This window comes from Haliotis cracherodii, unplaced genomic scaffold (genome assembly GCF_022045235.1).
Source record: "Haliotis cracherodii isolate W230 unplaced genomic scaffold, xgHalCrac1.p SCAF_3, whole genome shotgun sequence".
NCBI lineage: Eukaryota > Metazoa > Mollusca > Gastropoda > Lepetellida > Haliotidae > Haliotis > Haliotis cracherodii.
Window position 1 is genome coordinate 55180952 of NW_027266286.1, and position 121896 is coordinate 55302847.

A 121896-nucleotide genomic window follows, 5' to 3' on the forward strand; every position below is an offset into this window, starting at 1 on the left:
TCATTAAACGGAAGTGAATATTTAGGGTAGCTAGAGGCAGAGAAGTAGTTGTACTGCATTTGATAGAATGAGGGATCAGGATGAAAGTACATCGATTTTGGTGGGGTTAGCTGTCACCTGATTTGGTGAATTCCAAATGGTTCATGAGACATGTTACTCGTGGGAAGTTCAGGAAAAAGTGGGTCTAGGGATGCTTCGGAATTTGCATATGATACAAACACCGTTCCAATTACTTATTGTGTCTCACGTTTTTCATATTTCATATAAGTTGTATAGTTAAAACACGACCAAATCGTGAAAAATGAGTATTCTTTATGTTACCAATATAGATATTATTAACTATTACAGGCGACATCCATTGCATGTATGCTGTCTAATTACTAATCTTTGATACATAAATTAACCGTCGCAACCTGATCATGTTTTTTGTTGAAAACCAAGGTTGCCCCCGCACATAATATACGTACGTGAAGCTCATATGGAAGGCATCGCTCATGTCTTGAACGCCCAGTACACTTTCTTTAGCTGACACATATTATGATTCATATTACCAGTACTTTGTCTACAGCCTCACTGCACAAGGCAGAGTGCACGGGTGGCAAAGTATTCTAAGGCGCAGCAATTATCTGTGCAGAGTTAAGTCCCTTGGGCCCGCACGGCTTATATCCCAATCCCGGTTCACCAAACCGGTAAACGTTTGAGACCTTAATCACCAGGCCCTTTCCTCTCACATTAAGCTGACACGCCGTGGTATAACTGGAATATTGTTAAAAGCAGCGATAAATCAAACTCACTCACTCAGTATGACAGGGTAATCAAAATGCATAGAGATCCTATGGCTTGCCATACATTGTAGAGTGAGTGAGTGAGTGAGTGAGTGAGTGAGTTGGATTTAACGGGGCTGAATATGGGAGGAAAGTCTGAAATGATGCAGGTATCAAACGCTTACAACTTCGGTGAAACCCACGAGCACGGGTATGGTGCTGACAAACCTAGAAACATAATCGGGGCGAACCCCGAATCATAGGTTTCTGGCCTGCCCAAGGGACGCAACTCTGCACAGCGAATCGCGGCGCCTAAGACGACTGGGCCACCCGTGCCCCCACACTGTAAAGTGGTAAAAAGACTTAGGGATGGCCCAAATGACGAATCGACATGATATATTCCATCATTCTCTTTCTGACATATGCTGGTTAAATTAAAAGTGATACATTTTATCAGTTAATGTATCACATTTTTAACTGTGCCACCCAAATGGAAGAAACGGTTGACCACCAAACACGATACGCCTTGTGGAAGGGTGAGTGAGTGGCCATGATAAAAATAACCATGATAAAAATAACTAGTCCATGTAGTACATTGTTTGAGTAGTTCATTGCAAGTGTATTTGGTCTGTTGAGGCCTTTGTAAAGTAGTCACATCCAGTTGAACATGATAGGGGTCCAAATGGACACAGAAATGGAATAGAACGAGTAGCGAGCAGTCATCACTGCCACGGAGCTGTGCTCCAATGATGAAGAGTGTCATTAAACAAGAATAAAGTAATAATGAAAAGGTGGTAATACGTTCACAGGTTTATTTATAACAACTAATTGTACTAATAGATGACAATAAGGGGTCAAATAAACCCAATCTGCGCTGACAAGAATAACTGATTAATTACATCGGAGCAAATACACAAGCGGCTTATATTAGCTAAGCAAATGCATCACAGTAATAAAATGAAAGTAGCTAAAACAACACTTTGACAAGATACAGACAAGATGCATCGGCTGCGGCCACACAGACACACACTCACCCAGCAGGCCAACAAACACATAAACATAGAAACGGCTAAAATCCAAACACGAAAATTTGCTACACCTGCATCTAAACCACTCCTCCCTACACCACACCCAAACACCATCCCACAAACAAACACCACACCCATAACCGACAGCTCTGTCTGGGACCCCTACCGAGAAACCGCACCCACCTCACACACACAAGCAGCCACTCAACCAGCCACGAACCCTCCCAAAACATCAACCCCCGCATGCAAAACAAACCTCAAAATGACCACCACAACACGACCCTCATCCAAGCACCCTACAGCCCATATGGCAACAACACTCTCCCACAAGCAAGCACAACAACAAAACACAAACACTAAGAAAACATCAGCTACACCCATCCCGCCAACACCTTCTCAACCCTCCACATCACATGCGTCCCCCATGGAAACTCAACCAGCTAAACCTAATCCAACCCATGACGAAGATTTCTCCACTACTGAGGAAACAATAGACACTACTCCAACTAAAACAAACCAAACTTCCCAACCAGCCAACACCCCAAACCTAAATAACCTCACCTTACTCCTAGCATATATGCATAGTCAAAACTCACCAAAAGCTAGTATGGAATCCTTCCACAAAGTAGCTTTCAATCTAAAATTAACCGATCTTCCCTTCTTCCTCTTTAACCTCCATCTAAATGAACTCACCGAATAAAATAAAAACTAAAAACTAAATCACCAATCACCCGAAACCAATAATGGAAGGACTAAATATTTTTCAGTGGAACGCCAACGGACTCACCTCCCACGGCCATGAACTAAAAACTAAATTTAAACTAAATAAAGGCCCTCACATTGCTTGTATACAGGAAACCAAATTCTCAAAAAAATCGAAATTCACACTACCTAACTACAACTCAGTTAGAACTGACAGAGCTAAACCGAAAACAAGAAGAGCCGCAGGAGGACTAATCATATTTATCAGGGAAGATATAAATTACGAAGAAATAAAAATAGACACGCCAAACCTAGAAGCCAACGGCATTAAAATCACATTAAATAACCGAAACATAAACATCATAAATATTTACCACTGGGCGGAACAAAAAGTCCAACCTGAGGATCTAAACAAACTACTCAAAATAAGCGATAAATCTACTATATTCCTAGGAGACTTTAACGCTCACCATCCTACATGGAGCATAAACGATAAAATAGATAATCATGGCAAATTAATCTCCGAATGGATAGAAACAAACGACCTAGTACTCCTTAATAGCAACCAACCCACGAGGTACGATAAGATAAACCAAAAAATGTCGGCTATCGACCTAACCATATGCACCGCAGATCTAGCCCAAAGCACTCAATGGGAAGTGCACGACGTCCCGCTAGGTAGCGACCACTTCCCCATAAACATAACCATAGGAAATACAAACGTACCAATCCAAACAGAAAACCAAGAACCAAAATTTCATTACAATAAAGCTAACTGGGACCAATTCCAAGATATCTGCAACGAAGCTAACTTAAACGAAATAGAAAATAAGGATCCAGAAACCTATTGTAAAAACCTAACAGACTATATAATAAACGCAGCCAAAACCTCCATCCCCTTCAAAACATCTAAGACAGGCAAACCGACGGTACCATGGTGGAATGAGGAAATAGAAGACTAGACGAAAACGTAAATCAGCCTTCAATAAAGCAAAACGCGACTACAAATATTTAAACATAGCCCACGAACTAAACCACCAGGTTCAAAAACTAGTCCAAATAGCCAAAAGTAGAGACTGGAAAAAATTCTGCGAAGGTATAAATAACCGTACAGATGCCAGAACGGTCTGGCGCAAAATCCACGCCATTAGAGGCTTAAAACGACATAAAAAAAACCCTAAGATTAACAACTCAACCAACCCCGCCCAAAAAGCAAATAATCTCGCCAACCACTTTTCGGCCGTTAGCAGTAACAGCAACTTCAGCCAAAAATTCCAAGATAAACTTAAAACAGAAAACAAACCCACAAAAGAACCAAACAATAACAATCTAGAAATAAATCAACCCTACACAATGGAGGAGCTCCTCTACGTAATCCAAAACAGGAAAAAGGGCACAGCCCCAGGATTAGACCTAACCTCATACCAAATAATTAAAAAACTCCCCCTAAAACTACTCCAGGCACTACTCAAACTATACAATCTCATCTACCTAAACGGACAGGTTCCTACTCCCTGGAAACAGGCCCTAGTCATACCAATCCCTAAACCTAATAAACCAGCTAATCAAGCTAACTCATATAGGCCAATATCCCTAACTTCAAACTTATGTAAAGTAATGGAATCAAATGGCTAAAAATAGATTACAACATTACTTAACCCAAAATAACATCATAAACCCAGATCAAAGCGGCTTCACTCCTGGCCGCTCAACCCTAGATAACCTCGCCCGACTAGAACAAGATATTAAGACAGGACAACTAAATAAACAATATACCACAGGCATCTTCTTAGACTTCTCTAAAGCTTTCGACATGGTATGGCACGATGGGCTAATACAAAAACTTTAAAAAATAGGACTCAAAGGTCAGATAATAAACTACATCCAGGACTTCTTAAACAATCGTAAAATAACCGTGGGTATAGACCAAACTCTATCGGACCAATGTCCCCTAGAAAATGGCACTCCACAGGGCAGTATCCTCAGCCCCACCCTCTTCAATATAATGATAAACGATCTATTCGAGGGTCTATCCCCTAAAGTAAACACATCAAAATTCGCGGATGATGGAGCCATCTGGATCCGCACTAAAAGCATGAAAATGGCCAAAAATATACTCCAAAAATCTCTTAATAAAATACAACAATGGGCTGACAAATGGGGCTTCTCCCTTAACTCAGAAAAAACAACAGGAATAGTATTCAAACATAAAAACATGAAACCCGCCTCCCCAATCCTCCAGCTAAACAATCAAACAATCAAATTTCAAAAACAAACCAAATTCTTAGGACTTATTTTCGATGAACATCTCACCTGGGATGCTCACATCCAAAACCTAACAACTAAATGCAGTAAAGACCTAAACACCCTAAGATGCCTAACTGGCTCTAACTGGGGAGCCTCCAAAGATACTCTCCTCTCTCTCTACATATCCCTAATTAGATCAAAACTAGACTACGGCTGCGCCATATACAACACCCTAAACAACTCTCTATCTAAAAAACTTGACTCAATACAATATCAGGCCCTCAAACTCATTACACGCACCCAACATGGCACCTCCTACACTTCACTTCAGGCCTTAACAGGAGAAATGCCACTAAGTCTACGCAGGGAACAGCTAAGCTTAAATTTCTGGGCCGCGTCCCAATCAAACCCTCTCATCCAAAACTTAATAAACCAAAATATCAGCCCTAAAAACCAAGCTCTAGCTCGTAAACACCCTTTACTTACCCCAATATCCCAAAGAATAACAAACTACCTAAATGAACACCAAATTAAAAATCTTAAACAAAACTGCAAACAATAAAATATCTTCACCCCTAAACTTAAAATACCCAAAATAGACACAACACTAGCTAGCCAAATAAATAAACAAACCGACCCAAACATAGCTAAAACTACCACACTAGCATACATACACAAAAATTGGCCAAATTGGTGTCACATTTACACGGACGGATCCTCAGATCCGACCTCCAAACACACGGGTTTCGGAGTCCATACCACACAACCAACTAAAACCACACAATCCTTCCGACTCCCAAATAACCAATCAATATTCACGGCAGAACTAATGGGCATGGCCTCAGCCCTCCACAATCAAGAATCCAAAAACCACCAAAAAATCCTAATACTTACTGACTCCCTAAGTGGACTACAAGCCCTCCAAAACAAAAATACCAAAAACCGACCTAAATTAATAAATCAAATACTTAAAAGCTCCAACGACCTAACAAAAGCAGGCAAACAAATAACCTTCTTGTGGATACCCGCCCACGTAGGAATATACGGTAATGAAAACGCCGATAAAGCAGCTAAACTATCCCTCAAAATCCCAGAAATAAGCTTAAACTTACCCATCTCAAAATCAGAAATTAAAAGTGTAAACAAACAAAAAATCACAAAAATGGCATAACCTATATCTAAACTCAAATAGCCAAATCAAAAGAGTGCTCAGCAAACCACTAACCAAACCAAAAATTCTCCATCCATCAAAAAAAATCGACAGAGTAATCACTAAACTCCAAACAGGACACACCAACCTAAATAACCACCTAAAAATTTAAAAAAAACACACTACAGGTAACTGCCCACACTGCAAACCTAACACATCGAACCGCATTACAAACCACCGCATTACAAACCACCCTCAATCTAAACAAGGCTCTCACTCTAGAAGCAATACTAAACCCACAAAATAAACTAGAAAACTTCAAGGCCTTAGGCGTATTCTTAATAAAAACGGAACTAATAAAACGCATCTAAAACCATAATAACCAACCAAATCAAAATCACATAAACAAACAATCATCCACCATACCCAGCTCCCTTAGTTCTCCTCCCCAACCCCATCGGCATATAGTCCAAATCTCAAAATTCCCAAATTCTATATAAGCAACCCCTAAAGCCCCCTCTTGGGTTGCACAGACCACCCTCGCCCCTTTCGGAAACACATTAAATGGCCTGGCCGGGCCCGTGTGCGAAATACGCATCAGTCGGAAAGCGCACGTTAAATCTCCAAAGTAAGTAAGTAAGTAAGTAAGTAAGTAAGTAAGTAAGTAAGTAAGTAAGTAAGTAAGTAAGTAAGCTGCGGCGGTTAACACCACAGATAATTAAATCATCACTCGTATGGGTGAATAACTTCGGCTGGGTTAAATAACGTGAAATAAACACAGGGGACCAGTCCCTAACTTATGACACTTGGACTATAAAATAGACGCGCATGTCTGAATATCAAACTAGTCTCATCGATTAAAGATTCAGTCACTTTTACTGAGCAAGGAAATACTAAAATTACCAAAACGCTAGACTATCACAGGAAGGTTGGTTATCCATGGATTACTGGATAAACTAAGTATTGGAAACCCTGTTTACTAAGTAGCTAGAAATACAACCAGAGTAACTCAGTCATAGATGAAACGTGTCCCGTAATCACTTACTAACCAATCATGAATTTCGAAGAGATCACCCAGTAACAAGACAATTGTAAACGATCTGACGCCGCCTGGGGGGCAAGACACTAGGTTGAGAAAAAGTAGATATATACAGCGCGAGGACCTCAGAGAGGTCTGCCGGGGAATAGGATAGTCTGGGGCGGTTAGCCCAAGTGTGCTTCTAAACATAGGGAAAACACGGATAGCAAACTAACTACGAAATCCATAATGAAGATATAAGTATCAAAATAACATGCTGAACATAAGCTATTCAACGGTATCACTAACGATTTACAACAAGCTATGTACAATTATTGAGAAGGCAAAAATGATCCTAAATACATGAGAAATATCAACCCCATTATTTTACATAAAATGACGACACAAGAATAAAATAACCACTTTTTACCTTGTAAATGACATCAATAATGAAGATGTAAGTATCAAAATAAAGCACTGAACATGTGTGCAAGTCTCTGAGCTCCTGGCGCATGAGTGGAAGTCCCAGAACGATGTCTGAATAGTCATTCCCAGGAACTACTTTCTGTCAAACAGACTTTGGAGAATTTCCGTTCCAGGTGCAATTTCCCTTTCCCAACAGCCAACCCCTTTATTTTACATGAAATGACCATACAATAATAACATAGTGATTCTTAACTTGTAAATGACACCATAACATTATGTAAAAAGGTCATTCCAACAGGTCAAATATACCACAACTGTACAAAACTCCTTCTCATAACTCGACCCGTGAAGATTCCAGGGTAGTATAGGTCTTCATAAAACCCATGCTTGCCGTAAAAGGCAGCTATGCTTGTCGTACGAGGCGACGGGATCGGGTGGTCAGGCTCGCTTACTTGGTTGATGCATGTCTTCGATCCCAATTGCGTGGATCGATGCTCATGATAACATTCACTGGAATGTCTGGTCCAGACTCGATTATATACTGACCGCCGTCATATAGCTGGATTATTGCTGAGTGCAGCATTAAACAACAAACAAACAAATCTTATTATAACTGACACCCACATATTTCCAGTAAAACGTCATGAGCAAATTTTATCTCATCATTCTACATCGTGCACCTCATTGATAGCATAAAAAACAACGAGTACTAATAAAAAGTGCATTCGTTTCAAAAGACAAAAATGTATTATTGTTTGACAGAGGATAACATGATGTTAAAGAACAATAAACACGTAAAGCATTCCAAACTTCTCTGACTCAAAACAACAGGACACTCCTTCAAACATAATGGAGTTTCGTGCGTGGCAAGACATTGCAATGCATTGTTTGATAGGCATTACTTAGAAGTTGGCGGGTGACAAAGTAGACAGAATTTATCGATAACACTTTTTTAATTACTGTAAAGGCGACGTTTCGGTATAGACCCTTATACCGTTGTCAAGCGTGAGTGAGTATGGTTTTACGTCGCTTTTAGCAATATTACAGCAAGCAAGATTGAATGAACATGGTACAGAATAATATACAGTAGGTGGAGGATTAACAGTAACACCTATTGCATACAAGAGGGATTAACATAAGTAGGTTAAGTAATGACAACAGAAGGGTACTACTGTAACAACATGATGGACACAGAACACATGATGAGGAAGCCAATAAGACAGGAAGCCAATTATACAGGATAAGTATACATAGACGGAGTGGTTATTGCTTAATGAGTTTATAGTAGGCGTATGGGATGAAATAGCCACGATCCCTGTTGATTGATTGACAACATCTTAACAAACACCACCCCCGAGTACAGTTCACCAGCAAAATAGAAAAGAACAGTCAACTACCCTTCTCAGATGTCCTTGTCTCCAGAACCCCAACTAACAGAATCCCAACCAGTGTATTAAAGAAGGTGTGATCCATGAAATGTGGCTACTTTGTCAAGACATTAAATGACATGTCAAAAACACTATAATATACTGACTACTGGTTTACACACTGTATAATAACTTTCGGATCTCTGACAAGGTGAAGTTCAGCAATTATTAGGCTGATCATTCATCAGACAAAATGGCTTATTTCAGTGACGTGCATGCTGACCCTCCTTCTTTTATTTTTCATCTGAAGGGGCAATAGGGTAATACATACAAAGAATAGTTAGAACTCAAAATTATAGATAAGATAGTTCTGGCCAATGAAGTGATATATTACCACGACCTTGCCTAAGTTTATAACCTAAATAATTCATTCTCTCAGGAGAGATTTTCCATAGAGCTTCGTGTCTTTCTTTTAACAAAATGGGACGCAATAAAGGGAGAACAACGATGACCAATATATGTTTGTAAAGTATTGTGTTTCAGTTTTGACCATTATTTCTACAGCACAATGTATGATAAGGCATGTTTTGGACCACGGTTGTGCATAAGTTAAGAAAACATCATCTTTCAGCCACGGACATGGATAGGAATATGGTGAAAGAAATTGATTTGAATTTCTTCTTACATTTAGATCTGGTTCGACATTGTGATGTCAGTGGAAATTTTTGGTAGATTGCACAAGAGAAGTCTATATTAACATGTAAAACTTTAAAACAAAACGACAAATTATTGTAATCATTTTCAAAAGATGCTTTTTTACTCATTTTGATTCTATAAAGACTTTTGTAAATCTTTTCCTAAACGTGTTTCGGTATATTTTCATAAACAGTGAGAGAAGTGTAATATCAACGATTATCATGGATGAACTATGCCTATATCAATAACAATTTACTTGCTTTTTAGTTAGGAACCTGTCTGAGTTTGAGTTACACAGTTACCATTATAAGCATCACAAATCACTACTTACATTTCATCACACATGTACACTATGTATAGGTCTTTTATTCGTACATTCTGCCAAAATGTACACTCAAAAGTGTTATTTTGAAAACATGACTTCTGTCACTGTGACAGTTCACTGTCATCTTCATATTCCAACAAATCATCATCATCAAAGAAGACAACCGTCCACAATTAAGTGTCTGTACTCATGTCAGAAAAACTTCGGATAAGTTCAATCAGTTCATGATCACTGGCACCAAGTTCATCAACATTGAAAAACCTCACGAGTTTCTCTGCAACAACCTGATGACCTCTATCTTTAGCCGCGTGTAAGCATGTATCTCCATAGTCATCCTTGCACAGGACATCAGCGCCACATGACAGCAAATGATCAACAATGTTTGCGTACCCATGGTAACTGGCTCTTATTAATGGGGTCGCATTTCCCAGTCCACGCTTATTAATGTTAGTGCGTTTATCACCTCTACTAGTCGTTAGAAATTTCACAATGTCGAACCAACCTTTGTTGCAGGCCACAAATAAACAGCCACTGCCAAGATTGATATCTGCTCCCTTTTTCACTAGTTGCTCTACAATACCAATGTGACCTTGATCACAAGCAATCATGGTTGGAGTCCAGCCGTCTTTTGTGAGAGGATCGATATTGTGATCAAATTCAAGACAAAGTTGAACCAGATGCAAATCACCAGATTTTGCTGCAAAGTGCAGACATGTTGTTTTTTTATCGTCCACCATCTGCATGTCGGCATCATTTTGCATCAAGAATGTTACCATATCAATATGGCCATTCTGAAAAGCATACATTAAGGGAGTTCTTGATGCTGAATTAACACAGTTGACAATGATTCCTGATTGTAGAAGCCACTCAGCGGTTGGAACGTGCCCTTTCATTGCTGCAAAGTGTAGACAAGAAAAGATATTTTTATCGACGATATCTAAAACAGCATGTCTACGTTTTAGTTCCTTTGCTGTTTCCAACTTCCCATGCCTACAGGCATACATTAATGGCGTTCTTATGTACCTACCACCAACATCTTCAATGTTCATTCCATGATCAAGAAGTATCTTTACAATATTGGTTTCTCCCTTCATACATGCAAGATGTAGACAGCTGTCTATGTTTGTAACAGAGCCAGAATCAACTGAGGTCGGTGCTCCATTCTCGAGGAGCAACTTCAAAATATCTTCATGTCCATTGTACGAAGCGTATATCAAAGGTGTTCTTCCATATTCACCACCTTGGTTCAAATCCATAGATTGTCTGAGCAGCAATTTAGCAACGTCAAGGCATCCTCCTCTGCACGTGAGATGAAGACAGTTGTCACTCTCTTTATCTAATAGTTCTGGATCTGCTCCCCTGTCAAGTAGCATCTGGGCCAACTCAGCTAGTCCCCGATAGCAAGCATGCATGAGAGCTGTCATACCATTCCCCCCACGAACATCAATCGCTGTGCCTACAGGGTCAAGCAGTATACGCACACATTCTGTGAACCCATTGGCAGCAGCCACGTGGATTAACATATCTCTGTTGTCACCATATTCTCGAGGGCAGTCTTTGTCTGTGGGCACTGCAGGAGAGGCAATACTTTTTGCTGTAGAAAGAGATTGAAGATACGGTCTGGTTTTATCTTTGGTATGCAGGATATCCCCGACAGTTGTAGTGGCTATTTTATCAAACCAAGAGGCAGATTGACCAACGAGTTCTTTTAAGTAGCTCAAGTGCCCATGCATGCAGCACCCAAGATAGCATTCAAGGATGTCTGATTCACATAGCTGCATTCGTGGAATGTATTTGCAAAATGCACCTGTGTCCAAGTATGATGACCAGAATAAGAATCCTCGATCCTTGTCACGTTGAAACAAAATATTATCTGCTGGAAAGCAGGAGAAGAGTTTGTCAACCAGGTTCTCAAAGGTAAAACATTGATGTGATAATGAGAGGGACAAATTACCATTATTAATTTCTCTTCCAAGTCGACGCACAAGATTCTCCTTTAAATCATCTTCAATATTAATAAAGAACGTAATTATATGACCATCTTTTGAGATTCCTGTATTCTTGGTTTCTGAAATCCAAATTCTGTCAACTATGAACTTTAGACTGCAGTTCTCTAAGGCGACAACAGGGTTTAATTCAATCACAATGCATGCCACAACATCGTGAATAGCTGGGTGACTAAATTTTGCGCAACTGTTGTTTAATAGCACAATCAGTGTATCTTTTTCGTTTCTTGCACATTTCCTGATTTCAGCAGGATTGTTAGTGTCAGGCTTGATTTCCCCCATCTGTGATATCTTTTTATCCAGTCCGGAATCCTTTCTCCGTTGAGGATCTAAGAGATCATTTAAGTGTAGACCACCTTCACTGAGAATCATAAGCAGGAGAACTGCAGCCCTGTACCTTTCTTCAGGGTAAAAAAAGATACCAGCTACTACATCATGTAAGTAGATCCACGGTTTCTTAAAGAAATCCAAGGCATTGTTTTTTAAAGAAGGATCCTTCACAAACAGTTTGCATATGTAAGGAAATCCCAGGGTCGTGTACTCCAATCTTGCAACTGCTTTTATTTCATCACGCGTTAGATCAAATTGCGATTCTTCCAAATGTTTTTTTAAAATCTGTTCTTTTTCAGTATCATCAAGAGGAGTAGATATTGTCAGATTTATGACAGGTGACAGCAATGAATTTTGGTATTTAATTACCATTTGAGAGACACTATTCCAGACGTTTGTCCGACTGGTCATAATGACCTTCAAAGGCATCACGTCCTTTTCCATTTCCAAAAGTTGGAAAAGCTTTTCTAAATGTTCAAACATAGCGTCACAACTCTTCACAACATCGGCTGATGATGCAAAATTACCAAACACATTATCACAAACCAGTAATGTTTGAGTGGGTGTGTTGTACTTAAAGTTCTCCAATTTATCTACACAAATCACGCGGTGTCCCTCTGCTCTGTATTTTCCTGAGATGTAACGGGCCATTGTTGTTTTTCCTGATCCAGGCGAACCACAAATAAATACATGGTCCTTTGTTTGCAGGGCATTCCAGACTTCATGATAAGCCCCAGTTTCTATAAATATCATCTTTGCGTATTGCTCCTCAATTCCATCTGTGATTTAACAGAATGTATGTATTATTAATAAATTTCAAAAGCCAGTAGCAAAGGTGTTTCTACAATTGTATTGAATAACCATTTTTATTAGTGAGTGAGTCAGGTTTTACGCCGCTTTTAGCAATATTCCAGCAATATCATGGCGGGGGACACCACAAATGGACTTCACACATCGTACCCATTTCGGGAATCGAATCGGGGAGCGAACGCTGTAACCACTAGGCTACCGGACCGCCCCTACCATTTTTATTACCTTCGAGGGCAAACATTTTGGGGTTCATAAAAATCATAGGTGCTCTAGCGTCGCATCACGTCAGCAGACAACGCTGTACTGTTTTCATCATCCGGGCGGCATTGTTGTCATCATTCGAATATTATTATGACGTCAGATCGGAATGACGTTACTTTAGAAACGGCGTCATTGCTGAGGATTGTTGACGTCATTCCACAAATTGTGGTTTCGCTGCTGTTGCGACTTGCTGTTCTTGTAGGTACACACTACAATTCGTCTCTGTATCTAGACATCTTCTTCGGTAATAAATAGAACATTATATTCGTCTTCAGGTCATACTGTGTTTACGACACTCGTGCCTGAATTCCAGTATTGCTCTCGCTCAGGACCGTAATTTAGACACTAAACATAGTATGAAATGAACACTCATATAATATCCTCTATATATATGTTTATAAATATATACCAGCTGACAAACATTCCTGTGTATCACTGACAATCATGGGTTATATTAAATATACGCAAACAAAGGACGATCTTTCTACTGATCAATATATTGATGTCCATGAGGGTATATATATATACTGAGCCGCATAAGAAACGTCACCATTGATAGATATATGAGAAACCTTTTTTGTCCAAACACTGTAAACATACTCTGAGACATATTAAAAAGATCAAACTGATCAACAAGGTTTAAATTAAAGTGTCAAATGTTCTTAAAGTGAAACACAACACTAGACTCTGAGAAAATGGCATCACAATCAGTATCTTGTGTGTCCGCCATGTCATTGATGATTGCCGTGCAACGTTGATACATGGAATGGATGAGGCGGTTGATGAAGGACCATGGGCACTTGAGCCCACACCCTGAGGAACGCCTGAAGCAATTTAGCTGCAGTTGTCGGCCTTGGTGGGACGTCATTCAGCCGTCTCTGAATCTCGTCCCACAGGTGCTCAATGGGATTAAAATGAGGACTGGGCGCGGGCCACTGCATGGTTCTGATGCCATTCTACTGGAAGAAGTCTTGTTGTTCTCGCACTGTGGGCACGGGCGTTATCATGCTGAAACTCGTGGTTGCGGCAACGTGCCAAATGAGGTGTTGCGTATGGTCTCAAGACTTGATCAATGTACCGAGCTGCTGTAACACCATTGCCTCTCCTTGGACCGATGTTCTGGAAGACCACAGGGCCGAGCCTCTGTGCAAGATCAATTCCACCCCACACCATGATGCTCGGACGACCCCGTGAGTCTCTCTCAACAACACAAGCATCCGAATATCGTTCACCACGGCGTCGCCAGACTCTCTGCCATCTGCTGTTGAGATACAGTGACGGCTCTCGTCGGAGAAGACGATTCTTCTCCACTGCTGGTTGCGCCAATGGTGGTGCTGTGTTGCCCACTGAAGACGGTCCAGGTGATGACGTGGTGTCAGAATGGGTCCTCGGTGTGGCCTATGACAGTGGAGGGGTCTGCTCGTCAATTGTCGAAGCACAGTGTCCGCACTAATGTGTCGCTGGTGTGTCCCCATGGTCTGTCGAGCAGTTTCCACAGCAGTAACAAAGCAATCTTGAAGATGTTGTCGCACAATCTGACGATCTTGACGTCGGGTGGTGACCCTTGGTCTTCCACAACGTGGTCGGTCATCTATAGTGTTGGTGGTCTGGAACCGTTGCTGGAACCTGTTTATGGTCTTTACATGGACTTGAAATGCATTGGCTACTTGCCGGGCGGTTTGTCCAGCTTGCAATCGCCCAAGGGCTTGGTGTCGCTGATTTCTTGTCAATCTTGGCATGTGGTAGCAATTCAATAACGAATGAATGTTATCCGATCTGGGTGGATTTTTATAGGGCAAGAAATGGGGGAATTTGCACGGAACTCACATGCATCGGGTTACCATGGCCGTTGCCGTGATGCGTTTGGGCGATCGGTTTTATTCTCATCTGCTTTGTTTTTTATCATCAAATTTCCGGACGAGGTAATGTTAAATTTTAGAAACTTGGACAAAAATAACCCAGATATTTAAATGACAACTATTCATGCAATGTTATTTGGGGTGGCGTTTCTTTTGCGGTTCAATATATACTTACATACTAATTTTATATATCCACACACATCCATTTTACATCATATACACATATATTACATTATACATATCCACACACACCAAATAATTCACACGAAAGTAAAATAACATTTGTCAATAATTAATAAATTACGTATGTGCCTACATATTCATCAATTTTCGATGCATCGTTTCTTATTAGTATTATTTTCGTTTTCCAAATTATGAAACACTGAATTTAACGATAATATTCCCCAATTCATGGTTTTGGCCCTTTGGGAATTGGACTCAAACTTGGCACTTGTACAAAACCTTCATTCCCAATTCATAAGCAAATCACTATACATTTTTGGTAGAGAGTACAACTGACCAGAGAAAATCATCTCACCCTGAAGGCTGCTTGAAGTCGAATCTTCTGAAACGAGTCATAAAAATGTTGACAGTAATGATAGCATATGAAAATTTTCGAAGATAACACTTTAAAGACTTGCACCAGGGAGATGACTGAAGGATAAATATACAGGCATTGGCACTATTTCAATCAACAAGACATGATAAATAATAGAATGATGAATTAATGCTTTATACTAACGTCATTGAATGATAGATAGCTTCGCGAGGGAGTGAGTGCGGTAGTTGGGTTAAGTGCCGCTTTGAACAGTATTCCAGTACTATCCCGGGTGGCCACTTGAATGTGGGAGAAGTTTCATACTATTTTATTCATCAGATGCATTGGCATCATTGGATGCTTGTCAAACTCTGTGATGTACACAGAGACATTGATATGTACACGTAACACTCTCAGCCTCAATACAGATCTAGAGACACCCCGTTGATCAGGAAGGAAATGTTTCCACTGAAGTAGTCAGGATTTTCAAATTTCTGCACGAAGGCAAGATACCAAAGAGTAACAAATGGGTTTCATTGTACAGTGTTCGTATTTGACAGTTTAAAAAACTTACAACAACTATGCATAAATCTTATTCACATCTCCTCATCAGCTGATGGGTTAATAATTCCATTGTTTGTTTCGACAACAGCTGAGTTTTCAGTGTGACCATTTGGTGTAACTGTACAAAAAGTTATTACAGTATACAAAGATATCCTGATCGCAATTCATTGATTATTCTAATGAAGTTGACAAAGGATTTACTCTTTTTCGCAATGGTGGGTAAAAGCTTTTGGTTGAAAACGAGTTATGTATGTACTGTGAACTTTCATAACATTTGAAACAAAATGTTTTGTAAAAACTAAATATTTTTTTACATTTGTATACTTATCCTGCATTACTCCTTAATGCATTTACTGCTTACCTTACGACATCAAAAAGACAGCGTTCCGCGAGGGTCTTGGATGAAGAAAGTTGTTTCACATTCCACTCCCTGGCTTTTATAAGGTCCATCGCCGCTGTCATGTGACCTTGATGACAAGTCACCTTCCTCACATCACTGCCTGTCGATCGAGCTTAAAAAACATACTTTTGAGGTTTCTGAAGCCTAAGTGGGGAGGCAAGTCTGCGGCCGGTGGGTCCTTAAACGTAGTAATGCAGGATAAGTATGGTGGGATGGTGAAGGAACGATCGGATTGACCTGGTAATTGATATTTTGCTATAAAATCCCAGGTCAACTCGAGATGTACCGCTCCGTGCGTCCCATGCTCAAAACGCACCCGGATGACGTCGATTGCATGTAGCGACCTCACCGTTGCCGCCGTGGCTTATGCCATGAGAAAAAATGTTGTCTTGGTGAGGTCATAAAATGAAGATGCATTGAAGGGGGTCCTCACAAACCTCGAAGTACCACGTTCAATTCCCAAGCAGGGGGGCGGAACTTGGCCTTCTGATCCTCAAGCCTAAATGAGCGTAGCAGGGCCTGTAGTTCTGGTACCTTGGTCATTCTTGCTATTTTCTGGAACGGCCAACACTGAGTTAAGTGCAACCAAATCCGTAGTAATGGTGCTACCTTTTAAGAGTTTCTTGGTATGCAAATGTAGGAGGTATTCGGTTAGGAATTGTGGTGACGCAGTCATGGGATCTTGTGGTAGAGGGACGATGAGCTAAAACTATAGCTTAAGCTGCCCGTGCCGAATAACCCTCCGCACTTAACGCCTTTTTAAGACGAACCAAGAGTGCAGACGAAACCTGTTTGGCATTGGGTGAGGCAATTTGCTGTGAGTAGGTTGGACAACTGTTGGAGGGGTAGTGGATCGTCGAACGTGGCTCGACGAACTACCCTCTCGCCGGCCACCAGGGCACAATCCCTTGTCTCCTTGATCTTTTGTATCACCTTGGGAACTAGAACAGATGGTGGAAAGGCGTACGCCTTTTGCCCTTCCCAAGGGATGCTGAATGTATCCACTGCCCAAGCCTGCGGATCCGATAAGGGGGAGGGGGGAGACATACGTCATAAGTTGGTGGTTTTGGCACGTAGCAAACAGGTCGATGGCATGGTTGCCTGAACTTCTCAAGCAATAACTGAAATGCTTCTGTGTGAACAAGTGCAGGTGACAAGAGGCATAAACTCTTTAGCCATCTGTACCTTGGTACTGATAGGAGATCCTGGTCTGTCTGGAATAGGCCTCCTATGAACTGGAGCTGATAACAAGGAGTTAACTCCGACTTCGCATCGTTGATTATCTATCCCAGTTGATATAGTAGCCTTCTGTTAAATTCCCGATGGCGTACTAACGTCGGTATGTGTTGATGACACAGGAGACAGTCGTCTATATAGACTCGAACTAAATGTGAGCTTGGAGAAGTCCTGGTCCAATGATCTAATCATGGCTGTCAACATCGGATCCACCGGAATCGATGTAGGATGTGACCATATGGTGTCCCTTTTATCCACCCCATTACCAGGGGAGGGTGCCCCTGACACGAGACGGTCTGCTACCCAATCGGGTTCTTGCGCTAAGCGAGATGCATATTCCATTCCACAGAGGAATCGCCATACCCGCTATTTGATAAATCAGACGAGTCAGACGCACTCGCCTGGACGGTGATCGGCTTTTGCTCCGGCGCATAGCGCCTCCTCTATCAGAAGGCTTTGATGATCCGCTTGGTGATAAGGAGTCATGCGCCGATTTCCATGTACCCCTGGCGTACTAGCGCTGCCCAGCGATGTATTCGCTGTACTTAGAACGCACATTAGGCGTTTGGTATACGTTAGGCGCCAGTGTAGGCGCTTGCACTTGTGCCATAGTTGTACATAGGCGTTGGCGTAGGCGTAGGCGTAGGCGTAGGCGAAGGATACAGGTGTGCCATAGACTGCTGCCACATAGACTGCATAAAGTTTTGCATCCAATTCGTGTTCTGGAACAGTGGTGACCCCTGAGCGTACATCTGCTGCGATGGATAAGTCGTTGGAAGCTGATCATGCGTCGCCTACGTAACAGGTTACACATAAGCCCTGGGGCAGTTGTAATAGTAGAGGCACTTGGGTGGTAGGTCGGCGGTGCGCTCGGCGCAGGCCTTTGAGACGCAATGATCATCGTGATGACTGGATCATGGCTTGCGTCTGCGCTACCCCATCAAGGCGTCTTGAAACACTCGCGCCGGCGTCGCAGGGATCATAGTACAGGGTGTCCCAGGAACTTAGGAGCAGGTACGATACTCACAATAGCCTCCGAGACTATTGATATCGCCGGCGGATGAACGATGGAAGCCAAATTACCAATCGAAGATAACAGCTGGGTAGTAATGACAGAAAAATGTCCGTCGCTAACCTCAAGCGATTGTGACATCTTCCTCCCCACTTGACGGGACTGCTGCAAAATACGTTTGTGAATGACCTGTCTATAATTTGCCAAACTCGCTGGAGAAAGAGGTGCACAAATATTACATTTAAAGTTTGGAGAGCAAATCTGCGTGCATGCCAAACAACGTGGATGAGGATCCTTGGAATATTTTTTCCACGTCAATTAGTTCAAAGCGCAAGTATGAGTTACGCAAAATAGAGAATTGTTGATGAGATTGAATTGGAAGATTGCCATAGAATTAAACAATATTCTATCGGAAGATATTCTTACGTGTTGAAAGTGTATACAAATATTGATACACGCAAACTGTATGTAACACCAAAGCTACTAGTATTTACAAACATATGAATATGTTATACATACCTAGCTGAGAATTGTAAACAATCTGACTACCCTTGCAGGCAAACAATTGTAACACAAATCAAAATGGCGGGATACAACGAGCACCTGGCGGGGAAAAATACAAAGTATACAACGCCTACATAACCCACATAAAACTACACACTAGCGAAAGTAATATGAAGAGAATACATCTCCTATCGCAAATAAAATTGAGAATTATATCCGAGGCTGAAAGTCTAAAATTATACAATTTGTAGAGCTCCGCTGAGACATGTCCTTGCTGGAGCGCGACAGGCAGTGATCAGAGGAAGGTGACTTGTCATCAAGGTCACATGACAGCGGCGATGGTCCGTATTACAGAAAGGGAGTGGAATGTGAAACAACTTTCTCCATCCAAGACCGTCTTTTTGTTGTCGAAAGGTAGGCAGTGAATGCATTAAGGTGAGTGAGCCAGTGAGTATGGTTTTACGCCGCTTTTAGAAATAGTCCAGCAATATCACGGCGGGGGACACCAGAAATGGACTTCACACATTGTACCCATGTCGGGAATCGAACCCGGGTCTTCAGCGTGACGAGCGAACGCTTTAACCACTAGGCTACCCGACCGCCCCGAATGCATTAAAGGGGAAGTGTACACGCAAAAATCACTTTCTTTCTTTCTTTCTTTTTCTAAACAAAACGCAATTTTAGAATTAATTAGTATCTGTGTTTGAAAATATACACTCATTTTTTTCACAGTGAAAGTAGGAAGCTCACAATAGTGTGAAAATGATATGCCGTTATGAGGCCTTCGTTTTTCGAGCTAAACAGGCCTGAGTTATCCCCCTTAGATTATGACGTAATTGGTGCCAATTCAACTGGGTCCCTGTCTATTCTCAACGCAAATGATATCAAGTTCCAGTTTGCGGTAAAACAACATGGCCTACGACACACTCCGGCGCAGTGGTGACTCAGCATAACACTATGCTGGCTGGCATCTGAGACGCTAGAATCACACACCTGGACCTACACGACGTGAAGCGGCTCTAACAAAGCATGATGACGTCATAATGTTTATCAATTGGCACCAACGACGTCATATTGCAAGGGGCATAAGCCATGGTGTTTTTGTTGTGGAAATAGAACACTTGGTAAATGTGAAAAATATAAATCGTTTTAATGCGAAAAATTTGTTAATTAATTGTGATATGTTTATATTTTTGTCTATGACACTTCTAGGTTAACACTTTTAATGTGGAAAAAGTACAAGAAAATTAGGTTCATTTCCGTGTGAACTTGCCCTTTAAGGAGTTATGCAGGATAAGTAAAAAATATTCCAATAAGGTTTATTGGAAGATTCAACTTATGGAATCCATGTACATATGTAGTGTGTTACAAAAAAGGAACTGTTTTGTTTCCCCAAAAAGACATTTGAAAGGATTTCTCATTTCTTCGTTTGGTCATTACTGTCAAAGTTGCAAAGGTATAGAAAAATGAAGATGCAATGAGGTCAGGTTACTCAAAATAAATCATTCTTTCTCAATTCAGACTGGTACTAGCAAGATTTCGTAGCAGTTCATGCCATCTAAGGTTGAGACTGGTTGTTATTAGTTATTACAACATACATAGAGAATAAAGGTGGTGTATACATGTATGCAAAAATAATTATGAAGAAGATTAATATTATATTATATTAGTATCTGAAAAATATAATTTTCTTCATAAGAATTTGTTAATATTCTCCTATCAACATCAAATGTAAAAAGCCATCAAACACTCTGCCATGTTTGTCTACTATGCAAACCATTTGAGAGACTCGTGTTAGTTTCAGGTTTAATGATACACTACCTAGTGTACATGGTTTATCTTGGAAACCACAATATATCAATGTTTCAAACATATGATAATGAACCACCACTGTGAATATGGGCCGATGGCCTACATTCTTCTTGACTAAAGACTTACAGACATGTGCTAAACGGACTTACCGCCAGATTGTACAACAGACCCATAGTTTATGCCTATGGAAACGTTCTGGTACACATTACTGTGAGATGCACCAGTGACTGTGATAGATGTTGGGACTGTAAATAAAATCCACAAAATACGTTTCATAATTATTAAGTAAAATCCTTGATTGAATAATATATCGTAACAGTAACAGTGTAACCACTAAGGTACTATTGATTACAATAGCAAACTTCAACCTACCAATATGATCAAGATGTATATGGCCACGTGTAGCACATGTACAAACCGTGTATAAAACATAAAGGTTTAATTCCTTGAATAATACGTATGACTTAAGTAAATTCCCACTACATCGTTGATATATCTTATGTCATTTTTGTTGATAAATTACTAGCAGCAAATGTGGAGATGCAGGGTCAAGGTACTTCCACTTCTAACATGCTTACCTTCAGATGCAGCCAACTGTCTCGACGAATCTCGTCCTGTAGCATCTGTTGGAATGCTGTCCTCACTTTCCCCATGTGCCGTACTCGTACCTCCAGCAGATTGCAGTGTACCGTCTGGCGCATCCATTCTGAGGCCATACTATCCCTCTCCTACAATGAATACATTTCATGATTAGGGACCCAACAAATGATATTATGAGGATTTAATCTGTTCCCGAAAAAGGTAGAAAACACAATTTGACATTCTGGATGTTCTTAAACATCATGTGGTTTTGTGTACCCAAAATGGTTTAGACCGTCCTTTCAGAGAAAGCAAAATACAAATGTATATCTTGAAACGCTGATTGAAAACAAGATTCTTTCTAATTAAAACAATAATTTGTTTACATTACTTTATGCTATTGTAACAGCAACGACAATGTTTACAAATATTTTTAAAAAAACAGGTTCGTTAAGAAAAACGAACTACCTTAAGGCTAAATGCCTAGTCACCCCACACAATTACTGGGATGAATCATGGACATTGTTTAATGGTAAATACAGGCAGGCATCTGCAGTCCCCGTACATTAAATATTTTTGGGTTGTTATATACTTCAAACGAAGAAGACACTCCTATCAACTTTGAAATATTATTCAAGTAAACATTTCAATCGCAATCAAAGCTCAGTGTTAATGGTTACTTAGAAAGTTAGTTCCAGACCACTTTCATTGCAAGCTCATTGCATGATCATTATGTTCAACGTTCAGAGCAACCGAAACAAAGAATTTACATTTTTTGTTTAATACATGAACGTAATGAACATTAAACGTGATAATAAGAAACAAATGTATTTTCAAATCAAGAATTATTCTGTTTTGTTTCCATTATCAAAACAGGTAGGGTAGCCTAGAGATTGAAGTGTTCGCACGTCACGCTGAAGGTCCGGGTGTGAGGCCCTTTCGTGGTGCCATACCCACCCTATCCTGGTTGTAGCTTCAACCCGTATGTTTATTTTTGTAACAACAACCTCAAGCAAAATTCAGTCCATTCCGCCTAGCAACCAACAATATATTGAAAGTAGGAAAAGCCTTTCATTTTTCAAAAGGAGAGCAACAATTGACTTTATGAATAGCGATTTCGAAAACACGATACTATTCATGCGCAATATCTCGCAGCATTGTATTAACAACATTCAAAGCGACAATGGATGTGGCTACTGGGTTTCAGTTAGTTAATATTTTGTCATATTCGTAAATATTACTCAAACAAGTCTACATTACGTTAGACAATACACAAAGACCCGTATGTATATCAACAACACATACCTGACATGGCGTCATACTCCATTATATATAAGAATAGAACAGACAGCCCTTCTGTAGTTACCTCCCTTTGACACCTGAGTTTTGCTTGTAATAATATATGTACACGTTCTTATGTAACAACCGAGAATGTACATTTACACTAACAGACATATTAAAATGTTGTTAAACCCGAAACGGTCTAAGACTTAAATCTAAAGTTTCCATTAGCTGTGAAAATATGAAAAGTGTTATTCAGGTTGTCTTCATGTGACTGCCATTTGTTCTTTCCGTCAATAGCGAAAACGATTGACGTGTTGCTCGTATTAAACCGTCGGTCACAGTGACCTGTGAATAACTGTTGCGTGCTATTGGATGTCAGCATATATAAAGTCCATACCAGTTGATACCAGATAATCTCCGCCACATACACTGTGATACAGGTCACCGAGAAGAGCATTTAATACATTGTATTGTAACATATGTTATACACAGTGTCATTGCTAGATGAAATATAGGGCAACCAGTGTCATTGGTAGATGAAATATAGGGCAACCAGTGTCATTGGGAAATGAAAGATAGGGCAGCCAATGTTATTGGGAGATGAAATATAGGGCAACCAGTGTCATTGGGAGATGAAAGATAGGGCAACCAGTGTCATTGGGAGATGAAATATAGGGGAACCAGCGTAAATGGGAGATGAACGATAGGGCAACCAGTGTCATTGGGAGATGAAATATAGGGCAACCAGTGTCATTGGGAGATGAAATATAGGGGAACCAGTGTCATTGGGAGATGAAAGATAGGGCAACCAGTGTCATTTGGGAGATGAAATATAGGGCAACCAGTGTCATTGGGAGATGAAATATGGGGCAACATAAGACAAATGAATATTCATTTCCTACGTTTGTCTGAATAATATATATAGCGCTATATAAATTTGTATTCGCTTAAGTCCTAAGCGGTGTAAAACACAACTCACTCAGTCACAAATAGATACTTTGGTAACTCGATTATTGAAATGTCAGACTTCATCAAATCATCATGTAAGTGTTGTAAGTGTTGTGGCCAGTGGAATTGAGCATTCCAACCAGCATGGACTACCTGCCAATACAGTTTCCTGTCAGGGTTGGCAGGGGAAGTATTTAATCTACTTTATTATTCCTCGTTCATTCAACAACGGACAAGTACATAGTATTACGAATGTATAAATTTTTACTACGATTCCAACTATACCACAGGCTGTGTTCATAAATCACTATCAAATAGTGATGATACCAGGTGTTTGCGAAAAGGTTAACGTATCATGACCCAACAGTGCCATCCGTCACAAATACATGCAAAGGCAAGTCAACTGATCACCTAAATAAACACGGAAATATGGGTACAAATCATGACATTTCAGCGGACATGTTAATTTTTGTTTTGCCGACTGTTATGTAAAAAACACATTATACGAAACAAGTGGCACAGGTAATTGATTCAAACTGCAGCCGAGAGACGACACTAGGTGGAAGTTTGTCACGTAAGCTTGAAGGGAAGTCTTGGTAGGGTTTTACCTCCTGATTGAGCGCGCGCGCACACACACACAAACACACTAGCACGCGCGCGCGGGTAGCCTAGTGGTTGAAAGCGTTCGCTCGACACGCTGAAGACCCGGGTTCGATTCTCGACATGGGTACAATGTGTGAAGCCCATTTCTGGTGTCCCCCGCTGTGATATTGCTAAAAGCGGCGTAAGATCATACTCACTCACCCATTCACTCACTCAGTCACTTGTCTCTAAAATGGAGCCTAAAATGTTCCTAAAAGTCTCTAAAGCTATATGTTCGAGCTGACTGAGTTATTAAAAGACACGAAATTCATACCGGCAATTGTCCACTATGGATATTAGAGTTAGAATTGGTCCCCAGCTCCCATCTGCTTGTCGAGAGAGATGACTAAATTATATTATATCGCTACGTCAGGCTATCATGACTTTGGTTAGGTGTCATCGTACGCCGACAATGTGGGATGTTGCTCTTGCTTCAGCCTCTGATTTGCCTTGTTCAGATTCAAATAAGGCAGTAAAAGATGTATCAGTGGCTTATATCCATGTGCCACCCGGAATCTACACACAATATTAATGTGGGTTATGTTTTAAAAATGGAAGAAAATGGCATAATTTAACTTTATTTTAAATTCAGACACGCGTTACCTCTCTACATCTGTAATCCAACAACGATTAACGTGTTTACCTACACATGCAACATTTTCACTCCACTATGCTGGAGACAAACCCTACTGTTCAGCCCCCATTTCCCACTCTTTACACAGAGAAAAAGGGAGAGAGAGCAGGGACTCACTCACACACACACACACACACACACACACACACACACACACACACACACACCTGTTGGCAGTTGCTGAATTCAATGTGGAGTAAACAAGTAAATAACTAATTTTAAGTATGAATAGCGGGAGATAAACATTGTTATTTCCTTATGAACCATGAAGACATCGACTATGTTAACTGGGTATCTGCAGTCAGAATATTCTTATTTTCCCATGGTTTTGACTTTGTTTGGATTCGCCAAGAAGCACCCCTTCCGATCAATGTACACAAGACTTAAATTTATTCGTGTATAATACGCACTCGTGTGTTATATGCACCCTTAATTATGGGCAATTAAATTCTGGAAAAATATATCTGTCGTATATAAACATTTCAGGCTGTCATTAAAACCACGAAACTAACGATCTTTCCACTCTGTTTTTTTTTTACCAAAAAAATATTCTAAGAAGAGCCCCCTATTTCTAATTTTCAGAGCGCCAAGGGCGCATTTTATGTAGAATACAGTAATTGTTAATGTCAGCATTTAAGCAGTGTTTGTCAGATATCTTCACCCAGAAATGGCATTCAATCAATCTTTATTTCAAATACTGAAAAGGCCATAGGCCTAAAGTACATATATACATACAGTAGCAATGGGTGCAATAGGAATTACACATATCGTAACAAAATATCACATCTATAATGTAGAGGATCTGATGTTCATTGCATGATATAAATACATTGGAAGATATTTTGTGACTGTTTCATTTTGGGATGACATGAGGATATAAAATTTGTCTATTCTAGGATTCAGATAAAAATATTTATGTATGTATTCTTTTCTGATATTTGCATACAATGGACAGACTAGCAAAAAATGGTATTCATCTTCTATCTCTTGGCAAGTACAATATTTACACAATCTGTTTTCCCTTGGTATTGCTAAATGTCTACCTTTTTCTATTAGAAGGTCATGAGAACTACATCTGAAACGGGATAGTGCTGTTCGGAATTTCTTAACATTTATATCCAAAAGATATTTTTCGGTCAGAATGAATGATTTAAAACAGGTGTAATGCTTTAACTTATTATGTAAGTTTAGTGAAGAGTACCACTTTTGAAAATACATATCTTTTAGCCTTTGTCTTAAATTATATATGAAACGATCTGGTACTGTTACATGTTGCTCTCTCCAAATGTACTCATACCCGCAAGATTGGAGTATCTTTTCGACACCCGAGGCCCAGTTATTTTTACCTCTGCTATCGTAAAGAATCATCATGTTATAGCATTTCTTTGGGAATCTGGTATTTGGCATTTAAAGCAATTTTATCCAATATTTTATTACTTTTATGTAACTGAATATATGAATTGGGTATCTCCCACATTCCCCGTAAACTGTAGCATTTGGAATGTTGGAATTTACTCCTAAAAATCTTTTATACGCAAATAGATGTACCTTCTCTATTGTATCATAGTTCTCTAGGCCCCAGACTTCAGCACCATAGAGTAAAATAGGACTGATCTTAGTGTCGAAAATCTTAGAGAATGTTTCAAAGCTAATATTTCCAAGGGGTTTTAGGTTTTGTAAAATGCCAATTAAAATCTTTTTGGCTTGTAGTGCGGCTTTGTTGCAATGCAGTGACCAAGTAAGTCGATTTGTAAAATGTACCCCCAAATATTTGTAACTTCTTACAACCTCGAGTTTTTCACCTTTATATAGCCATTTTTCTCGTTTTGATAATTTCCCTCCATTTTTGAAAACTACGACCTTTGTCTTATCGATATTGACCTTCAATTTCCATTTGTTACAATAATACTCAAGTTCATTTATTAACTTTTGAAGTCCAGGTACTGTGCTCGAGAACATAACTATATCATCATCAAAAAGGATGTTTATGTTGCTACATCTTATTGCACATGTTCCCAAGTATTATAAAACACTTGTTTCTCCTTCCTAATCTAACGTTATAACATTTCAGGTCCTTACCATCATCTAATGCACAAGAGATGATACCAGGACACATTTTATTCGGTTTTATGGTGTATGCAGTCTTAAAATTAATTTTATTAGTCTTTAAATCTTATGTCTAGTGCATATTTTCACAAAAAGGGCCGTCAGCTGACATAGGGAATGTAACATCCAGTTGACGACTGTATACGACATGCGTTAGTCTGTTAACGAACTTTTTGCAATTAATATTTTGAATAAGCCGTTAATACGCCACATTACAATAAATATGAATATGAATGCTGCGTTTTCTGAATCAACATACAAAAGGAACATATGTGAGTATTGAAATAGTGTTTTTCTACATTTCTTACAAATTCAAAACACGTTTGACTAAAGATCATAGCTTATGACACCATATAAACATGCCAAGACTTCAACACACGTTATCTGTTGTTGGAATAAACAGCTTAAGTTACAATTTATTCAGCAACATAGCTGCAAAACATACACTACAATGAGATCAAACAAGGTATACAAGCTTAGATTAAGCTCGAGAATGGGGAAGTCAAAAGCATTTACTCACTTATTTTGGAATTATAAATATTGTAATACTAATAACGGGAAGTGGAATGGCATGTAGTAAATACATCGTACTAATAGTGACACAATTAGATGCCAACAACTACGCCCCGTCTACGCAACCTGCCAGTATCTAGATCTGTAATTATTTGGAATAATCCTTTCCCGCGTTTCTTTCAATTAAAAAGGACTAATTTCATACGAAGGGGTCTGTGATCTAAAAACACAATTGGTATGTTTACGTAGACACCAACACGTGGTGTGGTCTGGTCTGGTCAGTAACTGACAACCTGCTGATGACAAATGCAATACACCGGGTCAGTAAACTGACCACTACAATGATCGAAGGATGTGTGACGTCCATTCATCTAACAGTTGAAACATTTGTACATCAACGCATTCGTTTTCTCTTTGTTGAAGTTGACGGCTGACAAGGTAGACACAATTTTATGGGTAACGTCTACCTTGTCATTCGTTTTCTACCAAGGATTTACGATTGGGAGGCCTCTAAACGTGTAAGTTATTTTCCTTTACAAAAGAATAGGATTTCAATCAAAAGGTTACAGTTAAAATGACATATACAACGTTTAAATCTATAAGGTTATGGTGAATTTTGGCTAAGGCGAAACAACCACTACTTTGAGAGTGAGCGTATGCGAAAAAGTGCTTCACTTTGTATACATGTTAATACATTTGATACATCTGTTGATTTTGACGGCCTGTGCCAAGTCGGACCCAACACAAGCAAAACACTTCTGATAGAGACTATGTTGAGAATGAAGAGGGAAAAGGGCTTCACTTTGAGTATCTTGTCTTCTTTATATACCGCGATCTGAGGCACTATAAAGTGGTATTTAGGTAGATATAATGCTAATCTATTGACGTGAATCCATTTCATGTTACATATGTGAGGTTTAAGTTGATTTTGACAGTCGGGGCCAAGTCGGAGCGAACACCTGTGTGACTGTTGAGAGTATAGGGAGAAGAGGTCTACTTTAACCAACGTGTCTGCTTTAAATACGATGAACAGTGACGTTATAAAGTGGTATTTACCCAGCTTACAATCTTACGTTGTGACAACGTTGTGTTTACGTTGTGGAAACGTTGCGGATGTTACGTCCATATAAGGTTATTCTGTGGACTCCCATTTATGTTGTCACAACGTCATGGCCTAACGTTGTGTTACGTCATATTCACGTCGTCACAACGTTGTGATGACGTTGTATTTTACGTTGTGGGAACGTTGTGATAACGTCGTGTTTACGTTGTGGTAACGTTGCGGATGTTACGTCCATATAACGTTATTCTGTGGACTCCCATTTATGTTGTCACAACGTCATGGTCTAACGTTGTGTTACGTCATATTCACGTCGTCACAACGTTGTGATGACGTTGTATTTTAAGTTGTGGGAACGTTGTATTTTTATGTTGAGGGAACGTTGTATTTGACGTTGTGTTTATGTTGTATTTTACGTTGTGGCAATGTTATAATAATGCGTCCCTACAACGTTATTCTGTGTACTAGCATGGACGTTGTCACAACGACGTGAAATAACTTTGTGTTACAAGGATGAAATACGGTTGTGACCATTCCACACTAAAATGTTGTAAAAACAACCCCAACATTTGTTCCGGAAATGTTTTAGAATATGCTTTAGTCACGTAAATGTGTATGATTCGAGATACCTTTTACCAATATTTTAAAACCAGGGCGTCGAATAGCCCGGTTAACAGTGAGTTAGATCGTGTTTTGCTAACAATGTTCAAAATGTAAAAACACCACTGAGCTGTTAACTAGATACATGATTTGACTATAACAAAGTCAGACACCATTACCCTTTAGGCTTGTACTGAAAGAAACAAAAAAAAAAGAATGGCAGACATTGTTAGGGGTTGACCATGTGATATTTTCTGGGGAGGGTTTGGTCCTGGAATATTATCAAAAAAATATATTGTCACCGAAAGTTCTTGACAAAAATATTTACGGTTCAGACCGGTGAAAGAAATGCCTGCCACAAAAAAATTACATAGATCTAGATGCAAGGTGCTTATCTTCAGGCTCAGAGAGTTAAAGAAAATCATATATCTGCTTTTGTAGCTGTGACTGAAAACATATGTAATCTCCATAGAAAAGTTCCAGGTCCCCACCTCCTTGAATATTAAATGGTCGGTCTCTAATCAAGTCCATATAGTATACTTCAACTTTCAGTCATGCGAAGTCACCATTCAACAAAGAACTCCAAGACACATTTGCGTTGACAATTTATTATTTTTAGATTATAGAAAATGTATACACTTTTCGAAATTATTGAATGCCAGAATCTTCTTTCTTTGGTGTTCACTTCCACTTCCCTGAAATACAAACAGCTTAAAAATCTCGAGCAGGTATATGAAAGATTTCATATGACGAGAAACATTCATTTGGAGATAAGGTTTTATCAATATTCCAACTATAATGTATAATTCAAGTGACTGATGGAAACAAATTTTAACATTCATTCAGAGACATCAAGAATCAGGTTGAATACAAAACGTGGTACGAGCATAGATTTATATAAATAGATCTACATTCTTAGCATTCATTTCAAGCAAACAAAACCCCACCAATTAACATGGATATAGACAATGGAATGTAACCGTAAACAATTATACTTACGTTAACATAATAATTTACAGCCCAGGGTTTATTTGGTGTGTTCCTCAATGATTCAACATTCTTGATTTTATCTCCTGGAATGGTCGTGTAACATTTTTCCCCTTGCTGCAACGAAAACATATTAAAAAAGTCAAAACTAAAACTATATTCAATAAGCATACATTTAGATCTGTAGTCTAAACAAAAAGATTACATACATTGTATAATTGCCTAAAATTTAGGAAAACTGTAAATCTAAAGTCTTCATGTATAAGGTCCGACCGGAAATAAACTCAGGCTATAGATATAAGTAACAAAATTATGAGTACCATCATAAAAAAACACCTAATGTAATTTGATTTTACATATACACCGGTCTGACAAACCAGTGATTGTTATAGTGAGCCACGTCTCACAACCTCTGTCAGAGTACAATGACACACAATCATGTTAGTACAAACATGGTTTGTTGGGGACCTTTTCTAAACCGGAATCCAAACGGGAACAGATATATTTGACAGGCATTGTAGCTAATTACGACCCACATCTTCATCGCAGCGCTGTTTATATAGATCTAGCTACAGTACGATTTCGTAGCTAGCACTGGAACTTACTCGTTCAGTTTTCGATCACCATTTTATTCTCTCTCATTGTCAAAACGTTTCAGAGAACCAAGTATCATATACTTACTACGTTTATTAACATAATACAGTTCAATATCGTTAAATATAATTCTGTAGTATGGTAGCCTACCTGGCAACATACGGAGATCGAAAACCGAACGAATATGGTTGCTATCAATTCCATTGTATTTTTCATTGGTGCACATTGACTAGATCTACACCTATCTCACCTTAATAATCAACAAACGATGACCAAATCACTGACAATGTATGGTGATATTTAACTTTTGATTATCGACTAGCTTATCATCACCAGCGAGAACAATACCGCAAACACCCCGTTATAGCGCGCGACGAGACTCGTTTTACTTTTGCTCGTTTTCATTAGAAGGGAGTCGGACATAGATCTAGTTATCGGAAAATGATGAATTGATTCCTTTTTTTTGGAAATATTAAAAATACACATGATAAGCGCCTTGCTCAAATAAACTTTATAGACAGCACCAACAACCATATGATCTACATTTAGGCTACTTCAGTCAGTGCTAATTGGGCCTTTTTGGAACAACAAGTATGTTTCTGTCTCTTCCCGAAAATACAATTTTTCATAACATCATTGAGCCCTTTAGACTAGGGCTATAACTAGCAGCCTACAGAGAGTCGATCTGAAAATACTTCCATTGTTTTGATTCCCTCTCTTCACTGTATAAGAGAAATCTACTCAACCTTTCCCATGGCCTGAATGAGCCACATTGTTTTACAAAAATCAAAGTCAGAATATTAGTACATGTGAACTTTCAGATTTCAGAAATAACACGGAAGAAATGGCGATAACTGTCAGTGGTCAGTAGGCGATGCATACGTTAGGCCTATTAAGGCCTATAGACCTTATACGCTTACGAACGAAACCCGAACATAATATGACGACCACAAAACGCCGCCAGACTGAATTCTGGTGAAACATATTCCTACTGCTTGCCCTTGGTAATTACCCTTGGTATCCATAAAATAATAATATGGTAAAAAGTCATGGGCTTCCTTCACCTCTATATACATCACGTTCTGTGTATCAAATATTACTACCAACACTGACGCTCAGCTCAGTGAAAGTGACCGGCAAACTGCATTCTAAACCCCGCCACCTCTGAATAATACGATACATAATATCATTTGACTATCTGCATGTACAGAAACATATCAACAAGCGGAGACTGCTTTTGAAAAAATAACTTACCTTATCCGAATTCACAGATCATCTGTTCAGTTCCCGTTGCTGCACAATCACTTGGTTGTAATATATCCAGAGTGAGTTTGAACTAAGATGGCTGGTGACAACAAATCTTCCGCGACAATGTGACGTCATTTTGACGTCACTTCACGAGGCAACAGGCTAAACTTTTCAGCAGTCGCTCTCACGCCGCAAAAAATGCGCGCCAATGTGTTTTTAACTGTAATTTTGCTTTAGACAACATGTAGTAGACAGATAACTTCGTTCATAGATATATATGTTTAAAAAAAATAAAACTACGAGATGGTAGATCTACAAGTGGTTTCCTAAACATCAATTACAAAAAGTGTTGCAATGTCCAAAGCATAACGTCATCACAACGTTAATTTGCAACGTTGTTGTTACGTTACGTAATACTAACGTTGTAATAGAGATACGCAATTACGTTCTGGAAATTTTAGTATTAAGAGATGAAAATTCAAATGCCGAATATACAGAAAGGTAATGCATTACTGCCTTGGTATTCTGACAAATTCATGTTGATTTTGATAAAGCAGTTCTATTCCTTTATGACTATCAAGAAGCAAACTTTATAACGTTTCACCGACGTTTCAGAAACGTAGTTACAAAACTTTGTGCGATGTCCGATGCACAACGTTTTCACAACGTGAATGTGCAACGTTGTTATAACGCTGTGAAATAACGTTGCACGTTGACGTTATAATAACGTTGTGACAACGTTATTTCACGACGTTACCAATCCACAACCTTTCCACAACGTTGTGACAACGTCGTGTGTTAGCTGGGTACTTAGATATAGTACTATCCTATAAATATAAACGCTATGCCGACAGATGGAAATTCGTATCACGATAGCTAGAAGTATTTGATACGTGTCAAATCTTATTTCGTTTAACGATTGCTCTTTTACATGTTACCTAGATCAGCGACGGTAACACATAGCTCCACCGTCCGTTTAAAGTGATTTACTCCGAATTACTTAATTATACTGAACGTTTTGGATTGGTGATTGTTCAGTAGTGTCATGTGTGTATGTTGCATCAATAATATGTAGGTATGATCGCCTATAATGAAGTAATCAGCCAATATCACTAGCCCGTCTTGGCCCGGCCCGGCCCGACTTTTAGGCAATACCAATATTTACCCTCATCATGACGTGTCAATGTGATCAATACGTGTTTCTATTCGTGCCTTAAAGCTCATGGCATTATGTTTCCTCATGGACGCATATTAAAGAGAGTTTCATTCTTCCGTAAATATACCTGACACAGTGAGCAATAGTGTGGGGAATACGTTGTTGTATCTACCCAATTATGCATCGGTGAAGTAGTCGTTTGGATTTAATTCTCTCAATAGAGTTTTATACAGGGGTAAAGAAATAGACAATTGCATCGAAGATAATTGATCATAGCGACCTTTGCTATGCACAGATGTATTGATAGCATTTCTCCATTACACGATCTCTGTGTCGTGGTGGCTTTGTAACAAAAAACGACAAAACCCTTCCCATCAGCATAAGAAGTCCAGTGTACGGCTGCGACTAGATAACAAGGATGTGTCTATGAATCACACATGTTGTGATGGTTACTGGCTTACATGGGGAGACTTTATTGACATGTTGACAAGTTTGTGAACTTAACATACAACTGACAGTATGTATAGTGATAACAGTGTGTGTGTGTGTGCGTGCGTGTGTGTGTGTGTAACTAATAGTAGTAGCAATTGTAGAGTGTTAGTGTTAGTAGTAGCAGCAGCAGTAGTAGTAGCAGTAGCAGTAGCTGTAGCTGTAGCAGTAAAGTGGTAGTAGCAGTAGTTGTAGAACTAATAGTAGTAGCAATAGTAGAGCGGTAGTTTTAGTAGTAGTAGTAGTAGTAGTAGTAGTAGTAGTAGTAGTAGTAGTAGTAGTAGCAGCAGCAGCATAATATTGTAGTGTTTATATGTGAAAACTAACAGTAGTAAACGTTTCCTCGTGAAAGTTTCACTTCTCGGGAAGATATACATACCACTTGAATCTAAAATCGTTTGTGTAAGGAGTAGCTACTCTAGTTTGTAGTTGTAACTTCCATACGTGTGTATTTCAAAACGGCCCCCGACCCTGAGCTGTGTGTGTATTAATGATATTTTTTTTCTACTCATGAGCCATTTGTGAAATAAACATTTACAGTTTCTCACCCACTCCGTCCTTGACTCCAGCGTTGTCTGAAGGTCACTGCGTCAAAGTAACTCAGAGCCTCTGTACGTAATTTGAAAGAGTTTGCACTGACTATTTCAGAGGCGAAGATATCATAAAGACATCCAAACGCACTGGTGGTTGTGTTCGCCGGGATGTTAGGGCTACGTGTGTAAGAATGTATGTGTTTACTTGAAGCGGCTTTATATTTAGCCATGTGCATGTAGTAGAGAGCACGTCATATGACAGGACAAATAATGTCGCATATTGTGTGTATTTAGACAAATGTATAGAAAGTATAGAATATAGTGCTTGCGTCATACTGATTGCATTACAACACTAGCTGACTATATTCTCGAGCGACAATATCACTATGTATGATCAAGTTTTTACAGTCGGTAGGTCAGCAGATAAACATACCCTGTTTTCAGTGTAGAGCTATGCTACTAGCGGATTGGACAGCGCTAAGTTGAGAATTGCTCCTGGCGTGATGTTCACATTTACATTCTGGGTACAACAGTCCGTAGTCACTTCACACTTACGTCATTGGTGCACGGAAATAGAACCTGAGACATTAAATTCCTATCACCGAGTTGTCAATGGCACAGCCAAGTGTTGTCTGTGGTTGCCCGGATGTTTGGGCTACGAGTGTAGGAATGTATGCGTTAACTTGACGCGGCTTTATATTCAGTCACGTGCCTGCAGTAGAGAGCGTGTGAGCAGCTGTGTGAACAAAACGTGCACCTGACAGCATGTCAAATGTCAGAACAAGCATCGATACACCTTTAGTCTCATATATATATTTAGACGTACATATAGAAAGTATGTAAGATCGGCAGAGGGCTATACAAAATTCAACCCAATGTCCAACAAAAGCCAAACTCATACTCAAATGAAAGGAAAATTGAAATTGCTGTCTCACGCCTGAGACTCGGTCACAAAAAGCACTTTGACAAGGTTTGTTCATCTTGCAATCAGGCTGAAACCATTGACCACCTGTTACTAGAATGTCAAGACCATGCCCTAGCCTGGGCTAGGTTAAAACAAGAATTGCAGTTAGATCCGCTATCTGTCATAGATCTCCTAAAGCTAAGAGATACAACAGCGAAGGCCAAACTAACTCTATTACTGAGAGATGGACAGCTACTCGAACGTATATAAACAGAGCAGCCAAGGATAAAAATGAAATCATATCAATACAAAAACAGAAATTATGTGAATACCAAACTCGCAATAGATATGTGTACCCTACTCACACTCAGGAGTCCCAAGAAGGGACAGGTCAGCCGAAATTGCTTAGGCAGAAGGCGACCTCTTAAACACTTAATGCAACAACAACAACAACAACAACAACAACAACAACAACACCAGAAAGTATAACATAGTGCTTTCGTCATACTGAAGGGAGTGGCCACACAATGTTACAGTGTGTGTATTGTATGTCTATGTGTCCACACAACACAAATTACTCGATCGGACGCTTTAACCACTGGGCTCCCCTGCAAACTTTCCAGTTACATCACGGTGTGCCAGCCTAATGGGTGAGGAAAGTCTGACATGTCTATTAGTCTATAAGTGTAAATGAGGGAAGAGCGATTTTGACAGTCAGGGACAGGTGGGACCGAACACAAGCCAAACACTTCTGATAGAGACTATGTTGAGAATGAAGAGGGAAAAGGGCTTCACTTTGAGCACCGTGTATGCTTTAAATACCGCGATCTGAGACACTTTAAAGTGGTATATAGGAAGATCGATACTAGTCTATAGATGTTATCATTTTGAGAATGTAGAGGAAAAACGGCCGACGTTACTTGGCCCAACATTTAGGGAATCTCCTCTTATAAATAAATAATTGATAGATTCAAACCCTGAACCATATAACGATTGATTTAAGTTCAAAGCATCTAAATTCAAATTCGACATGGCAACCCTATTTCCTTAAACTGCGTATGGTGACATGAAAATGTGAATCAAAGTAGACGACACTTCTGTAGGTCAGTGTCCGCCACTTAGCATCGTCAGCGGGGACAATAACATCAACTTCTGGCCATTGCAGGTTAATGTAGTAATGTAAGGGTTTTGGCTATAACTAGGGTTATAAGCCAGCCAGAGAGATCAATTGGCAGAGATCACTTGCCAGAGAGATGGCAACATCCGTTTGAACACTTTGAGAGCGATATACATATGTACGAGATAGCGATATTCGGATAGACGAGATAGCCAAAGCAGTGAAAAGCATGAAAAATAACTAAAGTCCAGGTATTGATGCACAACTTTTGACTCCGTATCTAAAGAATCTAAAGTCCTGTACAAATATGCCTTCGAGCCTAATGTGATTACATAAAAATGTACATAAACAAACCATACCACTTCGTGTGTAATCCAAAATGGTCCTCTGTCTCCATTCCTTTGAAATGAACGTGGTTGCAGACAAGGCGATGTTCTTTTGCCATATTTTTTAGATGCTCAAGTGCTTGAATTCAAGGTTAGGAGTGAGTATGGTTTTACGCCGCTTTTAGCAATATTCAAGCAATATCACGGCGGGGGACAACAGAAATGGGCTCTACACATTGTACCCATGTGGGATATCGAACTCGGGTCTTCGGCGTGACGAGCGAAGGCTTTAACCACTAGGCTACCCCACCGCCCCTCAAGATTAGGAAAAATAATAACACTACTGGGATTACTTTACATTATATAGAAACCAAACGTGGACAGTATGCTGACAGCACAGAGCACAGACAGCATGTATGCCTCTATGGATGTGTTAAATACACTCTTTAGAATGTCACTTTTGAAGATGAATCTAGATAAAACCAAAGCTATATAGATCGGTTCCAAGGCATAACCTAAAAGTAAACTTTGTGAAGACTGGCGTTCTTTAAGACTGGGATGCTAAAGAATCTGAAGTACCAGGGATAAAGTTTTATCCATACCTAAAGGATTTGAGAATAAATAACACTAGAAAAGGACATGAAAGTATTAATAGAATACTATCTTGATGGGGAAAGAGGCATTTAACAACTATAAGAAAAAATACAGATATGAAAACACTGGCTTTGTTTGCTCTTGTTCACAAACCAACTTTTCTTCATAACACCCCGAATGTCTTTATTCCAAAACTAAACAGAATAGTTTGACAAAATTGATAATATTAAGAGAACTAACAAAGAAGGTATACAGGAGGACTTCGAATGATGTTCAGATTTTTGTAAACTCTTTAAAACTGTCAAATCTAAGACGATATGTACTAAAACCTCAATAGAATCATCCTTTATACATAGACAAGACATGTTGGTAGACTTAGGGCTAATACGGAGACAGCTTATGAAATGGATAACTTCTACTTGAAACACTTCATTGTCATGGGGAACAGTTTTTTGAGAGAAAAAAACAGGAATCATGAGACAAACTCTGACAATATTGATGATAGCTTATCCAAATCCAAGTGGCTAACTCACCATTTAAAGCACTCAACATTTACCATTAGAAACTGATTTTGACACTTTCGATTAATCTCTGTGGACCATTATTTCTGTCAATCTTATTTATTCTTCTTATCATACAGTTGTGATTTACTTGATTTCATTCATAGAACTGGCGATGCGTCGTTTGCAGAGCGCGGAGCGCCTACGGGCTGTTGGCATACGGGAAACTGGCAGTGCATTGGCCAATACGTTCAATGGTCGACAGTCTGAAATTAGCAGACTATGGAACGTGCTGACGATCGACCTCTTTCAGGTCAATGACAAGAGTACAGGAACGATTTATCCGAAACCAGGCTCTTCGAAATCGAGCTCAAATGGCGAATCAAATTGCCACAAACATCAAGCTATACGACGATTACAAATTTTGAAATGTATGTCCTGAATATGGGGATGTTCTCTTAATAAAAAAATATCAGCCTTTGAATATTGACATATATTCTTTGAATATTTGGATGCCGCAAACATCAGGCTATACGACTTACGGGTAACACGATTAAATTTTTTGAAGCGTATTGTTCTGTTAATCAACACATATCGCGATGTGAATATTCAGTGAGTGAGTGAATTCCAGTTATATCACGGCGTGTCAGCTTAATGTGGGAGGAAAGCCCGAAGTGATGCAGGTCTCAGACGTTTACCACTTCGGTGAAACCCACGAGCACGGGTATGGTGCTGTCAAACCTAGAAACATAATCGGGGCGAGCCGGGATTCGAACCAAAAATCATAGGTTTCTGGCGTCCTCAAAGGACGCAACTCTGCACAGCTGATTGCGGCGCCTTAAACGGCTGAGCAACCCATGCCCCCTGTGAATATTGACATGTATGTTTGGAATAGTTGGATGCTTTATTACCTCACGATATTTTCTGCTGTTACTCAACAAATATCACCCTGTGAATATTGACCGGAATGTGTTGAATATCTTGACTCCCTGTTTATCAACAAATATCACCCTTTGAATATTGACCGGAATGTGTTGAATATCTGGACCCTCTGTTTATCAACAAATATCACCCTGTGAATATTGACCGGGATGTGTTGAATATCTGGACTCTCTGTTTATCAACAAATATCACCCTGTGAATATTGACCGGAATGTGTTACATATCTGGACTCTCTGTTTATCAACAAATATCACCCTGTGAATATTGACCGGAGAAGGTTGAATATCTGGACTCTCTGTTTATCCACAAATATCACCCTGTGAATATTGACGTCTTGGTCGTGGTTTTACTTCCGCGCGCGCGCGCGCACACACACATACACACACACACACACACACACACACACACACACACACACACACACACACACACACACACACACACACACACACACATCCTGCTTACTCACATTATATCATGTATATATACTGCAGCACTGTAGGCCTGGCCCTGAAATAAATAAACTTCTGTTATTATGTTATTATGTAAATAACTAATGATTAAAAAATATAGGTGAAATATAACATATAGTTATTTTCAGTGGCATTTTAAGTTGATTTAAATAATGCTACAAAAAGAAACTGACAGGTAAATAATATAGACAAGTCTTTTTTCACATTGGCAAACTAAACAAATCTCCTTTCTTCTTTGAGTACTTGCTATTATCATACTAATTTTTTCATGAAAAGATAACATCAACAACGTTACAAAGACAAAATAATGTAACAACATATTGCACACTGATTCATAATCATCTCCTTGTTTCAAAATATCGAGCGTCACACTAAGGCGGAGGTGGAGCAATGTCATGTAGTTTTGAATCCGAAGCTTAAATAGGATACCCCCTCCTCTCCACCTCTCCCGCATGCAATCCACATGATAATCAATTCGCATTTCACTAACCTTCTGGTCGTTATTACTAATATACTTTAGAATTAGAATTTACTGGACATTAACGTTTCAGTGCCTTTCAATAAGTATATTATAAATTGTTGCAAAGTGTGGTTCTGTTGTATGATGTATATTTGAAATATTAGTGCAATAGTAATATTCTTTCAGTTAGGTCTTGAACATTCGCGATCTTGAACATATACGATATATATATATATATATATATATATATATATATATATGCGCTTGATAATCGAGGATATTAGAAATTTGGAGCGAGCGAGTTAAATTTAACGTCAAATAGGAAATATTTTAGCAATTTCGTGATGGAAATTTGAAATAAACATGTTAAGATGCCATTGTTCCAATTAGCAGCAGTTAAGATAAAATAATTCGATTCATTGTCCCAAAGCCATACAGAACACACATGTGGCGGTGAGCATAATCAGTTAACATTTTGCCATGTCACTGATTGGTTACTAAGGTGTTATAAACTCCAAAGTTCCTTTATGGAATATCATTCATTACTTTCACGTGATGTAGTCTACCACGTGTTCATCTAGATTATCTATTTGTTACAAAAACCTGTATAAAAGTGACTTGAACGGTAGTTACCCTTTCGATATTCTAGTCAACAAAATATCTATTTGTAGTGAGTGACTAAAACAACGCTTAGGTCTCATACGGTAACGACTGTGATGAAAACCATCGCGCACTGTATGGTATGTTTCTGACAATTCTGTTATCATTAAAATATACATATTTTCTGGGATTCAACCCACGACATTTGAACAACTTCCATAGGAACATGTTGTTAACCCACATTTATCTATAGAAGGGTGACATATTTATTTCGTTTGTTTTTTGTTATCATATCTTTCATCTCGAATCACACTGGAGTACATATTACAAAGTATTAAATACTCCCCTCAATAACTTGTATATGGTGATCGTCTGACAATATACATGAATAACTCACATGTCACTGTGACCAAAGTTTAAAACGAACAATACCCCGGCCTAGTTAGCTATCGACAAGCTACATTTAAACCGTCCGCATTGAGTGACAACCTTCAGTTTGTTTGAGCTGTTTGGCTTATTGACAACCTGAATAACACATTTCATAATTTTCATAGCTAATGGAAACGTATTTTCGAACTTCACAATGTATCACGATAACAGTTTGTAACTGTACATGTAAATTGTCGACTGTTATATAGTTGTATGTATGTCTCATCTGTATATAATGGTGTGTATGTATATTTCTACAAGCTAAATTCAGGTAGCAAAGGGCGGTAACTATCGAAGGGTTGACCACTTTTCCTCTAAGATGGCTGCGATATATATATCGTTGAACTAGGCTCACACTGTTGTGCAAGTAGGTAAGCATTGTTATATGTTATCTGTATATTGTATAAAGTAAGGAAGACTGTGTGTGGTAATATTTTAGATATGACCAGAGACCAACTAACTGAAACCCAGCTATGGAACCGATCAAACAATTGCTGTATGCTTGTACATGTTTACAACTATGTCGCCTTGCATGTATTACGACACATTTCAGCGACAGTGACGGTCCTTGGATTGTGTGGTAGTAATGGTGTCTGGGTAGAAGTTGCAATTGATTACATGTTTTAACAAATACAACATTAAATCATGTGGTCTCTGACTAAACATTTATGTGGCAATAGTCAACTCATATAAATAAATAGGTAAACAAGAATAACTTCACCAACTGCATATTTAACCATGAAGTGGGCATGGCATAATTATTTCATTAAGTATTAGGTTTATGGAAATACAAACGCAAAAACTATTGCTTGGTATCCCGCGATATATAGTTGGGGATATCTTTCTCTTCAAACACAACAATCGATTCGTCACGTAACAAATGCAGCTACATAATGACAATCGGACGGATGTGTCCAAAAGGAATCTTGGAATCGTCTTGGAACATGCTTTGCTGCCGTCCGAGGGTCAAGTCCCGACTAACACCAAGCATTCTTCTTTTGACCCTAAAGTGAGTTACTGTGATACCGCCACGTATCATATTACGTTTCTAGTGCATTACACCGCAAAAGTTTGTTACCGTGTTTTGCAGAAGATTTGCGAATAACTCGCGGATTTTTGCCAAAACTATTTTATTCTTTTATGGCGCACATTGGGAGTTTTATCGGACTAAAGTGCTGTCGGAAATGCTTTTTGCCTGTTAAAAAGGGATATAATTTTTCACAGACTGAGCACTTTTCAGGGGAAAATATTCCATCCTGTCTATGAGGTCATATTATCTCCGAACCATTCATAACTATCACAGTCAGGGCGTCCAGATAATTTACCTTGGTGAATCATTCCACTAACTACATGTGGCTATTGGCAGATGGACTAAAAGCACCCATGGTACCATCAGGTAAAGGTAATCGTGTCATTGTTTTGCACGCTGCAACCCATGATATGGGGCTTATTGATGGATGTTTTCGAGGCGAAAAAGAAAACTAGGGATTTTCATAAGGAAATTATAGGAGGTGATGTGTTCATAGACTGGTTGTCATGGATAACGCCAGTTAATATAACGTCCGGGAATCAGATACTGTCGCCCAAACGATGAGTAGTCTGAAGGCGACCATACAGGAATATATGACATTGGTCGACTTCAGGCCATATGAAACGAAAGTTCAACTCATGGAGAAAATTCGGCTGAATAAGAAACCAGTAAAGTACAAGACATATGTGCTGGTGGCACAACACGGTTACGTTGTCTTACGTACGGCAGTCAGACATGGTGAGCTCAACCCTGTTATGCCGATCTTGGCTAAGTGTAACGGGTCGTGGCAAGACATAACACAACATTCAAAAGTTCAGATTTATATACTTCATCAGCAGAGAAAAAAGCTACCTCAAGATATCATCTGTAGAACAACAAATACTTCTGGATTCCAAAACCGCAACCTTCCAATACTCATCCCGTTTCATAGCCCTTAACTAGTCCATCATGTTTCCAAGCAAATATAATGCAGTACATATCCTAAATTGCTACCTCATCAACGCATGTCAATCAAGTACAATAACAGCAATATTTTGAGACCACCCCCAACTCGGTGACATTTGCACTTGGGAGAATGCACGGAACTGTGTGAGGTCATCACCTCGGGACAGGTGTTAGCTATAGGCAATTACCTCAGGTTATAGGCCATTTCATACATGCATGGCAATGCACAAATATTTTCTAAGTTTATCATCATTTTACTTGTAAAAGTATTTTTAAGGGTAATCACAGTGTGAGTTAGGACAGACTAGATTAGGGCAGTTCGCGTTATTTTGATATTTGCTCTTTTTATAGTCCTAAGACTTGTATTTATTAAATGAAGCCAGAAAAGCAGTTTTCTAGCATTTCCGACAGTACTTTAGGTAGCTATTCGCGTTTTCCCGTGTTTAGAAACACACGTTTGTTGTATTCACCAGTGGTCCAGCAGAGGATGGCCTCTCTGACGTCCGCGTGCGCTATATATAGACTTTCTAGATCTCGTATCTTCACCCTCCAGGCTTCGTTAAATCGTTCACGATTGTCTTGCTACTGGAGTGGTCACGTTCGAAACTCAGGTTTCCTCAGTAAGTGGATTCAGGGCTTTGTCGACTTAGATTCCGATTTGATTCTGTACTGAACTAAACATAGTTACTAGGGTTTGTAATACTGAGTTTTGCTAGTAATCTGTGGATAACCAACTTTCTCGTGATTTCTACACTCTTAATAACTAGTGTTTCTAATACTCAGTTTTAATAGCAATACGTGGATAACCAACCTTCCCGTGTTTGACAAGGCGCTTCGTGACTAGTGTTTCAAATACCCTGTTTTTCTAGTAATCCGTGGATAACCAACCTTCCAGTAATGAACTATCTATTTTGGAACTTTAGTATTTCCTGGTTTCGTCAAAGTGACAGGAAATTTAGTCGATTCAGACTTGTTCATTTTCAGACGTAATCGTATATTTTGTAGTCAAAGTGACTCATCTGGGGGCTAAGCTCCCGGTGTTTATTTCCCCTTTGTTTTTGAGCTGAGGTCATTCACTCATTAGAGTGTGGAGTTAACTGACTCAGGTGTTAACTGGTCGCAGTCGACGTGTTGTTTTAGCTACCATCCTCTATATAGCTGTAACACAGTTGTTTGGCTAAACTTGATTGATAATCAAGGACATTGGAAATTTGGAGCGAGTTGAAATTTAACGTCATATCGGTAATATTTCAACCATATCGTGATTGAAGTTTGGAATAGATATGTTAAGATGACATTTTTCCAATTACCAGCAGTTACAATAAATCGATTCATTGTCCCGAAGACATAAAGCGAGTTGCTGTTATTTCATAAAATTACTAGGGGGCATGGGTTGCACAGTCGTCTAAGGCGCCGCGATTCGCTATGCAGAGTTGCGTCCCCGGTGATCGTCTGACAATATGCATGAATAACTCACATGTCACTGTGACCAAAGTTTAAAACGATCAACACCCCGGCCTATTTAGCTATCGACAAGCTACATTTAAACAGTCCGCATCGAGTGACAACCTTCAGTTTGAGCTGTTTGGCTTATTGACAACCTGAATAACACATTTCATAATTTTCATAGCTAATGGAAACGTATTTTCGAACTTCACAATGTATCATGATAACAGTTTGTAACTGTACATGTAAATTGTCGACTGTTATATAATTGTATGTATGTCTCATCTGTATATAATGGTGTGTATGTATATTTCTAGTTTTTCTACAGGCTAAATTCAGGTAGCAAAGGGCGGTAACTATCGAAGGGTTGACCACTTTTCCTCTAAGATGGCTGCGATATATATATCGTTGAACTAGGCTCACACTGTTGTGTAAGTAGGTAAGTGTTTTTATCTGTATATTGTCTAAAGTAAGGAAGACTGTGTGTGGTAATATTTTAAATATGACCAGAGACCAACTAACTGAAACCCAGCTATGGAACCGATCAAACGGTTGCTGTATGCTTGTACATGTTTACGCCTCATTGGCTTGCTATTTACTAGTGTTGTGTCTATTTTGGGTATTTTAAGTTTAGGGGTGAAGATATTTGATTGTTTGCAGTTTTGTTTAAGATTTTTAATTTGGTGTTCATTTAGGTAGTTTGTTATTCTTTGGGATATTGGGGTAAGTAAGGGGTGTTTACGAGCTAGAGCTAGGATTTTGGGGCTCTTGTTTTGGTTTATTAAGTTTTGGATGAGAGGGTTTGATTGGGACGCGGCCCAGAAATTTAAGCTTAGCTGTTCCCTGCGTAGACTTAGTGGCATTTCTCCTGTTAAGGCCTGAAGTGAAGTGTAGGAGGTGCCATGTTGGGTGCGTGTAATTAGTTTGAGAGCCTGATATTGTATTGAGTCAAGTTTTTTAGATAGAGAGTTGTTTAGGGTGTTGTATATGGCGCAGCCGTAGTCTAGTTTTGATCTAATTAGTGATATGTAGAGAGAGAGGAGGGTATCTTTGGAGGCTCCCCAGTTAGAGCCAGTTAGGCATCTTAGGGTGTTTAGGTCTTTACTGCATTTAGTTGTTAGGTTTTGGATGTGAGCATCCCAGGTGAGATGTTCATCGAAAATAAGTCCTAAGAATTTGGTTTGTTTTTGGAATTTGATTGTTTGGTTGTTTAGCTGGAGGATTGGGGAGGCAGGTTTCATGTTTTTATGTTTGAATACTATTCCTGAAGTGTTGTTTTTTCTGAGTTAAGGGAGAAGCCCCATTTGTCAGCCCATTGTTGTATTTTATTAAGAGATTTTTGGAGTAAATTTTGGGCCATTTTAATGCTTTTAGTGCGGATCCAGAGGGCTCCATCATCCGCGAATTTTGATGTGTTTACTTTAGGGGATAGGCCCTCGAATAGATCGTTTATCATTATGTTGAAGAGGGTGGGGCTGAGGATACTGCCCTGGGGAGTGCCATTTTCTAGGGGACATTGGTCCGATAGTGTTTGGTCTATACCCACGGTTATTTTACGATTGTTTAGGAAGTCCTGGATGTAGTTTATTATCTGACCTTTGAGTCCTATTTTTTGAAGTTTTTGTATTAGCCCATCGTGCCATACCATGTCGAAAGCTTTAGAGAAGTCTAAGAAGATGCCTGTGGTATATTGTTTATTTAGTTGTCCTGTCTTAATATCTTGCTCTAGTCGGGCGAGGTTATCTAGGGTTGAGCGGCCAGGAGTGAAACCGCTTTGATCTGGGTTTATGATGTTTTTTGGGGTTAGGTAATGTTGTAATCTATTTTAAGCCATTGATTCCATTACTTTACATAAGTTTGAAGTTGCATTTACTCACTTATTTTGGAATTATAAATATTGTAATACTAATAACGGGAAGTGGAATAGCATGTAGTAAATACATCGTACTAATAGTGACACAATTAGATGCCAACAACTACACCCCGTCTACGCAACCTGCCAGTATCTGTAATTATTTGGAATAATCCTTTCCCGCGTTTCTTTCAATTAAAAAGGACTAATTTCATACGAAGGGGTCTGTGATCTAAAAACTCAATAGGTATGTTTACGTAGACACAAACACGTAGTGTGGTCTGGTCTGGTCAGTAACATGAATTTTGGCAAAGGCGAAACAACCACTACTTTGAGAGTGAGCGTATGCGAAAAAGTGCTTCACTTTGTATAAATGTTAATACATTTGATACATCTGTTGACTTTGACGGCCTGTGCCAAGTCGGACCCAACACAAGCAAAACACTTCTGATAGAGACTATGTTGAGAATGTAGAGGGAAAAGGGCTTCACTTTGAGCACCTTGTCTTCTTTATATACCTCGATCTGAGACACTATAAAGTGGTATTTAGGTAGATATAATGCTAATCTATTGACGTGAATCCATTTCATGTTACATATATGAGGTTTAAGTTGATTTTGACAGCCCGGGCCAAGTCGGAGCGAACACCTGTGTGACTGTTGAGAGTATAGGGAGAAAAGGTCTACTTAAACCAACGTGTCTGCTTTAAATACGATGAACAGTGACGTTATAAAGTGGTATTTACTCAGATATAGTACTATATCCTATAAATATAAACGCTAAGCCGACAGATGGAAATTCGTATCACGATAGCTAGAAGTATTTGATACGTGTCAAATCTTATTTCGTTTAACGATTGCTCTTTTACATGTTACCTAGATCGGCGACGGTAACACATAGCTCCACTTTCTAGTTTTAAAGTGACTTACTCCGAATTACTTAATTATACTGAACGTTTTGGATTGGTGATTGTTCAGTAGTGTCATGTGTGTATGTTGCATCAATAATATGTAGGTATGATCGCCGATAATGAAGTAATTAGCCAATATCACTTTGGCCCGTCTTTTGCCTACATTTACCCTCATCATGACGTGTCAATGTGATCAATACATGTTTCTTTTCGTACCTTAAAGCTCATGGCACTATGTTTCCTCATGGACGCATATTAAAGAGAGTTTCACTCTTCCGTAAATATACCAGACACAGTGAGCAATAGTGTGGGGAATACGTTGTTGTATCTACCCAATTATGCATCGGTGAAGTAGTCGTTTGGATTTAATTCTCTCAATAGAGTTTTATATAGGGGTAATGAAATAGACAATTGCATCGAAGATAATTGATCATAGCGACCTTTGCTATGCACAGATGTATTGATAGCATTTCTCCATTACACGATCTCTGTGTCGTGGTGGCTTACTTATGTCTTTGTAACAAAAAACGACAAAACCCTTCCCATCAGCATAAGAAGTCCAGTGTACGGCTGCGACTAGATAACAAGCATGTGTTTATGAATCACACATGATGGTTACTGGCTTACATGGGGAGACTTTATTGACATGTTGACAAGTTTGTGAATTTAACATACAACTGACAGTATGTATAGTGATAACAGTGTGTGTGTGTGTGTGTGTGTGTGTGTGTGTGTGTGTGTGTGTGTGTGTGTGTGTGTGTGCGCGTGCGTGCGTGTGTGTGTGTGTGTGTGTGTGTGAGAGAGAGAGAGAGAGAGAGAGAGAGAGAGAGAGAGAGATGTCTGAACTGTCTTCTACATCAGCATGAAACAAACACGAATGCTATTAGTAGTGGTAGTAGTAGTAGTATACGTGGAAGTAATAGTAGTTGTAAAACTAATAGTAGTAGCAATTGTAGAGTGTTAGTGTTAGTAGTAGCAGCAGCAGTAGTAGCAGTAGCAGTAGCTGTAGCAGTAAAAGTGGTAGTAGCAGTAGTTGTAGAACTAATAGTAGTAGCAATAGTAGAGCGGTAGTTGTAGTAGTAGTAGTAGTAGTAGTGGTAGTAGTAGCAGCAGCATAATATTGTAGTGTTTATATGTGAAAACTAACAGTAGTAAACGTTTCCTCGTGAAAGTTTCACTCCTCGGGAAGATATTCATACCACTTGAATCTAAAATCGTTTGTGTAAGGAGTAGCTACTCTAGTTTGCAGTTGTAACTTCAATGCGTGTGTATTTCAAAACGGCCCCCGACCCTGAGCTGTGTGTGTATTAATGATATTTTTTTCTACTCATGAGCCATTTGTGAAATAAACATTTACAGTTTCTCACCCACTCCGTCCTTGATTCCAGCGTTGTCTGAAGGTCACTGCGTCAAAGTAACTCAGAGCCTCTGTACGTAATTTGAAAGAGTTTGCACTGACTATTTCAGAGGCGAAGATATCATAAAGACATCCAAACGCACTGGTGGTTGTGTTCGCCGGGATGTTAGGGCTACGTGTGTAAGAATGTATGTGTTTACTTGAAGCGGCTTTATATTTAGCCATGTGCATGTAGTAGAGAGCACGTCATATGACAGGACAAATAATATCGCATATTGTGTGTATTTAGACAAATGTATAGAAAGTATAGAATATAGTGCTTGCGTCATACAACAACACTTGCTGACTATATTCTCGAGCGACAATATCACTATGTATGATCAAGTTTTTACAGTCGGTAGGTCAGCAGATAAACATACTCTGTTTTCAGTGTAGAGCTATGCTGCTAGAGGATTGGACAGCGCTAAGTTGAGAATTGCTCCTGGCGTGATGTTCACATTTACATTCTGGGTACAACAGTCCGTAGTCACTTCACACTTACGCCATTGGTGCACGGAATTAGAACCTGAGACATTAAATTCCTATCACCGAGTTGTCAATGGCACAGCCAAGTGTTGTCTGTGGTTGTCCGGATGTTTGGGCTACGAGTGTAGGAATGTATGCGTTAACTTGACGCGGCTTTATATTCAGTCACGTGCCTGCAGTAGAGAGCGTGTGAGCAGCTGTGTGAACAAAACGTGCACCTGACAGCATGTCAAATGTCAGAACAAGCATCGATACACCTTTAGTCTCATATATATATTTAGACGTACATATAGAAAGTATGTAAGATCGGCAGAGGGCTATACAAAATTCAACCCAATGTCCAACAAAAGCCAAACTCATACTCAAATGAAAGGAAAATTGAAATTGCTGTCTCACGCCTGAGACTCGGTCACAAAAAGCACTATGACAAGGTTTGTTCATCTTGCAAAATCAGACTGAAACCATTGCTCACGTGTTACTAGAATGTCAAGACCATGCCCTAGCCTGGGCTAGGTTAAAACAAGAATTGCAGTTAGATCCGCTATCTGTCATAGATCTCCTAAAGCTAAGATATACAACAGCGAAGGCCAAACTAACTCTATTACTGAGGGATGGACTGCTACTCGAACGTATATAAACAGAGCAGCCAAGGATAAAAATGAAATCATATCAATACAAAAACAGAAATTATGTGAATACCAAACTCGCAATAGATATGTGTACCCTACTCACACTCAGGAGTCCCAAGAAGGGACAGGTCAGCCGAAATTGCTTAGGCAGAAGGCGACCTCTTAAACACTTAATGCAACAACAACAACAACAACAACAACAACAACAACAACAACAACACCAGAAAGTATAACATAGTGCTTTCGTCATACTGAAGGGAGTGGCCACACAATGTTACAGTGTGTGTATTGTATATCTATGTGTCCACACAACACAAATTACTCGATCGGACGCTTTAACCACTGGGCTCCCCTGCAAACTTTCCAGTTACATCACGGTGTGCCAGCCTAATGGGTGAGGAAAGTCTGACATGTCTATTAGTCTATAAGTGTAAATGAGGGAAGAGCGATTTTGACAGCCAGGGACAGGTGGGACCGAACACAAGCCAAACACTTCTGATAGAGACTATGTTGAGAATGAAGAGGGAAAAGGGCTTCACTTTGAGCACCGTGTATGCTTAAATACCGCGATCTGAGACACTTTAAAGTGGTATATAGGAAGATCGATACTAGTCTATAGATGTTATCATTTTGAGAATGTAGAGGAAAAAGGGCCGACGTTACTTGGCCCAACATTTAGGGAATCTCCTCTTATAAATAAATAATTGATAGATTCAAACCTGAACCATATAACGATTGATTTAAGTTCAAAGCATCTAAATTCAAATTCGACATGGCAACCCTATTTCCTTAAACTGCGTATGGTGACATGAAAATGTGAATCAAAGTAGACGACACTTCTGTAGGTCAGTGTCCGCCACTTAGCATCGTCAGCGGGGACAATAACATCAACTTCTGGCCATTGCAGGTTAATGTAGTAATGTAAGGGTTTTGGCTATAACTAGGGTTATAAGCCAGCCAGAGAGATCACTTGGCAGAGATCACTTGCCAGAGAGATGGCAACATCCGTTTGAACACTTTGAGAGCGATGTACATATAGACGAGATAGCGATATTCGGATAGACGAGATAGCCAAAGCAGTGAAAAGCATGAAAAATAACTAAAGTCCAGGTATTGATGCACAACTTTTGACTCCGTATCTAAAGAATCTAAAGTCCTGTACAAATATGCCTTCGAGCCTAATGTGATTACATGAATATGTACATAAACAAACCATACCACTTCGTGTGTAATCCAAAATGGTCCTCTGTCTCAATTCCTTTGAAATGAACGTGGTTGTAGACAAGGCGATGTTCTTTTGCCATATTTTATAGATGCTCAAGTGCTTGAATTCAAGGTTAGGAGTGAGTATGGTTTTACGCCGCTTTTAGCAATATTCCAGCAATATCATGGCGGGGGACAACAGAAATGGGCTCTACACATTGTACCCATGTGGGATATCGAACCCGGGTCTTCGGCGTGACAAGCAAACGCTTTAACCACTAGGCTACCCCACCGCCCCTCAAGATTAGGAAAAATAATAACACTACTGGGATTACTTTACATTATGTAGAAACCAAACGTGGACAGTATGCTGACAGCACAGAGCACAGACAGCATGTATGCCTCTATGGATGTGTTAAATACACTCTTTAGAATGTCACTTTCCAAGGCATAACCTAAAAGTGAACTATATGAAGAATGGCGTTCTTTAAGACTGGGATGCTAAAGAATCTGAAGTACCAGGGATAAAGTTTTATCCATACCTAAAGGATTTGAGAATAAATAACACTAGAAAAGGACATGAAAGTATTAATAGAATACTATCTTGATGGGGAAAGAGGCATTTAACAACTATAAGAAAAAATTCAGATATGAAAACACTGGCTTTGTTTGCTCTTGTTCACAAACCAACTTTTCTTCATAACACCCCGAATGTCTTTATTCCAAAACTAAACAGAATAGTTTGACAAAATTGATAATATTAAGAGAACTAACAAAGAAGGTATACAGGAGGACTTCGAATGATGTTCAGATTTTTGTAAACTCTTTAAAACTGTCAAATCTAAGACGATATGTACTAAAACCTCAATAGAATCATCCTTTATACATAGACAAGACATGTTGGTAGACTTAGGGCTAATACGGAGACAGCTTATGAAATGGATAACTTCTACTTGAAACACTTCATTGTCATGGGGAACAGTTTTTTGAGAGAAAAAAACAGGAATCATGAGACAAACTCTGACAATATTGATGATAGCTTATCCAAATCCAAGTGGCTAACTCACCATTTAAAGCACTCAACATTTACCATTAGAAACTGATTTTGACACTTTCGATTAATCTCTGTGGACCATTATTTCTGTCAATCTTATATATTCTTCTTATCATACAGTTGTGATTTACTTGATTTCATTCATTGAACTAGCGATGCGTCGTTTGCAGAGCGCGGAGCGCCTACGGGCTGTTGGCATACGGGAAACTGGCAGTGCATTGGCCAGTACGTTCAATGGTCGACAGTCTGAAATTAGCAGACTATGGAACGTGCTGACGATCGACCTCTTTCAGGTCAATGACAAGAGTACAGGAACGATTTATCCGAAACCAGGCTCTTCGAAATCGAGCTCAAATGGCGAATCAAATTGCCACAAACATCAAGCTATACGACGATTACAAATTTTGAAATGTATGTCCTGAATATGGGGATGTTCTCTTAATAAAAAAATATCAGCCTTTGAATATTGACATATATTCTTTGAATATTTGGATGCCGCAAACATCAGGCTATACGACTTACGGGTAACACGATTAAATTTTTTGAAGCGTATTGTTCTGTTAATCAACACATATCGCGATGTGAATATTCAGTGAGTGAGTGAATTCCAGTTATATCACGGCGTGTCAGCTTAATGTGGGAGGAAAGCCCGAAGTGATGCAGGTCTCAGACGTTTACCACTTCGGTGAAACCCACGAGCACGGGTATGGTGCTGTCAAACCTAGAAACATAATCGGGGCGAGCCGGGATTCGAACCAAAAATCATAGGTTTCTGGCGTCCTCAAAAGGACGCAACTCTGCATAGCTGATTGCGGCGCCTTAAACGGCTGAGCAACCCATGCATTCAGTGGCATTTTAAGTTGATTTAAATAATGCTACAAAAAGAAACTGACAGGTAAGTAATATAGACAAGTCTTTTTTCACATTGGCAAACTAAACAAATCTCCTTTCTTCTTTGAGTACATGCTATTATCATACTAATTTTTTCATGAAAAGATAACATCAACAACGTTACAAAGACAAAATAATGTAACAACATATTGCACACTGATTCATAATCATCTCCTTGTTTCAAAATATCGAGCGTCACACTAAGGCGGAGGTGGAGCAATGTCATGTAGTTTTGAATCCGAAGCTTAAATAGGATACCCCCTCCTCTCCACCTCTCCCGCATGCAATCCACATGATAATCAATTCGCATTTCACTAACCTTCTGGTCGTTATTACTAATATACTTTAGAATTAGAATTTACTGGACATTAACGTTTCAGTGCCTTTCAATAAGTATATTATAAATTGTTGCAAAGTGTGGTTCTGTTGTATGATGTATATTTGAAATATTAGTGCAATAGTAATATTCTTTCAGTTAGGTCTTGAACATTCGCGATCTTGAATATATACGATATATATATATATATCTATATATATATATATATATATATATATATATATATGCGCTTGATAATCGAGGATATTAGAAATTTGGAGCGAGCGAGTTAAATTTAACGTCAAATAGGAAATATTTTAGCAATTTCGTGATGGAAATTTGAAATAAACATGTTACGATGCCATTGTTCCAATTAGCAGCAGTTAAGATAAAATAATTCGATTCATTGTCCCAAAGCCATACAGAACACACATGTGGCGGTGAGCATAATCAGTTAACATTTTGCCATGTCACTGATTGGTTACTAAGGTGTTATAAACTCCAAAGTTCCTTTATGGAATATCATTCATTACTTTCACGTGATGTAGTCTACCACGTGTTCATCTAGATTATCTATTTGTTACAAAAACCTGTATAAAAGTGACTTGAACGGTAGTTACCCTTTCGATATTCTAGTCAACAAAATATCTATTTGTAGTGAGTGACTAAAACAACGCTTAGGTCTCATACGGTAACGACTGTGATGAAAACCATCGCGCACTGTATGGTATGTTTCTGACAATTCTGTTATCATTAAAATATACATATTTTCTGGGATTCAACCCACGACATTTGAACAACTTCCATAGGAACATGTTGTTAACCCACATTTATCTATAGAAGGGTGACATATTTATTTCGTTTGTTTTTTGTTATCATATCTTTCATCTCGAATCACACTGGAGTACATATTACAAAGTATTAAATACTCCCCTCAATAACTTGTATATGGTGATCGTCTGACAATATACATGAATAACTCACATGTCACTGTGACCAAAGTTTAAAACGAACAATACCCCGGCCTAGTTAGCTATCGACAAGCTACATTTAAACCGTCCGCATTGAGTGACAACCTTCAGTTTGTTTGAGCTGTTTGGCTTATTGACAACCTGAATAACACATTTCATAATTTTCATAGCTAATGGAAACGTATTTTCGAACTTCACAATGTATCACGATAACAGTTTGTAACTGTACATGTAAATTGTCGACTGTTATATAGTTGTATGTATGTCTCATCTGTATATAATGGTGTGTATGTATATTTCTACAAGCTAAATTCAGGTAGCAAAGGGCGGTAACTATCGAAGGGTTGACCACTTTTCCTCTAAGATGGCTGCGGTATATATATCGTTGAACTAGGCTCACACTGTTGTGCAAGTAGGTAAGCATTGTTATATGTTATCTGTATATTGTATAAAGTAAGGAAGACTGTGTGTGGTAATATTTTTAAAATGACCAGAGACCAACTAACTGAAACCCAGCTATGGAACCGATCAAACAATTGCTGTATGCTTGTACATGTTTACAACTATGTCGCCTTGCATGTATTACGACACATTTCAGCGACAGTGACGGTCCTTGGATTGTGTGGTAGTAATGGTGTCTGGGTAGAAGTTGCAATTGATTACATGTTTTAACAAATACAACATTAAATCATGTGGTCTCTGACTAAACATTTATGTGGCAATAGTCAACTCATATAAATAAATAGGTAAACAAGAATAACTTCATCAACTGCATATTTAACCATGAAGTGGGCATGGCATAATTATTTCATTAAGTATTAGGTTTATGGAAATACAAACGCAAAAACTATTGCTTGGTATCCCGCGATATATAGTTGGGGATATCTTTCTCTTCAAACACAACAATCGATTCGTCACGTAACAAATGCAGCTACATAATGACAATCGGACGGATGTGTCCAAAAGGAATCTTGGAATCGTCTTGGAACATGCTTAGCTGCCGTCCGAGGGTCAAGTTCCGACTAACACCAAGCATTCTTCTTTTGACCCTAAAGTGAGTTACTGTGATACCGCCACGTATCATATTACGTTTCTAGTGCATTACACCGCAAAAGTTTGTTACCGTGTTTTGCAGAAGATTTGCGAATAACTCGCGGATTTTTGCCAAAACTATTTTATTCTTTTATGGCGCACATTGGGAGTTTTATCGGACTAAAGTGCTGTCGGAAATGCTTTTTGCCTGTTAAAAAGGGATATAATTTTTCACAGACTGAGCACTTTTCAGGGGAAAATATTCCATCCTGTCTATGAGGTCATATTATCTCCGAACCATTCATAACTATCACAGTCAGGGCGTCCAGATAATTTACCTTGGTGAATCATTCCACTAACTACATGTGGCTATTGGCAGATGGACTAAAAGCACCCATGGTACCATCAGGTAAAGGTAATCGTGTCATTGTTTTGCACGCTGCAACCCATGATATGGGGCTTATTGATGGATGTTTTCGAGGCGAAAAAGAAAACTAGGGATTTTCATAAGGAAATTATAGGAGGTGATGTGTTCATAGACTGGTTGTCATGGATAACGCCAGTTAATATAACGTCCGGGAATCAGATACTGTCGCCCAAACGATGAGTAGTCTGAAGGCGACCATACAGGAATATATGACATTGGTCGACTTCAGACCATATGAAACGAAGTTCAACTCATGGAGAAAATTCGGCTGAATAAGAAACCAGTAAAGTACAAGACATATGTGCTGGTGGCACAACACGGTTACGTTGTCTTACGTACGGCAGTCAGACATGGTGAGCTCAACCCTGTTATGCCGATCTTGGCTAAGTGTAACGGGTCGTGGCAAGACATAACACAACATTCAAAAGTTCAGATTTATATACTTCATCAGCAGAGAAAAAAGCTACCTCAAGATATCATCTGTAGAACAACAAATACTTCTGGATTCCAAAACCGCAACCTTCCAATACTCATCCCGTTTCATAGCCCTTAACTAGTCCATCATGTTTCCAAGCAAATATAATGCAGTACATATCCTAAATTGCTACCTCATCAACGCATGTCAATCAAGTACAATAACAGCAATATTTTGAGACCACCCCCAACTCGGTGACATTTGCACTTGGGAGAATGCACGGAACTGTGTGAGGTCATCACCTCGGGACAGGTGTTAGCTATAGGCAATTACCTCAGGTTATAGGCCATTTCATACATGCATGGCAATGCACAAATATTTTCTAAGTTTATCATCATTTTACTTGTAAAAGTATTTTTAAGGGTAATCACAGTGTGAGTTAGGACAGACTAGATTAGGGCAGTTCGCGTTATTTTGATATTTGCTCTTTTTATAGTCCTAAGACTTGTATTTATTAAATGAAGCCAGAAAAGCAGTTTTCTAGCATTTCCGACAGTACTTTAGGTAGCTATTCGCGTTTTCCCGTGTTTAGAAACACACGTTTGTTGTATTCACCAGTGGTCCAGCAGAGGATGGCCTCTCTGACGTCCGCGTGCGCTATATATAGACTTTCTAGATCTCGTATCTTCACCCTCCAGGCTTCGTTAAATCGTTCACGATTGTCTTGCTACTGGAGTGGTCACGTTCGAAACTCAGGTTTCCTCAGTAAGTGGATTCAGGGCTTTGTCGACTTAGATTCCGATTTGATTCTGTACTGAACTAAACATAGTTACTAGGGTTTGTAATACTGAGTTTTGCTAGTAATCTGTGGATAACCAACTTTCTCGTGATTTCTACACTCTTAATAACTAGTGTTTCTAATACTCAGTTTTAATAGCAATACGTGGATAACCAACCTTCCCGTGTTTGACAAGGCGCTTCGTGACTAGTGTTTCAAATACCCTGTTTTTCTAGTAATCCGTGGATAACCAACCTTCCAGTAATGAACTATCTATTTTGGAACTTTAGTATTTCCTGGTTTCGTCAAAGTGACAGGAAATTTAGTCGATTCAGACTTGTTCATTTTCAGACGTAATCGTATATTTTGTAGTCAAAGTGACTCATCTGGGGGCTAAGCTCCCGGTGTTTATTTCCCCTTTGTTTTTGAGCTGAGGTCATTCACTCATTAGAGTGTGGAGTTAACTGACTCAGGTGTTAACTGGTCGCAGTCGACGTGTTGTTTTAGCTACCATCCTCTATATAGCTGTAACACAGTTGTTTGGCTAAACTTGATTGATAATCAAGGACATTGGAAATTTGGAGCGAGTTGAAATTTAACGTCATATCGGTAATATTTCAACCATATCGTGATTGAAGTTTGGAATAGATATGTTAAGATGACATTTTTCCAATTACCAGCAGTTACAATAAATCGATTCATTGTCCCGAAGACAAAAAGCGAGTTGCTGTTATTTCATAAAATTATTAGGGGGCACAGGTTGCACAGTCGTCTAAGGCGCCGCGATTCGCTATGCAGAGTTGCGTCCCTTGGGCACGCCAGAAACCTATGATTGTGGGTTCGCCCCGATTATGTTTCTAGGTTTGTCAGCACCATACCCGTGCTCGTGGGTTTCACCGAGGTGGTAAATGTCTGAGACCTGCATCACTTCGGGCATTCCTCCCACATTAAGCTGACACGCCGCGATATAACTGGAATACTGTTAAAAGCGGCGTTAAACCCAACTCGCTCGCTCGCTCGCTCGCTCACTCGCTCCCTCACTCACATAATTATTTCCGATTGAGTATTGATTTTTTTTCTGTACATACAATGCTCTCCTCAATAACTTGTATCCGGTGATCGTCTGACAATATGCATTAATAACTCACATGTCACTGAGACCAAAGTTTAAAACGATCAATACCCCGGCCTATTTAGCTATCGACAAGCTACATTTAAACAGTCCGCATCGAGTGACAACCTTCAGTTTGAGCTGTTTGGCTTATTGACAACCTGAATAACACATTTCATATTTATCATAGCTAATGGAAACGCATTTTCGAACTTCACAATGTATCACGATAACAGTTTGTAACTGTACATGTAAATTGTCGACTGTTATATAATTGTATGTATGTCTCATCTGTATATAATGGCGTGTATGTATATTTCTAGTTTTTCTACAGGCTAAAGTCAGGTAGCAAAGGGCGGTAACTATCGAAGGGTTGACCACTTTTCCTCTAAGATGGCTGCGGTATATATATCGTTGAACTAGGCTCACACTGTTGTGTAAGTAGGTAAGTGTTTTTATCTGTATATTGTCTAAAGTGAGGAAGACTGTGTGTGGTAATATTTTAAATATGACCAGAGACCAACTAACTGAAACCCAGCTATGGAACCGATCAAACGGTTGCTGTATGCTTGTACATGTTTATAACTATGTCGCCTTGCGTGATTTACGACACATTTCAGCGACAGTGACGGTCCTTGAATGTGTTGTATTAATAGCCTCTGGGTAGAAGTTGCCATTGATTATACGTTTAAACAAATACAACATTAAACCACAGTCCATATACGGTCTCTGACTAAAGATTTATGTGGCAATAGTCAATTTGTTTAAATAAATAGGTTACAATAATAACTTCACCGACTGAATATTTAACTATGAAGTGGGCCATCAAATGTTTAATGTAAAAGTCTATGAGTGCGACCATGACACTTTGGAATGACGTCATATGTTTTCGCCCGCCTCATTGGCTTGCTATTTACGTCCACTAAGCCCCAGACAAGCTTGTCATATGCACAGTGAGGGAATCCCCATCACAAAATGACATCAGTAAAGTTAACTCGGGGTGTAAAAAGTGTCCAAACTTGAATAACTGGATGCATTACACGGTGACAAAATATTTACACAATTATTATTCACATCACTCCTCTGGCTCGGCGTGACAGGGACACCAAAATTCTGCATTACGTCTCACACATCTGACAGGCGTGCGATAGATCAGATGCGTCCAATGTGAATATGGGCTGTGTACACTATGCCCATTTCACAAATATGAGCGATGTACATTGCCGTACTTCTTCTTGCCATTTTGTTCACTTGCATCAAAGTTCATCATTCTGTGATTCTTCCGTATCTGTCGAGTCTGTATCAAGGACTGCCGTGCTACTGACACCAGAAGTACCCAGAATCAGTGAAGTGGACGGGGTATTCCTTCAAACATTAAAAGTCGTAGACTTTCCTTCCTATGAAGTGTGTTTGTTACAATATATCACTTGTGTTTGTGAAACGCGTGCGTGCGTGCGTGTGCGCATTCTCTCGCGTTTTAACAGGTATGAGAACACCCAGGGTTTGGTATGGGACACAACAATACACAATCCAATACACAGAAAATGATGATTTTTCATAGAACTTGAAGTTCCGATCCTCCGAGCATTTGCCAGACATTTCCCTTTTGTCACATTGTGTCACAATAAATATTCGGGGCGGTCGGGTAGCCTAGTGGTAAAAGCGTTCGCTCGTCACGCCGAAGACCCTGGTTCGATTCCCGACATGGGTACATTGTGTGAAGCCCATTTCTGGTGTCCCCCGCCGTGATATTGCTGGAATATTGCTAAAAGCGGCGTAAAACCATACTCACTCACTCACTTACAATAAATATTCTGAAGGATTGTTGGGCCCTTGCTGCTATTCACAACAACCTGAATGTCCGATCCTCTGGGTCTCACTTATGGAAAGCCACACAGTTACCCGACCATGAAACATAGCTAGATTTTCAGTTTAAGTAAGGATGTGACAGATGATACAGGATCAGTGAAGGTGATCCAGCGTTGGTAACCAATACCACAGGTTTACCCACCTCCAACTGTGGGATAAGCTTTGCAAAATGTTGTGTTAGGATAAAAAATAATTTACATTAATTTGGAAATTCATAGTATTAGCATACTTATCCTGACACAACCTGTCCAACCTGTCGTCTGGATATCAAGCTACGTGGAAGGGCAGTTAGGGATCAAGGAAACATAACTCTTTTTGATAATGCTTGTCCAGGATGTAGAAGAGTCACGTTTGGGGTTTCATCATGTAGTATCAGAAAAAAAGGACAATGGTATTTTGGGACTTTTGATCATGCGAGGTTTGCAACGTGCCACAGCCATGTTGCAGGTGGGAACACGTCAGAATATTGTTGCCCAAATGCTGCATATTTCTCAATCTGTCATCAGCAGATTGCAGGCCCGTTACCAACAAGCACAATACGTCCATGATCGACGCCGCTTTGAACGCACAAAGGCAACACCTCCAGTCCAGGACAGATTAGTGTGAACAATGACATGAAGAAATCGGCAGCATACTGCCACTCAGGCAACTCGTGTAACAATACATGCTTACGGTGCTGAATCGTCTGCGTGTCATCCGATGGCCACAGCTTACTGCATGTCATTTGAATCAGAGGCGTCAGTGGTGTAGATCCCGTCAGCACTGGACGTTGGGCTAACTTTTGGCTAATGTCATGTTTCTGACAAATCGAGGTTCTCTTCCACGACCGAAGGAATCGAGTTTGGAGACATCCTAATGACCGTTAAATGGATGTTAATGTCACACAGCTTGATTGTTTTGGGGGTGGTTCCATAAAAGTATGGGGTGGTATCACAAAGACTGGCCCAATTATGCTCCAAATTGTCCATGGCAGTGTCACAGGTCAATTCTTTCTGGACATCACTGCACCCCTCAGGGTGCCATTTGCACAAGGTGTTGGGCAACGATCATCTTTCAAGACAATAATGCACAGGATTGTGACCCATTTCCTCCAAAAGTGAAACATCTATGTCATGGCATGACAAGCACTCAGTCTTGACCTTCACCCTATTGAACACATCTGGGACGTTGTTGGCAGACGTGTACGTTAACGTCAAACTCCATCCACCACTCTCAAAGAACTCGGTGTTGATCTCACTGATGAGTGGAACTAAATGAGTCAAGCTGACATTGGTCGACTCTTCAGAAGAATTTGTGCATGTCTGGCCACCAGAGGTGCTTTGTACCCGATATTTGTGATTCTGGCTGCAGATGAAAATTTCGATTTTGACGAGGACCTTGTGCGCCACCACCTCGTCACACCAAACATGGAAACCCATTAGACCTGATTAATGGGTGAGTGAACATATTAATCATTTGGCATGGTTCGGATTATAAAAGGAATTAAAGGCATGGAACAATATTTCACTGTGGCAAATAAACAGGTTCAGTTTGGTTTTTGCCGTATACATGTTCATGATCAAGACCAGGGTCTGTATTCATAAAGAACAATCTTAGAGTGCTTAGCAAGACTTAAGTCAGAGAAATTCTGAAGAATAACAAAAGTTACTCTTACTCTACTTACTATCTAAGAATTTTCATATTCATAAAAACTTAGCACTTTCAAGTGTATAATGTGACTGCGAGATACTTATTCATTTCCACACAGCCTGACAATGATTTCATGTTGAGCCATGGACTCACAAACAGAATATTAGAGTTGCGCCATGTTCATAGCATCATTTATGTATATCAAATGGAAATGACAACATCACTGTATGACTTGAAACCAGATGCCCCCCCAAACAGTCAAATTATGCTTTAGACAATTTAAGTTGTTGCTTCGTTGTAGCAAGAATCATATCTGGGCAAAATGCCACACTTTATTTCACGCTTTATTGAAACATTTATGTCTAAATCTGAATTTGTCCACATCGTTTGACTTTGATTCTAAAACGATCATTTTACCACTGTCTATAATTAAGTGTTACAATGTTTGTTAATATGTGGTTCAGGTAATAAATTCACTTACAAGTGTTGCTTAGCAAATATATTCACTTCTATTTGCAATGTGTTTTTAGCTTTGAACAATCGCAAAATAATCATTCCATATGGCGCAGCAGTTTGTGGCAGTGTGCTGCAAGCACCACTCATCTCTTTGTCATGTTTCCATTTTGATTTGGGTTGATCCTATGTTCATACAGAAACATCACTGAAATATGGTTATTGTTTTCATAAAACAAGGACAATGTTTGTAATGTTCTGTTTTGTTTCTTTTTAAAGAAATTACTTTGAGAGGATTAATCATCAGCGTTTGGAAAGTGTGAAGTGGAAAGTGGTAAAAACTAATTTGGGACCATGTCCCCTCTTAACATGCTAAAGAAACTAGTGCTATTTACTTCTTTAGTATTGTGTAGAAGAATACTCTTGAATGTGATCAAAATATATTACATATTAATATTGCTTATGAAATGAGGTTAATTTGAATCAATAAGTAAAGATAATGCGTCTATATTTGAAGTTATGTAAATGAAAATAGACTGTTCATAGAACTGAAAATCATTGAAGATGAATACATAAATACAGATTGAACATAATAACAATAAAGCGACAAAACCCTTTTCATATCCAATAGAAATCTCTGCATAAAGCAGAGTCGATTGTATAATTCCGACTTTTCATGAGCATGTGTTTATGAATCACTATCAAATAGTGACTATACCAGGGGTTCGCGAAAATGTGAGTGTATCCTGCCCCACCGATGGCACCAGTCACAAAAAACATGCAGAGGCAAGTCAATTGTTTACCTGAAAAAAACACGTCAACATCTGGTATAGGTCAAAATAGGGAAGTGCATTTTTGTCACTGATGCGTCAAATATGGAAATGTCCACAAGAAATAAAGAAAGACATATTATTCCTATTTTCTCAGATATTCAGTGAGTTACAAAACTTAGCAGTCACCTTCATCACATAATTAGGAGTCAATTTTGAATAAATGGTAAGAAAACATTGATTTTTCACTACCCCATTCTTATCAAATGTGCTCCATAGCTTAACAGTCAAATTAGTTAATATTCTTTTGAACACTCCTTTCCTTTAAAGGTACTTGTTATTGAGTTACATGACACATCATATGATATGTAATGTGACCTTCAAAGTCAAAGAGTTCTAATTTTTCTATAATCAGCGCAGGGCTTACTTAGATACGGTGGAAATTCCCTCTCAGGGTTACTCTCAGAGTTTTCACTTTCCTCCTAGTTGGATGCTACTCTAATTATAACTACAAAGTGTAACTCTCAGCTAAAAGTATTCTTAAGACAATTCGTAGAATGTTTATCAATACGTCAAACTTCCATTCATTTGAAATGTTCTCAAAGAGGATAATTTCATCAACACCAAAAATGACTTTGTCACGAAGCACAGTCGCATCCATAAGAAACCACAATCATACAGATTCCACCAGGTAGTTTGATGTCACCAAGACACCTAGACCATGGCCTTGAGAGGGAGAAGAGACATCTTGCCAACCAGAAAGCAGTGAAGGATTATTATAAGGCTGTTTCACCTCTAGTTAGACGGGGAATTATGTATATGGAAATGCTAAATGCGAAATTGGAAAACAAGGACAATTTTTTGTACAGTGTTCAATCTTCTTATCTATTGGACTTCCACTTTAGTGCATATACTGATTCGTACTGTCAAAAACAAACAACGTGTTTTGCTTGAGCAATTCTTCTCGTAACGCCCGCTGCAATTTTGGTTGTTTCATTTCAACAGTCGCTGGTATCTGTGTCAGATAACTTTGTTTTTTTACATTATGTAAAGAACCTACTATCATGAGTGAGTGAATGAGTGAGGTTTTACGCCGCCTTTAGCAATATTCCGGCAATATCACGGCGGGGGACACCAGAAATGGGCCTCACACATTGTACCCATGTCGGAATTAGAACCTAAGTTTTCGGCGTGATGAGTGAACACTTTAACCACTAGACTACCCGACCACCCCTTACAATCATGTGCCTGAGGGGTGGATCTCTTCAAACTGTAAGGGGAGGGGGGAGGTGTAGCCGAGTGGATAAGGTGTCGACTCTTCACGCCAAAGACCCCGGTTAAATTCTTAACATTGGTACAATGTATGTAACCTATTTTCTGGTGTATCCTGCCGTGATATTGCTTGAATATTGCTAAAAGAGAGTAAAACCATACTCACTTTCTCACTCACTCAAACTGTAGAAAATATATTTGAAGTATAATTATGAAAACGTCTTTGAATAGGGAGAAATAAGTATTTCTAAATGCTACTAAAACAGGATAACCCTATAACAATTAATGTCAAGAACATAGTGACTAATGAAAATACTCTAAGGCATTGTAAATTCAACAAGATCTCGATCAATACATAATACACTAATTTTGCATATATTTAGCTCAATGTTGAATTTAACAATGAGCCATCATGATTTGTTTTTAGTACTTATTGTGGATGCAGTAGTCCCAAGCATTCTGTGCTTGTCGTACCAGGTGACTAAATTGTTTGCCTGTGACAGACCCGATTGTTTACACACCGCTGTCATTTTGTTGAAATATAGATGACTAAACGATGACTAAAGATGACTAACTGGTTTGCCTGTGACAGACCCGATTGTTAACACACCGCTGTCATTTTGTTGAAACATAGATGACTAAACGATGACTAAAGATGACTAACTGGTTTGCCTGTGACAGACACGATTGTTTACACACCGCTGTCATTTTGTTGAAACATAGATGACTAAATGATGACTAAATATGACTAACTGGTTTGCCTGTGACAGACACGATTGTTTACACACCGCTGTCATTTTGTTGAAACATAGATGACTAAATGATGACTAAAGATGACTAACTGGTTTGCCTGTGACAGACACGATTGTTTACACACCGCTGTCATTTTGTTGAAATATAGATGACTAAATGATGACTTAAGATGACTAACTGGTTTGCCTGTGACAGATCCGATTATTTACACACCGCTGTCATTTTGTTGAAATATAGAGTTAGACGTGGAAGAAGAAACAGGCAAAACTGCTTTTCTCCAAAGAGCCGAGATATTGTCTTTGCGAAAAATGGAGAAGGAATAACTTAAAAGACCTAACAGAAAACAACAACTTATTCTTGTAACAAATTAAAGTTAGATTGTATATCATCAGGAAGTCCTTTCCATGGATCCTGAATGGTATGAAGACTCTGATGTCGTCCTATCAGAGGATGAAGAAGACGAAGATGATGATGAAACGGACGACAGTTATCTATTAGCAGAAAGTCAGCCTGAAAGTGGAGAAGTGTTGAGTGGCAAAAGAGTCCCTGTGAAGGATGATGAAACCTCCGTCTGTGAGACACGCAGTGACTCTGACAGTGGAGAAGCTGCAGTGTCTTCAGACATTGTTCATACTCCCCCCCGGAATCTGCCAACAGATCAACTATGTGAAGGTCGCAGGTTGTTGACAGATGGTGGTAATGCTCTTGATGGAAGAGTCTTGCACCCTGGAAGTAAGTACTCACAATGTCGCCAGGACCATAAAACTTAATAAAATCACAATGTATTTGTGGCACCGTATGTATAACAAAAATCTTTAAACAGGTTATCTCAAAATTAGAGATAAGGGGCTTTTATTGGAATTTGGTGAAAGAGTCGAAAGATGATCAATTTTATGGTTTCTGCTGACAGCTTGAAATAATACAAAAGTAAAGTCTGTGCGTATTTTACAGAATTTAATTGCTCGTAATTAAGGGTGCATATAACACATGAGTGCGTATTATACACGAATAAATGTACACGAATTGTGTACATTAATCAGTTGGAAGGGTGCTAATTTGGATTGTTCACAAGCAAATATATTGGCAAATATGGCCGTGGGCGTTTATTAGAGCGGGGTGCTTATTACGTCGAATACGGTATTCGGAAATGTGATTCATAATACAGAAAATCACTTCAGTTCTTGACAAGATGGTCATGTGGCAGTTGTATCTTAATTGTAAATAATATACCAATCAAGTAATCACTGTTTTTTTTACTTCCTCAAGAAGAGGATTGTGGTGTGCAGATTCCAGAGGACACTGTCTTTTACACCAGGGGAAGGAATTCTCACAATGTTTTCAATCTCAGTGGAAATACTGGCTGCGTGCATGTTACATTCAAGGAAAACAAAGAACAGCAAAAAAAATTTGAAATTATAATCCACGTTGGTATTTCTTAAGATCAGGTACATCCAAATTGTTATTAAGGTTCGAATAGGCTATTGCACATCATTTTGTTTTCAAAATGGAATAAACTTTGGCACATGTGTAGTTAGTAGTGGGGTATGATCTATGTGTTCTGTTTTTGCGATATTTTACGTTTTGAAATATACACAAAGAAAAAGGTTAAGCACATCCCTATTTCTGAACCATGACAAATGGCAAAAATCATGGCATAGGATGACTGACCACAGGAGCTGGGCAATACCAGTGTTATCGGATAGAACAATCATTTGACAACAAATAAAGAAGATATTGGTGAGTTGTGATTGAAATTTACTGTCAAAAACATCATGGTAACACAGGTACTGTTTTTATACCTCAGACAGTATGTCAAAAAAGTATGGAGCTTCAAGTAAACGAGTTACGTTTGATGTTTCATGTGAAAATGTTCCTTAAAGTTTCTACTTGACATGACACGTGAAACAGATCAGTAACGGGTATAACCGCCACGTGCCCGGATGACGCATTCCACCCTGCGTCTCATTCCTTCAGTCAGATGTAGGATCTGTTGATGGGTCAACAACAAAAACATTGTAGATATCGCTTCAATGAAATTGCATTACAATACTTTGCAGACCACTGTGACGTCATTGGTTACCATGACGACACAATCAAGTGACATCACAAATGGCTCTGCTACTGAAGCTTATTACTGTCTACAAACTAAAAAAGTTGGAAGAATTATGTTTGATGATAAATAATATCTCACCCTCTTGTCTTTTGATAACAAATATATCAACACTCATTGGTAAAAGTGGGACAACTACTCGGCAAGCTTCAGAGTTTTTCCACACGAGTTGATATGTTTGATATCAAAAGACGAGGTGAGATTCTCTATTCGTTGACATGTATACTGTTGACATATCCAGGTGAACTTCCGTGCCGTAGCATTATTGTTAACATATCTATTTGATTTTATATATTTCTAAATCCTGTATTTGCCTTGTGAATTGTGTGTGTTTCTTCCTTTCGTTTGTGAGTGAGGGAACTCATCACAATCTGTGTACGAATCTGAGTATGTTAATGTTTGATACATGATTTCTTACTTATTATTCAGGAGGGGACACATCTGTATTGGACTCAGGTGAGTTGTGTTCATATGATACTATTATTATCCCCCGCCACGAAGTGGAAGGGGCATATAGGAATGGGTGCCGTCCGTCCGTCCTTCCGTCGGCCGTCCTTCCGTCCGTCCGTCAGTCCGTCCGTCACATTTCGTTTCCTGAGCAGATTTTGAAAACCGTACTATATTTCTTCATCAAACTTGGCACATAGATAGGTCTAGTGGTGAACTGGTGCCTTTTGATAGTTTGGGATTTTAAAAAAATGATTTTTTGAGCTTCCATGGCAACGACTTTGATTTAGACTGAAAATGGCGGTATTCCTCGTTTCCGGAGCAGATCATAAAAAACGTACTATATTTCTTCATCAAACTTGGCACATAGATAGGTCTAGTGGTGAACTGGTGCCTTTTGAAAGTTTGGGATTTTAAAAAAAGTTATATTTTTAGTTTCCATGGCAACGACTTTGATTTAGACTGAAAATGGCGGTAGTCCTCGTTTCCGGAGCAGATCTTGAAAACCATACCATATTTCTTCACCAAACTTGGCACATAGATAGGTCTAGTGGTGAACTGGTGCCTTTTGATAGTTTGGGATTTAAAAAAAAGTTATTTTTCAAGTTTCCATGGCAACGACTTTGATTTAGACTGAAAATGGCGGTATTCCTCGTTTCCGGAGCAGATCTTGAAAACCGTACTATATTTCTTCACCAAACTTGGCACATAGATAGATCTAGTGGTGAACTGGTTCCTTTTGATAGTTTGGGATTTAAAAAAATAATATTTTTCAAGTTTCTATGGCAACGACTTCGATTTAGACTGAAAATGGCGGTAGTCCTCGTTTCCGGAGCAGATCTTGAAAACCGTACCATATTTCTTCACCAAACTTGGCACATAGATAGATCTAGTGGTGAACTGGTTCCTTTTGATAGTTTGGGATTTAAAAAAAAGTTATTTTTCAAGTTTCCATGGCAACGACTTTGATTTAGACTGAAAATGGCGGTAGTCCTCGTTTCCGGAGCAGATCTTGAAAACCGTACCATTTTTCTTTACCAAACTTGGCACATAATGTCATCTCACAGTATTGAATACATTTCCTTTCTTGTCGGTAAGTTCTGCATTGCTTGAGTCAATGTTCCTCCAAAAGTGTCATGGACACAGTTGTTGCAATCTCTGACTAACTTCTTTCAGAAACACAACTCATTACAAATACAACAGTGTAACTGATCTTAAACCTACTCAACTGTATAAACAATATATATTCTTGTCAACCATAGTCTGTACTTCACTTGCTTGATAATGGTGTTAGAACCTACACCGAAACCATCGCTCCTAATTGTAATGAAGAAGATGTTCGTCCATATGTCTCATCCTTCCTCATTACAAATTCAGTAACATATTCTATCATATACTGCAGATGGAAAAACAACACCAGCAATCATTTTTATTTAGTGCTGCAATTAGGCCATTTACAAAAAGGCCCAGTGAACATTGTTCACAGGAGCTAATGCATTGCACACACCCGACATGTCATATTGGCGGGGGATGTGAGTATTTCATGCTTGTTATTACTCACCTGTGGGGATTCCGGGTAAGGATAAAGGTCCCCGGCAACCTATACCTGTTGTAAAAGGTGACTAATTAAATGGATCGAATTGTGACAATGTTCATTCTATGTCATCGCACCCAAATTGTGTGGATCAATCCTCATGCTGTGAATCTCTGCACTGTTTGGTCCAGATTTGATTATTTACAATTTAGCTGGGATATACAAATAATTACAGAGGTATATCATTGTTGAACACTTTGAATAAAATATTCTCTACGATAATAGATAATCTTGTTAAAAGGTGGATATCCACACAAACTTTGTTGTCAGAATGTCAAGCAGGTATCAGATAAAATTATTCTACTATTGAACAGGCCTTTACTCTTTATTTATTGATTCAAAAGCATCTCAGGAAAAAAGGTTGACATGTTTACTGTATATTTGTAGATTCAAAACAAAGCCTTTGACTCTTTGGATTGACTGAAGTTATTGTATTTATTGCTTAAATCTGGTATTCACGGAATCGATTATTATATAATAGGTACAGAAATGTCTAACCATCTGTACGAGTTAACAGGTATGTAAGGACTGATATGGTTACAACAGAAATAACCGTTAGGTTGCATATTGTCACCTGTTCTGTTCCTATTGTATGAAGAATTAGTTAAAGAAATAATCTCAAACGACAGTATGGGAATCTCTATTGACGACACCATTCATAATTTATCAATACTGTTGTTTGCCGACAATGTTGCTATCTTCGCTGACTCAGTTGTATTGTTGCAGAAGATAATTTGTAGGTGAATATTGCTTTAAATGGGGTTCATCCATTAATGTAAGTAAGACGAAAGTAGTAGTATTAAATGGCGCGAAAATGTCAAGAACTGAGAAACACATGAGAAATGGACGATTAATGGAAGCGCCATAGAGGTGATCTCATACCATAAATATCTAGGTATTATCTTTTCATGCAGAGACCCCAGACGATCCTGTGTAGAATATGTCTTCAACAACCGATGCTTGCTGTAAAATGTGACTAACGGAATCGGGTGGTCAGGCTCGCTGACTTGGTTGATGCATGTCATCGTATTCGATGCTCATGCTGTTAATCGAAGGATTGTCTGTTCCAGACTCGATTATTTACAGACTGCTGTCATATAGCTGAAATATTGTAGAGTGAGGCGTTAAACAACAAACAAACAAATAAGCAAACTTTTCATGCAGAAATATGTTTACAAAGGTACATGTATGTGAGACACTAGCTATCCGAGCGGAGAAAGCCTTGCATGTTATCAAGCGATTTATTATCAAATATGTAGACTTGCCACTTGATTCAGCATTTAGATTATTTTAAGGGGAAAATTCAGCCAATCCTATGATATGGTATAGGGCTTTAGCGTATGAATATTCATAATTTTTCAGAAAAAGTTCATACTAAATTCTGCAAGCTTATATTAAATATTAGTCACAAGGCATCGAACAAAGTTATATTGGGAGAATGTCGTCGCTTTCCTCTATGGTTTTATGCCCGTTCTAGAGTTATAGCCTACTGGAAAAGAGTTACTAGATATCCCTCTAAAAGATATTCTAAATGCTGTCATGACTTAATAAGAAATAAGATGATGTTGGAGATATTAACTGCGTTTCATTTCTGCGAACTACCCTTTTCCAGTCTGGTTTTGGACGTGTCTGGATTAAGCAAGGTGTCGGAAATAAAGATCTGTTCTTGTAGCTGTTTAAAAAGAGAAGCAAGGGCATCTACCAACAATACTACGATATCAAAGTGTCGAAATCCGTAACTTACTATTCAGATTTCAAGCTTCAAATCACGCCAGAAAGATATCTGGTAGCCATAAAAAAACATTAAACTTGAGCCGAGTATTAACAAAATGTAGATGTAATTGTCATGATTTGCATATCAGAGCCCCCAGATTTCCCCAAACTCCTGAAACAGAAAATACTACATATTTTTACTGCAACAATGGTACAGAAGATGAATAGCATGTGTTAATGATTTGCCCAGAACCAGTGACATAAGAATAAAATATTACCTAACTATTTTGTAATCAGGCCCTTTAATGAAAGGTTTCTGATACTAATACAGTCTGGTGACGATAGTCTCTCAATTAAGCTATCTCTATTACTGCATCATATATTTCGCAAGAGAACACTCCGTTTGTTAGCAAATGTACAGCATATATTAAGGCTCATTCGTTGTAACATTTACGCCTTAATTTAGACATATTGTACCATTAGTCTTCTCGGCACATACATGAATAAACTGTCTGTCTGTCACAGTGTTACTGTGTACGATATATTATTCAATGATGGATTTTGCTTAATGACTATAAAACGTGTTTTATGGATTTTATTTACAGGCTCAACATCTGTCGGTGTCATTGGTCCATTTAACAGTATTGTGGACAGGAACATTACCATGGGCATAAACTATGGGTCTGTTGTACAATCTGGCGGTAAGTCTGTTTAGTCAAGAAGAATGTAGGCCATCGGCCCATACTCACAGTGGTGGTTCATTATAATATGTTTGCAAAATTGATATACTGTGGTTGACAAAATACACTGTGTACACTATATTGTTTATTATGTGGGAATTAAATACTAAACCTAACAAGAGTCTCTCAAATGGTTTGCATGGTTGATAAACATGGTGAAGTGTTTTATGGTCTTAACAGGAGAATATTAAAATTATGAATAGACAGTTGCAGTATATATGTTTTAGCTATATTTTTCTTGAGGAGGAAATAATATTTTTCAGATCCTAATAAAATTATCTTCTTCATAATTACTTTTGCAATGTATACACCACCTTTATTCTCTATATATGTATGTTGTAATAACAACCAGTCTCAACCTTAGACGTCACGCCGAAGACCCGGGTTCGATTCCCGACATGGGTACAATGTGTGAAGCCCATTTCTGCTGTCCCCCGCCGTGATATTGCTGGAATATTGCTAAAAGCGGCGTAAAACCAAACTCACTCACTCACTCACTCAACCTTAGATGGCATGAACTGCTACGAAATCTTGCTAGTACCAGTCTGAATTGAGAAAGAATGATTTATTTTGAGTAACCTTACCTCATTGCATCTTCACTTTTCTCTACCTTTGAACTCGTCACGACATGGCTGAAATATTGCTGATTTGACGTAAAGCATAAACTGACTCACTCACTCTACTTTTGAAAACTTTGACAGTAATGACCCAAAGACGAAATTCGAAATTCTTTCAAATGTATTTTTGGGAAACAAAACACTTCCTTTTTTTAGTAACAAACTACATTTGTACATGGATTCATAACTTGAATCTTCCAATATACCTAACTGTAACAAGTATTTTTTTTCAGGCTGATAAAAAGTTCCCAGTACATAAATAACTCGTTTTCAAACAAACGCTTTTACCCACAGTCGCAAAAAAGAATAATCTTCATTTGAAATTAGTCATACGACTAACCAATGAAATATGATCATGGTATCTTTGTATACTGTTATAGCGTTTCAATTACAGACATTTTACATGTTTTTGTTCAGTTACACAAAGTGGTTACACTGAAAACAAAGCTGTTGTCGGAACAAACAATGGAACTATCAATAAGATTTGAGCTAGTTGTTGTAAGTTTTATCAACTGTCAAATACGAACACTGTGTACAATGAAACTCCTTTGTTATTTTTTGTATGTAGCCTTCATGCAGAAATGTGAAAATCCTGACTACTTGTGTTACGTGTACATTAAAGCCTGTGTACATCACGGAGTTTGACAAGCATCCAATGATGCGAATCCGCCCGATGAATTAATCTTATTCCCAAATTAACCTGATCGCCGTGATCTAACTGAAATGTGTTCAAAGCGGCATTTAACCCACACTGATTCCCTCACGAACAGAGTGTCAAATCTCTTTTCATTACTTAAATAAAGCGACAAAACCCCTTCGATATCCAATAGAAACCTCTGCACAAAGCAGAGTCAATTTTAACGATTACAACTATATCATGAGCATCTGTTTTTCAATCACTCTATAATAGTAATGATACCAGGTGTTCGCGAAAAGGTGAGCGTAGTAAGGAAGTATCAATTAGTTATTCTATTATATATCATGTCTCGTGGATTGAAATTGTGGCAATGCCTGTATATATCCTCCAGTTACCTCCTTGGTGCAAGTCTTTCAAGTGTTGTTCTCTGAGGGTCTTCTTATGTTATCATTACTATCAACGGTTTTACGATTCGTTTCAGAAAATTCGATTTTGAGCAGCCTTCAGGGTGAGATGTTTTTCTCTGGTCAGTTATGCTCTCTCACAAAAATGTATAGTGATTTTCTTTGTGATTGGTAAGATTGTTTTGTAAAAGGGCTAAATTAACGTCCAATTTCAAAAGGGCCAAAACACCACATTATTCAGGAAGGGACAAATCTGTGTTGGACTCAGTCATAGGTGTTTTCATATGATGCTATTATTAATAATAACAGGTGGGGGTTACGGGTAAGGATAAATGTCCCCAGCAAAATATTCCTGGCGTGAAAGATGACTAAATGGATGGAATGGTCAAGCTCGGTGACATTGTTTATTGCATGTCATCGTTCCCAAATTGTGAGGACCAGTCCTCATGCTGTCAGATACTGAATTGTCTGGTCCACACTTAATTCTTTACACTATAGCTGGGACATTGCTGAACATGTCGTTAAAGAACAAATAAATCATACCAAGACATATTAGATAACATATTATACATATATTGTATTTTTGTAATTCGTCTATTCATTTAATTTGATTTTTTTTCAGACCAGAGCAAACTCAGACTTTTCGATATTGACGAGCGAGTACTTGTTAAAACTGATGCAATCAGTCAGTTCGAAAATCACTTGTCGCATCATGGAATGATTATAATCACTGGACGATCCGGTGAAGGGAAGACAATGGCATCTCTGTTGCTGTTGAAGGTTTTTTTATCGAAACATTCCCACACACCATTGATATTGACGGACCCTCGTCAGTGGGATCTTATTCCTGCATCTCGTAAATCGAAACAGAAGTATGTTGTACTCATTGATGACATATTTGGCCAGTCAAATCTGGTACAGGATCTTCAGACCAGGTGGGAGCAAAAGTTTCCAATGATGATGCCCCTGGTAAAAGCAAGAATTGTGTCTCTTATTATAGTTTCCAGAACAAATATCTTTCAATATAGTAAATCCAATCTCACAATGTTCGAGAACTCTTCAGCAAGAGAATTTACCTTGGGGTTTTCGAAAGAAGAGAAGCTTCTTGTTTTAGAAAATCATATCAAAACCTTTGCAAAAGACCTGAAGCTTACTGCAGAACAGAAGATTCGGATCATACAAACAGACCAACTGTTAGGATTTCCACAATGTTGCTATCTGTACGCCACCAGCAAACCGAAACATTCTGAAAGTGTTGCTTTCTTTACTGAACCAATGAGGTACTTGGCAGACTCTATAAAGAACATGCGTGACAAAGACCCTCTGTCATACCTAGTGTTATTACTCGTGATGTTTCATGACGGGGTATTGCCAAAAAAAGTTTTTCAACCTTTTGAAGGGGAACCTGTAGATATACCCTTTCTAGATAATATTGTTCAAATATGCTCAGTGAAACAAAAACCAACCCTTTGCATCATGAAAGACGTAGCAGACAGTTTGTTGACAGTATACCTATCCTTGAATGAAAGTAACTATACATTCCTACATCGCTGCATTTATGATGTCATATTCCTTGAATTTTGCAAAGGCAGTTTGTCAAAGGGAATTCAAATGTGTGCCATAAGTACTCTGCTTGAATATGTCAGAACAAAACCTGCAGCTGACAAAAGGTATGGTAGTGATTGGATTGTAATAGTTTCAGAAGATATGTTTGGTATTCTTGCTGAGAGGATTACAAAAGAACTTTTGTCTGACAACTGTCAGTTGGTAACTGCTCATCCATGTTTGAAGGATACGGACTTCATTTCCTTTCTGACAAAATCCTGGGATGTGAAAAAAAAAGCACAAATAGCAACACACCCAGTAGAGAAACAGGTAGTCAGTGCAACCATATACTTCACGGAAGAAGCAGTGGACGTCCTGACCAACATATTCACCCAGGACACCCAGGAGGCCTTACCATTGCAGCAAACCACTTTGAAGTTATTTGAATATGAATCCATCACTTCATATCTCACTATGGCTGGAGCATATAATTTGGCACTTCATTTGCTCAATTCACAAAAGGCAACGGACGCTGACCATTATGAAAAGACAAGAAATAGTATGTTTGTCTGTTCATTTTATAAATCAAACTCTGAAAAGGTGGCACTTCTATTTGAACAAGATGCTGAGCTAACAACAGAATGCGTTATAGCGGCATGTGCAGCTGAGAAAGCACATGAAGTACTCTTTGATATGGCTCTTGGTTGCATGGAGGAAACTGATTCAGACATGGACACCCTGCAAAATATGTTATCACTGTGCATAGAACGCCAACAATTCCACTTTTTCAAGGGATTAATCAGTATGATATTGGAACCAAAAAGAATGCAACGGACATTTAGACAAATACTGTTGCAATTTCATAATGCAATTCCTACATTTCTTCTAACAACAAATGGACAAGAAGAACAGTTCAATTTAAAGGATATATTGACAGTGCTGAATGATGTGGAAATGGGAAATGTTACCGATGACTGTGTTCTCCTATCTGCAGGATGTAATGATACCTTAGCTTTGAAGGCTGCTATTCACCATGGAGGTAACGCCCACTGCACAAATAAATGTCAGCAGACACCTGTTCATCTTGCAGCAAAGTATGGATCTGAGCAAACTTTGGATTTCCTTTATGGGCTTTGTGGAAATGCCTCTCCTGGAGATATATATGGCTTTACACCTCTGCATTATGCGGCACTATCCTCGTTTCATAGTTCCGAAAAAGTGTTCACTGCACTGAAGTGGAAGTCAAAGATAACTGACAAAACGCTAACTGGAAAGACAGCCCTGACACTGGCTGTAGAAGAAGAAAATATTGGCTCTATAGACAGGTTAATACTGTCAATCAAAGAACAGGGTTTACATTGCGAATATCCCATGCACGTTGCCGTGTCTGCTCTGATCTGTACACTACAAAGATGTCATACCACCAGAGATGTTGCCTTAGTGCAACGCAACAAAGCTAAGATGATAGCAGTGTTGCAGCACCATGGATATTCGTTACTGGATGTAAATAATAAAAACACAACCTCTCTACAAATGATTGTGAAATCAGGCACCGTACATTTATTGACATATTTACTAAAATTTTCCAATGTAAACAAATGTGTTATTCGAGATACGGAAGTACATGTTACCATTGACAGTTTGAAGTCCCTTATTTACTGTGCTGCTGAACATGGTCATCTGAACGTTTTCACATATTTCTTTGAAAACATGTCATTCCAAACTGATAACCACGTAGAGGACTATGTGAAGTCCGCTCTGTGTAATGCAGCTGAGAAAGGTCACCTCAACATTGTCCAGTTCTTTGTGGAGAAGGGTGAGGATATGAATATAAAATATGAAAGGGGTGTGTCGCCTCTGTGCATTGCAGCTAAAAATGGTCATTTGAAGATTGTCAGATATTTTTATCTTAAAGGTGCTGATATGAGTATTACGCCAACATATTGGGATCCACTTCTGATCAGTGCAGCTAACAATGGCTACACTGAGATTGTTAAGTGTTTGGTAGAGGAAGATGCTGATGTGGATGTGACAGATGAAAATAGACACTCACCCCTGTGCTGTGCTGCTCGAAATGGCCACACTGACATTGTCCAGTACTTGTCAGAGACAGGTGCTGATGTGACTATTACAGATGAATATGGGAACTCACATACCTGCATTACAGCTGAAAATAGAGAGAATAAAAGTGAGAAGTCTTTGGGAGAGGAAGATGTTGATGTGAATATCATAGATACATATGGGATCGAACCCCTCTGGTGTGCGTTTGGAAATGGTCACATTGGAATTGTTCGATACTTGGTAGAGCATGGTGCCAGTGTGCATAATGCAGATGCATATGGGAACCCATTCCTGTGTAAGGCAGTTGACAGTGGAAACACTGAGATCGTCAGACTCCTTGTGGATAAAGGTGTTGATGTAAACACACCAGATACATTCTGGACATCAGTTTTGCGGAGGGCAGCTGAATGTGGTAACACAGAGATGGTCAGAATCCTTGTGGAGAAAGGTGTTGACGTAAACATAACAGACACATGCTGGACATCACTTCTGCAGATTGCAGCTGAACGTGGTGACACTGAGATGGTCAGGGTCCTTGTGGAAAAAGCTGTTGATGTAAATATACCAGATACATTCTGGACATCATTTTTGCAGAGGGAAGCTGAAGGTGGTAACACTGAGATGATCAGACTCCTTGTGGAGAAAGGTGTTGATGTAAACACACCAGATACATTCTGGACATCAGTCTTGCGGAAGGCAGCTGAGCTCGTCAGACTCCTTGTTGGGAAAGGTGTTGATGTAAACACGACAGATACATTCTGGACATCAGTTTTGTGGAGGGCAGCTGAACGTGGTAACACTGAGATGGTCAGACTCCTTGTGGAGAAAGGTGTTGATGTAAACACGACAGATACATTCTGGACATCAGTTTTGCAGAGGGAAGCTGAAGGTGGTAACACTGAGATGGTCAGACTCTTGGTGGACAAAGGAGTTGATGTAAATATACCAGATACATTCTGGACATCAGTCTTGCGGAGGGCAACTGAGATCGTCAGACTCCTTGTGGGGAAAGGTGTTGATGTAAACACGACAGATACATTCTGGACATCAGTTTTGGAGAGGGCAGCTGAACGTGGTAACACAGAGATGGTCAGACTCCTTGTGGAGAAAGGTGTTGATATAAATATACCAGATACATTCTGGACATCAGTTCTGCAGAGGGCAGCTGAACGTGGTAACACCGAGATGGTCAGACTCCTTGTGGAGAAAGGTGTTGATGTAAACACACCAGATACATTCTGGACATCTGTTTTGGAGGTGAACGCTGAACTTGGTAACACTGAGATGGTCAGGCTCCTTGAGGAGAAAAGTGTTGATGTAAATATACCAGATACATTCTGGACATCATGTTTGCAGAGGGCAGCTGAACGTGGTAACACAGAGATGGTCAGACTCCTTGTGGAGAAAGGTGTTGATGTAAATATACCAGATACATTCTGGACATCAATTTTGTGGAGGGCAGCTGAATGTGGTAACACAGAGATGGTCAGGCTCCTTGTAGAGAAAGGTGTTGATGTAAATATACCAGATACATTTTGGATATCAATTTTGTGGAGGGCAGCTGAACGTGGTAACACAGAGATGGTCAGGCTCCTTGTGGAGAAAGGTGTTGATGTAAATATACCAGATACATTTTGGACATCAATTTTGTGGAGGGCAGCTGAACGTGGTAACACAGAGATGGTCATGCTCCTTGTGGAGAAAGGTATTGATGTAAATATACCAGATACATTTTGGACATCAATTTGGTGGAGGGCAGCTGAACGTGGTAACACAGAGATGGTCAGGCTCCTTGTGGAGAAAGGTGTTGATGTAAACATAACAGATACATTCTGGACATCATTTTTGCGGAGGGCAGCTAAACGTGGTGACACTGAGATGGTCAGAATCCTTGTGGAGAAAGGTGTTGATGTAAATATAGATACATCCTTGACATCAGTTTTGTGGAGGGAAGCTGAACGTGGTAACACTGAGGTCGTCAGACTCCTTCTGGAGAATGGTATTGATGTAAACACACCAGATACATTGTGGACATCACTTCTGCAGAGGGCAGCTGAACATGGTGACACAGAGATGGTCAGACTCCTTGTGGAGAAAGATGTTGATGTAACTATACCAGATACATTCTGGATATCAGTTCTGCAGAGGGCAGCTGAACGTGGTAACACTGAGATGGTCAGACTCCTTGTGGAGAAAGATGTTGATGGGAATTTACCAGATATATTCTGGACATCATTTTTGCAGAGGGTAGCTGAACGTGGTAACACTGAGATGGTCAGACTCCTTGTGGAGAAACGTGTTGATGTAAATATACCAGATACATTCTGGACATCAGTTTTGGAGGTTGAAGCTGAAGATGGTAACACTGAGATGGTCAGACTCCTTGTGGAGAAAGGTGTTGATGTAAATATACCAGATACATTCTGGACATCAGTTCTGCAGAGGGCAACCGAACGTGCTAACACCGAGATGGTCAGACTCCTTGTGGAGAAAGGTGTTGATGTAAATATACCAGATACATTCTGGACATCAGTTCTGCAGAGGGCAACCGAACGTGCTAACACCGAGATGGTCAGACTCCTTGTGGAGAAAGGTGATGATGTAAATATACCAGATACATTCTGGACATCAGTTCTGCAGAGGGCAGCTGAACGTGGTAACACAGAGATGGTCAGACTCCTTGTGGAGAAAGGTGTTGATGTCAACACACCAGATACATTCTGGACATCTGTTTTGGAGGTGAACGCTGAACTTGGTAACTCTGAAATAGTCAGGTTCCTTGTGGAGAAAGGTGTTGATGTAAATATACCATATACATTCTGGACATCATGTTTGCAGAGGGCAGCTGAACGTGGTAATGCAGAGATGGTCAGACTCCTTGTAGAGAAAGGTGTTGGTGTAAATATACCATATACATTCTGGACATCATGTTTGCAGAGGGCAGCGGAACGTGGTAATGCAGAGATGTTCAGACTCCTTGCGGAGTATGGTGTTGATGTAAATATACCAGATATATTCTGGACATCAATTTGGTGGAGGGCAGCTGAACGTGGTAACACTGAGATGGTCAGGCTCCTTGTGGAGAAAGGTGTTGATGTAAATATACCAGATACATTTTGGACATCAATTTTGTGGAGGGCAGCTGAACGTGGTAACACAGAGATGTTCAGGCTCTTTGTGGAGAAAGGTGTTGATGTAAACATAACAGATACATTCTGGACATCATTTTTGCGGAGGGCAGCTAAACGTGGTGACACTGAGATGGTCAGAATCCTTGTGGAGAAAGGTGTTGATGTAAATATAGATACATCCTTGACATCAGTTTTGTGGAGGGAAGCTGAACGTGGTAACACTGAGGTCGTCAGACTCCTTCTGGAGAATGGTATTGATGTAAACACACCAGATACATTGTGGACATCACTTCTGCAGAGGGCAGCTGAACGTGGTGACACAGAGATGGTCAGACTCCTTGTGGAGAAAGATGTTGATGTAAATATACCAGATACATTCTGGACATCAGTTCTGCAGAGGGCAGCTGAACGTGGTATCACAGAGATGGTCAGACTCCTTGTGGAGAAAGGTGTTGATGTAAATATACCAGATACATTCTGGACATCAGTTTTGGAGGTTGAAGCTGAAGATGGTAACACTGAGATGGTCAGACTCCTTGTGGAGAAAGGTGTTGATGTAAATATAACAGATACATTCTGGACATCATGTTTGCAGAGGGCAGCTAAATGTGGTAACACAGAGATGGTCAGACTCCTTGTAGAGAAAGGTGTTGATGTAAACATAACAGATACATTCTGGACATCATGTTTGGAGGTTGAAGCTGAAGATGGTAACACTGAGATGGTCAGACTCCTTGTGGAGAAAGGTGTTGATGTAAACATAACAGATACATTCTGGACATCATGTTTGCAGAGGGCAGCTGAATGTGGTAACACAGAGATGGTCAGACTCCTTGTAGAGAAAGGTGTTGATGTAAACATAACAGATACATTCTGGACATCATGTTTGCAGAGTGCAGCTGAATGTGGTAACACTGAGATGGTCAGACTCCTTGTGGAGAAAGGTGTTGATGTAAATATAACAGATACATTCTGGACATCATGTTTGCACAGGGCAGCTAAATGTGGTAACACAGAGATGGTCAGACTCCTTGTGGAGAAAGGTGTTGATGTAAACATAACAGATACATTCTGGACATCATGTTTGCAGAGTGCAGCTGAACGTGGTAACACTGATATGGTCAGGCTCCTTGTGGAGAAATGTGTTGATGTGAATACACCAGAAACATTCTGGACATCTGTTTTGGAGGTTGAAGCTGAACGTGGTAACACAGAGATGGTCAGACTCTTTGTGGAGAAAGGTGTTGATGTTAACATAACAGATTCCTTCTGGACATCAGTTCTGCAGAGGGCAGATGAACGTGGTGACACAGAGATGGTCAGACTCCTTGTGGAGAAAGGTGTTGATGTAAACACACCAGATACATTCTGGACATTAGCTTTGCGGAGGGCAGCCGAATGCTGTAACACTGAGATGGTCAGACTCCTTGTGGAGAAAGGTGTTGATTTAAATATACCAGATACATTCTGGACATCAGTTCTGCAGAGGGCAGATGCACGTAGTAACACTGAGATGGTCAGACTCCTTGTGGAGAAAGGTGTTGATGTAAACATAACAGACACATTCTGGACATCAGCTCTGCAGAGGGCAGCTGAATGTGGTAACACTGAGATGGTCAGACTCCTTGTGGAGAAAGGTGTTGATGTAAACATAACAGATACATTCTGGACATCATCTTTGCAGAGGGCAGCTGAATGTGGTAACACTGAGATGGTCAGACTCCTTGTGGAGAAAGGTGTTGATGTAAATACAGGTATACATGGGCACACACCTCTTTGCAGTGCATCCGTTAATGGACACATTGATATTGTCCGTTTTCTTGTTGAGATTCGGTATGCCCTTGTCCTTCTGCGCACTGCAGCAGAAAATGACAACATTGAGATAGTCAAGTATCTTTTAGACAATGGGGTTTATCTTTACATAATGAAAACATATGGTAATTTCCCTCTTTGCACAGAAGTTGCAAATCTACACCTTCAGATTCTTCAGTATCTCGCTAAAAGATGTGTTAATGTGAATATGAAAGATAGTTGCTGGAATATACTTGTGTGCACTGTAGTTGCCAATGGACACTCTGAGGTTTTCAAGTATGTTGTTGAGAGTGGTGCTGATGTTAATATGACAGATAGCCATGGCAAATCACTAATGTGCATTGCAGCTGAAAAAGGTCATATTGAGATTGTCAAGTATCTTCATCAAAAAGGTGTTCCTGTGAATATCACAAAGGACAATTTCAGATAACTTGGCCACGTCTACATTGTCAGTTATCTGACTGAAAAACAGACAAGTCACATCGGACACCAAAAACAGTTATATCTTTGAAATAGAATCGAAGGTGGTGTGAAAATGCAAAGAACATCGGTCAAAATATTTTGATGAAACTATATACCCAGGACAGAGCAATGTAAACATTTAACATCACATCAGCATTATTTCAGCCATATGGCGACAACACATGGGATCCAAAGGCACTTTCAAACAGTCAGTAGCGAGTGTGCCCACCTTGTGTTTGTTTCAGGCCCTCATTGGGGCAGTACACGTTAAAGATGTTGAAGGCCTGGAAAATGGCATTCCATATCTGAGGAAGGATAAGCTACAGTTTCGGCAACGTTATTGTCATCCCAGACATGATCAAAAGCTCCGATTGTACTTAAACCTGCGACCCGTGAAGATCCGAGGTAAGATAGGTCTTCAGCAACCCATGCTTGCCGTTAAAGGCGACTATGCTTGCCGTAAGAGGCATATAACGGGATCGGGTGGTCAGACTCGCTGACTTGGTTGATACACGTCATCGTATCCAAATTGCGTGGATCGATGCTCAGTCATGTCAATCACTGGATTGTTTTAGCCAGACTCGATTATTTACAGACCGCCGCCATATAGCTGGAATATTGCTGAGTGCAGCGTTAAACAACAAACAAGCAAGCAAGTACTTAATACTGCCATAAAATATACTTTTTAGGTACGTCATAATGATCTGACGTAATGGTGCTGTTCAAATTATCATCATTTCTGCACTAAACACACCTTAGAGTGGTTTTCGTTAATAAACACATCCTCTGAATATAACCCTTTATATCCCTAATTAGGTAATTATAGTAAGAGAATATCTTTGTTGCAAATACATTATTATTATTGCCACATTTATTGCACCTGATAATATCTTTATGTGTCATTCATTACTTTAATTTCCTCTTATGCTGTATGTAGTTGATAGTAAATATGTGTGTACATTATTAAAACAAAACATAGCATAATGTTGATGATAAATATGTGTGTACATTATAAAAACAAACATAGTATATGGTTCATAGTAAATATGTGTGTACATTATAAAAACAAAACATAGCATACAGTTCATAGTAAATATGTCTGTACATTATTTCAGCAAAACATAGTATATAGTTCATAGTAAATTTGTATGTACATTATTAAAACAAAAAATAGTATACAGTTTATATTAAATATGCGTGTACATTATAAATACAAAACATAGGATGTAGTTCACAGTAAATATGTGTGTACATTATTAAAACAAAACATAGTTTACAGTTCATAATATATATGCGTGTACATTATCAAAACAAAACATAGCATACAGTTCATAGTAATTATGTGTGTACTTTATTAAAACACAATTTAGTATATAGTTCAAAGTAAATATGTGTGTACATTATTAAAACAAAGCGTAAACTATAGTTAATAGTAAATAAGTGTGTACATTATTAAAACAAAGCATGATATATAGTTCATAGTAAATATGTCTGTACATTATTAAAACAAAACATGGTATACAGTTCATTGTAATATGTGTGTACATTATAAAAAACAAAACATAGTATATACTTCATATTACATATGTGTGTACATTATTAAAGCAAAACATGGTATATAGTTCATAGTAAATATATGTGTACAATATCAAAACAAAACATAATATACAGTTCATAGTAAATATGTGTGTACATTCTTAAAGAAAAACATAGTAAACAGTTCATAGTAAATATGTATGTACATTATTAAAACGAAACATAGCATACAGTTCATAGTAAATATGTCTGTACATTATTTAAGCAAAACATTGTATACAGTTCATAGTAAATATGTATGTTCATTATTAAAACAAAACATGGTATACAGTTCATTGTAAATATGTGTGTACAGTATAAAAACAAGACATAGTATATAGTCCATTGTAAAAATTGGTGTACATTATTAAAGCAAAACATGGTATATAGTTCATAGTAAATATGTGTGTACATTATGAAAACAAAACATAGCATAGTTCATAATTAATATATGTGTACATTATTAAAACAAAAAATAGTATACAGTTTATATTAAATATGCGTGTACATTATAAATACAAAACATAGGATGTAGTTCACAGTAAATATGTGTGTACATTATTAAAACAAAACATAGTTTACAGTTCATAATATATATGCGTGTACATTATCAAAACAAAACATAGCATACAGTTCATAGTAATTATTTGTGTACTTTATTAAAACACAATTTAGTATATAGTTCAAAGTAAATATGTGTGTACATTATTAAAACAAAGCATAAACTATAGTTAATAGTAAATAAGTGTGTACATTATTAAAACAAAGCATGATATATAGTTCATAGTAAATATGTGTGTACATTATTAAAACAAAGCATGGTATATAGTCCATAGTAAATATGTGTGTTCATTATTAAAACAAAGCATGGTATATAGTTCATACTAAATATGTGTGTACATTATTAAAACAAAACACAGCATATAGTTTATAGTAAATATATGTGTACAGTATCAAAACAAAGCATGGCATATAGTTCATAGTAATTATGTGTATACATTATTAAAACTAAACATGGTACATAGTTCATAGTAAATATGTTTGTTCATTATCAAAACAAAACATAGTATATAGTCCATAATATATATGTGTTTACATTCGTAAAACAGAACATGGCATGTTGTTCAAAGGTAATATGTGTGTGCCTTATTAAAACAAAACATGGTTTATAGTTAACAGAAATATATGTGTATATTAGTAAAACAAAACACAGCATATAGTCCATAGTAAATATGTGTGTACATAATTAAAACAGAACATAGCATCTTATTCATAGTTAATATGTGTGTACATTATCAAAACAAAATATAGTATATAGTTCATAGTAAATATGTGTTGACATTATTAAAACAAAGCATGGTACGTACTTCATAGTGAATATGTGTGTACATTATCAAAACAAAATATCGTATATAGCTCATAGTTAATATGTGTGTACATTATTAAAACAAAACATGGTATATAGTTCATACTAAATATCTGTACATTTTAAAAACAGAACATAGCATCTTGTTCATAGTTGATATGTGTGGACATTATCAAAAAATGTATAGTATATAGTTCATAGTAAATATGTTTGTTCATTATTAAAACAAAAATAGTATACTGTTCATAATTAATATGTATGTACATTATTAAACCCAAACATAGTATATAGTTCATAGTAAACATGTATGAAAATTATTAAAACAAAACATTGTATACAGTTTATATTAAATATGTGTGTACGTTATAAAAACAAACCATAGTATATATCTCATAGTAAATATGTGTATACATTATGAAAACAAAACATAGTATACAGTTCATAGTAAATATATCTGGATACTCTTAAAACAAAACAAAGCATATAGTTCATAGTAAATATTTGTGTACATTATTAAAACAAAACATAGTAAACGGTTCATAGTAAAATATGTGTACATTATTAAGACAAAACATAATATACAGTTTATATTAAATATGTGTGTACGTTATAAAAACAAAGCATAGTAAATATTTCATAGTAAATATGTGTGTACATTATGAAAAAAAAACATACCATAGAGTTTATAGTAAATATGTCTTAACATTATTTAAGCAAAACATAGTATACAGTTCATTGTAAATATGTGTGTACACTATTAAAACAAAACATGACATTTAGTTCATAGTAAATATGTGTGTACAGTAATAAAACAAAACTATAGCATATAGTCCATAGTAAATATGTGTGTACATTATTAAAACCAAATATAGTATATAGTTCAAAGTAAATATGTGTGTGCATTATTAAAACAAAACATAGTATACAGTTCATAGTAAATATGTCTGTACATTATAAAAACAAAACATAGTATATAGTTCATGGTAAATATGTGTGTTCATTATTAAAACAAAACATAGCATATAGTTCATAGTAAATATGTGTGTACATTATTAAATAAAAACATAGTATGCAGTTCATAGTAAAATGGATGTACATTATTAAAACAAAACGTAATATACAGTTTCTATTAAATATGTATGTACGTTATATAAACAAAGCATAGTTAATAATTCATAGTAGAAATTTGTGTACATTATTAAAACAAAACATAGTATACAGTTCATAGTAAATATGTCTGTACATTATAAAAACAAAACATAGTATGTGTGTACTTTATCCAAACAAAATATATTATATAGCTCATAGTAAATATGTGTGTACATTATTAAAACAAAACATAGTATGTAGTTCATAGTAAACACGTGTGTACATTGTTCAAACAAAACATGGTACATAGTTCATAGAAAATATGTGTGTACATTATTAAAACAAAACAGGATGTAGTTCATACAGACAGACAGATTTATTCGGTAATGTGGGCCATATAGCCTTGGTTACAATGTCAGTACAATATAAATTTAGTCATGTTTTTCTAAATTTAAATATCTTATACAGGTATACAGAAGTCAGTTTTATTACATTGACATGTTTGCAGTTAAGAATATTTGGAAGTGACAGGTAACAGTCATACATATCCTGTAGTTGAGTAATATAATGATTCCGTAAAGTCTGGTAATAATCACAAGTGAAAAAGACATGATCTTCATTTTCAATACAACCCTTGTTACAGTATCTACATACACTATGTAAAATTATGTAAGCTAATCCTAAATTTACAAAAGGTTCTTCTGAGAGATTTATCCTGCAAAGAATCAATATATTTTTCTACATTCAGCAAAGATTTAACATTTGAATAATGAGATAAATATTTGGAAGCAGACAATTTTGCAAACCAATTTTGAGAGGCAACATCTTTTAGTCTTTCCTGAAATTGATACAAAAAAATATTTACATCACCAACATTTTGGTAATCCCAGACATATGAAAAACCATTAACATATAAACAATTTTTAAGATCTGTCACCCTACTGTGCTTACCTTTCTCGTCTAGCTTTTTAAGGAATTAATAACATTGTAAAGGATATCTATTTGATCTCATGTGCAATAATTTCAACCAATATTTTATAGCTCTGATCTGACTCTGGACAAACATATAGTGGCGGCATGTTTCCCCTAAGATAGCTGTGTTTGAGGTATATTTACCTACACCAAGAAAATATTTAAAATATGAAGTTTGAACTTTCTCTATACTTGCAAAATACCTTAGCCCCAAAATTTCTGCACCATATAAAAGTATAGGACTTATTTTACAATCAAATATGTTACAAGCTGTGGAGAATGATAAGAATGAATTTTTTGGGAATAATTTATAAACCGGGATGCATGTCTTAACAGCCTGAGCTGCCAGGTTCTCACATGATTTCGTCCAAATCAGTCTAGAAGAAAATATTACCCCCAGATATTTATAATATAATATAACTGTTTTTAATAAACGGCCATTTTATTACCATTTTTCAAAGCCATTTAAAATACCCCCATTTCTAAAAACTACAATTTCTGATTTTTTAAAGTTTATCTGGAAACCCCACTTTAAATAAAAACTTTCTAAAATATCTAATTGCCTCTGAAAACTTACAACATTATAAGCAAAGAGAACAACATCATCAGCAAAAAGCAACAGCATCAAATCCTCAATATCTTGAGAAATAAATATACCATTTTGACAATTTTTGTACATTTCAGTGACAAGATCATCTATAAAGAAAATGAATAGTAAATATGTGTGTACATTATTAAAACATAACAGACTCAAATTATATAATCCAAATGTGATAACCATGTACACATTATGGTGTAGAAAAAGCATCTTATATATATATATACTTGTCCTTCCTATTCAGGTTGACAGGCATCAAAAGTCAGTATCCACGTACTCAAAACACAGAGTAGAAGTTTCCTAGGATCATCTCCGACTACACTAATTTGATACTTATAGTCAGAGAATATCTTCGTTACAAATACTTAAATTATGCTTATAGATATACATTGCACCTGATTAGTTATTGAAATGACATTCACACGCTTGAGTGTTTTCATATTATATATTGTTCATCCGATATGTCTACATTTTTTTACAAACACAACATAGAGTCCCGAGTGGTACATGATCCAAATGTGACAGACATGTGTAACAAATATCGTGCATACGAGTCTCCACACAAGCAAGAAACGGCTTAGGTTCACAATACTTAGTATACATGACATCACATTTGGATTATCTATGGATCGGGACTCTATGTTATGCATACTTTGCCCTAGGCATATGTTCTAAGTTAATCTGGTGATATATATGTAAAGATCATATGAAAAGTGACTCGATTTGGTTAGGGTGGTATACGAAGATGAATATCACATTTTGTTTGTTTATCATTCATGCAATGTATTTATTATAACTGACAGTGGGGTTATTATAAGAAATCTTCACGTGTACACTATGTAGGAACTTTTGGGATATAGATGAAGTCTTGATCACGTGTCTAACTGTGTGTAGTGTATGTCAATTGGACACCCTCTACAGCATGTAACTAGTTTGTGTATTATAAGGTTATCGACTTCTTGGTAACATGAATGAAACAGTGTATGTACATGTAGGAATGAATACCATGTATTCAATCTTCCAGACTTACATGGCACGTATTGTCGAGAAGTAACAGTTAGTTTGTGTTTGGGATATTTTTGGATGTCATTTTAAAACTCTTTGCAACATGTCTACAGAAGTCTACAGAGTATATATTTTTCAATGTTATGTTAAAATGTAAAGAGCTATCACACATTTCAAGATTATTTTTTATATATATAATTCTATCCTACGCCTTTTGTGGCAAGTTTACACTGACTTTCTAGGCTCCAATGTTGGTAGTTTTGTCATACAAGTGTTTATCCATTCGTAGATTATGTGCATTTACACCATGGTAAATAATGTTAAGAATCCCTTCTGGACACACTGATTTTACTCGTTATTGTCAGAAGCAACTGAGTAGGGACACTGTCTTATTTGTGAACATTTTATGTTGCGCACCGGTAAAAGCAAGCTCCAAGCACAAGGTCGCCCAAGTGGCGTGGCTGTTTTGGATGCGGAGCAAGTTTGATTGGCCTTTTGCTTTACCCTTTGAAAGAAGGGTCTTCATTCATAACTTTATCATTATGTTCAAAAATATACATTTTCCCTGTTGTCCAAAGACAATTAATTTCGATTTGAAAGTATAATTCTACAGTAACAATAATCAGTTGTTGTTTTCAAATTCGAACAACTACTTGGTTTGTAATAGTTGGTCATTTCATTATGCATAAGTGTCATAATAGCTCTGTATCTTGTTCTCTATGTACAATAAAAGTAAAACCATTTGTACGGATCAGTGTTAATAGTTTCATTTGCAGTATTTGAAACACGTGCACATATAATTAAAGGCTAGCCTATCCTTAAAGTGCGCTCTACCACATGTATGTACATTCTTTGAATCCGAAATGGATTTGTAGACTTAGATGCTGTCTGGTATCACAGTTAATATCAAATCAGTTAAAGGAGCTAGGCTAGAGGGGTATTTTTGTTACAAAGAACACTAATAAGATTTTATCATTTTTGTTTGCTGATGATATATCATTTTTTGATGGTTGTGTTATTGGCTTGCAAAGAAAGCTAGATGTGTTTTGTAATAACTAGGGCTATATAGGAATACATCTAATATTTTAAAAAATCAGAAATTGTGGTTACTTAAAGAAAACTAAGAAGTGGCGCTATAGAGGTTCGCAAATGCAAACTGTAACATGTTATAAACATTTAGGTCTTTTCGTCTGGATTTGTTTGGTCTGGCAGAAAGCAGCGTTTCATGTGTATTCTCTACTTAAAAGATATCAATCACTGTTGTGACTATCTTTGAGACTAAGATAGCTCCTATTTTAATGTATGGCTCCGAGACACGAGGTTTCCTATTTTAAACGTCATTTTTGTGTATCTGAAAGGTTGGAAGGCATTATTTGTGTGAAATATAATTTACACGTTGTATCAAGTATTGGTGTATATCGAAAACGATATTCCCGTGCGTGTTATGAAACGCTGAAAATATTGGATGAAAATGGTTAAATAACAAAATTCTATGTTACTTTTTCAAACTGGGTTCCCCTATGTTTTGATTGCCCAGGATTGTGGAAATGTAGACCTTTTTATTCATCAATTTGTACAGTCCGAAGTACCAGATTTGGCATGACAAAGTTATTTACTCAACGTATCTAAATACGTACTCCTGTAATATAACAATTATTGAACCTGGAAGATATGCATTACATCTTGCAAATAGATAGGAACTTGTCTGAATGATATGTAACTTTCGTTGATTGTCACACAAATTGAAAATTCAACAATGTTGCTATCGTTTCTCAAATGACATTGATGCACTTATTTGTAGAATGTGAAATTTGCAGCGCATAGCAAATGAATATCACTTTTTCTTGTTTGTCCTTTTTATCAAGTATCAAGTGATGTTGCTGCGCACATTACTTTTAGTCTCATTGAATTACGTACTATGGACCATGAGGCTGAAATATTGAATAAATTATGTCATTTGTCATTTATCTTATTATTGTTGTTTAACACTCAGTCATATTACAGCTATATGACGGACGTCGGTAAATAATCGGTCATGGATCAGACAATCGAGTGATTGACATCATAAATCATCGCCCTACAGAACTTGGCGAGAACCAAGTCAGCGATTCGCACTCGATTTCTTTGTCATCTAAAGCATAACGATATCATGGGTTGATGAAAACTACTTCTCTACCGGATCATAATGGAGCACATTTATTTAAGGGAAAATGCAGCACGCACAGTCGGATACAAGCTACCGAAAGGAGGCCACAGGATAGTCGCAATTAGATGTCCGTTAAACTCATTTTTTCAAAGAATCCTTTGGACATAACTTTGTCTTGGACCTTGGATGATTGCCGACCGAAGAGCAATATATCGCCTACATCGAAAATGTTGTAGAGTACAAATAGCTACAAAATCAGAATATAGGATCGTCGGGTTTTTTGTTTTTTTTCTTCGAGCCGTTCTAGAAGCCAGAGGTCAAAAGATCGTTACGCAAGTGCACAGTTGGCAACACGTGCAACGAATAAATTCTACGGGCACAAGTCACTGACACTGTTGGGATGTTGGGGTGTTGGGGTATTAAATATAAGGTTGTTCGGGTGCTCATAATATGGTCGGAATCGTACAATCGACTCTGTTTTGGTGGAAATGTCTTGTGAACATGTAAACGGTTTTGTCGGTTTTGTTCATCAAAGCAACTTCAGACTGCCTGGTTTACGGGAGTAGTTCTGTATCTTTTCTATAATAAAGCTTGTACACTCCGAGCAAGTGACTTTTTGTATTAATAGATTGCGTGACACATATAAAAGTATGATCTCAATATGAACGAGTCTTTGTCTAAACGACTGTTTTATTCCTCCACATGTAGTTTGGACAGACCAGTTCGTCTGCCACATCTGGTTCATCTGGTCCAAATATGATTAGGATATGATACTCCGACCCACCCCCTAACCACCACCACCCACCCCACCCATCCCCTAACCACCATCCCCCACAACACCCCCAACCCCCACCCCGACACACCCCATGACTCTTTCACTCATGTAACTGAACATCAATATCGTTCAAAATTGTCATAATTTCCGACATCTTGTTGCAATTACATTTGCTTTTTCTCCTAATTAATGAAATAATCAACAAATACGTTAATGAAACAATAAATACTTTATTCAAACCACTTCATCACAAGCTGAAAATGTGTCATGATAAACTGCACGTCGACTCATAAAAATGTGAGCGCTGAATTTTATCTTTGGACGTGAGCCGACTTGATCGAGTGTGTGATAACAAAACAGTGGGTATAATCCATAAGTCGCATCGAAGGTAGAAAAGGATGACGTCATCAGTGGACGGAGTGATTGACATGAGGCCTGGTGTTTGACAGACGAGGAAGACACTTATTGTCGGGACATCGCCTGTTGTTGGTTTCCACGATCCAGCGCGTCTACTTCCTATAAAGGGGAGATTTGAAGTTGTTTAAACAAACACATACATGCCATGAATAAAGAGTCAATCCAAGTTTCCGATTGTCTGATCTCGTCACGATATAGCTGAAATATTGCCGATGTGACGTAAAGCATAAACTCACTCATTCACTTATGTCTGATATTTTGTTGGTGATATGTCATAACGCCAAAGCAGATCCATTCAAAGAGAAATGCACATGGTCAAACAATAACTAGCGACACGTTTTTGAGGTCATCGAATACCCAATCGATCAATCCGTAGATCGACACAAGTGCTGATAAACTGTTGTACGTGGAATTTAAGCACTTCTTAGTATACTTTAATATGAAACAAACAGCTGCTTGGTTGTGCCTGAAAGAAACACTCATTCCACGGCCAAAACTCCACTGCATCAAATAAAAGTAGTGCATCAACGTAATCCCCTCCTCATGAGATTTTCATGTTTTTAATAACCCTTTTTATTACAATATAGACCTTGACTATCGATCAGTCAGTCTTGACTGGGCGCCGCCATTTTATTTGAAGTAAATGCACAAGGGACATAGAAGGGACATAAATCGTAATAACCACTAGTGGCGCTAAGATAGAACCTTGAAATCCCACCTATTTCGGCAAGGTTGGAAACTGAACATTTATAGTCAGTTAACGCCCTTGCCTCGGGAAGATGCAAGTTATTGTGGATATGCCTCTATTGCATCATGGAATGTCCATAACACAATACTTCACTATTACGCATCTTATCAACTCATCTATCAACCCTCGTCTTGGGGCGGCTTGGGCTACGGAAGACCTACATTGAAATTTCGCCCAAATGCAACGGCATGGTATGGTATGGCATGTGGGTTTTAGTGGGACTTTGGCCATTAAAGTTCTATTTGTGCCCAACACATCGAATGTCTGAATAAACCCAAAGTGAGTAATGGAAATGAGATAATAATTATAACCAATATGCTTCAGGATGTATACTCTTAAAAAAAAGAAACCTGACACTGACTTTCAAAATGTATTATAATGCGATTGTTTCAAAATAGGACACAGAAACCATAATTGAAACACTGTTTGAAGATCAATGTACACAATGTTCAAAACATTAATCGTGTCACCTAGACAGACACACGTACACGATACAGTTAATGTCACAGCGGTACAGAAAATGTCAGTATCGGTTGTGCTCACCACGTGCATCAATCACCGCTTGACACCGACGACCCATAGATGCAATCAAGTTGCAAATAACAATGTTGGATGTGCTGCCATTCATGCTGAAGTGCATCAAGAAGCGCCGGAAGTGTTTGGGGCGGTGGATTCCTTCTGCGACCACGTCGATCCAAATCGTCCCACAGATACTCAATCGGGGACAAATCTGGTGACCGGGCTGGCCAAGGTAATGTCTGGATGTTGTTGTGGTGTAAGAAGTCCTGACAAACACGTGCAATATGCGGTCGAGCGTTGTCCTGCTGGAACTGCCCGCCATGAACGTTGACGTGAGGAAGAACGCAAGGCTGTAGGATCAAGTCTCTGTAACGCACACCACCTGTCAATGAACCTGCCACATGCACGAGAGGCGTCCTACCACCGTGATGAATTCCTGCCCATACCATGACACTACCGCCGCCAAATGGGACAGCCTGCTGCACACAGTTGGGGACGTAACGTTCACCCCGACGTCTGTAGACACGTGCGCGCCTATCAGCACGTGTGAGTAGGAAACGGGACTCGACAGTAAACAGTACATTTCTCCACCTTGCACTTGCCCATCTAACCCTCTGTTGGCACCAAAGCAGATGGTCGCCAGATGACTTGGGGTCAATACCTGACGTCGAACAGGTCTTCGTGCAAAACGTCCAGCCTTCCCCAGTCTGTTGCGTACCGTTTGATCTGATATTCTGCGTACCCCAGGGATCTGTGTGGTTGTAGACGTGGCTGTGGTAGTGCGGTCTCGGAGGTGTCACAGCCGGATGTATCGATCTTGTGCTTGGGTTGTCACCCCTGGTCTTCCTGACCTTGGTCTGTCGTCAACTCTGTTGGTGTTGTTGTATCGGGTCCACAGTGCGGATATTGTCTGTCTGGATACACCAAAGTGCCTGGCCACTTCTTTCTGAGTTGCTCCAGCTTGTAATCTCCCAATGGCGTTGTTCCGTTGAGCTGCATTCAATTTTGACAGTCTGTCACCGCATCTACTGCCGTTATAAGGACTGTATGAACAGCCGTTAATGTGGATTTTTTTTCCCATTCAGCAGGGGGGCCTGCATGCCTAAATGCAGGATCCTGTGCTTTGCACGTTTTTTACAGGCGGTTGCGTTTGGATGAAGCTGTAAAATTGATCCCCAAACCCTACGTTTATGTGCTCTGCATGTGTTTTCGCGAATTATAGAGACATCATCTTTCTGTTTGACTTATTTGGTTCTCATTTAATGTAATTATTTTAGATATTTGACAAAAAGTGGTTTAACATCTATGTCAAGTTTCTTTTTCTTTTTTGAAGAGTATGGTTTATATGCTAAAACTGATGCTGTTTCTAAAAAGCTAGAATTCATTTCATAAAAAGTAGATCAGACAAAAGAGGAAACACCGCTAACATGGTTTACAAATCAATACTAATCTATGTACTACTAACCGATGAAGTCAAGTATAGTACTGCCCCCTGAATCGAACCATAAAAGATGTTTGGATCCAAAAGTGTAATTAGAAAAAAATAAGCTTTCTTTCTCAAGTACTGCACCTATAAAATATATTCTACAGTGGCACATACTCGACACTTGTGAGATAATATTTCACTGTATGCCTCTCTATTTTGCCAGATACTTTCCGTTTCAAATTGGCATACCACGTGTGACCAGAATTACTACCAGATCAGTGCCCTGGCAATCGACAGGTTTGAGATTTTATCCGATGATTGAGCTTTGATAGATTGAGCCAGATATAATATACAGGCATACAGTGAAAAATGATCTCACCAGTGGTGGGTATGGGCCACCGTAATATTCTGATATGATTGTGGTCTGGGCATTTAATTAAATGTTTCACTTGTCTCAGAAGTATTTTCATCACTGAGCTTACATACAAGGGAGATGTCTTTATCAATGACACTGCGGTAAGCATTTCGTCGACTAACTGTCCAATTTGATTTTTGACAAACTGTGTTCATGTGTCGGCCAGCAGTCCCAGCATTCCACAACTGTTGTAACCCTAAGGTAGAAGATTTTACTAAAATGGAGTCGAAATCGTTTGCTTGGAGTTTGAATTCTGATATCGTCACCTCAAGATTTTGCAAGCCAGATGTCGCAAGTTGGTCTGCTGTCTCATTTGCATGCAGCCCAAAAAATGTTGGAATCCACACAATGTCACACGTAATATACTTTGAATTCAAACATGTATCCAAGTTTAATATTTCATAAACAATGTCAGGTCGTGAACCATTGATGCCAGATTTGATTTCCTTAACAACCTCCATAGAATCAGTAAATATACCTGCTTAATGATCATATTCATTGACCCACCTCAGGGCTAGAAGAATGGCTATAAGTTCAGCTGCAAATACTGAGAGATGGTCATTTAGCCTGCACTTCAACAACACAAAAGAGAATGAGTTATCTCCCTTTGAGTAAAAGTCAAGCAAGTGAAGCCTGTTTGACAACTGCAGTAACACTGAACTCACTGGGAGTCCCAACACCCTACCCAATTCAGGAAGTGTAGGTCCCCAACCTTGTCGCCCTTGACGACGAGCAGTGGGGTGCTGGGGTCACACTCTACCCAGGGTGTGACTATTATGTTACAAATTTGATACTGTTTACCCTCATGTTTAAGTTGTCACTTCATCTCAAATTCAGCAACGTTGTCAAACAAGGAAGTAGCGGTGATGTATTTATATCGGGGATTATGAACTGACCTGTTATAGTAGTGTTGAATATGTGTACACGCTGCGTAACATCTAAGTTTATTATCTCAGGAAAACTGAACCAGATACTCCCCTCATGCCGACATTTGAGAGGTAACTGAGCCCTGTTTGACAAACACTGACAACAGTACTAAAGCTACTCTGGGGGGTCCAGGTTAGTAAACGCCCTTGCACTGGTGAGATGTGACTACATTGCCAGGCTCCGTGACAGGTGATTACAAGGTGGAGGTGTTGTTTAATTGGTATGTAACTATTTGTTGGATTGTTCATGAAACACAGTATACTCAAGACAAAGTGGTTGTTTGTATGTCAGATATGTAATGATCGTTCAATCCGCCATTCAGCTGGGATATTGTTGCGAGCCTGTCAACCATTTAGCTTGTCGTTCTCTGGTAAGGCGAGTTGTATTACTTACTTAGTGTACTGGTCTGTTGACTTAAAATATTCGTATCTAGAATACAATTACATTTTGTGGAACAGTTTTGTATCTCCCTGTCTGTTCACTAATTTTACTGTAAGTACCATTGTCGTTCATAACACTTGCTACTGTCACTGGTCATAGGTTGATTGATTGATTATGATTTTACGCCGCCTTTAGCCATATCCCAGTAATATCACAGCGGGGGACTCCTGAAATAGGCTACACACATTGCACCCATGTGGAAATTGAACCCTGGTCTTCGGCGTGACGAGCGAACGCGTTAAACACGAGGCTACCCCACCGCCACTTCATAGGTTCAAGGCTCGTGGGGAATCAGCGTGACTGAATAGGTCCTGTAATCTAAGGTGGTCGTAATAAACAGGTAAATGGGTCGTCAGGCTCAGTGACTTGTTGACTGTATGTCATCGTAACCCGGTGGCGTGGATCGATGTCTATCATGTCATGCATTAATATAGCGGACTTGCGTGAACAGGTAGCTTGTGCAACAATGTTAATATTGTATCTATATAAAGCAAGGTATTCAGACATGTCACCTGTATATAAATACATATTGATGTTGGTTACAGTCAACAAGCTGAAACCTTTGAATACCGTCTCGGATTGGTTACAAGTAATAGATAACTAAGTATGTATCTGCGTGTTGTGTCTGTTTTACTTACAACACACCACAGCATATCTACCCACAGCAATGTAGCTACCAGTTTCTGTCATCCTAGAATACAAACATGACCAGTGCCCAAAATGGAAACGACGGTTACGGTCCGCCAGGTGAAGATGGGGACTTCAGCACGGTGTCTAGTCCCTCAAAAGGACCAAGGAATGATGAAACGGACAGTACAGTACCAAAGGAAGTAGCCGATGGTCAGGATGAAGGTCCAAGGTCAGATAGAGGTACTTCCAGCATCAATGAAGACAGCTGGATTCAGTTCAATGTGTCTGGCCACCAGTGTGCACACAGCGACGGAGATACTGGCGAAATACAGCTACATTGTTCGAAACAGTATGTAATTCTTTATCATTATAGAAGGCAACAAATATAGCTGAATATTTAACTACTCAACTGAAAGACTCAATCAAGTATCAGGATCGTGTATAATTCTTTTCTTTAAACTGTTTTTGGAGACAAGCGGTCTGAGGTGCCTCTTTTCGCAGTGCGGAGTTTCGTCCCTTGGACACGCCAAAGTGCATGTTTCTAGGTTTGACAGCACCATACCCGTGCTCGTGGTTTCACCAAAGTGGTAAACGTCTGAGGTCTGCATCACTTCGGGTTTCACATTAAGGTGACAGGCAGTGATATAAATGGATTACTGTTCAAAGCGGCGGTAACGACGTTTGTGGGTGTTCTGTCCAGAAACATACTGATGGCATTTTGCGCGCTGTACGAGTGTTTTGTTTCATGTGAGACACACTAACCGAAGACACTATGTGGATCTGTATTTCAGGGTTGAGGATGCGAGACAGAGACCGCCTATCCAGAGTTCAGACAGCCTGGAGGAGACAAACTCCCATCATGAAGCCTGGAGTGGCATCTGCAGTCGGAGCTGGTCCTTGACATCAAGTCTTTCTACAGAGAGCTCTGGCTTTCAGATGTGTAAGTGTAATAACCTTCTTGCATAAGGGTCGATATTATTATATATTGGTCGATGTCACTTTAATTAATATACGCAATATATTCCCGCTGCAGGTGACGCATGTAAAGCTGCCGATGGGCTTTTTCTGTGCAGCAGCAGCAAGGCATTCTGGGACAGTATTGAAAGTTCATCGTGCTGTACGCGGGTAAAGATACTGAAATTTCAGCGTTGATATAAAAGTGTTTCTAACAAAGGATCATTAGTAGTATGGTCGTTACAAACCCATAAATATATGTGTCCCTGTACAGATGTGTTCGACCGCCTCCGCGGTCTATGGAAAGAGTAGGTGACAGGAGCGCCAGGAAAGGCCGGTGGTTCGATCAAACGGCGTTAAAAATGCTATTTGCTGTTACCCTGCCTGGAGCTATGTACTAAGGGGATAAAAAAAGATCTGATCGGCTCGGAGACACGCGTACATGCATGTCTTTGTCTTTGTATAAGTGCAATAATCTTGAACGTGATGGTCAACCCATTTCACCTCACTTCACCTGTGTTCACTGTTGCTGCAGGTGTGGAAAAACTTCCATGACAAACTGCTTGAGGTGTATCCCGATGACAATGCTATCAAGAAGGCGCGGGTGCTGAATCTGCTGAAGTCTGTTCTCCGTGTCAGTGGTAGGCCGAGTTTAAAGTCTACAGTCATATTGAACGTTTAGTGAGTGTACATGGTTTCTTTACGACTGTATACATGTTACGATGAGCGTCGTTACCATATTAGGGGCGGCCGGGTAGCCTAGTGGTTAAAGCGTTCGCTCATCACGCCGAAGACCCGGGTTCGATTCCAAACATTGGTACAATGTGTGAAGCCCACTTCAGGTGTCCCCCGCCGTGATATTGGTGGAATATTGCTAAAAGCGGCGTAAAACCATACTCACTCACTCACTTTACCATTTTATAACATATATATGACGTAGAGAGAGAAAACTGGCGCAATAATCTTTCAATGACGCCAAGTTGAACCCAATTTCACCTAATCTTTCCCTAAAGATGTGTTCGAAGTTTGCTTTCGCCACGATCTTTAATCAAGGGACTGTTCATATTTCTAAACGATAAACAATGACTGATCATGGAGTCCTTGTTTTATAGTATGCCGTAATCATACGTTGATAAATGGTGGTCGAAGCTCGGATATACACTTAACCTTAGAAATACGTTTCTTCTTGAACGTTGTATCTGTTATGTATTACGTTTAATTATATATCTGATTCAGAAAACAATTGTTGCTAACGATTGCGGATTCAAATGTCATAGAAGCATACTGCGTCATCCAGTATACCATAACGTCATAGCATACCACAGTGACGTCATGTAAATTCTATAGCTGTTTGTTATTGGTCAGCAATATTCCAGCTATATGTTGGTTAGTGTGTAAAAAATCGAGTCTTGCCCCGGCAGTCTAGTGATTGACATCACGAGCATCGGACCACCAAATTGGCATACACTGTCCAGAGTGATAGAAGAGGTGGAATCTGATTGGCTAATAGGAGAGACAGAGTGCATGAATGCGTGTGCTATTGCTATTGTCGGATAAAACCCGAGCTGCACGTCAGGTTGTAGATAAGATAGTAATTTGTGATTAATGATTATACTGAAAATTTCAGATGTGGACTAATAAGACAAAAGTATATATCAATATTTTCCTTTTATTAAGGAACACTTACTTATTTATAATCCTAGAGTCTCTGGATACTGTAAACGTACAAAAGTTTCTTGATGTTCTGAGATTCTTCGGTCCTTTCAAGTCAGAGGAGAATCCCTCTACCTCGTCTGGGAAGCAATGCATCGTTCTCCAAGAGGTATATGTGAACTTGAAACTTTACCTTTCAACTCATCAATTAAGACAAACTATTAGTCATACATTTCAAGACTTTCAATACATTATCATTAACAGAGTAAACCAAAAGCCATTAAAATAAGTCAGTTCATGTCATGGGATAGTATACTACCATCTTCCCGAGGCAATGGAGTTAACTTACTATAAAAGGCCCAGTTTCCACCCTTGCCGAACTAGGCTGGAATTATGGAGCTAATTTTTGGCTGTACCAACATGTCAATGCTTAGTCCAATCAAAATCGCGTAACGAAATCGACATCCGGTTCGTAAACTGCCGTGTAGATTTTGGTCGATTGCAGGATTTGCAAAGCCTTCGAACGGTCAACTTGGCGTCAACAGATATTTCCAAATCTGTTCATGTTTTTAATAAAGATGCTTACGCGATTTGATGCACTTCGCGAGGTTAGACCTGTTGTATTACAATATAGATCTTGATTATTGGGTCAGATCGTCTTGACTAGGCGCCGCTATTTTGCTTGAAGCAAATGCAAGTGATATGAGAGGTGGCATCTTATTGGCCATTAGGAGGGACATAGAAGGGACGTAACTCGTAATAGCCACTGGTGGCGCTACGACCGAGCCCAGAAATCCAAGCCTAGTTCGGTAGGGGTGATACTGGACTTCAATAGTCAGTTAATTCCCTTGCCACGGGAAGATGGTATACTACTCACATGAAGTTAATGAACACTAAACAAGGCATGACAATATGAGTAACATGAAAGAATCGGGCTCTTTAATTTTGTGTCAGTAGGATATATAAAACATTCTCTCTTTTTTTATTTGTGCACGCAGATATATTTACAGTCTTTGTTTAATTATCCAGGTTAAGTATGCATGTACATGATTTCTAATGTTGCAGATGGACAGACTGGTAGCTAACTCGTTTTGGAAGAATCCTAAAAGATCAACGAAGAAATTGTGGTGAGAAGTAACATGCTTATAGATTCCAAATACCTACAAAAACATTATGTGAAACATCACAATATAATAAAACAACAGAGTACAAAAAATATCAGGAGGTTAAGAGAAGAGAAACAAGTACACAATGTAGACTTATTCGTACTAATAAAACCATTTGATTGTAAGATGGAGACACAACCATAATCATATACATGTATTATAAATGCAGCTGGTTCGCTGGAGAAATGTCACGAGATGAGGCAGAAAGAAAGTTGGATGGGAAAGTACCAGGAACATTCATGATCAGGTACTTCAAAAACAGTATTTCTTCAAAGCAGCATTGTTAAACCTGTGGTAAATGTCTCGTGAGTGAGTGAGTGAGGTTGTACGCCGCTTTTAGCAATATTCCAGCAATATCACGGCGGGGTACACAAGAAATGGGCTTCACACATTGTATCCATGTCGGGAATCGAACCCGGGTCTTCGGCGTGACGAACGAACGCTTTAACCACTAGGCTACCCGACCGCCCCTGTAAATGTCACGTACGAAAGGAAGCACCTAAATATTTGTCAAAACGAATTGCGCATTTAGTTACAGTTTATTTGCAAATAGTTCAAATGACACAATATGGCCGACCATCAAATCGTTGATCGCCATGTTTCAGCAGATATTTACCTTTTATTTCACAGAATGAGCGCGACTCATAGGGAAGAAGGAAGTTTTGTGCTGTCACTGGTCATGGCTGATGAAACCATCGAACATTTCCTCATCGAGGTAAGACTGGATGGCGTGTTCATAACATCCTCGTATGATATGCTCTAGTAGTTGAAGGTCGTTCTGACATGACCTACAATAGGATGTTCTATGGTCTTTGTATAGTGATAGCGAGCACTAGGATCTGATTGTAATGCGATTGCACTACACGATCCTTTTCATCGCCTAATACGTTTTCGGTTTCGTTGATGAGGACCTTTATTCTTACACAGAAATCACGAAGGGTCTCTTCGACTGTTTGAATACGCCCAGAACGAAATTGTTACGAAAAAGTACCTGTATCGTTTTGTATTTAAATTCTGCAATGTCGATAAATATTACCTGTTTTCAGTTTTGCGATTGTTATTGTGTGTGCGCGCGAAAATTTTAACATTTGAAACCTCTAATTTACGCCATTTGTTCCAAAGAGACTTTCGGGGCATACAAGACTCATTAACTCCCGCAAATCATGTTTATCACCGTATTGTAATCACACTGTATTTACACCGTTCATGTTTTTGCAGGGACATCCATCACAAGCAGTACAATCCAATCCTTTCAGTCTGTGTTTGACGTTCCAAGGTCACACATTTTCTGGTTTACCAGATTTAGTGAACGAATACCTTGTACGTACAGATATATCGGATGGTGACCCCGACAATGGGACAAGGTGTCAGAGAGTGTGCTTGGACCTTCCGTACAACAAGATTCTGTCCAGTTACAAGAAATAACTTAGTCAGACAGTATTATCAGCGCATGATCCCTTTCAGATCTAAACACAGGAGCATGCCTGGTCGTGATACGTTTTCTACATGCATAGGCGTTACCTGACATGCATTACAATATGTACATTTCACTGTATGTTATGCATAGATTAAGCAGCTCCTTGTAAATGGGGAAGAGATTGTTAATATTGAATTTCAAGCTGGAGACATGATATTTATTTTTTATGCTGGACAGGCCTTTGGAATGCTCTTGAAATACAATTAACATTGGAGGTTGTGTACACTGTAGTTGGGCGCAATTTGGTAATGTGCCCCGAAGGGTAATTCTTAAGGTAAATAATTCTTTGTGTACTGAAGCAACCCCTGTGTTTATATGACATGTTTGTAAGAACAAATGCAACTGGAAATAATACAATCAAGTGAAAATGAAGTCAAGGTCTTATTATACATGCATGAGACTTTCTGTTTTTAGGTTGTCTTGCATTGCACACGTGTTTTCCAAAACCGGGAGTAATGTCATTAAACGGAAGTGCATGTTTTAGGGTCGCTAGAGGCAGAGAATTAGTTGTACTGCATTTGGTAGCATAAGGGTATCAAAGATGATAGTAGATAAATATTGTTGAGGTGGGCTGTCACCTGATTAGGTGAATTCCAAATGGTTCATGATACGTGGTACTCGTGGGAAGTTCAGGAAAAGGTGGGTTTAGGGATGCTTCGGAATTTGCATATGATACAAACACTTTTCTAATTACTTATTTTGTCTCACGTTTTTCATATTTCGTCGAAGTTGTATAGTTGATACACAACCAAATCGTGAAAAATGAGTATTCTTTATGATACCAATATAGATATTATTAATTATTACAGACGACATCCATTGCATGTATGCTGTCTAATTACTAATCTTTGATACATAAATTAACCTTCACAACCTCATCATGTCTTTTGTTGAAAACCAAGGTTGCCCCCACACATAATATACGTACGTGAAGCTCATATGGAAGGCATCGCTCATGTATTGAACGCCCAGTACACTTTCATTAGCTGACACATATTATGATTCATAATACCAGCACTTTGTCTACAGCCTCATTGCACAAGTAAGTGTGCACGGGTGGCAAAGTATTCTGAGGCGCCGCAATTATCTGTGAAGAGTTAAGTCCCTTGGGCCCGCACGGCTTATATCCCAATCCCGGTTCACCAAACCGGTAAACGTTTAAGACCTAAATCACCAGGCCCTTTCCTCTCACATTAAGCTGACATGCCGTGGTACAACTGGAATATTGTTAAAAGCAGCGATAAATCAAACTCACTCACTCAGTATGACAGGGTAAACAGAATGCATAGAGATCCTATGGCTTGCCATACATTGTTGAGTGAGTGAGTGAGTTGGATTTAACGCCGCTTTTAATAGTATTCCAGTTATATCGCGGCGTGTCAGCTGAATGTGGGAGGAAAGCCCGAAGTGATGCATGTCTCACACGTTTAGCACCTCGGTGAAACCCACAGGCACGGGTAAGGTGCTAACAAACCTAGAAACACAATCGGGGCGAACCCCGAATCATAGGTTTCTGGCCTCCCCAAGGGACGCAACTTTGCACAGCGAATCGCGGCGCCGAAGACGACTGGGCCACCCGTGTCCCCACACTGTAAAGTGGTAAATAGACTTAGGGATGGCCTAAATGACGAATCGACATAAAATATTCCATCATTCTTCTTTCTGACATATGGTGGTTAATTTTAAAGTGATGCATTTTATCAGTTTTTGTATCACATTTTTAACTGTGCCACCCAAATTTGAAGCAACGGTTGACCAACAAACACGATACGCCTTGTGGAAGGGTGAGTGAGTGAGTGGCCATGATAAAGTGAACTAGTCCATGTAGTACATTGTTTGAGTAGTTCATTGCGAGTGTATTTGGTCTGTTGAGTCCCTTTGTAAAGTAGTCACAGCCAGTTGAACATGATAGGGGTCCAACTGGACACAGAAATGGAATAGAACGAGTAGCGAGCAGTCATCACTGTCACGGAGCTGTGCTCTAATGATGAAGTGTGTCATTAAACACGAATAAAGTAATAATGAAAAGGTGGTAATACGTTCACTGGTTTATTTATAACAGCTAATTGTACTAATAGATGACAATAAAGGGTCAAATAAACCCAATCTGCGCTGACAAGGATAACTGATTAATTACATGGGAGCAAATACACAAGCGGCTTATATTAGCTAAGCAAATGCATCACAGTAATAAAATGAAAGTAGCTAAAACAACACTTTGACAAGATACAGACAAGATGCATCGGCTGCGGCGGTTAACACCAGAGATAATTAAATCATCACTCGTATGGGTGAATAACTTCGGCTGGGTTAAATAACGTGAAATAAACACAGGGGACCAGTCTCTAACTTATGACACTTGGACTATAAAATAGACGAGCACGTCTGAATATCAAACTAGTCTCATCGATTAAAGATTCAGTCACTTTGACTGAGCAATGAAATACTAAAATTCCCCAAACGCTAGACTATCACAGGAAGGTTGGTTATCCATGGATTACTGGATAAACTAAGTATTGGAAATCCTGTTTACTAAGTAGCTAGAAATACAACCAGAGTAACTCAGTCATAGATGAAACGTGTCCCGTAATCACTTACTAACCAATCGTGAATTTCGAAGACATCACCCAGTAACAAGACAATCGTAAACGATCTGACGCCGCCTTGGGGGCAAGACACTAGGTCGAGAAAAAGTAGATATATACAGCGCGCGGACCTCAGAGAGGACTGCCGGGGAATAGGATAGTCTGGGGCGGTTAGCCCAGGTGTGCTTCAAAACATAGGGAAAACAAGGATAGCAAACTAACTACGACATCCATAATGAAGATGTAAGTATCAAAATAACGTGCTGAACATAAGCTATTCAACGGTATCACTAACGATTTACAACAAGCTATGTACAATTAATCAGAAGGCAAAAATGATCCTAAATACATGAGAAATATCAACCCCATTATTTTAGATAAAATGATGACACAAGAATAAAATAACTACTTTTTACCTTGTAAATGACATCGATAATTAAGATGTAAGTATCAAACGACAAAAATGTATTACTGTTTGACAGAGGATAACATGATGTTAAAGAACAATAAAAACGTAAAACATTCCAAACTTCTCCGACTCAAAACAACAGGACACTCCTCCAAACATAATGGAGTTTCCTGTGTGGCAACACATTGCAATACATTGTTTGATAGGCATTACTTAGAAGTTGGCGGATGACAAAGTAGATACAATTTATCGATAACACTTCTTTAATTACTGTAAAGGCGACATTTCGGTATAGACCCTTATACCGTTGTCAAGCGTGAGTGAGTATTATTTTACGTCGCTTTTAGCAATATTACAGCAGGCAAGATTGAATGAACATGGTACAGAATAATATACAGTAGGTAGAGGATTAACAGTAACACCTATTGCATACAAGAGGGATTAACATGAGGAGGCTAAGTAATGACAACAGAAGGGTAATACTGTAACAACATGATGGATAGAGAACACATGAGGTGGAAGCCAATAAGACAAAACGCCAATTATACAGGATAAGTATACATAGACGGAGTGGTTATTGCTTTTTGAGTTTATAGTAGGCGTATGGGATGAAATAGCCATGATCCATGTTGATTGATTGACAACATCTTAACAAACAGCACCCCCGAGAGGAGCTCACCATCGAAATAGAAAAGAACAGTCAACTACCCTTCCTAGATGTCCTCGTCTCCAGAACCCCAACTAAAAGAATCCCAACCAGTGTATTAAAGAAGGTGTGATCCATGAAATGTGGCTACTTTGTCAAGACATTAAAATGGCATGTCAAAAACACTATGATATACTGACTATTGGTTTACACACTGTATAATGACTTTCGGATCTCATACAAGGTGAAGTTCAGCAATTATTAGGCTGATCATTCATCAGACAAAATGGCTTATTTCAGTGACGTGCATGCTGACCCTCCTTCTTTTATTTTTCATCTGAAGGGGCAATATGGTAATACAAACTAAGAATACGTTAGAACTCAAAATAATAGATAAGATAGTTCTGGCCAATGAAGAGATATATTACCACGACCTCACTTAAGTTTATAACCTAAATAATTCATTCTCTCAGGGGGGATTTTCCATAGAGCTTCGTGTCTTTCTTTTAACAAAATCGGATGCAATAAAGGGGGAACAACGATGACCAATATATGTTTGTAAAGTATTGGGTTTCAGTTTTGACCATCATTTCTACAGCACAATGTATGATAAGGCATGTTTTGGCCCACGGTTGTGCATTAGTTAAGAAAACATCATCTTTCTGTCACGGACATGGATCGGAATATGGTGAAAGAAATTGATTTGATTACATTTAGATCTGGTTCGACATTGTGATTTCAGTGGAAATATTTGGTAGATTGCACAAGAGAAGTCTATATTAACATGTAAAACTTTAAAACAAAACGACAAATTATTGTAATCATTTTCAAAAGATGCTTTTTTTACTCATTTTGATTCTATAAAGACTTTTGTAAATCCTTTCCTAAACGTGTTTCGGTATATTTTCATAAACAGTGAGAGAAGTGTAATATCAACGGTTATCATGGATGAAATATGCCTATATCAATAACAATTTACTTGCTTTTTAGTTAGGAACCTGTCCGAGTTGGAGTTACAGAGTTACCATTATAAGCATCACAAATCACTTCTTACATTTCTTCACACATGTACACTATGTATAGGTCTTTTATTCGTACATTCTGCCGAAATGTACACTCAAAAGTGTTATTTTGAAAACATAGCTTCTAATGTCACTGTGACAGTTCACTGTCATCTTCATATTCAAAGAAATCATCATCATCAAAGAAGACAACCGTCCACAATTAATTGTCTGTACTCATGTCAGAAAATCTTCCGATAAGTTCAATCAGTTCACGATCACTGGCACCAAGTTCATCAACATTGAAAAACCTCACGAGTTTCTCTGCAACAACCTGATGACCTCCACCACTAGCTGCATGTAAGCATGTACCTCCATAGTCATCCTTGCACAGGACATCAGCGCCACATGACAGCAAATGATCAACAATATCTGTGTATCCACGGTAACAGGCTATCATTAATGGGGTGGCATTTTTCGGTCCACGCTTATTGATGTAAGATGGTTCATCACCTCCAACAGATGTAAGAAATTTCACAATGTTGTACCAACCATTGTTGCAGGCCACATATAGACAACCGCCGCCAAGATTGATATCTGCTCCCTTTTTTACTAGTTCCTCTACAATGTCCATGTGCCCTTGTTGACAGGCAACCATGATTGGAGTCCAGCCATCTTTAGTGAGAGAATCGATGTTGTGATCAACGCCAAGACAAAGTTGAACCAAATGGAAAATACCAGATTTTGCTGCAACGTGCAGACTTGTTCTTCTTTTGTTGTCCACCATCTGTATGTCAGCGCCATTGTTCATCAAGAATGTTACCATATCAGTATGACTGTTCTGAATAGCATACATTAAGGGTGTTTTCAATAGTGAATTTACACAATTCACAGTGGCTCCTGTTTGTAGAAGCCACTCAGCTGTTGGAACGTGCCCTTTCATTGCTGCCAAGTGTAGACATGAATTGTTCTCTTGATCGACGGCATCTAAAACAGCATGTCTACGTTTTAGTTCCTTTGCTGTTTCCAACTTCCCATGCCTGCAAGCACACATTAATGGCGTTCTTCTGAACTTACTACCAACATCTTCAATGTTCATTCCATGATCAAGAAGTATCTTTACAATATTGGTTTCTCCCTTCATACATGCAAGATGTAGACATTTGTTTGTAACAGAGACAGAATCTGAGGTGTGTGCTCCATTCTCTAAGAGCAACTTCACGATATCTGAAGCGTAAATCAAAGGTGTTCTTCCATATTCACCACCTTGGTTCAAATCCATAGATTGTCTGAGCAGCAATTCAGCAACGTCAAGGCACCCTCCTCTGCACGTGAGATGAAGACAGTTGTCACTCTCTTCATCTAATAGTCCTGGAGCTGCTCCCCTGTCAAGTAGCATCTGGGCCAAATCAGCGTGTCCCCGATAGCAAGCATGCATGAGAGCTGTCATACCATTTCCCCCAAGAACATCAATTGCAGTGTTGACAGGGTCAAGCAGTATACGCACACATTCTGTAAACCCATTGGCAGCAGCCACGTGGATTAACATATCTCTGTTGTCACCATATTCTCGAGGGCAGTCTTTGTCTGAGGGCACTGCAGGAGAGGCAATACTTTTTGCTGTAGAAAGAGATTGAAGATACGGTCTGGTTTTATCTTTGTTATGCAGGATATCCCCGACAGTTGTAGTGGCTATTTTGTCAAACCAAGAGGCAGATTGACCAACGAGTTCTTTTAAGTAGCTCAAGTGCAAGTAGCTCAAGTGCCCATGCATGCAGCACCCAAGATAACATTCAAGGATGTCTGATTCACATAGCTGCATTCGTGGAATGTATTTGCAAAATGCACCTGTGTCCAAATATGATGACCAGAATAAGAATCCTCGATCCTTGTCACGTTGAAACGAAATATTATCTGCTGGAAAGTAGGAGAAGAGTTTGTCAACCAGGTCCTCAAAGGTAAAACATTGATGTGATAATGAGAGGGACAAATTACCATTAGTAATTTCTCTTCCAAGTCGTCTCACAAGATTCTCCGTTAAATCATCTTCAATATTAATAAGGAACGTATTCATATGACCATCTTTTGAGATGCCTGTATTCTTGGTTTCTGAAATCCAAATTCTGTCAACTATGAACTTTAGACTGCAGTTCTCTAAGGCGACAACAGGGTGTAAATCAATCACAACGCATGCCACAACATCATGAATAGCTGGGTGACTAAATTTTGCGCAATTGTTCTTTAATAGCACAATCAGTGTATCTTTTTCGTTTCTTGCAGATTTCCTGATTTCAGCAGGATTGTTAGCGTCTGGCATGATTTCCCCCATCTGTGATATCTTTTTGTCCAATCCGGAATCCCTTCGCCGTTGAGGATCTAAGAGATCATTTAAGTGTAGACCACCTTCATTGAGTATCATAAGCAGGAGAACTGCAGCCCTGTACCTTTCTTCATAGCGTGAAAAGATAACAGCTACTACATCATGCAAGTAGATCCACGGTTTCTTAAAAAAATCCAAGGCATTTCTTTCTAGAGAAGAATTCTTCACAAACAGTTGGCATATGTAAGGAAATCCCAGTGTCGTGTACTCCAGTCTTGCAACTGCTAACATTTCATCATGCGTTAGATGGAATTGCGATCCTTCCAAATGTTTTTTTAAAATCTGTTCTTTTTCAGTATCACCAAGAGGAGTAGATGTAGTCAGATTTATGACAGGTGACAGCAATGAATTTTGGTATTTAATTACCATTTGAGAGACACTATTCCAGACGTTTGTCCGACTGGTCATAATGACCTTCAAAGGCATCACGTCCTTTTCCATTTCCAAAAGTTGGAAATGATGTTCTAAATATTCAAACATAGCGTCACAACTCTTCACAACATCGGCTGATGATGCAAAAGTACCAAACACATTATCACAAACCAGTAACGTTTGAGTGGGTGTGTTGTACTTAAAGTTCTCCCATTTATCTACACAAATCACGCGGTGTCCCTCTGCTCTGTATTTTCCTGAGATGTAGCGGGCCATTGTTGTTTTTCCTGATCCAGGCGAACCACAAATAAATACATGGTCCTTGGTTTGCAGGGCATTCCAGACTTCACGATAAGCCCCAGTTTCTATAAATATTGTCTCTGCGTATAGCTCCTCAGTTTCATCTGTGATTTAATAGAATGTATGTATTATTAATAAATTTCAGCCAGTAGCAAAGATGCTTCTACAATGGTATTGAATTACCATTTTTATTAATGAGTGAGTCAGGTTTTACGCCGCTGTTAGCAATATTCAAGCAATATCACGGCGGGGGACACCACAAATGGACTTCACACATCGTACCCATGTCGGGAATCGAACCCGGGTCTTCGGCGTGACGAGCGAACGTTTTAACCACTAGGCTACCGGACCGCCCCTACCATTTTTATTACCTTCGAGGGCAAACATATCGGGGTTCATAAAAATCATAGGTGCTCTAGGGTCGCATCACGTCACCAGACAACGCTGTACTGTTTCCGTCATCTGGGCGGCATTGTTGACATCATTCGAATATTATTATGACGTCAGATCGGAATGACGTTACTTTAGAAACGGCGTCATAGCTGAGGATTGTTGACGTCATTCGACAAATTGTGGTTTCGCTGCTGTTGCGACTTGCTGTTCTTGTAGGTACACACTACAATTCGTCTCTGTATCTAGACATCATCTTCGGTAATAAATAGAACATTATATTCGTGTTCAGGTCATACTATGTTTACGACACTCGTGCCTGAATTCCAGTATTGCTCTCGCTCGGAAATACCGTAATTTAGACACTAAACATAGTATGAAATTAACACTCATATAATATCCTCTATATACATGTTTATAAATATATACCAGCTGACAAACATTCCTGTGCATCACTGACAATCATGGGTTATATTAAATATACGCAAACAAAGGACGATCTTTCTACTGATTAATATATTGATGTCCATGAGGATATATATATATATATATATATATATATATATATATATATATATATATATATATACTGAACCGCAAAAGAAACATCACCATAGATAGATATATGAGAAACCTTATTTGTCCAAACACTGTAAACATACTCTGAGACATATTAAAAAGATCAAACTGATCAACAAGGTTTAAATTAAAGTGTCAAACACTAGTCTCTGAGAAAATGGCATCACAAATCAGTATCTCGTATGTCCGCCCTGTGCATTGATGATTGCCGTGCAACGTCGATACATTGAATTGATGAGGCGGTTGATGAAGGGCCATGGGCACTGGAGCCCACACTCTGAGGAACGCCTGACGCAGTTCAGCTGCAGTTGTCGGCCTTGGTCGGACGTCATTCAGCTGTCTTTGAATCTCGTCCCACAGGTGCTCAATGGGATTTAAATCAGGACTGAGGGCAGGCCACTGCATGGTTCTGATGCCATTCTGCTGGAGGAAGTCTCTTGTTGTACTCGCACTGTGGGCACGGGCGTTATCATGCTGAAACTCGTGGTTGCGGCGACGTGCCAAATGAGGTATGGCGTGTGGTCTCAAGACTTGATCAATGTACCGAGCTGCTGTAACAACATTGCCTCTCCTTGGACCTATGTTCGGGGAGACCACAGGGCCGAGCCTCTGTGCAAGATCAATTCCACCCCACACCATGATGCTGGGACCACCCCACGGGTCTCTCTCAACAACACAAGCATCCGAATATCGTTCCCCACGGCGTCGCCGACTCTCGTCGGAGAAGAGGGTTCTTCTCCACTGCTAGTTGCGCTGATGGTGGTGCTGTGTTGCCCACTGATGACGGTCCCGGTGATGACGTGGTGTCAGAATGCGTCCTCGATGTGGCCTGTGACAGTGGAGGGGTCTGCTTGTCAATCGTCGAAGCACAGTGTCCACACTGATGTGTCGCTGGTGTGTCCCCATGGTCTGTCGAACAGTTTCCGCAGCAGTAACAAAGCGATCTCGAAGATGTTGTCGCACAATCTGACGATCTTGACGTCGGGTGGTGACCCTTGGTCTACCACAACGTGGTCGGTCATCTATAGTGTTGGTGGTCTGGAACTGTTGCTGGAACCTGTTTATGGTCTTTACGTGGACTTGAAATGCATTGGCTACTTGCCGGGCGGTTTGTCCAGCTTGCAATCGCCCAAGGGCTTGGTGTCGCTGATTTCTTGTCAATCTTGGCATGTGGTAGCAATTCAATAACGAATGAATGTTATCCGATCTGGGTGGATTTTTACAGGGCAAGAAATGGGGGAATTTGCACGGAACTCACATGCATCGGGTTACCATGGCCGTTGCCGTGATGCGTTTGGGCGATCGGTTTTATTCTCATCTGCTTTGTTTTTTTATCATCAAATTTCCGGACAAGGTAATGTTAAATTTTAGAAACTTGGAAAAAAATAACCCAGACATTTAAATGACAACTATTCATGCAATGTTACTTGGGGTGGCGTTTCTTTTGCGGTTCAATATATACATACATCCTAATTTTATATATCCACACACATATTTTACATCATTTACACATATATTACATTATACATATCCACACACACCAAATAATTCACACGAAAGTAAAATAACATTTGTCAATAATTAATAAATTACGCATGTGCATACATATGCATCAATTTTCTATGCATCGTTTTTTATCAGTATTATTTTCGTATTCCAAATTATGAAACACTGAATTTAACGACTACATTCTCCAATTCATGGTTTTGGTCCTTTGGGAATTGGACTCAAACTTGGCACTTGTACAAAATCTTCATTCCCAATTTATAAGAAAATCACTATACATTTTTGTGAGAGAGTACAACTGACCAGAGAAAACCATCTCACCCTGAAGGCTGCTTGAAGCTGAATCTTCTGAAACGAATCATAAAAATGTTGACAGTAATGATAGCATATGAAAACTTTCGAAGATAACACTTGCACCAGGGAGAAGACGGGAGGATAAATATACAGGCATCGGCACTATTTCAATCCAGAAGACATGATATATAATAGAATGAGGAATTAATGCTTTATACTAACGTCATTAAGAATGATAGATAACTAATTCGTGAGGGAGTGAGTGCGGTAGGTGGTAGTGGCGCGTAACAGTATTCCAGTACTATCAAGGTGGCAGTTGAATGTTGGAAGAAGTTTCATACTATTTTATTCATCGTATGAATTGACATCATTGGATGCTTGTCAAACTCCGTGATGTACACAGAGACATTGATATGTACACGTAACACTTTCAGCCTCAATACAGATCAAGAGACACCCCGTTGATCAGGAAGGAAATGTTTCCACTGAAGTAGTCAGGATTTTCAAATTTCTGAACGATGGCAAGATACCAAATAGTAACAAATGGGTTTCATTGTTCAGTGTTCGTATTTGACAGTTTAAAAAACTTACAACAACTATACATAAATCTTATTCACATCTCCTTACCTTACGACATCAAAAAGACAGCGCTCCGCGAGGGTCTTGGATGAAGAAAGTTGTTTCACATTCCACTCCCTGGCTTTTATAAGGTCCATCACCGCTGTCATGTGACCTTGATGACAAGTCACCTTCCTCACATCACTGCCTGTCGATCGAGCTTAAAAAACATACTTTTGAGGTTTCTGAAGCCTACGTGGGGAGGCAAGTCTGCGGTCGGTGGGTCCTTAAACGTAGTAATGCAGGATAAGTATACACATGTAAAACATATTTAGAATTTACTAATTTTTACTTATCCTGCATTACTCCTTTATGCATCTGTATCGGACAGTTTGGAGGCAGGAAACCTTCCGAAAGTCCGAAACCTTATAATTCACACCCCAAACAATGACACATGTTTGTCATTAATCCGTGAGGCAGAAATAGCTTAGGAAAAACGATAGGGTCGTTCAATCTTCTTACAGAAGGAACGTAAGAATAAGAGGGTAGATCCCTATACATATTCAGTAATAAAGAAATACTAGCTAAACAGGTAATTCTTTACCAAAGAGCCTGGTAGAATAGATTGTCTAATTTTCTTCCACTGGCCGAGTCTCGGCGACCTGCATGGGAAGTAGACTGGCTCTGTATAGGGTGAGTTCATTATTTGCGTCGAGGGTTGGTTACCTACTGGGCTCCTACCAGAGGGCCGAAATCTCGCTCGCCTTCGACGTCCTCGAGAACCACAGCGTGAAGATAATGACAAGCGAAAACTGTGTCGGACCTCCAAAAACATCCTTCCATGATAGTTTTAATAGAGCAGATACTATGTAACGCCATGGTCGAGGCTTACGCCCTCATAAGACTCGCGAGGATTATTCGCTCTCGGCGGATCAAGTTTGGCCATATCATAAGCCTGAAGGATGACTGCACGTAACCATAGAGATATGGTGTTGCGACTAACTTCGATCGTGGACGTAGGAGATAAAATAACCGTTTCCTCGAGCCACGCCTAGTTTTGGAACGGGGGATGAAAAATCGAAGTGCTCGCGCCGGGCACAAGAGAAGTTCACCCTCATCTTCGACTCCCACAATCTTCGATATAGGTGGGATGGTGAAGGAACGATCGGGTTGACCTGGTAATTGATATTTTGCTATAAAATCCCAGGTCAACCTGAGATGTACCGCTCAGTGCGTCCCATGCTCAAAACGGACCCGGGTGACGTCGATCGCATGTAGCTACCTCACCGTTGCCTCCGTGGCTAATGCCATGAGAAAAAATGTTGTCATGGTGAGGTCATAAAATGAAGATGCATTGAAGGGGGTCCTCACAAACCTCGAAGTACCACGTTCAATTCCCAAGCAGGGAACTTGGCCTTCTGATCCTCAAGCCTAAATAAGTGTAGTAGGGCCTGGAGTTCCGGCACCTTGGTCAGTCTTACTAGTTTCTGGAACAGCCAACACTGAGTGAAGTGCAACCAAATCCGTAGTAATTGTGCTACCTTTCAAGTGTTTCTTGGTACGCAAATGTAGGAGGTATTCGGTTAAGAATTGTTGTGACGCAGTCATGAGATCTTGTTTTTTGCCTTGCAAAGAGTCTCAAATGATCACCACTTGTCATTGTATAATCCTCTGGTAGGAGGACGATGGGCTCAAACTATAGCTTTAGCTGCCCGTGCCGAATAGCCCTTCGCACTTAACGCCTTTTAAGACAAACCAAGTGTGCAGATGAAACCTGTCTGGCATTGGGTGAGGCAATTTGCTGTGAGGGTTGATGAGTAGGTTGGACAACTGTGGGAGGGGTAGTGGATCGTCTTCTGCTAGACTTCTGAGCTCAACGAACCACCCTCTCGCCGGCCACTAGGGCACAATCTCTTGTCTCTTTGATCTTTTGTATCACCTTGGGAAGTAGAACAAATGGCGGTAAGGCGTACGCTTTTAGGCCGTCCCAAGGGATGCTGAATGCATCCACTGCCCAAGCCTGCGGATCCGATAAGGGGGGAGACATGCTTCATAAGTTGGTGGTTTTGGCACGTAGAAAACAAGTCGATGGCACGGTGACCGAACTTCTAAAGCAGTAACTGAAATGCTTCTGTGTGAAGTTTCTACTAGTGCAGGTGACAAGAGGCATAAAATCTTTAGCCATCTGTACCTTGGTACTGATAGGAGATCCTGGTCTGTCTGGAATAGGCCTCCTATCAACTGGAACTGATAACAAGGAGTTAACTCCGACTTCGCCTCGTTGATTATCTATCCCAGTTGATAAAGTAGCCTTCTGGTAAATTCCCGATGGCGTACTAACTTTGGTACGTCTGGATGACACAGGAGACAGTCATCTGTATACGACTCGAACCAAATGTTCCTCAGGTGTAAAATCGCAGTTATTGACTTCATTATGCGTGTATAGAGCCACGGGGCCACTGAAATGCCAAATGGGTGAACGCTCCATTGGTAGTGAACTCCATTGAACTGGAACCTGTGGAACCTGCGGTCGGAGGGATGGATGGGTATATGCAAGTGGAGACTGATAAAGGATTCGAACGCCTTTCTGCTGGTTCTGGCTCAACGTGGTAAGGTGGAAAAAAGGTGGACGCTTCAGGTAACGTTCTTGAGAGATTGTTGATCATACTCATCTTGTCTGAGTCCTTCTTGGGTACCAGGCAGATGTGAGGATAAAACCACGGTGTTAACTCTGCGGTGTAAACAATCTATAGAGCTCCATTTACCAACAGTATGTCTTATTGGCTTTTAATAGCAGATGTTGCTTTCTTGGATATTTCCAAGGCAGGGGAGCTGCAGTCAACGATGCGGTTACCTTTACGTCTCCTCGTCTAGATGTAGTACGTTGAGTACGTAATCGTCCTTGAGAATCGTCAAATTTTTCCAAAACAGATTCAGTCTCCCGCTGAAGGAAATCGACAATTGGTCCGCCTGGGGGCGGGAGTTCCCAGACGTGACTGTACAACACTTCAGTGTTTACCCCTCTTATCATCTCTTTTTATAATTGCCTGACCTGCCAGCCTGCTAGACTATGAGAGACATGCTCTGGAGCCTTGAGCGCTGTCTCATCCCTAGCGTAATTGGAAACTTTGGCGTGCGTGTCTGTGATTTGTTAATGGAACAGAGAAGTAGATGACCAAGGTTGAGGTAGCAGCCTGCGCTTGAACTCAGAGTCCCAGTTGGAAAGCGCTAAATAACCAAGTCTGCGTGTGACGGTAATCTGATGCTGTTGGAAATCCACCATAGTTTGGAAATGATCTAATCAGATAGGGTTATCCTCTGATAGATCCTGATCCACTGCACGCGTTGAACGCTAGTGCTGACAAAGGTTTCAGTTCCCGCCTGATTTCCGTTTCTGTGAACGCAGCAAATCTGGTATCTTGTACCTTAAGGGTGGTTTGCCTTGACGAGCCTGCCATCCTTTGTATGTCCTCACTAAACTATGAGCTTGGAGGGCGCCTCTGACACGAGACGGTTCTTGCCCTAAGCCGAGATGCATATTCCATTCCACAGAGAAATCGCCATACTCGCCATTTGATAAGTCCGACGAGTCATAGCGATGTTGACACACTCGCCCGGACGGCAATCAGGTTTTGCTCCGGCGCATAGCGCCTCCTCTATGAGAAGGCTTTGATGATCTGCTTTGTAGTAAGAAGTCATGTGCCGATTTCCACGTACGCGCTTGCGTACTAGCGCTGCCCAACGATGTATGCGCTGTACCAGTACAGGCCTGCTGCAAAATACGTTTGTGAATGACCTGTCTATAATTTGCAAAACTCGCTGGAGAGAGAGGTGCACAAATATTACATTTAAAGTTTGGAGAGCAAATCTGCGAGCATGCCAAACAACGTAGATGAGGATCCTTGGAATATTTTTTCCACGACAATTAGTACAACGCGCAAGCATAAGTTACGCAAAATAGAGAATTGTTGATGAGATTGAGTTGGAAGATTGTCATAGAATTAAACAATATTTTATCGGCAGATATTCTTACGAGTTGAAAGTGTATACAAATATTGATACACGCAAACTCTATGTAACACAAAAGCTACTAGTATTTACAAACATATGAATATGTTATACATACCTAGCTGAGAATTGTAAACAATTTGACTACCCTTGCAGGCAAACAATTGTAACACAAATCAAAATTGAGATATACAACGAACACGTGGAGGGAAAGAAAACAAACTACACACTAGTGAAAGTAATATGAAGAGAGTACATCTCCTATCGCAAATAAAATTTAGAATTATACTCTTCAAAAAAAGAAACTTGAAAAAGATGTAAAACCACTTTTTGACAAATATCTAAAATAATTACATTAAATGAGAACCAAATAAGTCAAACAGAAAGATGATGTGTCTATAATTCGTGAAAACACATGCAAATCACATAAACGTAGTGTTTGGGGATCAATTTTACAGCTTCATCCAATCGCAACCAGCTGTAAAAAACATGCAGCACAGGATCCTGCATTTAGGCATGTAGGCCCCTCTGCTGAATGGGTATAAAAATCCACATCAACGACTGTTTATACAGTCCTTATAACGGCAGTAGAGGCGGTGACAGAATGCCAAGACTGAATGCAGCTCAACGGAACAACGCCATTAAGAGATTACAAGCTGGAGCAACTTAGCAAGAAGTGGCCAGGCACTTTGGTGTATCCAGACAGACAATCTCCGCACTGTGGACCCGATACAACAACACCAACAGAGTTGACGACAGACCAAGGTCAGGAAGACCAAGGGTGACAACCCAAGCACAAGATCGATACATCTGGCTGCAACACCTCCGAGACCGCACTACCACAGCCACGTCTACAACCACACAGATCCCTGGGGTACGCAGAATATCAGATCAAACGGTATGCAACAGGGACTTTTTGCACGAAGACCTGTTCGACGTCATGTGTTGACCCCACGTCATCTGGCGGACAGTCTGCTTTGGTGCCAACAGAGGGTTAGATGGGCACGTGCAAGGTGGAGAAATGTACTGTTTACTGACGAGTCACGTTTCCTACACACACATGCTGATGGGCACGCACGTGTCTACAGACGTCAGGATGAAGGTTACGCCACCAACTGTGTGCAGCAGGTTGTCCCATTTGGCGGTGGGAGTGTCATGGTATGGGCCGGAATTCATCACGGTGGTAGGACACCTCTCGTGCATGTGGCAGGTGCATTGACAGGTGTGCGTTACAGAGACTTGATCCTACAGCCTTACGTTCTTCCTCACATCAACGTTCATGCCGGACAGTTCCAGCAGGACAACGCTCGACCGCATATTGCAAGTGTTTGTCAGGACTTCTTACAGAACAACAACATCCAGACATTACCTTGGCCAGCCCGGTCACCAGATTTGTCGCAGAAGGAATCCACCGCCCCAAACACTTCCGATGCAAGTGGTGGGCACAACCGAAACTGACATTTTCTGTACCCCTGTGACATTAACTGTATCGTGTACGTGTGTCTGTCTAGGTGACACGATTAATGTTTTGAACATTGTGTACATTGATCTTCAAACATTGTTTCAATTATGGTTTCTGTGTCCTATTTTGAAACAATCGCATTATATTACATTTTGAAAATCAGTGTCAAGTTTCTTTTTTTGAAGAGTATATATCTGAAGCTGAAAGTCTAAAATTATCCAATCTATAGAGCTCCGCTGAGACATGTCCTTGCTGGATCGCGACAGACAGTGATCAGAGGAAGGTGACTTGTCATCAAGGTCACATGACAGCGCCGATGGTCCGTATTAAAGCAAGGGAGTGGAATGTGAAACAAATTTCTTCACCCAAAACCGTCGCGGTGCACTGTCTTTTTGTTGTCGAAAGGTAAGCAGTGAATGCATTAAGGAGTAATGCAGGATAAGTAAAAAATATTCCAATTAGGTTTATTGGAAGATTCAACTTATGGAATCCATGTACATATGTAGTTACAAAACTGTTTTGTTTCCCCAAAAAGACATATGAAAGGATCGATTTCTCATTTCGTCTTTTGGTCATTACTGTCAAAGTTTATAGGTATAGAAAAGTGAAGATACAATGAGGTCAGGTTACTCCAAATAAATCATTCTTTCTCAATTCAGACTGGCACTAGCAAGATTTTGTAGCAGTTCATGCCATCAAAAGTTGAGACTGGTTGTTATTACAACATACATAGAGAATAAAGGTGGTGTATACATTGCAAAAATAATTATGAAGAAGATTAATACTATATTTTATTAGTATCTGAAAAATATAATTTTCTTCATAAAAAAATGTTAATATTCTCCTATCAACATCAAATGTATAAAGCCATCAAACACTCTGCCATGTTTGTCTACTATGCAAACCATTTGAGAGAGTCGTGTTAGTTTCAGGTTTAATAATACAGTACCTAGTGTGCATGGTTTATCTTGGCAACCACAATATATCAATGTTTCAAACATATGATAATGAACCACCACTGTGAATATGGGCCGATGACCTACATTCTTCTTGACTAAAAAGACTTACAGACATGTGCTAAGCGAACTTACCGCCATATTGTACAACAGACCCATAGTTCATGCCAATGACAATGCTCTGGTTCACATTACTGTGAGATGCCCCACTGACATTGAGAGCTGTGAATGTAAATAAAATCCATAAAATATGTTTCATAATTATTAAGTAAAATCCTTGATTGAATAATATATCGTAACAGTAACAGTGTAACCACTATTGATTACAATAGCAAACTTAAACCCATCAATATGATCAAGATGTATATGGCCACGTGTAGCACACGTACAAACCGTGTATAAAACATAAAGGTTTAATTCCTTGAATAATACGTATGACTTAAGTAAATTCCCACTACATCGTTGATATATCTTATGTCATTTTTGTTGATAAGTTACTAGCAGCAAATGTGGAGATGCAGGGTCAAGGTAGTAGTTCCACTTCTAACATGCTTACCTGCAGATGCATCCGACTGTCTCAACGAATCTCCTCCTGTAGCGTCTGTTGGTATGCTGTCCTCACATTCCCCATGTGCCGTACTCGTACATCCAGCAGGTTGCAGTGTACCGTCTGGCGCATCCATTCTGAGGCCATACTATCCCTCTCCTACATTTAATACATTTCATGGTTAGGGGCCCAACAAATGATATTATGATGATTTAATCTGTTCCCGAAAATGGTAGTAAACACAATTTGACATTCTGGATGTTCTTAAACATCATGTGGTTTTGTGTCCCCAAAATGGTTTAGACTGTCCATTCAGAGAAAGCAAAAAACAAATGTATATCTTGAAACGCTGATTGAAAACAATATTCTGCCTAATTAACAAAATCATTTTTTTACATTACTTTATGCTATTGTAACAGCAACGACAATGTTTACAAATATTTTTAAAAAACAGGTTCGTTAAGAAAAACGAACTACCTTAAGGCTAAATGCCTAGTCACCCCACACAATTACTGGCATGAATCATGGACATTGCTTAATGGTAAATACAGGCAGGCACCTGCAGTCCCCGTACATTAAATATTTTGGGTTGTTATATACTTCAAACGAAGAAGACACTCCTAACAACTTTGAAAAAAAGATAGAAAATATTATTCAAGTAAACATTTCAATCACAATCAAAGCACAGTGTTAATGGTTACTTTGAAAGTTAGTTCCAGACCACTTTCATTGCAAGCTCATTGCATGATCATTATGTTCAACATTCAGAGCAACCGAAACAAAGAATTTACATCTTTTGTTTAATACATGAACGTAATGAACATCAAACGTGATAATAAGAAACAAATGTATTTTCAAATCAAGAATTATTCTGTTCTGTTTCCATTATCAAAACAGGTAGGGTAGCCTAGAGATTGAAGTGTTCGCACGTCACGCTGAAGGTCCGGGTGTGAGGCCCTTCCGTGGTGCACCCCCCCCCCCCCCCCCCCCCCCCCCGACATGATATTGCATTATCGAACTGCTGCACGAAACATGAACACGCAATGCATTTAGATATCGTATCAATTCGTCTCTGCTCGTAACTACGTTTCACAAATCAGAATGGCTAATCAATCACATCTAAATGTGATTACAATCTGAGGATACAATTTAAGTAAACAAACGTGGAAAATAATGACAACAGATGCAAGTGACCAGCGTGAAGCCAATATGTGAAAGTATCTTGTTTCCATACCCACCCTATCCTGGTTGTAGCTTCAACCCGTATGTTTATTTTTGTAACAACAACCTCAAGCAAAATTCAGTCCACTCCGCCTAGCAACCAACAATATATTGAAAGTAGGAAAAGCCTCCCATTTTTAAAAAGGAGAGCAACAATTGACTTTATGAATAGCGATTTCGAAAACACGATACTATTCATGCGCAATATCTCGCAGCATTGTATTAACAACATTCAAAGCGACAATGGGTGTGGCTACTGGGCTTCAGTTAGTTAATATTTTGTCATATTCGTAAATATTACTCAAACAAGTCTTCATTACGTTAGACAATACACAAAGACCCGTATGTATATCAACAACACATACCTGACATGGTGTCATACTCCATTATATATAAGAATAGAACACACAGCCCTTCTGTAGTTACCTCCCTTTTGACACCTGAGTTTTGCTTGTAATAATATATGTACACGTTCTTATGTAACAGCCGAGAATGTACATTTACACTAAAAAACATATTAAAATGTTGTTAAACCCGAAACGGTCTAAGATGAAATATAGGGCAACCAGTATCATTGGGAGATTAAATATAGGGCAACATGAGACAAATGAATATACATTTCACTCATTTATGGATGTTAGGTAATCACATGTTAATATGGTGTCATGTTGTGGGTTAGAATCCTACGTTTGTCTGAAT

At 39.1% G+C, this 121896-nt stretch overlaps 5 protein-coding genes across 8 annotated transcripts in view; 3 read left to right on the top strand and 2 right to left on the bottom strand.

The window, feature by feature from the left end:
* LOC139475034 (uncharacterized) overlaps positions 1 to 360 on the top strand; it is a 5076-nt gene extending 4716 nt beyond the window's left edge. For both annotated transcript variants that reach the window (XM_071258257.1, XM_071258256.1), the window contains one exon: positions 1 to 360. This exon is cut by the window's left edge and continues 722 nt beyond it. The gene's annotated coding sequence lies outside the window, so the exon portion shown is untranslated.
* A 9400-nt stretch (positions 361 to 9760) lies between these two features.
* Positions 9761 to 21760, bottom strand: LOC139476087 (uncharacterized). Its single transcript, XM_071259336.1, has 4 exons — positions 21634 to 21760; positions 21205 to 21300; positions 15510 to 15554; positions 9761 to 12838 (listed from the first exon to the last, which is right to left on the bottom strand). Exons 1-4 carry the CDS (start codon positions 21758 to 21760, stop codon positions 9897 to 9899), a joined length of 3210 nt encoding a protein of 1069 aa, XP_071115437.1. The 3' UTR covers positions 9761 to 9896.
* A 43055-nt stretch (positions 21761 to 64815) lies between these two features.
* On the top strand, positions 64816 to 81774 carry LOC139476086 (uncharacterized). Its single transcript, XM_071259335.1, has 11 exons — positions 64816 to 65143; positions 65678 to 65807; positions 72919 to 72947; positions 73296 to 76111; positions 76208 to 76925; positions 77010 to 77108; positions 77292 to 78200; positions 78297 to 79018; positions 79709 to 80057; positions 80157 to 80750; positions 80850 to 81774. The coding sequence occupies exons 1-11, from the start codon at positions 64816 to 64818 to the stop codon at positions 81650 to 81652; spliced, it is 7497 nt and encodes a 2498-aa protein (XP_071115436.1). The 3' UTR covers positions 81653 to 81774.
* A 13876-nt stretch (positions 81775 to 95650) lies between these two features.
* LOC139476088 (uncharacterized) lies at positions 95651 to 102827 on the top strand. Of its 3 annotated transcripts, none has more exons than XM_071259339.1 (10): positions 95651 to 95733; positions 96799 to 97082; positions 97525 to 97673; positions 97767 to 97858; positions 98223 to 98328; positions 99391 to 99509; positions 100406 to 100467; positions 100676 to 100753; positions 101137 to 101221; positions 101725 to 102827. In XM_071259339.1, exons 2-10 carry the CDS (start codon positions 96808 to 96810, stop codon positions 101929 to 101931), a joined length of 1173 nt encoding a protein of 390 aa, XP_071115440.1. In that variant the 5' UTR covers positions 95651 to 95733; positions 96799 to 96807; the 3' UTR covers positions 101932 to 102827. The 3 variants fall into 3 exon arrangements, with proteins under 3 accessions (XP_071115440.1, XP_071115439.1, XP_071115441.1); XM_071259338.1 differs by lacking the exon at positions 95651 to 95733 and adding an exon at positions 95801 to 95882; XM_071259340.1 differs by lacking the exon at positions 95651 to 95733 and adding an exon at positions 95824 to 95851.
* A 2212-nt stretch (positions 102828 to 105039) lies between these two features.
* Positions 105040 to 120118, bottom strand: LOC139475537 (uncharacterized). Its single transcript, XM_071258726.1, has 4 exons — positions 119986 to 120118; positions 119565 to 119651; positions 112455 to 112499; positions 105040 to 109780 (listed from the first exon to the last, which is right to left on the bottom strand). The coding sequence occupies exons 1-4, from the start codon at positions 120110 to 120112 to the stop codon at positions 106848 to 106850; spliced, it is 3192 nt and encodes a 1063-aa protein (XP_071114827.1). The 5' UTR covers positions 120113 to 120118; the 3' UTR covers positions 105040 to 106847.
* Between the last annotated feature and the right edge of the window lie 1778 nt (positions 120119 to 121896).

Bases quoted from the DNA above. Each gene is read 5' to 3' on its own strand.
- LOC139476087 (XM_071259336.1), bottom strand. From the start codon at position 21,760: ATGGATGCGCCAGACGGTACACTGCAATCTGCTGGAGGTACGAGTACG. The intron at 15,555-21,204 runs GTAAGTCCGTTT...GACTCGTTTCAG, and splicing joins GTCTGTTGTACAATCTGGCG to AAGATTCGACTTCAAGCAGC. The intron at 12,839-15,509 runs GTCAGTTGTACT...GTTAAATCACAG, and splicing joins GGGTGAGATGATTTTCTCTG to ATGGAATTGAGGAGCAATAC.
- LOC139476086 (XM_071259335.1), top strand. From the start codon at position 64,816: ATGGATCCTGAATGGTATGAAGACTCTGATGTCGTCCTATCAGAGGAT. The intron at 77,109-77,291 runs GTGTTGATGTAA...TTGTGGGGAAAG, and splicing joins CAGACTCCTTGTGGAGAAAG to GTGTTGATGTAAACACGACA. The intron at 78,201-78,296 runs ATACATCCTTGA...ATGTAAACACAC, and splicing joins AGGTGTTGATGTAAATATAG to CAGATACATTGTGGACATCA.
- LOC139476088 (XM_071259339.1), top strand. From the start codon at position 96,808: ATGACCAGTGCCCAAAATGGAAACGACGGTTACGGTCCGCCAGGTGAA. The intron at 97,859-98,222 runs GTAAAGATACTG...CTGTTGCTGCAG, and splicing joins GTTCATCGTGCTGTACGCGG to GTGTGGAAAAACTTCCATGA. The intron at 100,468-100,675 runs GTGAGAAGTAAC...TTATAAATGCAG, and splicing joins AGATCAACGAAGAAATTGTG to CTGGTTCGCTGGAGAAATGT.
- LOC139475537 (XM_071258726.1), bottom strand. From the start codon at position 120,112: ATGGATGCGCCAGACGGTACACTGCAACCTGCTGGATGTACGAGTACG. The intron at 112,500-119,564 runs GTAAGTTCGCTT...GATTCGTTTCAG, and splicing joins GTCTGTTGTACAATATGGCG to AAGATTCAGCTTCAAGCAGC. The intron at 109,781-112,454 runs GTCAGTTGTACT...ATTAAATCACAG, and splicing joins GGGTGAGATGGTTTTCTCTG to ATGAAACTGAGGAGCTATAC.